Source organism: Scyliorhinus torazame, chromosome 9 (assembly GCF_047496885.1).
Source record: "Scyliorhinus torazame isolate Kashiwa2021f chromosome 9, sScyTor2.1, whole genome shotgun sequence".
Lineage (NCBI taxonomy): Eukaryota > Metazoa > Chordata > Chondrichthyes > Carcharhiniformes > Scyliorhinidae > Scyliorhinus > Scyliorhinus torazame.
In genome coordinates, this window is record NC_092715.1 from 258,621,361 (window position 1) to 258,765,539 (window position 144,179).

Here is a 144,179-nt window from a genome sequence, read left to right on the forward strand (position 1 = left end):
GCAGGTGCAGTGCCGACTTTTCTGTCGTGAACGTCACAGATTTTCCGTTGGTGTCAACATTTTAGTCAGAGAAACGGAGAACCACAACCAACATTTTTGTTTTGCAGCTAGTCACTTGTGGAATGTCATTTTCTTTCCTTTTTAAAATCGGTATATCTTCTGATCTCTATGTGCTGCTACGAGCCACGCCAGGCTCCTTTGTGAGAGCACAGGAAAGTCTGCACAGGACAGTGAAGTTCAACTGAACAGCTCACAGAATGCTATCTGTTACAGTTTCAGAGTTGTCACTCTTACTCTCAGTATAAACTAAGGATAACCAGGTTGCCACACGCTGTAGGTTACTTACCCAGTTGTCAGTTTGTTTACAGAGGTGTTGTTTGCTCACAGTCTACAGTGGAAGGAGAGGAAATTTCCCCTCTGATGTCACCACAAAATCCTGTGGCAAACTATACACTTGAGGCATTGGTTACAATTCATAAAACTATCATTCTGGTTTCACCGGCCACCGCAGTTGTGCCGTTAAAAAAACCCCACCCTTCTCTGCTCCTTTAAGACAATCTCTTCTCTTGACTCCTGTAAGACGCTCTAATGTTTGTACCTCTTGTTAATGTCAATCTCGATGCAGAGTGCTGGAGCAAGACTCTCCAAATCAAATCTCTTCGGGGGAGAGCACGGCCGGTTATCCGAAAGCGAATGTTTCAATAATCATCCCATTTCTCCAGCTATTCACGGCCCCTGGTATTCTACCGTTCAATACAAGACTGAAGACTTAATTCGCATTGTTAATGAACTTACCTACTCGCATTGCCATCTTTAAGTGACCTGTAAACCTGCAAACCACAGCCCACTCTCATTTATATTGTGTCATTTCTCTAGTCTTCCTTCCAAAACGTTTTGGGTCACATTTTATTTATTGTATCTGCACATCTATGTGGAAAGCACTGTACAAATGCAAGATGCTGTGTCATCCCTGTAACGTTGTTGAGGTGAAAGTATTCTCTTAACAAAGATGCTGCGTTACTTTTCACTCCTATTAATACGGGCAAAATAAAAACTTCACCGGAGGTGGTGAGTAGACATCTTTGCTCAAAGGCAAAGAGCCCAAGGGTTTGGGATTGCCTGCCCAGTGCTTGGTGGGGGACACTCCACAGGGGTGGGCCAAGGGTCAGGGGGTTAGCCCACATTGCAGAAGGAAGTGACAGAGGCATCATAATGGCTTTGCAAAAAGGTTTAATATGATGTACAAACTCCACTCCCGATGGTGCCGCCCCACCCCCTCACCCTCCACTGCCCTGTGATCCTCGACCTGCTTGGCCTTTCCAGCTCTACCACTATGTGTCTTGGTGTTTCCCTAGGATGTACATCAGAGGTCAAGGCAGCCAGCTGCTTAACTCACCAGTGGCTTCCGATACCCCTGGTGGGTGTCCTCTGGGGTTCTGGGGCCCCGGCTCTCTTGTCGGCGGCACATGCATAGCCGTGCCACCCTGACCTGTGTGCTGACCCTGCGATCAGAGGGGTGGCACTCCGGGAGCTGTGGGCCACCATCCCCACTCCATGGGTCGGGTCTGGCTCAGCATCTGGCACCCCCTCCTCCCGACCGGTGCCCAAAGGGCCCCGGGATTCCTCTTGGGACAGAGGGGCAGCTGCCCCTGCACCATCTGACTCTGCCTGCCCTGGCGGCTCCCCATTGTCCGTCCCATCAAGTCGATGCCCTCAGCAATGCTCCTCAGCAACTGATCCATGCTCTGCAGCGCCTCGGCTATGCCCACCGGCGACTGGGACAAGCTCCGCAGCACATCGGCCACTCCCAGTTCAGAGCAGTACATGTCCTACAGAACCTCACCAATGTCGGCCTGGCACTGGGTAACATTTCCCCCAGTGAGTCGGACATTCTGCCGATACCCCCAGCCATGGCCGTCACCAACAGAGCGACACCTTGGACCCCAGCCATGGCCGTCACCAACAGAGCGACACCTTGGACACAGTCACTCATGCTGCCGACGTAGTGTACCAGGCTCTCCACCGCGGTCGTCACCCTAGCAGTGTTGGCCTTGGTGCCGGTGACATCTCCTGCACCCCAAACCTCGGACTCCTCCAAGGGATTATGCATCTGCTGGAGTGACGCTGACTTCTCCCTCTGAACGCCCAGGTCAGTCCCCGTCGTCTCCATCAGTTCAGAGTACCTCTGTACCACAGGCTCAGCATCGGACTGGGACCCAGCTGGACCCTGGGATCCAGTAGCCCTCTGACTGCTGGCTCACCTGGGGGTTCATCATCATCAGCAGTGTGGTGCTCACCAGATTGTGCCCCCAAAGCCTGTCCACTAGCTCGTCCCACCGAGCTGTGCGCGCTGGTGAGGGGTGCTGGCAGCACAGCTGCTGGCCCCTCGGGGGAACAGGACATCCCTCCCAGCCTCCACCTAGTCTAGGAGCCTCCCCAGGTCAGCATCCCCAAATCTTGGGGCCGGTCTCCTGAGTGCCATTGTTGCGAGCTAGTAACCGGCAGAAGAGGCCTCTGCCTGGAAGCTGGAGAGCAGTCTAAGCAGAGGCAGTGAAAAGAATTACTGTTTTAACACTCACCTGGGCAATACACCTACAGGCTCAGACACAGGAAACAGCACCTGTCAATTTCTGGAAATAGAAAACCGGTCAGCCGGGTTTAAACACCCTCAGATCTTTGAGCTGCAAGCAATTCATTCATTTTTCGGTGATATTGATTTTACTAGGCTGTGATTGACAGTTTCCCCACACACCCCACTGTCAGCATTGCTCCAGTCGTCTTCTATCACAGTTGAGTAACTCCAACCAGAATGTTTATAAACATTAAGCTTTCATTGACAGCATCTGAACCACTTCAGAGTTAAGTGCTGTCAATTTCCAGCTGACCACTTCAAAATCACCCAAGCATGAAGTATGTAGTTATTTGCCTTAGAGTATGACGGAAGTGGGCAGCACGTTGCCTCACGGCACCGGGATCCCAGGTTCAATCCCGGCTCTGGGTCACTGTCCGTGTGGAGCTTGCACATTCTCCCAGTGTTTGGGTGGGTTTCACCTCCACAACCCAAGAGATGTGCAAGGTAGGTGGATTGGCCACACTAAATTTCCCCTTAATTTGGAAAAACTGAATCGGATACACTAAATGTTAAAAAAATAAATTTAAAAAAAAAAAAGTGTATGACAAACGTGATACAGATAAATAAAGGGATAAAGAAGTGAGGTGCATACTTCTGTACCACAGGCTCAGCATTGGGTTGGGACCCAGCAGCCCTCTGACTGGAGGTCAACAACATTCACATTGGATATATTAAAGTCGCTCCAAGACGACCAATTGATTAAAGAGAACTTTTCTGTCGGTTGTGGGGGTTTGGAGCGTATCCCTGTAGTATGCTTCTGCAACACTTGGCTGACTTGTGTTTTTTTCTTCTATGGAATGTGGGTGTTGTTGAAGGCCAGCGTTTGCCCATCCCCAATTGCCCTTTCACTTAGTGGCTTGTTCGGCCATTTAAGAGGGGCAGTTAAGAATCAACCACATTTAGGGGCAGCACAGTGGTTAGCAATGGGACTAAGGCGCAGAGGACCCGGGTTTGAATCCCAGCCCTGGGTCACTGTCTGTGTGGAGTTTGCACATTCTCCCAGTGTCTGCGTGGGTTTCGCCCCCACAATCCAAAGATGTGCAGGTTAGGTGGATTGGCTACGCTAAATTGCCCCATAATTGGACGGAAAAAAAATTGGGTACTTTAAGTTTAATAAAAACATCAACCACATTTTTGTGGATCAGGAGTTGCACGTGTACCAGGCCAGGTAAAGATGGTGGACATTCTTTCCTGAGCCCGATGTTTTTTTTTTGATGAGTTGATACTTTCATAAATTCTGGACTAGTTTTCATCAACTGGATTTCAATTCCACTGGCTGCCATTTTGTGATTTGATCCTGTGCCCCCAGAGGGTAAGTAGTACCAGTCCAATGGCATGACCACTCCTCCACCTTCGCCCGACACAGGTGAGCTACTCCAAGATTTGCACCATTGTAAACCACAACCAAGGCCCCCAAAACGACACTTGCAAATAAATGACATTTAAATAAAACTGACATGTAAAAGATTCCCATTATAATCCTACAAATAACTCATATCAAATGACTGACTACTTTCTCTGGTGTCAACCGACAGTTTACATACATGAGGTGCATCAGTTTTCTTCTGTGTTAACATCCACCAGTGCTGATGTCAAGTTACCCTCCCCTTTCAATAGCACATCTCATTCCAAGGGGAAGACTAGTGCATGGACATAAAGAAATATTACTCATTCCTGAACTTACACTCTTAAGAATAATGGTAACAATACACAATTTGAATGCAAATAATTTACCCAAGTGTTTATTCAATAGTGTTCAAAAACAAAATCCACAGGTACAAGTTGGATTGCAAGAATCGTTGGCATTCACATAGCACCAAACTTGTGTTAGGGAAAGGGTACAACATTAAATAATCCACACTGATTTTACTAGCTACTAACTCCTTCATGATTTATTTCAAAGCTTCATGCTTTTAAGGTTCACAGTAAACAAATCCACCTTTCCTCAAACAGAAATGAGGATTACAATCACTTCAATTAACCCAAGATCCATCAGAAGCTTGAACACCGATGCGGTTAAACAAAATATTGGTACCTCGCATCGAGCAACTCTGTTGTAAAACTGTAATGACCCACACTACTAGAAGAGATTTCCGAATGCACAGGTACATTTTAATACAATGAAACTGGTCGACTAGATCGTTGCCACCTATCAGTGTCAAAATGTTAATGGTGAAAAAGATGACCAATACTTTGTCATCTCCATGGTAAGCTAGTTCCATTAATCGTTTTACACATATCCTAGCTGGTGAAAACAGCCACATCACCATAAGGACACTAATCAACAGTATGCAACCCTGCCAATTATTGAATACCGCACTGGAATTTGCTCTTTGATGAACAAGTGTATCTTTGTATCCCCATTTAAAGCGCTCGCCAATAGTGTGTAGGCCATTACAGTTTTAGTTACAACTTTTAACAAAGATTAACACATCCCAGAAGTTAGCACCAGGAAAAACCAATGAGAAGGAATGATTCAGGGCACCGCATACATTGCTATTCGCCGATAGCACTTATGCCATGCACATCATTTTCAAATGGCTTCCAGTGTTTCATTCGCTCCACACTAACTTACTGAAAGGTTGCCCATTTGACCAAATCTGGGTTTCTTAGTGTAGAACATTTACCAATATCTTTGAGAAAATGCATTAAAGTTTTGGCACTTTAAGCAAGTCATCACCTATGAACTGTGATAAATTATGTCACAGCACAATGATTAATCTTCAGATTTATTTATTTTTTTTAAATATAAAGTTTGCCAGTTTACCATGTACCAAAGTGATTCACAATGTGTCACAAAAGCAGTCACTTCGAAGACACGCAGGTAGTACTAGTTTGCCCAAAAAGGTTTTTTTCCTTACCTGAAACCACAAGTATTAATTCAGATTATTTTGAAATCTGAGTTTTTCCGCAGCCGACTCAGATTCCCGAAGTTTGCTCACGTGTGGACTTGGAAAATCTCACTCGAGTTTTGAATGAGAAACACCAATTTTGAATAGGAAACATTCCAATTTAAATTGAACTAGTAAACTGCAGACAAACCCAGACATCACAGACACCTCAAATGAGGAAGGGATGGGATGTTTCCCCCAAGCACTACTTTTCTTTTTCTTTTCAGCAGTTCAATGCAAGCATTGAACAGACAGCCAAATGTCTTCACTCTTGGAAACTTTCTCTGCGTCAAAACCTGCCCGAGCACAAATTTAAAAAAAGAACACTTAAATTAGTCTCTTGGCTTTCTTAAATTAGGAGCCCGACCTTCTCACGTTTTAATTTCAGGAGGTCTGGTCAAATGCAATTCTTCAAAGTGCTGGTAAATCAAGCCAGGATTATCAGATGCCCAACTTGGTCCTCTGAATGAAATACCATGGAGAAAAATTACACTGCACCCAAAGCTGCAAATAGTGGCAGTCTGTCAAATTTAACAGTAGTGTTCATTCAGCAGGATGCTTCCAAGAGCAAAATCCAAGGCTTTGTTTATAAAATATTTACGCAACGATCATTCATCTCCAAACAGACAGAGGCTCAAAAGAAAAAAGACCTTAGTTGGGAAAAATTAAAAATGACCCATGTGATGATGTTACAGGAGGCAAGAAAGCAGCAATGTAACCATGCACCTTAGCAACTTCTTTTCAGTGTACTGTGGCCATGGAAAGATAGCAGCTTGGGTTGCTCACCATTTAGTCCAAGATCAACACTTAAATTAGTTTATACAAAATATTTCATGCAACAAAGGCACTTTGTATACTCACAATTCAGTTACTGTTTGTTCCCTGGGTGATCTGGTAGCTAACAATATCGCACTGTCTTTAATTAAATATCTAGAGTACTCACTTAATTCACATACATACAAACAAATCTCAACAGCAAGGACAGAGGCAAGTGAGCGATATGATCTCTGCCTGCCTTGCAAGTTTTTAATCAGAGGGCATGATTTTATAAACCAACTTCATTTTTTGTTGTTGTTTTAAACAGACTAAACACATTACATAGATAAAAGATAGCACATGAAAATGTCAACTTTTACAAAAAAAAGTGAAAATTAAAAACTTGGCAAAAATAGATTAGGAAAAATATACATAAATTAGACAATGGTCTGATAATGGGTGGAGGATACCAGTACTTTACAAATGATCAGAAGTAATAAGTGTACATAATAAACTTAAAGGAATGCTGCCCATGGTCAATTAATGAGAGTCTCAAAAAAGTTTCACCAATACTGTGCTAGAAAGTACTCTCTGGATTATTTAGCACTTTGCTACTATGGTCGCTGTAGCATGTACAAGGAACCAAGATTTTAAAAAGAAACATATTTTGACTATAATTAAGATGATAATTTACATCTTAACTATTTTCCTTTTCTTCCCTTTTGCCTGGGACCTCAGCATCACTGCCAATCAATGCTTGGAGCTCTTCTGCAGACAAGCTCAATCTCAACAAAGAGCTCACAAGAATACCAGTCCACACCCGATTGCACTCGATGGGTTAAATAGGATGCATCAAAGCATCTATCAAAATGTCTCAAAAACATCCAGGACTACTTGCGTGTAACAAAAGTGTTAAAAAATTTACAGTACATGGGAGTACAATCAATGATGTCAATCAGGCAAAGGGCCTCGTTATATCCCTCCCCATTGAGTACTCAGCAGACCGCTGAATGGGAATTGTTAGATAACATCACACGAACAAAAGAAATACACCTTCACTGAACAGAGGGCACACCTTCCGCGGACGGTCCAAGTGTCCAACATTCTACTGATGTACAGTTATATACAAAACTGTCTCTTTGATGTTCCTCTTTCCCCCCCACCCCCTCCAAAGTGCAATATTCCAGCAATATAAACTGGGCAAGAAGGAAAAACAGCCAGTGAGTAACACAAGCAGCAGCTACGAGTGGCTCTCACTTTTCACTTCCAGCTTCTCTTGAAGGAGGGGAATAACCGATTCCCATGCTGCCAGGCACTGCAAAACGAAATTTACAAAATGTAAACATCAACCAACCAGAACAGATTCATCACAGCATTACCACATTTAAAAACGAGGGGGAAAATATTGAATTCAATGCCACATTTTTCAGATAAAGGGAATAGAGACTGTGCATAAAAGATTCATGGAATTGGTTCTAGGGATGAGGAATTGAAGAAATTGCGACATGTTTCTTGACAGAAAGAAAAAGGTTGAGGGTCGATTTGATAGGGGTATTCGAAATCGGACGACCAAGTGGGTACTCATGAAACGCTGGTGTAAGAGGAACTCGTTTGAAGCCAGTGATATTAAGGAAGCTCAGATTTTGGACAGATGATGGGAGCAGGAGGAGCGTCTGGAAAAAGAGCTAATGCAAAGCATAGCACCTGAAAACATACACCAGACACAACTAGAGATGGCATGCATGGACAACCTGGACTGGCCTCTTTGAGATGGCATAGAGGGCAGTGGAGATTTTTTAATTATTCTTTCATGAGACTTGGGTATCACTGGTTAGGCCAGCATTTTAATTTCCCGTCCCTAACTGCCCTCAGGATGGTGGTGCTGAGCTACCTTCTGGAACCACTGCAGTCCATGTAGTGTAGATAGACCTACAGTGCTGTTAGGAAGGAGTACCAGGATGGTGACCCAGCAGCAGTGAAGGAATGTCGATATAGTCCCAATTCAGGATAGGGTGTAACTTGGAGAAGAACTTACAAAAAGTGTTCCCATGTACCTGCTGCCCTCGCCCTTCTTGATGGTAGAGGTCGCAGGTTTAGAATAAAAATCAGGGGAGAAAGAGGATTCATAGTGCAGCAAATCATGTATAGAACAATCTGCCTGGACTGTACACAGAACAATACTTTTCACTGTACCTCGGGACACTTGACAATAAATTGAAATCAAAAAAGAAAATGGCAAAATGAGGGAAAAAATGCATACAGTGAGTAATTGCAACCTCTACCATCAAGAAGGAGCAGCATGGTAGCATTGTGGATAGCACAATTGCTTCACAGCTCCAGAGTCCCAGGTTCGATTCCGGCTTGGGTCACTGTCTGTGCGGAGTCTGCACATCCTCCCCGTGTGTGCGTGGGTTTCCTCCGGGTGCTCCGGTTTCCTCCCACAGTCCAAAGATGTGCAGGTTAGGTGGATTGGCCGTGATAAATTGCCCTTAGTGTCCAAAATTGCCCTTAGTATTGGATGGGGTTACTGGGTTATGGGGATCGGGTGGAGGTGTTGACCTTGGGTAGGGTGCTCTTTCCAAGAGCCGGTGCAGACTCGATGGGCCGAATGGCATCCTTCTGCACTGCGTATTCTATGAAAAATTCTATGATAATTAGGATCTGGAAAGCATGCAAGAGGGGCGGGTTCAATTAGGAGGCTATCAGATTGTGATCTGAAAAAGAACGTGGAGGGACACAGGAAGAAAGCTATGGGGGAGTGGCAGTAGGTTAATTGCTTCTACAGAGAGCCAGCACAGGGACAGGGGCCGAATGGCCTCCTTCTGAGTTGCATAATTTTGAAATATCTCATTCCTTTTTGAAAATTACTATTCAATCTGCTTCTCTTCAGGCAATGCATTCCACATCACAACAATGTTGGGCAAGAAAACCTTTCCTCGTGCTACTCTTGGATTTTATTTAGCCAATTACCATAGATTTGGCCCTGGGGGCAAAATCAAGTTTGGGCCAGTTACCCCTTTCAACATGTATGCTTTGATACATGTTTGTAATAAAATACATTTTTTTAAAAAAACAGAGCAAAGCACTTCACAGGAGTTACTAGAAAAGACTATTAGGACAGATGATTAAAAGCTTGGTCCAAGAGGTAGATTTTAAGTAACAAAGTTATAGATATCTCCATCGCATCTGCACTGGTCAAAAGTCACCTAATTATTCTCACCCCAATTTCAAGCACTTGGCGTATAATCTCGTCAGTCTCGGCATCACAAGGGCACATCTAAATACCATGCCTCCACCACCTTTCAAACCAGGGAGTTCCAGGCTCCCACAAACCTCTAGGTGAAAACGTTTTTCCTCATATACCCTCTCCTGCCCCTTACCTTAAATCTATGCCTCCTGGTCATTAACAGCAGAGCGGTAATAAGGTTGCCTGACGGGCAGCTGAAAGAGCCAGTGGATACCAGAGTGGCATTATATGTGCGCCCTTACGTGCATGGGCAACCACAAGTGGATTATACCCTGAAGCACAATGCAGTAGCATTGTTAATAATCAGCTCGTGCCAAGCCAAACTCTACAGCTTGGCTGACCAATCCCCCAAAATCCAGCAAAACAAAGTGAAATGATAATAAAGTTCCAGTGTGATAGGGTAACAGAGCTCGTATACATAGATATCGCTTAACTAATAGTCCAGTTAAAAAACAAACTATACCTTCTCATAATACTGGATGTTCTTGTCTGCCATTCCCATCAACAACTGCCGAAAGTCCTGTCTCTTGTTGCTTTGCCATCGATCCCAGTCTGCCTTCAGATCAGCATTGAAGCACTCCACGCGGTCCTGGCACTTTTCAACGTTTGTGGGCGTCTTTGAATATTTAAAAAAAAAAGATTATACATGGTTTCCTACATTTTTCAAATTATTCTTACATTTTTCAAATTATACGCAACTGGCATCCCAGTATCAGTAGCCAACACTGACCACTATTTCGAAGGATAGGCACATCAAACTACATTTGGAATAAAAGGGGCTGGCGGAACACGAGTGAAAGGAAACCGGGAAGTGGTTAATGGATGTTTCACACACTGGAGGAAGGTTGGTCGTGGAGTTTCTTGGGGCCGGTTTTGGGACCCTTGCTGTTCTGTTGGATATCAATGACGAAGACGTTGGTGTATAGGGCACAATTTCAAGATTTGCAGATGATACATAAGAACTAGGAGCAGGAGTAGGCCATCTGGCCCCTCGAGCCTGCTCCACCATTCAATGAGATCATGGCTGATCTTTAGTGGACTCAGCTCCACTTTCCGGCCCGAACACCATAACCATTAATTCTTCAAAAAACTATCTATCTTTATCTTAAAAACATTTAATGAAGGAGCCTCTACTGCTTCACTGGGCAAGGAATTCCATAGATCCACAACCCTTTGGGTGAAGAAGCTCCTCCTAAACTCAGTCCTAAATCTACTTCCCCTTATTTTGAGGCTATGTCCCCTAGTTCTGCTTTCACCCGCCAGTGGAAACAACCTGCCCGCATCTATCCTATCTATTCCCTTCATAATCTTATATGTTTATATAAGATTCCCCCCTCATCCTTCTAAATTCCAACGAGTACAGTCCCAGTCTACTCAACCTCTCCTCGTAATCCAACCCCTTCAGCTCTGGGATTAACCTAGTGAATCTTCTCTGCACACCCTCCAGTGCCAGTACGTCATTTCTCAAGAAGACCAAAACTGAACACAGTGCTCCAGGTGTGGCCTCACTAACACCTTATACAATTGCAGAGAACCTCCCTAGTCTTAAACTCCATCCCTCTAGCAATGAAGGACAAATTTCCATTTGCCTTCTTAATCACCTGTTGCACCTGAAAACCAACTTTTTGCGACTCATGCACTAGCACACCCAGGTCTCTCTGCACAGCAGCATGTTTTAATATTTTATCATTTAAATAATAATCCCTTTTGCTGTTATTCCTACCAAAATGGATAACCTCACATTTGTCAACATTGTATTCCATCTGCCAGACACTAGCCCATTCACTTAGCCTATCCAAATCCCTCTGCAGACTTCCAGTATCCTCTGCACTTTTTGCTTTACCACTTATCTTAGTGTCGTCTGCAAACTTGGACACATTGCCCTTGGTTCCCAACTCCATATGTAAATTGTGAACAGTTGTGGGCCCAACACTGATCCCTGAGGGACACCACTAGCTACTGATTGCCAACCAGAGAAACACCCATTAATCCCCACTCTTTGCTTTCTATTAATTAACCAATCCTCTATCCATGCTACTGCTTTCCCCTTAATGCCATGCATCTTTATCTTGTGCAACAACCTTGTCAAAGGCTTTCTGGAAATCCAGATATACCACATCCATTGGCTCCCAGTTATCTACCGCACTGTTAATGTCCTCAAAAAATTCCACTAAATTAGTTAGGCACGACCTGCCCTTTATGAACCCATGCTGCGTCTGTCCAATGGGACAATTTCCATCCAGATGCCTCGCTATTTCTTCCTTGATGATAGATCCCAGCATCTTCCCTACTACCGAAGTTAAGCTAACTGGCTTATAATTACCCGCTTTCTGCCTATCTCCTTTTTTTTTTTTTTTAAACCGTGGTGTCACGTTTGCTAATTTCCAATCCACCGGGACCACCCCAGAGTCGAGTGAATTTTGGTAAATTATCACTAGTGCATTTGCAATTTCCCATGCCATCTCTTTTAGCACTCTGGGATGCATTCCATCAGGTCCAAGAGACTCGTCTACCTTTAGCCCCATTAGCTTGCCCATCACTACCTCCTTGGTGATATCAATCCTCTCAAGGTCCTCACCTGTCATAGCCTCATTTCCATCAGTCACTGGCATGTTATTTGTGTCTTCCAATGTGAAGACAGACCCAAAAAACCTGTTCAGTTCCTCAGCCATTTCCTCATCTCCCATTATTAAATCTCCCTTCTCATCCTCTAAAGGACCAATATTTACCTTAGCCACTGTTTTTTGTTTTATATATTTGTAGAAACTTTTACTATCTGTTTTTATATTCTGAGCAAGTTTACTCTCATAATCTATCTTACTCTTCTTTATAGCTTTTTTAGTAGCTTTCTGTTGCCCCCTAAAGATTTCCAGGTCCTCTAGTCTCCCACTGATCTTTGCTACTTTGTATGTTTTTTCCTTCAATTTGATACTCTCCCTTATTTCCTTAGATATCCACGGTCGATTTTCCCTCTTTTTACCGTCCTTCTTTTTTGTTGGTATAAACCTTTGCTGAGCACTGTGAAAAATCACTTGGAAGGTTCTCCACTGTTCCTCAACTGTTTCACTATAAAGTCTTTGCTCCCAGTCTACCTTAGCTAGTTCTTCTCTCATCCCATTGTAATCTCCTTTGTTTAAGCACAAAACACTAGTGCTTGATTTTACCTTCTCACCCTCCATCTGTATTTTAAATTCCACCATATTGTGATCGCTCCTTCCGAGAGGATCCCCAACTATGAGATCCTGAATCAATCCGGTCTCATTACACAGGACCAGATCTAGGACCACTTGTTCCTTCGTAGGTTCCATTACATACTGTTCTAGGAAACTATCGCGGATACATTCTATAAACTCCTCAAGGCTGCCTTGACCGACCTGGTTAAACCAATCAACATGTAGATTAAAATCCCCCATGATAACTGCTGTACCATTTCTACATGCATCTGTTATTTCTTTGTTTATTGCCTGCCCCACCATAATGTTACTATTTGGTGGCCTATAGATTACTCCTATCAGTGACTTTTTCGCCTTACTATTCCTGATTTCCACCCAAATGAATTCAACCTTATCCTCCATAGCACCGATGTCATCCCTTACTGTTGCCTGGATGTCATCCTTAAATAACAGAGCTACACCACCTCCCTTACCATCCACTCTGTCCTTCCGAAAAGTTTGATACCATCGGATATTTAACTCCCAGTCGTGACCATCCTTTAACCATGTTTCAGTAATGGCCACTAACTCAGTCATTCACGATGATTTGCGCCATCAACTCATTTACCTTATTCCGAATACTACGAGCATTCAGGTAAAGTACACTTATGTTGGCTTTCTTACCTCTGTTCTGAATCTTAACACCTCGATCAGTAACCTCTCCCAAGTTATATTTCCTCTTAACCTTTCTCCTAATTTTCCTTGTCGTCGAACCCATATCTTCTTGTAACAACCTGCCGCGTCGCTTACCATTAATGTTTTCACTTCCCGTTTTATTTCTTTTAGTATTCCTGGTCCTATTCACTGAGCTCCCCTCAGTCACTGTACCTTGTACTGTCACCCCTTTTGATTTTTGACTATGGCTTCTCTGCCTTACACTTTCCCCCTTACTGCCTTTTATTTCTGTCCCTGTTTTACTACCTTCCAACTTCCTGCATCGGTTCCCATCCCCCTGCCACATTAGTTTAAACTCTCCCCAACAGCTCTAGCAAACACCCCCCCCTAGGACATCGGTTCCAGTCCTGCCCAGGTGCAGACCGTCCGGTTTGTACTGGTCCCACCTCCCCCAGAACCGGTTCCAATGTTCCAGGAATTTGAATCCCTCCCTCTTGCACCATCTCTCAAGTCACGTATTCATCCTCTCTATCCTGACATTCCTACTCTGACTAGCTTGTGGCACTGGTAGCAATCCTGAGATTACTACCTTTGAGGTCCTACTTTTTAGTTTAACTCCTAGCTCCCTAAATTCAGCTTGTAGGACCTCGTCCCGTTTTATACCTATATCGTTGGTGCCTATGTGCACCAAGACAGCTGGCTGTTCACCCCCCCCCCCCCCAAGAATGTCCTGCAGCCGCTCCGAGACATCCTTGACCCTTGCACCAGGGAGGCAACATACCATCCTGGAGTCTCGATTGCGTCCGCAGAACCGCCTGTTTATTCCCCTTACAATTGAGTCCCCTATCACTATAGCCCTGCCATTCTTCTTCCTGCCCAGCTGCGCAGCAGAGCCAGCCACAGGGCCATGAACCTGGCTGCTGCTGCCTTCCCCTGGTGAGCCATCTCCCTCAACAGTATCCAAAGCGGTATATCTGTTTTGCAGGGAGATGACCGCAGAGGACACCTGCACTGCCTTCCTACTCTTGCTCGGTCTTTTGGTCACCCATTTACTATCTCCCTCAGTACCTTTCACCTGCGGTGTGACCAACTCGCTAAACGTGCTATCCACGACGTCCTCAGCATCACGGATGCTCCAAAGTGAGTCCATCCAGAGCTGTCAAGCGGTCTAACAGGAGCTGCAACTGGACACACTTCTTGCACATGAAGGAGCCAGGGACAGTGGACCTGTCCCTGAGCTCCCACCTCGCACACGAGGAGCATGACACGGGTCTGAGATCGCCTGCCATGTCTGAAACCTTCGGTTAACTTCAACAATTACAATTCCCCCCCAAAAAATTTAAATAAATAAATAAACAACGAAGAAAAAAAATAATAAATATACCAATGAAAAGAAACAAAAAAACAGAAACACTACTTACCAGTCATAAAAAGCACTTCCTCCCCACCCAGCTTCGAATTCCCACCTAGATTCAAATTCCCAAACTCACTCTTTGCTGTCTCACTCTGGCTCACTGGGAGTGAGTTTACAAGTGGCTCTTTTTAAACTGTCCTGAATTGACTCCCCATCCCCCACCTGCTTTTAGATCAAAGTAGATTTAAGTGACTGACACTTAACTGCCAACCAGTTATGTGAGTGGGTGGGGCAGCCCTTGTTAACCTACACTGCACAATACTAGCTTAATTTAAACTCCTGAAATTTAAAAGGAGCTGCCTTACTGATTCAATTCAATTCAATTCCCACCTAGATTCAAATTCCCAAACTCACTCTTTGCTGTCTACAAAACATATTAGCGTTGCATACTGGTTGCAGAGGGTAATGGAGAACTTCAAGAGGACAGAGACAGGCGGCAAGGTGGTGTAGTGGTTAGCACTGCTGCCTTACGACGCAGAGGACCGATCCCGGCCCTGGGTCACATCCGCGTGGAATTTGCTCATTCTCCCAGTGTCTGCGTGGGTTTCGCCACCCCCCCCCCCCCCCCCCCCAACCCAAAGATGTGCAGGGTAGGTGGATTGGCCGCGCTAAATTGCTCCTTTAGGACAGACAAATTGGTGGAATTAGTGGACAGGTTGCAGGTGGAGTTCATTGTGGTGAAATGTGGGAAGAAAATAAGGATACAATGTAAAAGGGCACAATTCCAAACACTAGTTTGACCTCAGCTAGAGTATGATGTCCAGTTCTGGGCACCACACCTTAGGAAGGCTTTGGAGAGAATTTCCACAATTTAAATTACTCATAGTTAAGCCATTTGGCAAACATTAAAAATCTATCAATGTTTTCTTAGAAAAATACAACAACAAAAAAAATCACCCTTCCATTATGAACAGCAAGCCTGACTGGACTTTACCCCACTAAATGGGCAACATTTCACTAGATCCAAGAAAAGAGAAAAAAAATAAACAGCATAAGATCTAACCACAGAATGCCTATATTTAAACAGGCCAGGAGACTGCCCAGCAGACAATCCAGAGCACACTGTAGACTGTAATTCAGGGCAGAATACCAGTTGGAACAATGCAATGGACTCAAGGTTGCTCTCTTGATGCGACAAGACGCGCGCACTGCATAACGCAATAGTAACCAAAATAATACTTCAGAACATTCAGCCTTACAGGAATTACCAGCAATGGCATCGGTGGTCTACACTGGAGTTATTCTCAAATTGGCACAAGCCTCATTCATCCCAACTATTCTATCTCATTCATTACATCAAACAAGTGAATCCCTTAAAGAGATTGGCACTTTTTAAAGCTATCAACTTGTGTAACTCCCATTTTTTAAAACGTTAATTTTGCAGTCTAGAATTGTGCTGCCCATTTTATTACCAGTATTCCCTGGTTTACACTTCAAACATTTTTGCCGACCCCAGCTACACAGAAAAATTACAGGAGGTTGTAATTCAACATCAAGAGATGTAGCATTGGAGAAAAAGGTTAGTTTGTATGTAGAAACAGTTGGTTAATGCAATGGTCAAAAACTGATAGTGTGGAAAGAGTCGGGTCTAGCAACACCCATGAGGAGAGGGGAATGCAGTTAACAGAGTTAGAACTGAAATGTTAACTCTGTTTCTCTCTCTGCCCACTTGTACTGCCGGACCCGCTCAGTATTTCCTGCATTTTCTGCTTCCATTTCACTTAAGAACATTAGGAGATTATGCTATCCGGAAAGTGCTGTATAAATACAACTTCCTATTAAATCAAAAGATGCACAAGTTACATGCAGAGGACTGGAGCATTAGCACCTGGTAGATTGATTTGCACACCCAAAGAGGTTTTCATATGGACAGCCAAAAGTACTCAAGTCTTCGCACCTAGCAAGGTGAACAAGGCATTGAAACATCACCGAATCGGCTACCACGGCAATTTTCATTCCAAATGTAAAACAGCTTGTAGGAAAAATTAACAAACTGTTTTGCAAAGAGGGTTCACCTTGAACAAGATGAACATTTCAACAAATGAATCCAGACTTCTGCAATACATTCGTATGATTCATTTAAGCAATATTTAATGGGGGATATTGGTGGATGGACAAAATAGCGAAAGAAATTTGTGCAGGGAACTGCTATTCTCAAACGTTTTACAATTGTTTGTGCAGGGAACTGCTATTCTCAAACGTTTTACAATTGTTTGTGCAGGGAACTGCTATTCTCAAACGTTTTACAATTGTGCAGGGAAATGCTATTCTCATGTCTTACAATTGATCAGTTATTCCTTTAAACAAGCTTGACTGTACCAGCTCCATTCATGGTGTCAGCTCCACAGCACCACTTGGATCGGGCACGTAAAGGTTACACTTGCACATTTGTCCTCTAGAGGTCAGTATTATCCTATAGGTTTGCGGAAAATCTACGAAGGGCAGGCATCCGTGTAGTTATTAATGAATATTGAAATCATATCCTGTCTGTATTGAAGCATTTGGCCCTGCACTATTTAATCAAATCCAGATAATATTTGCAATTAAATCGATCCAGTCAGTCTTCAATTTTGGAAGTTCATGATGGGAGTTCTTTTGTTGTAAATCACATGTTTCCCACTCAACAGAAACATTTCCCCCAGGCTAGACTCCTTACAACCTGTGCATCCAATCGCACTGCCTTATATGATGTGACTTTTAGATGTGTTGCGTATTGATTGGTCTCCATTTAAGGCAAGATCGCCTCAAATCCCCATGTCAAACAAAAGGATACTACGGCAGGTTAATACCAAAGCAGATCTATAGCTGCACCAGCCTAATGGTCTGTGCCAAGTTGCACTACACTCATAACAGAAGGAACTTGCGCTGTAACGCCAGGTAGTACACAATCAAAATAACCCTCGGAGAACAGCAGGGTCTCATGGAGACAATTCCTGCCACAGGCATCCAGCTAATGGGTTTTAAATAAGGCTATGAAGTTGGAAAAGCGATGGGGAAGCCTCACTAAAATTCATTCTTCTCAGCTTTGGGTTAAATGGCTTTGGTAACTTTCCCCAAACCTAGGGAAGATTGTTCGGTAATATTTACCTCTATTGTGGGCACCGCCCTCAGGGGAAATCAACTGTCCATCGCAGACCAACTTGCATCAGGTCTGGGGAAGGAATGAGGTTCCTGGACCAAATATCCCTTTCATGTTTAATTGCATCGATTGAAAAGTGAGTTGGAATGCCCTATAATAGCTCAGCTCTCAGAGAAATGATTGAACTGCTCAAATTCTTCCATGGATACAGGCATCACTGGCAAAGCCAGATTTGTTGCCAATCTTTAATTGCCCGAGAAGCTGTTGGCGAGTTGCATCTCCATGGAAGGTGCCAATTCCCAAACAAAATACATGGTGTAAAATGACTGGGAATGTGAACCTGCTGGAATCATGTACCAGATCCATATATTAATGGCTGCTGTCACCCTATCCTTGCCTACCTCCGGCCAGGCCATTTAGATAGAATGCCTCAAACGCACTTGCGTACACTGAGCAGCATCTTCCATATTGTTATAAATGTGGGGCTTTACAAGACGTTTAAAAATGCCTCCTTCAACCTGAAAGGTAAAACAATGCTCTGGGATAGTGGTGGTCATGATAAATCTCTTCCTGGAGACAGGGCCACGTGGCATGGGAAAAATAAACCCCAAACCAAAATCTATTGAAAAATCAACTGACTGTTTTCACACCTTGACACCAGAAAACGGACAGCTTGTTTTGGGGCGCGGGGGGGGGGAAACAGGCAGAGAGAAACAGTATAACAATTGCTTGCCACAAGTAGGCTTCAATGAAGTTACTGTGAAAAGCCCCTAATCGCCACATTCCGGTGCCTGTTCGGGGAGGCTGGTATGGGAATTGAGCCCGCGCTGCTGGCCTGGTTCTGCATTACAAGTCAGCTATTTAGCCCACTGTGCTAAACCAGCCCCAATTAAGTATATCCCTTATTGGGAAGAAGATCGGCGAACGGCTGTTGTATTAGCAATCAAGCAGGATGCTGAAGAGAGCTGGTTCTCTATCGAAAAGACGACAACGGAACAGACAGGACTCTGAGATTTAACAAGAACTTGTCGAGGTAGGCCTTGCTAATGGGGTCTTCAGGCCAAGTGGAACTATTTCCCAAAGACACAAAGTTGCAACGTGGCGGAGAGGTGAGCCTGCAGGAAAGCTGGGAGTAACTTGTACCCAAGTCTTTGTTTGAAAGAGGTCAGAATGATCTCCAGCCTAGTCGAGTGCACATCAAGCGAAGATTCACAAAGACTTGGCATACACTTATCAGAGTTGGACCCTGCTGCAGAGGCTTTGGGGGTGGAAATGTGAATTTGAACATCTGAAACAGTCAGAAATGGATGAACAAGACAGACTTGAACTGTTTTGGAAACAAGAAAAACTTGGAGCATGTTTCAGGACTCTTGCCAAGAGCAACCAGAGTATTAAAATAAAAGATTTTGATTGCTCTAGAGCAGCATAAATAATGCAAGGCTTCTTTTGAAAAATGCTATCAATAGCTGGTATTGATTTAGCACCTTTAATGTAATAAAACATTAAGGTGCATTATGGAACAGAATTAGTCAACAAAACGCAGAAATCAGGACAGGTGGTTGAATGGTAGGCCAAAGAGGTATCAAAAACAACCATCCTAAAAAAGCAGAAAGGGTAGAGAATCGGAGGGGTTTGGGAAAGAATTTTAGAACTTAGAACCCAAGCAGCTAAAGGCAGTCACCACAGGTGGAAACAATATAGGGAATGGAGAAGATGTCAGAATTGGAGCAGAGCATATATCTACCCGAGAGTTTAGGGCGTAGAGATGGGCGGGGTAAAGGGCACAAGAAGGATTTGACAATAAAAAGGTGCTGCTTTAACTGGTAATCAATGTGGGTCAACAATCAGTGGCGATGGATAAATGAAACTTGGTGCGAGTGAGAGCAAGAGTTTTGGATGCCCACAAATTAGAAGATGGGAACGTGCTCGGTCCAGAGGTAACATAAGCACAGATCAGGGTTGCAGCACCAAATGAGCTCAAGTAGAAGTTTACATAGGCGGGCTTTATAGTGATGACACAAATTTTAAAAATTAGTCCTTGGGATGGGGGTGTCGCTGGCAGGGCCAGCATTTATTGTTCATCCCCAATTGTTCTTGAGCCAGGCGGCACTGTGGCACAGTGGTTAGCGCTGCTGCCTCACAGCTCCAGTGTCCCGGGTTCAATTCCGGCCTTGGGTGAAAGTGCAAACTCCGCGCACGTTCTCCCAGTGTCTGCGTGGGTTTCCTCCGGGTGCTCCGGCTTCCTCCCACAGTCCAAAGATGTGCAGGTTAGGTGGATTGGTTATGCTAAATTGCCCCTTAAGTGTCCAAAAAGGTTGGGTCCAGTTATTGGGTTACAGGGATAGGGTGGAGGTGTGGGCTTAAGTGGGGTGCTCTTTCCAAGGGCCGGTGCAGACTCAGAGGCCCTTGGAAATGGATGGCCTCCTTCTGCATTGTAAATTCTGATTCTATGAGTGACAAGGACATTTCAGTGGTCAGTTAAGAGTCACTCAGTGCAGTGGGTCTGCAATCCTAAACTTGAACTGGTTCAAGGATCATCCAAATACTCTGCGGAAATATTAATAATAGTCTTTATTATTGTCACCAAGTAGGCGTACATTAACATTGCAGTGACGTTACTGTGAAAATCCCCAAGTCAACACATTCCAGCGCCTGTTCGGGTACACGGAGGGACAATTCAGAATGTCTAATTCACCTAACAAGCACGTCTTTCGGGACTGGTGGGAGGAAACCGGAGCACCCGGAGGAAACCCACGCAGGCACGGGGAGAATGTGCAGACTCTGCAAGAGACCCTAGCCGGGAATTGAACTGGTGTCCCTGGTGCAGTCAAGCAACAGGTGCTAACCACTGTGCTACTGTGCTGTCCTGGAGTCTGGATATTATGGAGAACATTTTTAAAATTTCTACCATAGTTAAAATTAATATACCTTGCTGTCCTGCTTAAATTCCCTCAAGTAGCAAGGGGGGGGGAATAAAAACATTAAATATGAATGCAATCTTTTAAATTATTCTGACAATATTTGAGAATTTCTCTGCTCAAGACAATAATGTTTGCACCTTTGTCAAAGTCAAGCTATTGTTAAAGGACAAGTAGGCTTGCACAGCTTGACTGCAAAGCAAAAGTTTACTTTAATCTGTCCAAATCACTAAACCTTTTATGGGTCAGCACTTGAAAATATGAAAATAGAGACGAGTAAATGAAATGGAGATCACCTTGATCTAATCGAATGTCCTCCTCCTTTTCAATGTTCCTTGTATTAGAACACCCAGTACTTACTAACAATATTATTGCCCCCCCCAAATAAACACAAGCCAAGCCAGTGTCAATCCGTGCTCATTTCAGACACTGGTGCTGTGAACCCAGGCCCATTAAGAACTGGTTCTTGGAATTAAACAGAAAGGAGACCCATCTCAGTCGTTGATACTGGATCTCAGCCCAGACTAGGGCATGACAGGATAGTTTGCAAAGCATTGTGCCACATAAGATCTTTATAACTCAGTAGCTAAATAAATACTGGCATAGATGTTTGTGCTGTTAAATAGCGAAGGGTACTCACGCCTTGCTTTTCTTCTTTCTTATAAGCAGCAGTTTCGAGTTTGGCCTCATACTCAGCTTGCACTTGATCTCTTTTCCGAAGCACATTCTAAATGAAAATGAAAAAACAGGCTTTCAATCTTGGCCCCGTGTCAGCAATCATTCTGCCAAGGCCCAGTATCAACAGTGCACACGATGTAATCCAGAACACAAATGACACGAGTCATGCCAAGCTTCATAAATTTGATTACGGAGCAGTAATTACCAAATTAGTGCAAATCTTTTTTCATTCAAGAGGGGCACATACAAATAAATCACACTCTCCAGATAGATGTTGCTAACAAGTCAGGAATTATGCACCCAAGACCAGCTGGCACTCCCGAGGAATGTAAACGGCGAACTGAAATTTTTATGCAACGCATTAAACTTTGCAGAGGTGAACCAGTAACATGGAAAACACGTTAGCTAACATCTTATTCAACATCTAATTCACTGCTCAAAAATCAATCATTTGCAGTGCTTTTGCACGAGACAACTCTTTAAAATGTGTAATAGAATATGTATTACGTGGAGTTTCTGAATGAATGAGTTACAGGATCAGCTTGTAATCCAGAAGTAATATTTTTTAAAATAAATTTAGTGTACCAATTCATTTTTTTTTCCAATTAAGGGGCAATTTAGCGTGGCCAATCCACTCACCCTGCACATCTTTGGATTGTGCGGGCGAAATCCACGCAAACACGGGGAGAATGTGCAAACTCCACACAGACAGTGACCCAGAGTCGGGATCAAACAAGGGACCTCGGCGCTGTGAGGCAGCAGGGCTAACCCACTGCACCACCATGCTGCCCTATCCAGAAGTAATATTGATGTTCGGGACTTCATTGAGCACCAGCACACCAAGTTATTATATAGACATAGAATTTACAGTGCAGAAGGAGGCCATTCGGCCCATCGAGTCTGCACCGACCCTTGGAAAGAACACCCCACATCTCCACCCTATCCCAGTAACTCCACATAACCTTTTTGGACACTAAGGGCAATTTAGCATGGCCAATCTACGTAACTGGCACATCTTTGGACTGTGGGAGGAAACCGGAGCACCCGGAGGAAACCCACGCAGACATGGGGAGACCGTGCAGACTCCGCACAGACAGTGACCCAAGCCAGGGATCGAACCTGGGTCCCTGGAGCTGTGAAGCAACCGTGCTAACCACTGTGCTGCTCTTATCATAATCGATGTTACATTATTTGCAATGTAATTTGCTTCACAAGCATCCTTGTTAATATATTCCACAATGTATGACTGTACATCATAAACTATTAAAAATAGCAGCATTGTTAATACCCACTGATATACAACTCTTCTCCGCCATAGGGAATGCAAAAAATCTTTAAACCGGCTTGCATGAAAGGAAAAGGTTGAGAACCACTGCTCTAGACACATTTGGAAAGAAAGAAGACGAAGCAAAGAGAGAACTTTCAAAATGGAGAAATGTCAGGCTTGGGCTGGAAATGTACCAACAGAATTTTCCCAGATTTTACTGCCCCTCTCTAGAGGCAGTTTTGTTGAGTTAGACATTGGTTGGTTGATATTCCTGAATTGACCGGTTGGAGCGATTAGGTTATTGGGCCAGTAATTATAAAGTAATCGAGAGACACAAGTTCAAATCCCACCACGGCAGCTGGGGGATTTAAATCCAATTAAAATCTGCAATTAAAAAGCTAGCGCCAATAATGGAACTACCAGATTGTCATCAAAACTCATCTGGTTCATTAAAGTCCTTGAGGGAAGAAAGTCTGCCACCCTTACCCAGTCTGGCCTATATGCGACTCCAGACCCACAGTAACGTGGTTGACTCTTAACTACCCGGTGAAATGTCCTCGCAAGCCGCTCAGTTCTATTTAAAAGGTATCTCACCACCACTTTGACAAGGGCAAATCAGTCAGTGATGGGCAATAAATGCTGGCAACACACACATCCCACAAAATGAATAGAGTATAGGATTACAGTCGGCCATTCAGCCCTTAGAGCGCTCTGTGAAATAGGAACAAAGCACAAATCGTATTTCATTGATGGAGCAAAGCAAACAGATGTTCCAAAGTTCATTAAAAATATGAATCACAGATTATCTCAACCAGCGGCTCCAAACAAAAGGGCTGAAATTAAATTTCTCTTACCTTCATCGATTCTATATAGAGTACATATTCTCGAAGGACAGGAAGAAAGTCTTCAGACATGTCCTCGGATAGGTCGTCTAGGGTTATGCAGCATCTGCCTACACAATTCGACACCCCATCGAGGGGCTTGTTTAGTTCTTCTTCAACAGCAGACCAGGAGGAATAAATGGGTCCATACTCTCGAAGTTCCACTAAGTATTCTAAATAATTAGCACAAGAATATTTTAAATAAGTCGTAAGCGAGATCAGATCCTGTAACGCAACACAACCAGTGTGCAGACCACAAACTTTGTGTACACGATACTTCCCTTTCTACCCACCTTCCCTTATTGCTACCTTCCAGTTCCGATTAAAACTTGCGGCAAGGTGGCACAGTGGTTAGCACTGCTGCCTCAATGCCTCGCACCAGGCCTCAATTACGACCTTGGCTGACTGTGTGGAGTTTTGCACTTTCTCCCAGTGCCTGTGTTACTTCTCCGGGTGCTTTGGTTTCCTCCGACAGTCCAAAGATGTGGGGTTTAGGTGGATTAGCCATGCTAAATCGCCCCCAAGTGTCCAACGGTTGGGTGGGATTACAGGGATGGGGCCTAGGTAAGGTGCTCTTTCAGAGGCTCGGTGCAGAGTCGATGGGCCGAACGGCCTTCTTCTGGACTGTAGGGATTCTATGATGTGTCCTTTCCCATATAAATGTTGCACACTTTCAACATACTCTGGTTTTGTCTCAGATTACCAGCAACTGCAATACTGTGCGTCACCTTAGCTTGAGTGGAGGTCATTGGTTAAGGCCCAAGCCCATTCTTTCCCACCTATCCCAAGCTGACTGCTTGGTGCAGCACTGAGGGTATGCTGCATTTTATGAACAGATTAATGTTATTTATCGGTTTGTGGGACCGAGTGTGCAAGTTGGCTACCAGATTGGATTGCAATCATAAAAATATTAACTGGCTACGAGACACTTTAGAACGTTGAAGGACAAGGAAAATGCTTAGGCAAATTAAATTTCTTAATTTAAATTCAAAACTAATCTCCACACTGTGGAGATAGTGGGGCTGGGGGCAGATGACTTCCTTCACATAAGCTCATGTCTGTAAGCTCATTTCTTAGTGTAACTTGCCCAGTTGAGCAATGTCATCCCATCAATCACACTTGTGGAGTGCAGGAATAACAGATTTTACTGTGTGTAATAGTGGTGCTCATTTAAATGGGCTTGGTGAACACCATTTGTTTAGCTGTGAAATTCAGTTTGGCCGAGATCGGACGGCCTCCCAACTCATTCATTTGACGCCAGTGTGTTGGTCAGATACTCTGGTGAAGAATTCCTCATTCCATACTATGTTTGCTGAAGGCAGTAATGGAAACTGAATTACCGACATCAGTGCAGTGTAAAAATGCACCTTATAATGGTATCGAAGTCAAAAGAAATGAACAACTTAGTTGATGCTACAGTGAAGATGGGATGTATTTTGGGTGACAGCACTACTCTCAAATAGGGCTTCGAGTGACAAGGCAGCTAGCTTCCAAAAGAGCTAGGATACTGATCAGAGGCCAACAGGTCATCATCACTATGACCACCACTGAATAGCAAATGCTCGCTGATTGAGCAAGTGAGATAATGAGCAAGTTGGGATAAAACACTCATCTGTAAGAGCAACGGACAGGAAGGTGTTTATTTTGGGAACTCCAACCAAAGTACCCTCCCATAAAATTAAACCAGCGCGAAATTGGTGCTGAAAGACCTTGCATCCAACTAAGTTCCAAGGCAGGGGTGGGTTTCAGCATCTTACCAGCTTGCTCTTTGACTATTCTCTGTGCAATCCGGTCAATCGTTCCCAGCTTCTGAGAGAACGTGTCCAAGTAGTCCCCCATAGCAGCAAACTCCACAGGCCGACTTCTCAACTTGTAACCTCCGGTAACGTATTTCACAGACTCCCCCATCTTGGTGATAAAAGCCAGACCTTGCTTTTTATAAGGATTCAGGTCCTATACAAGCAAAACCAAAAAAAAAAAACACCAAGTTATTATTTTTTTCAAATTGATTCATAGGATGTTGGCAATGTCGCAAACAAGAACTTTCTTTCCTCTGGTCAACGACCAGGAGCGGAGACGAGAACAAACAAACGAGTGGGAGACGAGACACACCCAACTCATTTCCAACCTTATTGCTCAACTGAAGCCTCCTGCCACCCCTCACCTCCCAAATTTTCACCCCGAGGAAGACAAGAAAAATCTCTTGCAAACATGTAATCAACTACTGGTCATAGATGCTTACAGCATGGAAACAGGCCCTTCGGCCCAGCTTGTCCATGCCGCCCAGTTTCTATCACTAAGCTAGTCCCACTTGCCCGCATACGCACCCTACAGTGTTTGGATTCTTGCAATAAGTCAGGTTAATTCACGCCAGCAACTGAATCCTTGCCATTTAGCACAATATTACAAACAGCTCAACAATTATCACAAGTTTTAAGCACATTTTTCCAGTTTCTCCAACCAAAATGTTCCACTCATAAATCTCAGGGGCAGATGTTAGTAATTTTGTAGTAGGGTTTCTTGATTACAGCATCAAGAATTAAGCATCAACTACATACCAAAATTCAATCATTTTACATGAACAAAGGTAGGAATCAAGGGCCTTGGCTCCTTCGAGACAGAAAAGATTCGTTGGCAGCCGTTGATGATATGGGAGTGGTGTCATCCGCACCACTGATCAAGATTTTTCCAAGTTATCCTGAAAAATACAGTTTACAGTATAGCCAGCCCTCAAGTACTTGCTTTTTGAAAAGCAAATACTTAGATAGCAAGGGAAGTTAGTGCATTGGGATACATGATTCTGACTCAACCTTTGCCAAGAAACAGCAATGACATTTTGTACAGTCCAAGACATGGATCATAATTCTTTAGCATGAAGATGATTGCTTTAATGGCTTTGTAGCCATGCCAAGTACAGACACTTGATTTTATTGGGATTATTTGAGCTGCCCTCTATTTTTCTTTCTTTTATATATGAATGCAGGAAACTATTTGGTTCTCTGACTAGTTGCCTACATGTTAGTCTGGAAGAAATTCAACGAGACTGGATTAATGTACAAAATGTTGGATATTTTTAAAATCAGATTTGCTTAAGGCTTTGCTTCTTACAACAAGTTTCTTGTTGCCAGAAGTCACACTTATCTGCAACATTTCCTTTTAATTGGTCTGAAAAGAATGTGTTCAAATCTATTAAGCTATAATTGCACTCCTACAGTATTTGGTAGATTCATATTGCAGTGACCCCACCCATTAAGGCACAAATGTTTACAAGATTCATGCACGAGTTTATACAAGTGTATTACTTTAGAATACTTCTACTTAAGCATCAACATTAAACATTCCTTCCTGCCATAAGTCATTTGATTTGATTTAGTCACGTGTATTGAGGTACAGTGAAAAGTATTGTTCAGCGTACAGACCAGACAGAAAACATAGGACATACTATAATACATAATGTAAATACATAGACGCAAGCATCAGGTGAAGCATTTGGAGTGTAGTGCTACTCAGTAGGGAAGGTGTGTGAAGAGATCAGTTCAGTCCATAAGAGGGTCATTCAAGAGTCTGGTAACAGAGGGGAAGAAGCTGTTAGTGCGTATTCTCAGACTTTTGTATCTCCTGCCCGGTGGAAGAGGTTGGGAGAGAGAATAGCCCAGGTGGGAAGGGGTCTTTGATTATGCTGCTCGCTTTCCAAAGGTGTAGACAGAGTCAATGGATGGGAGGCAGTTTCGTATAATGGACTGGGCTGTGTTCACGACTGTAGTTTCTTACGGTGTTTGGACGAGCAGTTGCCATACCAGGCTGTGATACAGCCAAATAGGATGCTTGGATATATAAAAAAAAAAAAAAAATTAATATGACTGCATGGCTAAACAAATAATCAACCGCATCTGTCTAGCCCTCGACAGATATCTTAAAAATGTAGTCATGCTTCCAGAGGTAGGTTTAAATTGGGGCTGTGTTTGCTACCCAACGTGGTGCATACACATTTGTACCACTTCACCCTGATGTCATTGTGAACAGATCAGAACTCTACTCATTCCCCTAATTTCAGTGTGATACTTAACCGCTCCATTTAGTTTCTCGTTTATTTAGGATTTGACCCAGAAAGGGTCATTTTATTCGGCACAAAATACAATACTCATTTTCGCCTAGGTCATTTCCTTCAGCTTTATCTTTCTATGGGGCATTTCAAACAGGCGAGGGAGGACAAAGGAGGCTGGAGACTTGAAACTCCCTTTAAAATGCAATGGAACTAGATTTTTACATTCCTGCTTCTGAAGCTAGTGGAACACCTGGACACAGCCACAATGACTAAAAACGGGTTGGGAAATTGGCTGGCTCCATGAGGGGCATGTTATCATCCTCACCTGTGTTTTCTTGGCTCTTTACCTGGATGATTCTAATGCCCAAGTTAAGAACACAAAAAGATTCAATGAGAACACCAAATATATTGATCACGATTTCACTAAGCTCACATTCTGAGTGGCAATTACATTTGTGCATCCGTTTTCCATAGTTTGCATGGTTCAGCTTTAGGTTTTTCCAAGGACAAGTATACACGCGCAGACAGGTGATGGCAGCCATCTTGCACAGGCAGGAGACGGTGTTAAATTAGTGCTCCCTTAGTGTTAGTGCAGTATCAAACTTTAAAACGGATAATGCTGCCCCCCACCCCCCCTCCCCCCACCCCACCGTTTGCTGAGATTATTACATTTTAATGCCAGCTTACCATTGCAAGAAGCTCCATTTTGCAAAATGGTTACGCTAGTAAAGTCAATTTCCACTTATTCTTCAATAACATTGAATACTCCTGCACCAACCTTTCTGATCACATACCAGTTAGCTCCAACATTTCACACCCAATACCACATTTCAATGGTGGTCTTAAATATTGTTACGCAAAGAACTTTCAACTTTAAGACTCAAATCCCCATACCTTTACTGTAAGAAAAACATTGAAGTGGTCATTGAAGGAGAGAACAGGGTGATCAGCGATTCTTTTCAGAAACTTGTCTAGTGCTTTCCTTCGCGTCTCCACAAAGTCTTCTGAAAAACGATCCACCACTCCCTTCACTACAAACTTTTCTGGGAGCGGCTGCACAAGAGAGGAAAAAATGTCTCCAATTGTTAAATGAAATTGGTGGTTTTGGATAATTTCTTTCTACCACAAATCAGCCAGTCAGATATTAAAATACACAAGTCACACATGAAATAGACAACTCCCATCAGCTGCCAGATACTCACTCCTGTAGGGAACTATAAGAGATCGAGTAGGTTGCGCTAGAGAAAATAAAAGACCGGGACCCGATAGAAGCCTTGAAAATTATGAAGGGGTTTGATAAGGTTGACATGACAATTTGTTGGGGAGTCTAAAACCAAAGACCATAAATAAAAGATAGTTGCAAATAAATTAATTTACTCCAGAGGGTATGGGCCTCACCAACATGTGAAGTAGCTATGGCTAATAAAATGGATACAATTAAGGGGAATGAGATAGGATATGTTGATAAAGTACGGTGGAGTATATACATGCCAGCTTAGACCAAAGATGAATGGCCCACTTGTGTTACAAAATTCTATACAATTCTATGTAAATAAAGCAACTTAGCATTCCACACCCTAGCCCCAAGTGACCACCTTTGAAAAGGTTCTATTAGTTTGGAGAGACACTATAACCAGTTCACTGTTGAAAAGGAAGATAACAGGGATGATTCATACAGGATCTGGATTATATGGTTGCATGAAAGTTGATACTGGGCATGTAAATAGATTAGCACAATGGACTGATGAAATGGAATATATAATTTGGGCCAGGGTTTAGAGAACCCCAAAGTGTATCATGGAGTTCACCTGACCCACAACTTTTAATAGATTGTGGTATGGGGAGCACACGGCCCACTCTACAGGTGTGGTACAGCAGAAATGCAAAAGTTTTTTTTTTTTTAAAACAAAACAATGTTTATTCTATGAACTCAAGTTAACCTTTTTAAAACATAGTGAACATCTTAGCAACCATTAATTCAAATACAACCCCCAAAGAATGCAACACTAAGTAATGCTTAATAACTTCCCAATCAACATCCAGAAGATAAAAGAAACACCTTTTAACAGAAGCACATTAGGTTTTCATTCACTACTGAGAACATTTATAATTCTGACTTCACCAAATGATCAAGAGATAGTCTTTTGATGGCAGAGAGAACAGCAGTACACCTGTTTGGTCTGGCTTCAGCTCCAACACTGATATCACTGCAGTAATAAACACCCATTTCTTAAAGGTACTCTCACTACAGATACTTATATACACACACCCATTTCTTAAAGGTACTCTCACATGACAAAGCAAGAGGCAATACATTTTAGAAGATACAGAAAGGAATTTGGACAAGAGTGCATGCCATTGAGCCAAGACAGACGCCTAATGATATTTACTACAAGAAACAACATAATGAAGCATCCCAAGGCACTTCATTTAAAATAGAATTGAGACAATCATGCAAGATATTAGGTCAGATGGCCAAAAGCTTGTTCAAAGAGGTAGAGTTTAAGGGGGGGGGGGGGGGGGGGGGAAAGAAAAATAGAGACACAATTGTAGAGGGGGAAATCTAGGACTTAGGGCCCTTAAAAAGGTGACTGAAGGTGTGGCCACCGATTGGGGGGGGGGGGGGGGGAAACGATTAAAACTCAGAGGATGCCCAAGAAGATAGGACAGAGACCGAGAGGAGCAAAGACCACGGAGCGATTTGATAAAAAGGATGAGAATTTTTAAATCAAGACGTTGCTTTAGTGGGAGCCAAATGTAGGTCAGCAGGAACAGGGATGTTCCTCAAAGAATTACAGGATACTTGAACAAGGATAGCAAATTAAAATTAGAAAACATTTCTGCAAGTATTTGACATGGTTGTGCAGTGTCACAAGCAGGATAGGTATTCAGTTCATCAGGAGCAGGGCACAAGTCAAATGGTGAAAAATGTTACAGCACTTTGCACTGGCCATTACAATTTGCACAAAGGAACAAGATGGGAAGATATCAGCCACCCATCTTCATATTATGTACCCCATGAGAACAACATTTTAAAAAAAAAAAAATTACTGCAAATTCTTTTAAACTTGTCCAGTGAACTACTTCTAGGAGAGGTGGAAATCATGCTGACAGAATTTTACTTCAAACCAGATTTGCCAGTGAACAGGCTTTACTCCAGCATCAGCCAGCTAAGCTGCCTCTCGTCTTGCACTCAATGTGTAAATATCCCATCTGTGACTTACCAAGCGACTACAATGGAAGGACTACCGTCAAGACACTGGACTGGATTGCCAGAAAGATTTCCTTTCAAACTAAAATCTGAGCTAACACAAAAGCTATATTGAGACAAAAGTTATGTGCCCAGCAATTCTAGCATTGGATGACAACCTTTTCAATAAACATTACACAGAAACACTAAAATATGATTTGCTGATGCCCATAGAGTGGGGACTGTGTCAAAGTCATGTATAATTTAATATAAAATGCCCCCACCTTTCAATTTGTAACACCTAGTAAATTAACGTCCATTATGATTAAATCAGTATTCAATAATGTAGTGGAGAGAACTCCCTCAGAATTTTTTTAAAACCACATTCAGCTTCACAGCATTGAGGGAATGAAGCAGATACAATTCTGGAATATTTTAAAGTGACATATTTGGAGTAGAGACTCACATTATGTAGCAGATTAGCACAATTGTTATGGGCCAGGGTTTATTACAGAACCCCAAAGTGCATCCATGGAGTTCACCTGACCCACAACTTTTAATAGATTGTGGTATGGGGAGCACACGGCCCACTCTACAGGTGTGGTACAGCAGAAGTGGAAAAGTATTTTTTTTAAAGCAAAACAATGTTTATTCTATGAACTCAAGTTAATCTTTTTAAAACATACAGTGAACATCTTAGCAACCATTAATTCAAATACAACCCCCAAAGACTACAACACTAAGTAATCCTTTAAGCTTTCCTTTTAACATCCATACGACTTAAAAACAAAACCTTTAACAGAAGCACATCAGGTTAAAGCCACAACTGAAAACATTTATCATTCTGAATTCACCAAATGATCAAGAGATAGTCTTTTGATGGCAGAGAGAACAGCAGTACACCTGCTTTGTCTGGCTTCAGCTCCAACACTGAAAACGAAACTAAAACACACCCTGCAGCAAACAGCCTAAAACGAAAGTAAAAAGCTGACAGACAGCCCAGCTCCTCCCACTCTGACATCACTGCAGTAATAAACACCCATTTCTTAAAGATACTCTCACATGACACAATTCCTTTGATTAATAGGGCCCATGTTCAAATCCAGTTCAAACTCCAAAAGGATGACTGTTTCTTGGTATTTGTACAGCCTCGGGGCAAAGGGGCTTTAAGCCATGCTCAAGCCAGTTATGGTAGACACAAATCTGCCCACAGTTTAACACTAAACATGGAGCAAAATAAAAAGTGTATTAGAAGAGGCTTCAATTCTTGGCTATGCAATGTGAGAACGTATTTCTTCAAGCACTGGCAAGTCTCAAGGTAAGCTTTCCGCTCCCCACCCCATTCAAAAGTTCTTTCCTCCCGCAGAACAAACCATTAAGTAAATCCTACATCACTTTTAGACCAGATCATCTTGGAAAAAACTATGAATGCCACCATTTCACTGGAACCACAGCTGGTTTTATTAATCAAATCTATTTTAAACTGCATTTAAACAAAGAAAAATAAGGATTGGAATACTTTTGACTTAAAAATAGAGAAGGAAACATCCACCACAAAGCACATACTTTGGATTTCTGTACACATGGAGCACATTAGATCTTTTCAGTTTTAAAAAAAGGGCAGCAAGGCCAAGGGCTACATTGACTTATTGTGTGCCAAGTGCAATATTCAACCATATTCTTTAAAAGGCATTGTGTGCCAAGTGCAATATTCAACCATATTCTATTACAAGCATGATTGCCTTGGGCTGCCATTAACCATACTGCTGAAAACTGTCTTTGGAAGGGTTCTCGGAGCTGCTCGATTATCAACGTTAGGACTAACACAGAAAAACATTCTTACAGGTAACTCCTAGCCTGCCTGTGAACACTAGTCACACCCCTCTTCCAACTCCCTACTGGGTAAAGCGCTGTGTCATTCTAAGCCAAGTAGACCAAAGAAGCCCATGTTGACTTACCATCCTCAGTGAGCACATAAGGTACTAGAACTCACCTCCATTCCGGAGCCTGAAGGGGAAGGCAAATAAAACTGGGTACAATAGAAAGGCTAGGGCTTCCTGTTTGCTGCCCTGCATAAAAATGGATGCAAGTGGAAGGAAGGGGTTTGGTCTTGATGCCTTCTGAACCTTCACACTTCAATAACCACTTGGGCAGAAAAGGGAGATCTATTGGTTTGTCACTGGCTACCTTGCGTCAGGCAAATGACTTACAGAGGATGCAAGACCAACTTTAGATTGCCCTGCCATCCGCCCTATATATAGGTACTGATTAGAGATGTTAACATTTGAGGATAGGTGAACGGGAAGAAATAGCAATGGAACAAGCACATGGCATGGTGATTCCTGCCCATGTGCTGGAAACACACCACATACACCAGAAGCATGCACACCTATAAACCACAATTATCAGGTACCTACCGGAATAAGATGAGTGGGCTGTGATTCTTCCAGTTTAGTCCTCAACCAATCAAAATCCTGGTACCTACGTCGAACTGTGTACTCTGGTAAATCAAACTCATTTCTGGTGGTCTGAAAGTTATTGAAATCATGAGTAACCAGGGATGTTAGCATTTCAACTTGCATTTCAAGAGTGTTCAGGACACTTGAAATAGATTTGGCACCTCTAAACCAGGAACAGAATGTACAATTCTAACATTGAAGAATTCAAAATTGCCCTCACTTGAGAAATAAGCTACTAAAAAAATTTGTGCTGCATTATTTTGGGGTCATACCCAAGAGGCCACATTGACAAAGAACTACACAGACTGCGTCAAGGGGAGAGGAGGAAAGAGGAATTTGAAAACACCTGCAGATAATCAAAGGTAAGTCACCAGCAAGGATCAAAATGGGTCAATTTTTGGAGCACAGTGCCTCAGTCTTGCTGTCAGAATCAGGACAATTTTCAGATCAATTTCCTGCCTATCCACCCTCCTTACTATTTCACTACTTTCATAAACAAATTAAGGTTCCCCCCAAAAAAAAAAATCCCAAGAATTTTAGATTACTTTAGCACAATACAAATGTTTCATTTCTTTCCACACTAAGTCCAACAATATTTTACTGGTTTCTATGGTAAGATGTAATGATGTTTACATTCAGTTTATACTATTCCCCGTCACATCAACAATGCTGCAGTTTCTTTTTAAAGGCGGCAGCACTTCAGGTCAACTCGGGACATTACCGTCTGTCCTTGCATGCATGGGGCAAGCAGCTCACGGGTATGTTCGGTCCAACACAAGAGTCTGAGCCACTGCCACCACCTCCCAAACATTAACGGTCCATTGGTAGTAAAGAGGCAGCAAATAGTGCTTTAGATGTATTGTCAAACTAAAAGGGACTGAGGAGGACTTTGCAGCATACTGCTGGAAGGACAATTAACCTTTTTATTTTCAAAAAAAGGTAAAAGGCACATTTCTGGGTCTGCCTCAATTTTGTGAAATTGGCCCTCTTTCTCCACCCCATCTTTTGAACCTCCCCAAGACATTAGAATGGCAGAGGTTTAGGGGATGCAAGTGGATTGAATAGTCCCTCCCCTTTCATGCGGTTTCCATAACCCTTCAACTATCCCCATATTACATGCGATGGAGTTATTCTAGTTTCGGCTCCAGGGCAGCAGTTCACAGTGCTCCACACCAATACCCAAAAGGTACTAATACAGTGCCCTTTTGTCACTTAAAAATAAAACCCCAGTACTCGTTCAAGGTTCGAAATTGCTCTGGGATTCCAAAATTTTCTCGGCTGAGAAAGCCAGTTAAAAGGTGCGCGCCAAGCAATACATGAAGATTAAATGTCGCTTCTTCCCTGGATTAGTGCTGGAAAGGCTGTTTCCTCAAACTTTATTCCCAATCCGGTCCAGAACCCCCAAACCTGACTCTACCCACTGGCAGATCTACTTCTTTGATTTATTATTGTCACATGTATTAGTATACAGTGAAAAGTATTATTTCTTGCATGCTGTACAAAGAATGCATACCATACATGGGGAAGGAGAGACTGCAGAATATAATGTTACGGTTATAGCAAGGTTATAGTAGAGAAAAGATCAACTTAATACGAGGTAGGTCCATTCAAAAGTCTGATGGACCTACCTCGTATTAAATTGATCTTACTGCATTCCCGATATCCTCCTACCAGTGTCCCATGTGCTATACAGATGTTAAAGACCTCCATCTCACTGAGCAATACCTTGAAGAGTTCAGAAATCCACTTAAAAATACCTTTTTAAAGCTGAAGCATTGCACAAAATTTTTGCTCATACCTTAATGCTAACTCTGTACGTAATGAACGTCTCCATCGCAGACACATGCTTCTTTGGATCATCAACTGTAACAAAGAGATCCCTCGTTTCACTATTTGGCTCATCGTCCAGCTGTAACCTATTAAGTAGAGACGAGGATGAAGAAGGACTTGACGTCTCCACTGGTGTCCCATTGGGCAACATTTGATCCTAAAAAAGCCAGATAGTTTACTTGATCAACAGCTGGAATTGGTCTTGCCCTTCGCCATATCAGATCACCATGCAATACATGGCATCAAGTTGAACAACAAAACATAAGCTGGTAACTCAATCTTAAGGCAGATCCCACTTGCTTGAATCAAAAACTATGATCATGTTACCGGAGGATATAGCAACACCGAATATGGAGTCAAGCTGATCGTCAGTAGCATTGTTCACAAATAAAAGCAGAAGGCACATTTACAGGGAGGCAGTGGTATTGTCACTGGATTAATAAACCAGAGACCCAGAGTAATTCTCGGGGGGGCTCAGATTGAAATCCTGCCATTGCAGATGGTGAAACTGGAATTCGTTAAAAATCTGGAATTAAAAGTCCAATGATGGCCATGAAACCATTGCCGATTGTTGTGAAACCCAATCTGGTTCACATCGGATTTAGCACACCAGGCTAAATAGCTGGCTTGTAATGCAGAACAAGGCAGCAGCACGGGTTCAATTCCCGTACCAGCCTCCCCGAACAGGCGCCGGAATGTGGCGATTAGGGGCTTTTCACAGTAACTTCATTGAAGCCTACTCGTGACAATAAGCGATTATTATTATTATTATTATTATTATTATTATTATTATTAATGTCCTCTAGGGAAGGAAATCTGCCATCCTTACCTGATCTGGCCTACATGTGACTCCAGACCCACAGCAATGTGGTTGACTCCACTGCCCCCTCGAGGGCAAATATGGATCAGCAATAAATGCTGGCACAGCCTGCAACTCCCAGGTCTCATGAATTAATTTTTTTTAAATTTGTGTTCACAACCTCAGAACATCCCAAGTCACTTTTGAAGCACAGTCATGGCTATATGAACTTTCCACACAAGAGATTAGCAGAGCCACAGAATTGAAAGGCATGGGTTAAGAGAGACAAAGTAATCCCTGGTCAGCTTACTGACAGCAAAATATTTATCCTCAATTAAAAACTCCCAAGGGGAGGCAGAAAATGTATTGTAGAAGATGAATGCATTTATATGGCTTTTCAACTGTTCTTCAAAAATTAATAAAATTCTCAACACAAAGCATGCAGATTTATGTGGAATAGACAATATTTTAGATAGAGACTCAGTATATACACGTACATAAAAAGCAAGAGGGTAGCTAGGGAAAGGGTTGGCCCACTGAAGGATAGGCAAGGGAATCTATGTGTGGAGCCAGAGGAAATGGGCGAGGTACTAAATGAATGCTTTGCGTCAGTATTCACCAAAGAGAAGGAATTGGTAGATGTGGAGTCTGGAGAAGGGTGTGTAGATAGCCTGGGTCACATTGAGATCCAAAAGACGAGGTGTTGGGTGTCTTAAAAAATATTAAGGTAGATAAGTCCCCAGGGCCTAATGGGATCTACCCCAGAATACTGAAGGAGGCTGGAGAGGAAATTGCTGAGGCCTTGACAGAAATCTTTGGATCCTCACTGTCTTCAGGTGATGTCCCGGAGGACTGGAGAATAGCCAATGTTGTTCCTCTGTTTAAGGAGGGTAGCAAGGATAATCCCGGGAACTACAGGCCGGTGAGCCTTACTTCAGTGGTAGGGAAATTACTGGAGAGAATTCTTCGAGACAGGATCTACTCCCATTTGGATGCAAATGGACGTATTAGTGAGAGGCAGCACGGTTTTGTGAAGGGGAGGTCGTGTCTCACTAACTTGATAGAGTTTTTCGAGGAGGTCACTAAGATGATTGATGCAGGTAGGGCAGTGGATGTTGTCTATATGGACTTCAGTAAGGCCTTTGACAAGGTCCCTCATGGTAGACTAGTACAAAAGGTGAAGTTACACGGGATCAGGGGTGAGCTGGCAAGGTGGATACAGAACTGGCTAGGCCATAGAAGGCAGAGAGTAGCAATGGAAGGATGCTTTTCTCATTGGAGGGCTGTGACCAGTGGTGTTCCACAGGGATCAGTGCTGGGACCTTTGCTCTTTGTAGTATATATAAATGATTTGGAGGAAAATGTAACTGGTCTGATTAGTAAGTTTGCAGACGACACAAAAGGTTGGTGGAATTGCGGATAGCGATGAGGACTGTCGGAGGATACAGCAGGATTTAGATTGTTTGGAGACTTGGGCGGAGAGATGGCAGATGGAGTTTAATCCGGACAAATGTGAGGTAATGCATTTTGGAAGGTCTAATGCAGGTAGGGAATATACAGTGAATGGTAGAACCCTCAAGAGTATTGAAAGTCAAAGAGATCTAGGAGTACAGGTCCACAGGTCATTGAAAGGGGCAACACAGGTGGAGAAGGTAGTCAAGAAGGCATACGGCATGCTTGCCTTCATTGGCCGGGGCATTGAGTATAAGAATTGGCAAGTCATGTTGCAGCTGTATAGAACCTTAGTTAGGCCACACTTGGAGTATAGTGTTCAATTCTGGTCGCCACACTACCAGAAGGATGTGGAGGCTTTAGAGAGGGTGCAGAAGAGATTTACCAGAATGTTGCCTGGTATGGAGGGCATTAGCTATGAGGAGCGGTTAAATAAACTTGGTTTGTTCTCACTGGAACGAAGGAGGTTGAGGGGAGACCTGATAGAGGTATACAAAATTATGAGGGGCATAGACAGAGTGGATAGTCAGAGGCTTTTCCCCAGGGTAGAGGGGTCAATTACTAGGGGGCATAGGTTTAAGGTGAGAGGGGCAAGGTTTAGAGGAGATGTACGAGGCAAGTTTTTTTACGCAGAGGGTAGTGGGTGCCTGGAACTCGTTACCGGAGGAGGTGGTGGAAGCAGGGACGATAGTGACATTTAAGGGGCATCTTGACAAATACATGAATAGGATGGGAATAGAGGGATACGGACCCAGGAAGTGTAGAAGATTGTAGTTTAGTCGGGCAGCATGGTCGGCACGGGCTTGGAGGGCCGAAGGGCCTGTTCCTGTGCTGTATATTTCTTTGTTCTTTGTATACAGTTCATCATTCAGATGGAATCAAACGACAATTCTCCCCCCCCCCCCCTCTCCCCCAAACTCCCCAGGGCAGCTTCCAATTACAGAGTGCAGAAGGAGCCCATTCGGCCAGTCAAATCTGCACCGACCCTCTGATGAAAGAGCACCCTGCCTAGTCACCATCCCCCACCCTAACCCTACCTAACCTCTGGACACTTCAGGGACAATTTAGCATGGCCAATCCACCCAAGCTGCGCATCTTTGGGCTGTAGGGGCGAGACCCACACAGACACGGGGAGAATGCAAACTCCACACGGACAGTGACCCGAGCTGGGATCAAACCTGGGTCCTTGGCACCATGAGGCAGTAGTGCTAACCACTGCCACCATGCCACCCCTACCTTTCTATCACTTATATTGTGCTTCACTGTATGAAGTTTGCATTCAACATTTTAACCCTTTCTGACTAATGGCCTCTAGCATGCCAGAATATAAGTATGCTGGTCTGAAGGGGTTGCAGTTATAATGAATAATACTGCCTTGCAAATCAGCCAATAGTGCATTCATTTTCTACATCAAAAATATTTGTACTCTTATGGTCCAGTCTGGCTTTGGTTAAGGACAATGTAGCGGGCTTACCCAAAATGCATCCATTCTGCCGGGGAGCCAATGAACAGCAGCCCACAGCCTTGATTCACTATTAGAACTCAAGCCTTTGAGGGAGAGGTGTGAAAAGGCAGGAAATTGCAGTCTGCTCATATTGCCTAACCAGTTAGCAAGTCTGCTCAGATTGCCTAACCGGTTAGCAAGTCTGCTCATATTGCCCAACCGGTTAGCAAGTCTGCTCAGATTGCCCAGCCAGTTAGCAGGTTGGTTTCCTAAACATCTCGATGCATTTCACAGCAATTATTTGCTGAGCACTACCGTGTTCAGAGAAATCGAATAAAGTGCAACATAACAGCAGGCGTTGCAACCAGCTACCTTCCACACAACATATTGTACTATTGACACAATGCCCATAAGTGTCATAACTGGTTGACTCCATACAACCCCTCAAAAAAAAAAAAAAAAAAAAAAAAACACGTTCTTTTATCAATGCCAGTAATAGCCAAATTGGAAAAGCTAACCTCCGCCATGCAAGGTACATTTAGGTCTGACTGTCAAGGTTGAAAATGGGAATGGTTCCTGCAGGAGTCTAAAATAAGCCAACAACGATCCATTAGACATTAATCCCAAAGTTCTTTTTTTCTGCTATTACCTCAAAACAATTCTTACAAGATTGAAATCTGCAGAGTTCATGAATCAAGTAGAAAATTTGCTGGGAATTTCCACTTGTGCATTCCCTGTCCCTAAAGTGGTCACCCATTTGAATGAACAAACGGAAAATTGTGGGCTAGTAAAATAGATAAGCGAAACAAACACACTGGCCTATTTAGCTTTGGTGGTGATGGGAGTGTACAAAAGAAAGAAGTATATTAAGTGGCTGTGTTTGATTGCAATGAGAGATTGGGAATACCCCAGGTGATATTCAATGTCTCGTGCAGATTGAAAGGCCTGTGTGAAAAAGAGTGGGTTTTTAAATAAAGATGCACTGTCAGTCCCAATTTACACATTTACCCAACTAGAACTCCAAGTTGCAAAGAACACATTTGCGATTAATTCAAAACGTTGAGTCTGCACGTAGGATACCAGATTGGGAAACAGTAGAACCAACAAATACTATTGAGATCTCTGGTAGAAATGCAAAGAGCTATAGATAGCCTTAAATGACTGAACTGTACAGATGCAGTGACAGCATATCATATCTCAAAAAAATGTCACACAGAAACTCAGAATGTGGCACTTGTGGAAGATATCTGCATCTCTGCACATTTTGAAACCACTTTCACATCAATTCTCAAATACAACACAAAGATGGTATTCCTGCAGGAGTTAATAGGGCTATTCATCATCGGGAATCCACGACATAAAACTTCAAAACCACTGAATTTACTCTGCTACAGTATCCTACTAGACAGTCAATTAGAGACATAATTGAATTGAACTTAAACCCATGTTTGTTTTCTTTCTCAGAACCAGACACACTGCCTTCAGCTCAAATGCAGCTTGGTCACAGCAGGACAAGCCAATTAATAACAGCCAATTTCACAACAGTCACAGGTTACAAAGTTCATTCCACATGGGAGAAAATAAACTTGCTAGGAGGAAAGAGTCCAGAAAATGGGTACTAATGTTATTATGTTGCCATGTTTTCCAACACAATTAAAGCATTGCAAAACAGATTACAAAACAGTGAAGCACTAGCATGTTCAAAAAGATCAAATAGAGTGCAACAAAACAGCAAGCTTTTTTTCTACTTGGAGCAACAGCAACCAGCTTCCTACCACCTAGTGTGTGCAGTTATCACAGCAAATAGACGCTCACAATGTACTATTGACACAAACTCAATGCCCACACGTGTCATAAAATTTACAACCCCTCGCTCACACTATCTTTTATCAATGCCTGTAATAGCCAAATTGGAAAGTTACCACCCAGCGTGCAAGATGCATCTAGGTCTTTCTGTCAAGGTTGAAAACGGGAATGGTTCCCACAGGAGTCCAAACCATTCCGTCTTACATTAACCCAAAGTCTTTTTCTTCTGCTGTTACGTCAAAAATTCATACGTGTTGAAATCGGAGTTCATGAACCAAGTAGAAAGTGCACTGCTGGGAATTTTCACTACTGCATTCCCTGCCCCTAAAGTGGTCACCCATTCGAATGAACAAACGGAAAATTGTGGGTTTGTAAAGATAGAAGTAGTGAAACAAACACACTGGCCTATTTAGCTTTGGTGGTTGTGTGTGTGTGTGTGTGTGTGTGTGTGTGTGTGTGTGACAGAGTGTGTGAGTGAGAGACAAAGGCAGAGAGAGGAAGAGATCACAAATGAAGAAAACCTTTTTCACAATTTTGGACAATTGACAATTTTCATGGGAACTTGTACAAAAAAGGAGCTAAACAGACCAAAGTGCCTCCATCTTGACTCCCTCCCCGTTTTTTGTTTCCTTGGCTTGTCCCAATGCAAATACCACCTCCCCCACAGACATCCGTCATCTGGTTTTTCAATTTTGCTATCACGGAGTACTGCCCCTTGTTCTCCTATTAACACATCCGTTCTCCTATTAACACATCCTTCTATCTTTATGCCACAGTTAGCACTTTAGTCTCGTGTCCACGACATCTTTTGTCAATCTCTCCTTGGCTCACACCTACCCCGGACCTATTCTGCCCCAACTCCTCCACCCACCCAAACTATACATTTCATTTCTATCCCTCTTCAGTTATGTAGTCAACGAGGACTTGAAACACTGATGACTGTTTTTCTCTCTCCACAGATGCTGCCAGGACTGCTGAGTTTATCCAGCATTTTTGTATTTTATTTCAGAAATCCAACATTCACTCATTGCTACAGAGGAGATTTGAGCTGGTCTGAAAATGTGTTGGGAAGAAAACAATCTTGCATTACCTAATGTCAGTGAAATCAGAACGTAAAGATATTTGAAAAATTGACAGCAACCTTCAAAGTTAATGGGCAACACAAACTGAGCTGTTGCCAGTTATTGCCTGATGCTAGTCCAGTGTCAATCTTCTCTAACTCTGCACAAGAGGGAATAGAACGACTACTAAAACTCCTGCTGCTCAGGTCAAATAAATTTGCTCCATTGTGGTCAGGTCTGAACTAGCCTGCCTTTCTGTGGAGATGCTGGACTGGGGTAGGCACAGTAAGAAGTCTCTCAACAGCAGGTTAAAGCCCAACAGGTTTATTTGAAATATAAGCTTTCGGAGCACTGCTCCTTAATGAGGTGAAGTGGAGGCAGGTTCACAATCGCAGCATATATAGGAGAGACACAATTGCAAGATAATTACAGATTGGAATGTGAAGAATAGTTGGAATGGAAGTCTTTACAGAAACAGTGTGAGTGGAGTGAGTGATAATCACAGGTAATCGAGGTGCGAATTGTCTCAAAATCAGGACAGTTTGCAGGATTCTGCAAACCCGGACAGTATGGTCGAGGTTACATGTAATGTGATATGAACCCTAGATTTTGGTTGAGGCCGTCCTCATGCGTACAGACCTTGGCAACCAGTTTCTGCCTGGAGACATTCAGGTCATTATGGATCCCTAACACCATCTATTTTCGTACCCTATGAAATTTAAGGTTGAAGGAGGAAACAGGAGAATGACAGAAGGAAATTGGGTGATAGTCAAATTAAACTAAAATGTCCCATAACACATGGATTAAGTCCATCGCTAGATTGACCAAAGTCACCTTTCAGCAGTAGGCCCATATTTCCTATAAAGCTAAACTGTATCATAGTATTTACAGTGCAGAAGGAGGCCATTTAGCCCATCGAGTCTGCACCGGCTCTTGGAAAGAGCACCTTACCCAAGGTCAACACCTCCACCCCATCCCCATAACCCAGTAACCCCACCCAACACTATGGGCAATTTTGGACACTAAGGGCAATTTAGCATGGCCAACCCACCTAACCTGCACATCTTTGGACTGTGGGAGGAAACCGGAGCACCCGGAGGAAACCCACGCACACACGGGGAGGATGTGCAGACTCCGCACAGACAGTGACCCAAGCCGGAATCGAACCTGGGACCCTGGAGCTGTGAAGCAATTGTGCTATCCACAATGCTACCGTGCTGCCCCAAATAAATACCAAAATTAAGTGATGTAATTTGGTAAACATTCAGAAGCTGTTGTCAATGTTTCCTTTTAAAATCATTGCATTCCCCAGCAGGAATTTTCCTACCACATAGGCAGCAATACTTCTTGCACACCACCCACGCGCTAAGACTGATGTCTGACAATGTCTGATCAAAAAGCATTTTTATTCAGACAGGTTAAATGCAGAGGAGCACACAGCAGAGCATGATTCTGGGCAGAATATCAGAATGAATGCAATTTCGAAAAACTGTACACATTAACAATTATTTCTGCACCATTTAATAAACCTTTCTTTTTCCCTAACCCCTACCAAAATCCACAAACACCAGTCAACTGCACAGCCATAATCAACTTGCAGAACCCACACCCCATCAAAACTGTTTTGTCACAGAACCAAAACAACATTCTTGGCAAAACAAATTACTAAAATTCAATTATATCAAACCGATTACCTTAAAAATAAGCAGCCCATGGCTGGAAGCCAATATTTAAGACCTAGAAAACGCACAAATGGAAGCTTAGGAGAGTGAAGTCATAAAATCAAAACCGTTGACACTACACTACTAATACTTAAGTGGGCTTTTTATTCTCAGTTAACTTCTTCAAGCCCTGAAGAGACAAAAATGTTCCTCACTTCTCATCTTGAGATTTTCTTTGATTTTAAATCTTTATTTTTAAACTACACCCCTCGTCCTGGCCTCTCCCACATCTGTGGAATCATCTGCCCGTTTTCAAACAAAGCAAAACATAATTCACACCACAGAAGGGAACAGTTCGGTGCATTGTGAACCGTCCAGCCGAGTCCCATTTTCTGTAGCTATATTCACATACCCAAGAGTGCAAGTGTTTCAATGGGCACGCAGGAAGGTTAACAAAAACATGACACCGAGTCACATGGGCACAGTAGGACAGGAGACCAAATAGCTTGGTCAGAGAGGTGGGGCATCTTAAAAAGGATATAATGGGGTGGAGATATTTCGGCACGGAATCCCAGGGCCAATGCAATCGGGGCATTTATGAATTGGGCATAGGGTTTCAGGGACTGAAATTCAGTCCCCAAAGTTAAACCAGAATGTTCATTCAGACGACCCATGACATCCTCTATAGAATAAAGTCTTCCCTTTTTAATAAATGCAGAATAGGCCAGTGTAGCTTACACATCATCACATTGCGATTAAAATATACTCTCCCATAAAGTACCACAAGATGCATCTCTCAGCATTTTCAGAACGTTTTTTTTCATAAATAGAGCCAACTTTAAAAATCAGGCAAATACTGCAAATAAAAGAACAGATCTGCTGCCATGGCAAGGAGGAGGGGGAGGAGAGGAGAGGGTACGGCATGGCACAGCACGTTAGAACACTGTCCATTCATCAATGGGATGTGGATACAAGTGCGCTCCTTACTGTTAAAAATTAAGGCCCTCTAGTTTGGCAGCTGACAATTGTTTTCTGCAGTTTTTAAAACTTGGATGTAGAATTCGGACACTGGGATAGGGGAGCAGGGTTAAGCAATATAAACACAATATAAGTGGCGCACAGACTTGTACCTCTCAACCGAGGGTATAGAAATGCTAAAAACAGCCTAGTGGGACAGTCAACCATCAATTCCTGCCATATCTGCAAATCAGTACATTTCCCGTTCTATACATTAATGCAGAATTACAGGCCTTCAAAACAGCACAGCAACTAAAATGCTGTGAAGGCTTCTGGAGGCTCCAAAGCACACCTGGAGGTGGTTTCACTGACACCGCACTTTTCCAGTTATTGATTTGCATGAACCATAAACAGAAATCTCACTCCAATGTGCGTACAATTTCAGTATTATGCTAGAAGAGGGTTTAAAAGAGACTTCCAAAGAGCTGTGACCCACAAACAACATTGCAGAAATCACTCACGCATGAGACTATAATGTGAGTGAATATCACGTTGAATCACTTGCAGGTTTTGCAAGGCAAATATGAAAGAGACAGTGCCTTAAATGAATGGGGAAGAATCAATTGGAATAACCTCATGCAGAGAATCGCTCCTACTCCCATCAGAAATTGAGTTTACAGCATCACATGGTCACCCATCTGCTTCATGATCCAGCTCGCCGTCAATGGGACAGTGGCAAAGAGAACCAATTGGGTTAGGGTGTACTGGAACAAATGAAAAAGGTTTCCAACAATATACCGGTAATTTCACCAAAAAGGTTGGATATTAAACTCCAAAGTATCCAAAACAAAGCTTAGAAACCGTCCAACTGTAATAGCACAAACAGAGCAATACCTTCACATGGTTAAGTGATCTCTATCTTGGGGAACCAAGAAATTCTAATCAGCAAGTCTTCTGTGTTGCATACATGTTAGCAATAAAATAAAGAGCCAGAAAACTTTACCAACACAAAGTGGTTCCTGGTGCTAAGTATATACAGCACAATTATAATCATCATTATTAGTGTCACAAGTAGGCTTACATGAACACTGTGAAAAGCCCCTAGTCGCCACACTCCAGCGCTTGTTCAGGTACACTGACAGAGAATTTAGAATGTCCAATTCACCCAACAAGCACATCTTTCGGGACTGTGGGAGGAAACCCACCCAGACACGGGGAGAAGGCAAGTTGCAATTTATGGCCTTGATAACGGTCTTATTGGACCATCAATTTCTAGTGCAACTCCACCCAGTCACATTTTCCATAAATAAGCCTCGACAACCTGGCAGTGTAATATTTAACCATGGGAGCGAATCATGACCAAACCAGTTCTGCCCTCATTCAACATCCAACAAATCATTAATTGATGAGCAGTGCTCAATTTTGCTAAGCGGAGACAAGTCAACTCCATACAAACCGGAAGGGTGGGGGGGGTGGAGACGAGAGGTGCAGGCGACCAAGCCAGCACAGAAACACCGAAAATAGCAGAGGGCGTAGGCCATTCAGGCCGGCTCCATCATTCATTATCATCCAACTCAGCAATGTGTGCTCCCCCCCTCCTCCCAATAAATATCCTTTGATCCCTTTAGCCACAAACAGCTCTATCCAACTCCTTCTTGAAAATACTTCACTTTCTTCATGATTTAGCTAGTCACTGTATGCTGAGCCGCTTGGGATAGTGTTTGTGCGCACAGAATGTTTTAAAACAAATGCAACATCCACTTTGTGGTTCACATGACTTGCCGGCCTGGATAACCAGTATTTTGTCTTGTGCATTTAAAACAAAAAAAAGAGAATGAAGAAAGAAATGGTTGCTACCAGCTTTGCTGTCGTAATGCATGCTGGATCAGTTAAAACGTCCAAAACAGTTACCAAAAGGTTGCAACATCATGCATTACACCCAACTAGCCCAAATGCTCATTAGGCAAATATTTAACCACATTGCTATTTAGCCTAGTAACAAATACCATAGTCTTAATTGCAAGTACTTTACTTTTGCAATATTTAATTGCTTCATGTCTACAGATTACTTGTGCAATACATAATGTCTACAAATACTTTTTAACAAATAAATTTAGAGTACCCAATTCATTTTTTCCCAATTAAGGGGCAATTTAGCGTGGCCAATCCACCCAGCTTACACATCTTTAGGTTGTGGGGGTGAAACCCACGCAAACACAGGGAGAATGTGCAAACTCCATCCGGACAGTGACCCAGAGCCGGGATCGAACCTGGGACCTCGGCGCCATGAGGCAGCAGTGCTAACCACTGCGCCAATGTCTACAGATACTAAGTGAAGAAGGATGTCTGCAGACAGGAGTTTACTCATACCCGAACACAAGAATACATCCATCGCCAGATACAACCCACTTCTCATCGCATTGTAAATTCTATGATTCTCAAAGTAAAATCTATATGTGTATGCAATAAGAAATTCTTCAGACCCCTCATGGGTTAAACAATGGAGCCTGGAAGAAATATCCGGTAGGAACTATTTTTAAATACTCATATGCACCAGATGCAAACCATTTGAGCATTAAACAGAAGTGAAAACAGATGGTAGCTCACCAGACTTCCAAAATTTTGCATTCTCCATAAATGCTCAGTTTATATTTCAGAACGGCATGCCTTTGCACTCCATTAACTCAAGACTACAACTGATGCTACTAAACTAAATTCAGCAAGTGAATCTTGCAGTATTACTGTCCATGACCTGACCGAAGTTATAACCTCTTAGAAACGACAATGACACAATTTTAGAGTCCAATTATTGCAGCTTTAAGATTAAGCAACTTTGACTTATTATTGGACTCGAACAGCTTGCTTTATGCCATCTCCGAGGGCAGCTATAATGTAGTAAAGGATCCAAACGTGCTTCACAGGGGACATAGTCACCAAGTTACATTAGCTCAGATGACAAGCTTGCTCAAGGAGATGGGCTTCAAGAGCTTCTTAACTGGAGACCACGTTCCGGAGCTTAGAACCCACGCAGCTGAAGATATGATCACCAACAGTGGGGCAAAGGAAATTAATAATACACAAGAGGCTAGAATTGGAGGAATAAAAAAAAGTTTGCAAGGTTGGAGGAGCAAAACCATGAAATAAACAGATCAGTAATTAATACAATTACAAACAAGGAGAAAAAGCCTGACCCAAATATAACCACAAGAGTTATTTTCAGAAAGCAACAGCATACTATACCATTAATGCAGAGTACGAGAAGCAAAAACAAGGAACATAATATACAGGAAGTTACAATGAGAAAGGAAGAAAGCATTCGAGAACAAGAAACATACAAAACTGTGCTTTAACGGTTTGCTAAATCATTGCAACAAACAAGCAAAAGAAAAGCTAGTTAATCTTTATTAATAAAAAAGGATTGTTAATCAACATTTCATCAATGGCCAATGCATTTACGTAGTATCAATGAGAGGATTCAGTATTTAATTCAACATGTACATAACAGACCATATCCATCGCAGCACCATGGTCTAAAATAAACTTATTTCCAGACCCAAATGTACACAAACAGCCCTCTACACAAACAGGCAAGAGTTAAAAGCAGCAACATTTTAACAGAGATGGAAGTAGTAAAACTCCCAACAAAATCACCTCCAGCATTACCTACTGCAAACTGACCATAAGCCACTGATTGAAAAATCTTTCATACAATTGGTTTTAACAGCGAATCATTTCATGTTACTGACCTCGTCATGGGCAGCAGGAAGAACAGCGAGGAAGGAAGTATTGAGAATTTATCATTCAAGAGTCAGAAAGTTGCACGTTCAAGTCGCGCAGTACGAATTTGATTGGAGCACAAAAATCCAGGCTGACACTCCCAGTCTGGCCATGTGGGAGGTCCCACCTTCCCACCCACGCAGGCAGATAAAGTAAAAAGCATGCCCCAGGGTGCTGCAGCCTCTCATCACCCACCTCCCTCCCCCTATACCCTCACTCCTCAACCCCTTTTCCTCACCTCACTCCCCCATCACACACTCCGCCTCTCACTTCTCCCTCAATATTGCTACACCCTGGGCAGCACAGCGCCGAGGTCCCAGGTTCTATCCCGGCTCTGGGACATTGTCCCTGTTAAGTTTGCACATTCTCCCAGTGTTTACGTGGGTTTTGCCCCCACAACCCAAAAGATGTGCAGGCTAGGTGGATTGACGACACTAAATTGCCCCTCAATTGGAAAGAATGAATTGGGTGCTCTTTATTTATTTATTTTTTATTTTTAAATTGCTACACCCCACAAACCCCTCACTTGTTCCACTAAGTCCCCACATCCCCTTCCACAGACGAACACCTCTCTCTCCAGCACCACCCCACATCAGCACCCCCCAACCTTGGGCCTCCCCATACACCTATTCCTCTTCACCTCAAAGACCTCGCTGCCCACCCGTCTCCTCCCAGCACCCACGCCCAACTCCCATCATTCCAGAAGCCCATGCTCCACACAGCCCTCGGGCAACAGATTCAATCACATTCCCCGCCACCATTTGAGTTATTTCCTCCCCATCCGCTCTGCAACTTCCATCCATCTCTACCCACCCCACACCTGCCCTCTGCCACTCAGGATCCCTTAACCCATGCCCACACATCCCCCAGCACCAAGCTCAACACTAGCCCAACCCTGACCCCACTCACCCACTATTCATGCTCAAATCATCCCAACTCTAAAACACACCAAAGCACCATTCTCGCCATCTTCCAGCCTCACCATGCCACCAACCCAAAATCCCCAACCCCTGACCAGACGTCTCCAGCCTATTCCCTTACCCACACACTACCCCCTCCTTGCTCACCCAACACAGCCCTCCGCTCGCCCCCCATGTCCCACTCACGCCCCCTCCCACCAAAGAACAACAAAGAAATGTACAGCACAGGAACAGGCCCTTCGGCCCTCCAAGCCCGTGCCGACCATGCTTCCCGACTAAACTACAATCTTCTACACTTCCTGGGTCCGTATCCCTCTATTCATGTATTTGTCAAGATGCCCCTTAAATGTCACTATCGTCCCTGCTTCCACCACCTCCTCCGGTAGCAAGTCCCAGGCACCCACTACCCTATGTAAAAAAACTTGCCTCGTACATCTACTCTAAACCTTGCCCCTCTCACCTTAAACCTATGCCCCCTAGTAATTGACCCCTCTACCCTGGGGAAAAGCCTCCGACTATCCACTCTGTCTATGCCCCTCATAATTTTGTATACCTCTATCAGGTCTCCCCTCAACCTCCTTCGTTCCAGTGAGAACAAACAGAGTTTATTCAACCGCTCCTCATAGCTAATGCCCTCCATACCAGGCAACATTCTGGTAAATCTCTTCTGCACCCTCTCTAAAGCCTCCACATCCTTCTGGTAGTGTGGTGACCAGAATTGAACACTATACTCCAAGTGTGGCCTAACTAAGGTTCTATACAGCTGCAACATGACTTGCCAATTCTTATACTCAATGCCCCGGCCAATGAAGGCAAGCATGCCGTATGCCTTCTTGACTGCCTTCTCCACCTGTGTTGCCCCTTTCAGTGACCTCTGGACCTGTACACTTAGATCGCTCTGACTTTCAATGCTCTTGAGGGTTCTACCATTCACTGTATATTCCCTACCTGCATTAGACCTTCCAAAATGTCTCACATTTGTCCGGATTAAACTCCATCTGCCATCTCTCCGCCCAAGTCTCCAAACAATCTAAATCCTGCTGTATCCTCGGACAGTCCTCATCGCTATCCGCAATTCCACTAACCTTTGTGTCGTCTACAAACTTACTAATCAGACCAGTTACATTTTCCTCCAAATCATTTATATATACTACAAACAGCAACGGTCCCAGCACTGATCCCTGCAGAACACCACTGGTCACAGCCCTCCAATTAGAAAAGCATCCTTCCATTGCTACTCTCTGCCTTCTATGACCTAGCCAGTTCTGTATCTACCTTGCCAGCTCACCCCTGATCCCGTGTGACTTCACCTTTTGTACTAGTCTACCATGCGGGACCTTGTCAAAGGCCTTACTGAAGTCCATATAGACAACATCCACTGCCCTACCTGCATCAATCATTTTGTGACCTCCTCGTAAAACTCTAGCAAGTTAGTGAGACATGACCTCCCCTTCACAAAACCAAGCTGCCTCTCACTAATACGTCCATTTGCTTCCAAATGGGAGTAGATCCTGTCTCGAAGAATTCTCTCCAGTAATTTCCCTACCACTGAAGTAAGACTCACCGGCCTGTAGTTCCCTGGATTATCCTCGCTACCCTTCTTAAACAGAGGAACAACATTGGCTATTCTCCAGTCCTCCGGGACATCACCTGAAGACAGTGAGGATCCAAAGATTTCTGTCAAGGCCTCAGCAATTTCCTCTCCAGCCTCCTTCAGTATTCTGGGGTAGATCCCATCAGGCCCTGGGGACTTATCTACCTTAATATTTTTTAAGACGCCCAACACCTCGTCTTTTTGGATCTCAATGTGACCCAGGCTATCTACACACCCTTCTCCAGACTCAACATCGACCAATTCCTTCTCTTTGGTGAATACTGACGCAAAGCATTCATTTAGTACCTCGCCCATTTCCTCTGGCTCCACACATAGATTCCCTTGCCTATCCTTCAGTGGGCCAACCCTTTCCCTGGCTACCCTCTTGCTTTTTATGTACGTGTAAAAAGCTTTGGGATTTTCCTTAACCGTATTTGCCAATGACTTTTCGTGACCCCTTCTAGCCCTCCTGACTCCTTGCTTAAGTTCCTTCCTACTTTCCTAATATTCCACGCAGGCTTCGTCTGTTCCCAGCCTTTTAGCCCTGACAAATGCCTCCTTTTTCTTTTTGACGAGGCCTACAATATCTCTTGTTATCCAAGGTTCCCGAAAACTGCCGTATTTATCCAGATATTGCCAGACTTCCATGTTTCAAATGACACATCTTTTCATATTTTTCAATTAAAGTATGTAAAGAGCAAGAGGGTAGCCAGAGAAAGGGTTGTCCATTCAAGGATAATGGAAGGAACCTATGTATGGAACCAGAGGAAATGGGAGTGATACTAAATGAATACTTTGCCTCAGTGTTCAGAAGAACTTGGTGAATGAGGAGTGGAGGGTAGAGAGTGTAAATTTTCTGAGTCATGTTGATATCATTAATGAGGTGTTGGGCATCTTAAAAAGCATTAAAGTCAGATGTTGATTTGCCCTCAAACATCCACCCCCAATCTATGTTCTTCAGTTCCCGCCTAATATTGTTATAATTAGCCTTCCCCCAATTTAGCACATTCATCCTAGGACCACTCTTATCCTTGTCCACCAGTACTTTAAAACTTACTGAATTGTGGTCACTGTTACCGAAATGCTCCCCTACTGAAACATCTACCACCTGGCCGGGCTCATTCCCCAATACCAGGTCCAGTACCGCCCCTTCCCTAGTTGGACTGTCTACATATTGTTTTAAGAAGCCCTCCTGGATGCTCCTTACAAACTCCGCCCCGTCTAAGCCCCTGGCACTAAGTGAGTCAATATTGGGGAAGTTGAAGTCTCCCATCACCACAACCCTGTTGTTTTTACTGTTTTCCAAAATCTGTCTACCTATCTGCTCCTCTATCTCCCGCTGGCTGTTGGGAGGCCTGTAGTAAACCCCCAACATTGTGATTGCACCCTTCTTATTCCTGATCTCTACCCATATAGCCTCATTGTCCTCTGAGGTGTCCTCCCGTAGTACAGCTGTGATATCCTCCCTAACCAGTAGCGCAACTCCACCACCCCTTTTACATCCCCCTCTATCCCGCCTGAAACATCTAAATCCTGGAACGTTTAGCTGGCAATCCTGCCCTTCCCTCAACCAGGTCTCCGTAATGGCAACAACATCATAGTTCCAAGTACTAATCCAAGCTCTAAGTTCATCTGCCTTACCCGTAATACTTCTTGCATTAAAACATATGCACTTCAGGCCACCAGACCCGCTGTGTTCAGCAACTTCTCCCTGTCTGCTCTGCCTCAGAGCCACACTGTCCCTATTCCCTAGTTCTCCCTCAATGCTCTCACCTTCTGACCTATTGCTCCCGTGCCCACCCCCCTGCCATACTAGTTTAAACCCTCCCGTGTGACACTAGCAAACCTCGCAGCCAGGATATTTATGCCTCTCCAGTTTAGATGCAACCCGTCCTTCTTATATAGGTCACACCTGCCCCGGAAGAGCTCCCAGTGGTCCAGATAACGGAAACCCTCCCTCCTACACCAGCTGTTTAGCCACATGTTTAGCTGCTCTATCTTCCCATTTCTAGCCTCACTGGCACGTGGCACAGGGAGTAATCCCGAGATTACAACCCTAGAAGTCCTGTCTTTTAACTTTCTGCTTCGCTCCCTGAACACCTGCTGCAGGACCTCATGCCCTTTCCTGCCTATGTCGTTAGTACCAATATGTACAACGACCTCTGCCGGTTTGCCCTCCCCCTTCAGGATGCCCTCTACCCATTCAGAGACATCCTGGACCCTGGCACCAGAGGGGCAACATACCATCCTGGAGTCTCTTTCACGTCCACAGAAGCGCCCATCTGTGCCCCTGACTATAGAGTCCCCTATTACTATTGCTCTTCTGCGCTTTGACCCTCCCTTCTGAACATCAGAGCCAGCCGTGGTGCCACTGCTCTGGCTGCTGCTGTTTTCCCCTGATTGGATACTGTCGGGGGGATAGCCTAAGGGGTATACCTGGTCGGGAGGGGGACAACCACAGGGGATTCCTGCACTGACTGCCTGCCCTTTCTGGCGGTCACCCATTTCTCTGCCTGCACCTTGGGTGTGACCACATTTATATAACTGCTATCTATGACGCTTTCCGCCACCTGCATGCTCCTAAGTGCATCCAATTGATCCCTCCCCCCAGGAACTCCGCTACACACCACCTACCCACCCCCAAGTGACCATGATCCCCGCTCCGCAAAAAAAACACTTACACCCCTCCCCCCAGTAACCCCACTACCCCTCCCCAAAGCAACCCACATCCCCCCTCCCACCCTAACCAGCAACCCCGCCAGCCCATCCGCAACCCCATTCTCTCCACCCTCCCACCCACTAAGCAACCCCAGCAGCCCCCACCCATCCGCCCGCCACCAGTCCCAAGCAGCTCCGCTAACCCCCCCCCCCAAGCAACCCCACCCCCTCTCCTCTCCCCCCCAACCCCCCTCTCTCCTCTTCCCCCAACCCCTCTCTCCCCTCTTCCCCCCAACCCCTCTCTCCTCTTCTCCCCCCCCACCTCCTCTCTCCTCTTCTCCCCCCCCACCTCCTCTCTCCTCTTCTCCCCCCCCACCTCCTCTCTCCTCTTCTCCCCCCCCACCTCCTCTCTCCTCTTCTCCCCCCCCCACCCCCTCTCTCCTCTCCCCTCCACCCCCTCTCCCCCCAAACCCCTCCTCTCTCCTCTCCTCTCCCCCCCAACCCCTCCTCTCTCCTCACCCCCCCAACCCCCCGCTCGCCTCGCCCCCCCCCCAACCCCCCCCTCTTCCCCCCCAACAACCCCCCCTCTCCCCCCCAACCCCCCCTCTCTCCCCCCCAACCCCCCCTCTCTTCCCCCCCCAACCCCCCCCCTCTCCCACCCCAACCCCCCCCTCTCCCCCCCAACCCCCCCTCTCTCCTCTTCCCCCCCCCCCACCCCCTCTCTCCTCTTCCCCCCCCACCCCCTCTCTCCTCTTCCCCCCCCACCCCCTCTCTCCTCTTCCCCCCCCACCCCCTCTCTCCTCTCCCCCCCCACCCCCTCTCTCTTCTCCCCCCCCCACCCCCTCTCTCTTCTCCCAACCCCTCCCCTCTCCCCTCTCCTCTCCCCACCCCGAATCCCCGCTCGCCTCTTCCCCCCCCCCAACCCCCCTCTCCCCCCCCCCTCCCCCCCCAATCCCCCTCTTCTCCCCCCCCAACCCCCCTCTTCCCCCCATCCCCCTCTTCCCCCCCCCCAACCCCCCTCTTCCCCCCCCCAACCCCCCTAATCCCCCTCTTCTCCCCCCCCAACCCCCCTCTTCCCCCCATCCCCCTCTTCCCCCCCCCCAACCCCCCTCTTCCCCCCCCCAACCCCCCTCTTCTCCCCCCCAACCCCCCTCTTCTCCCCCCCCAACCCCCCTCTTCTCCCCCCCCCAACCCCCCCTCCTCCCCCCCCAACCCCCCCTCCTCCCCCCCCCAACCCCCCCTCCTCCCCCCCCCAACCCCCCCTCCTCCCCCCCCCAACCCCCCTCTTCTCCCCCCCAACCCCCCCTCTTCCCCCCCCCAACCCCCCTCTTCTCCCCCCCAACCCCCCTCTTCCCCCCCCCCAACCCCTCTCTCTTCCCCCCCAACCCCCCTCTCTCTTCCCCCCCCCCAACCCTCCCCCCCCCCAACACCCCTCTCCCCCCCCACAACACCCCTCTCCCCCCCCACAACACCCCTCTCCCCCCCCACAACACCCCTCTCCCCCCCCACAACCTCTCCTCTTCCCCCCCCCACCCAACCTCTCCTCTTCCCCCCCCCACCCAACCTCTCCTCTTCCCCCCCCCCCAACCTCTCCTCTTCCCCCCCCCCACCCAACCTCTCCTCTTCCCCCCCCCACCCAACCTCTCCTCTTCCCCCCCCACCCAACCTCTCCTCTTCCCCCCCCACCCAACCTCTCCTCTTCCCCCCCCGCAACTCCCTCCCCCCCCGCAACTCCCTCCCTCCCCCCCCCGCAACTCCCTCCCTCCCCCCCCCGCAACTCCCTCCCTCCCCCCCCCGCAACTCCCTCCCTCCCCCCCCCGCAACTCCCTCCCTCCCCCCCCCGCAACTCCCTCCCTCCCCCCCCCGCAACTCCCTCCCTCCCCCCCGCAACTCCCTCCCTCCCCCCCCCGCAACTCCCTCCCTCCCCCCCCCCGCAACTCCCTCCCTCCCCCCCCCCGCAACTCCCTCCCTCCCCCCCCGCAACTCCCTCCCTCCCCCCCCCGCAACTCCCTCCCTCCCCCCCCGCAACTCCCTCCCTCCCCCCCCGCAACTCCCTCCCTCCCCCCCCCGCAACTCCCTCCCTCCCCCCCCGCAACTCCCTCCCTCCCCCCCCCGCAACTCCCTCCCTCCCCCCCCGCAACTCCCTCCCCCCCCGCAACTCCCTCCCCCCCCCGCAACCCCTTACCCCCCCCGCAACCCCTTACCCCCCCGCAACCCCACTTACCCCCACCCCCCCGCAACCCCACTTAGCCCCACCCCCCAGACTCCCGCAACCCCACATAGCCGCACCCCACCAACTTAGCCCCCACCCCCCAGCAACACCACTTACCCCCACCCCCCCCCAGCCCCACCCCCCCAGCAACCCCTTACCCACACACCCCCAGCAATCACACTTACCCCCACCCCCCCAGCAACCATACTTACCCCCAGCCCCCCAGCAACCACACTTACCCCCACACTCCCCCCCCAGCAACCACACTTACCCCCACCCCCCAGCACAGGGCAGCACAGTAGCATTGTGGATAGCACAATTGCTTCACAGCTCCAGGGTCCCAGGTTCGATTCCGGCTTGGGTCACTGTCTGTGCAGAGTCTGCACATCCTCCCCGTGTGTGCGTGGGTTTCCTCCGGGTGCTCCGGTTTCCTCCCACAGTCCAAAGATGTGCGGGTTAGGTGAATTGGCCGTGATAAATTACACTTAAGTGTCCAAAATTGCCCTTAGTGTTGGGTGGGGTTGCTGGGTTGTGGGGATAGGGTGGAGGTGTTGACCTTGGGTAGGGTGCTCTTTCCAAGAGCCGGTGCAGACTCGATGGGCTGAATGGCCTCCTTCTGCACTGTAAATTCTATGATTTACAGCAGCCCCACCTACCCCCACCTCCCCCACTTACCCCCACCTCCCCAGCAACCCCACTTACCCACCCCCCCCCAGCAACCCCACTTACCCCCACCCACCCCCCAGCAACCCCACTTACCCCCCCCCCCCAGCAACCCCACTTACCCTCCCCCCCCCCAGCAACCCCACTTACCCTCCCCCCCCCCAGCAACCCCACTTACCCCCCCCCACCCCCCAGCAACCCCACTTACCACCCCCCCCCCCCCCCCCAGCAACCCCACTTACCCCTACCCCCCCAGCAACCCAGGCAGCACGGTAGCATTGTGGATAGCACAACTGCTTCACAGCTCCAGGGTCCCAGGTTCGATTCCGGCTTGGGTCACTATCTGTGCGGAGTCTGCACATCTCCCAGTGTGTGCGTGGGTTTCCTCCGGGTGCTCCGGTTTCCTACCACAGTCCAAAGATGTGCAGGTTAGGTGGATTGGCCATGATAAATTGCCCTTAGTGTCCAAAATTGCCCATAGCGTTGGGTGGGGTATGGGGATAGGGTGGATGTGTGGACCTTGGGTAGGGTGCTCTTTCCAAGAGCCGGTGCAGACTCGATTGGCCGAATGGCCTCCTTCTACACTGCAAATTCTATGAAATTCTAACCCCACTTACCCCCCCCCCCCAGCAACCCCACTTACCCCCCCCCCCCAGCAACCCCACTTACCCCCGCCCCCGGCAACCCCACTTACCCCCCCCCCCGGCAACCCCACTTACCCCCCCCCCCGGCAACCCCACTTACCCCCCCCCCCAGCAACCCCACTTACCCCCCCCCCCAGCAACCCCACTTACCCCCCCCCCAGCAACCCCACTTACCCCCCCCCGGCAACCCCACTTACCCCCCCCCCGGCAACCCCACTTACCCCCCCCCGGCAACCCCACTTACCCCCCCCAGCAACCCCACTTACCCCCCCCCAGCAACCCCACTTACCCCCCCCCAGCAACCCCACTTACCCCCCCCCCAGCAACCCCACTTACCCCCCCCCCAGCAACCCCACTTACCCCCCCCCAGCAACCCCACTTACCACCCCCCAGCAACCCCACTTACCCCCCCCCCAGCAACCCCACTTACCCCCCCCCCCCAGCAACCCCACTTACCCCCCCCCCAGCAACCCCTTACCCCCCCCAGCAACCCCACTTACCCCCCCCAGCAACCCCACTTACCCCCACCCCTCCAGCCAGCAACCCCACTCCCCATAGCAACCCCACCCACACACCCTCCGTAACCCCCTCTACCCTCCCAGCCACCCCCTCCCCTCACCCAGCCACCCCCCTCCCCTCACCCAGCCACCCCCCTCCCCTCACCCAGCCACCCCCCTCCCCTCACCCAGCCACCCCCCCTCCCCTCACCCAGCCACCCCCCCTCCCCTCACCCAGCCACCCCCCCTCCCCTCACCCAGCCACCCCCCCTCCCCTCACCCAGCCACCCCCCCTCCCCTCACCCAGCCACCCCCCCTCCCCTCACCCAGCCACACCCCCTCCCCTCACCCAGCCACCCCCCTCCCCTCACCCAGCCACCCCCCTCCCCTCACCCAGCCACCCCCCTCCCCTCACCCAGCCACCCCCCTCCCCTCACCCAGCCACCCCCCTCCCCTCACCCAGCCTCCCCCTCCCCTCCCCTCACCCAGCCACCCCCCTCCCCTCACCTCACCCAGCCACCCCCCCTCCCCTCACCCAGCCACCCCCCCTCCCCTCACCCAGCCACCCCCCCTCCCCTCACCCAGCCACCCCCCCTCCCCTCACCCAGCCACCCCCTCCCCTCACCTTGCTGTCCTGGCCGCTGGCAGCCTCGGGCGACAGCAGCTCCTCGGCCGACAGCGGATGCGACACATCGTGAATGGACCTGGGCCCGGAGGACGGCAGCGGCTTGCACAGCCCCGAGCTCATAGTGACCGAGTCCCCGCCTCCTCCGAGTCCTGCTGCTGCTGGTGCCGCCGCCCCAGCTTCTCCCCGCGTCTCTACCGCCTCCATTTAAAACAAACAGCCGGCCAGTTCCTCCCCCCCCCCGCTCCCACAAGCCAGCGGACCCCCACTGCGCATGACACGGCAGGCTGCCCTCACTCCTCCCCGCCGACGGGCGGCGCTGCGGCGGGCGGCGCTTGTCTCCCTCTCCCCGCCCGCAAGCACTGGCTCTCGGACTGTTCGGTCCTCCTGCCGCTGGGTGGCGCTCCTGGCTGCATGTTCCGCTCTCTGCCGCCAGGTGCCGCTGTAATGGGAACAGTGCTGTTGCCAATCAAGGGCATTGAGTCCAGCCAGCTGGGCAATAATGCCCAGTGTGTCAGGAAGATTAGACAGACTGGCATTTATAAAATATTTAAAACTTTCACAACCTCAGGATATCCCAAAGGGCTCATTCGAGTCAATGAAGTACTTTTTTGGAAGGCAGTCACTGTTATAATGTAAGGGTAACTTGCATTTATGTAGCTCTGTTAATGTGGCAGGATGTCCCAGGGTGGTTCGCAGAGAGTGAACTATCAACACAGAGCCAAATATGCTCACCCTCGGGCTGATGGCCAAGTGCTTCATCCAAGGTAGTGTCCGTTTCCCTTTTAATAACTTGGAGAAAGTGATCAATGAGGCTTTTGGGAGTCACCCGTGGCTCTCAGTTGGTAGTACTCCCAACAAGTTTCAGGTTAAACTCCAATGTTAGGGCTCGAACTCACAAATCAAGGCTGGCACTCCAGTGCAATACTGAAGGAGTGCTGCGGTGTTGGGGGGGGGTTGGGTTGGGGGGGGGTTGAGGGGGGTGGGGTTGGGGGTGTGTGTTTGGGGGGGGTTGGTGGTGGGGGGGGTTGGTGGTGGGGGGGGGGGTTGGTGGTGGGGGAGGTTGGTGGTGGGGGGGTTGGTTGGTGGGGGGTTTGGTGGGGTGGGGGGGTGTTTGGGGGGGGTTGGTTGGGGGGGGTTGGGGGGTGGTTGGGTGGGGGGGGCGGGGGGTTGGGGGGTGGGGGTTGGGTTGGGGGGGAGGGGTTAACATTTGAATGACATGACTAAACCAAGGCCTATTCTTGTGATTTAAAAAATATAATAATTTGGCACTCTTCCAAAGAGGAGCAGGGGAGTTACGATAAATATTAACCCCTTAAACAAGTCTTTTCAAACTCTTTTGCCCAGGACCCATTTTTGCCTTCCGATCATCCTTCGGGACCCACACCGGCCGACCTTCGTAATAATAATAATAATGGCCCCCCCATTTTCATTTACTTTAATGTGAGCCTGCTTCGTACTCATAATGTCACTTGCTTTGTTTTCAATGTTACATTTCTGATAATGGCTGATTGATTCCGCTGATGAGCCAAATATCTTTGAAGTTTTGAGGGTTTTAATCTTTCATTTGCCAGTGCTTCCCTGCGTATAACACGAATGAACTTTGAATCCTGATTCGCAGCGGACCAATTAATAGCCCACACCTCAAGTGGTCATCTTTATGCTGCTTTGTTCCTGTTTTCAGCTTCTTCTTTATGGGTTGTTCACCAGAGGCCCCGGAGTTCACTCCTCTTTGGAAGAGGGCCAAATGAAACGAAGCACTGCTGGCAGCTACAAAATGGAGGAATCTCTCTCGTGGGCAGAACACGTGACGTCAGCGCGTGGCCTGCTCTCTGCCGGCGCTCTCGGTGATAGGACTCGGTCATATTACAAAGAAAACTAGCCCTGGACAGCGCACTGATGTCAGGAGGAGGTGGTCCACCGCATTGGGCCCCGGACCTGCGTACTGCTTGATCCTGCAACCATGCGCAGTATGGCCCGCAATCTCAAAGGTCCGTTGCTGCTGGTGTTGTGAAAGGCATGTTGTGGCAGTTAGGCGTTCCTCCTGCGATCGGGTAACGCTGCGACCAAGCGCTGCGACTCTCTAGAAACCTGCCCGCGACCCACCCAGGGATGGCGGCCCTGAGTTTGAAAAACCCTGCCTTAATCAACATCACAAAAAACAGATCACCTGATCACCACTGCGCTGCTGGTTGTGGGATCTTGCTGTGTGCAGATTGGCCGCAGTATTCCCTACATTACAACACTGACTACAGCGCCACCGAGTGGGAGGAGGACCCTAACCGTAGCCCTTCAAAAAGTACATCATTGGCTGAGGAGCAATTCAAGAACGTCCAGTGGTTCTGAAAAGTATGTAAATGCAAGTCTTCCATTTCATACTCATTCTCAGCATCGAGCCTGTTTACATCTTCTGTTGCTCACATAAAGGCCGTGTGGGAAGGGGCTGGTGACGCAGGTGGGGCAGATAGTTTATCGGGTGACGGTGAGCGGCCATTTTGGGTGGGCTAGGACAAGTAAAGAAAATGGGGCAGTTTTGGTTTCATGATGGATTGGGATGGCTGGTTTAAATAGGGCGGGGGGGGGAGAAAACCGGTGAGGATAGTGACTTGGAATTTGTAGGGGTTGAGTGGGCCAGTGAAGCGTTCTAGGGTATTGGTGCATTTGAAAAGTTTGAAGGCGGAGGTGGTGTTTCTTCAGGAGACATACTTGCAGATCAGAGACCAGGTGAGGTTGCGTAAGGTCAGATATTCCATTCAGCATTTGACTCCAAGCCGATAGGGGTTGCTGTTCTATTTAGTCAGAGAGTGACATTTGTGCCAGCTAAGGAGTTGTGGGACCCGGGGGGGGTCTGTTTGTGATGGTCAAGTTGGAGAGGGTCCCGGTAGTGCTAGTAAGCGTTTATGCACGTAACTGGGACGATGGGTAGTAGTCATGGGTGACTTTAACTTCCCAAACATTGAGTGGAAACTCTTTAGATCAAATAGTTTGGATGGGGTGGTGTTTGTGCAGTGTGTCCAGGAAGCTTTTCTAACACAGTATGTAGATTGTCCGACCAGAGGAGGGGCAATATTGGATTTAGTACTTGGTAATGAACCAGGGCAAGTGATAGATTTGTTAGTGGGGAAGCATTTTGGAGATAGTGACCACAATTCTGTGACTTTCATTTTAGTAATGGAGAGGGATAGGTGCGTGCAACAGGGCAAGGTTTACAATTGGGGGAAGGGTAAATACGATGTTGTCAGACAAGAATTGAAGTGCATAAGTTGGGAACATAGGCTGTCAGGGAAGGACACAAGTGAAATGTGGAACTTGTTCAAGGCCTTTTACACATATGTGAGAAATATGAGAATGACTAGAGCGAGGGTAGGTCCGATCAAGGACAGTAGCGGGAGATTGTGTATTGAGTCTGAAGAGATAGGAGAGGTCTTGAACGAGTACTTTTCTTCTGTATTTACAAATGAGAGGGGCCATATTGTTGGAGAGGACAGTGCGAAACAGACTGGTAAGCTCGAGGAAATACTTGTTCGGAAGGAAGATGTGTTGGGCATTTTGAAAAACTTGAGGATAGACAAGTCCCCCGGGCCTGACGGGATATATCCAAGGATGCTATGGGAAGCAAGAGATGAAATTGCAGAGCCGTTGGCAATGATCTTTTCGTCCTCACTGTCAACAGGGGTGGTACCAGGGGATTGGAGAGTGGCGAATGTCGTGCCCCTGTTCAAAAAAGTGAATAGGGATAACCCTGGGAATTACAGGCCAGTTAGTCTTACTTCGGTGGTAGGGAAAGTCATGGAATAGGTACTGAAGGATAGGATGTCTGAGCATCTGGAAAGACACTGCTTGATTAGGGATAGTCAGCACGGATTTGTGAGGGGTAGGTCTTGCCTTACAAGTCTTATTGAATTCTTTGAGGAGGTGACCAAGCATGTGGATGAAGGTAAAGCAGTGGATGTAGTGTACATGGATTTTAGTAAGGCATTTGATAAGGTTCCCCATGGTAGGCTTCTGCAGAAAGTAAGGAGGCATGGGATAGTGGGAAATTTGGCCAGTTGGATAACGAACTGGCTAACCGATAGAAGTCAGAGAGTGGTGGTGGATGGCAAATATTCAGCCTGGATCCCAGTTACCAGTGGAGTACCGCAGGGATCAGTTCTGGGTCCTCTGCTGTTTGTGATTTTCATTAATGACTTGGATGAGGGAGTTGAAGGGTGGGTCAGTAAATTTGCAGACGATACGAAGATTGGTGGAATTGTGGATAGTGAGGAGGGCTGTTGTCGGCTGCAAAGAGACATAGATAGGATGCAGTGCTGGGCTGAGAAGTGGCAGATGGAGTTTAACCCTGAAAAGTGTGAGGTTGTCCATTTTGGAAGGACAAATATGAATGCGGAATACAGGGTTAACGGTAGAGTTCTTGGCAATGTGGAGGAGCAGAGAGATCTTGGGGTCTATGTTCATACATCTTTGAAAGTTGCCACCCAAGTGGATAGAGCTGTGAAGAAGGCCTATGGTGTGCTAGCGTTCATTAACAGAGGGATTGAATTTAAGAGCCGTGAGATGATGATGCAGCTGTACAAAACTTTGGTAAGGCCACATTTGGAGTGCTGTGTACAGTTCTGGTCGCCCCATTTTAGGAAGGATGTGGAAGCTTTGGAAAAGGTGCAAAGGAGATTTACCAGGATGTTGCCTGGAATGGAGAGTAGGTCTTACGAGGAAAGGTTGAGGGTGCTAGTCCTTTTCTCATTAGAACGGAGAAGGATGAGGGGCGACTTGATAGAGGTTTATAAGATGATCAGGAGAATAGATAGAATAGACAGTCAGAGACTTTTTCCCCGGGTGGAACAAGCCATTACAAGGGGACATAAATTTAAGGTGAATGGTGGAAGATATAGGGGGGATGTCAGAGGTAGGTTCTTTACCCAGAGAGTATTGAGGGCATGGAATGCACTGCCTGTGGAAGTAGTTGAGTCGGAAACATTAGGGACCTTCAAGCAGCTATTGGATAGGTACATGGATTACGGTAAAATGATATAGTGTAGATTTATTTGTTCTTAAGGGCAGCACGGTAGCATTGGGGATAGCACAATTGCTTCACAGCTCCAGGGTCCCAGGTTCGATTCCGGCTTGGGTCACTGTCTGTGCGGAGTCTGCACACCCTCCCCGTGTCTGCGTGGGTTTCCTCCGGGTGCTCCGGTTTCCTCCCACAGTCCAAAGATGTGCAAGTTAGGTGGATTGGCCATGCTAAATTGCCCTTAGTGTCCAAAATTGCTCTTAGTGTTGATGGGGTTACTGGGTTATGGGGACAGGGTGGAGGTGTTGACCTTGGGTAGGGTGCTCTTTCCAAGAGCCGGTGCAGACTCGATGGGCCGAATGGCCTCCTTCTGCACTGTAAATTCTATGATAATCTATTAGTTTTAAATCACCAAAGGATCGATTTACAGTCTTTAGGTTACAGAGGGTGACTCTAATACACCTTCTGGCTGTGGCTGCAGCTATCCAGCTCTGAAAACGAAACTAAAACACACCTTGCAGCAAACAGCCTAAAACGAAAGTAAAAAGCTGACAGACAGCCCAGCTCCACCCACACTCTGACATCACTGCAGTAATAAACACCCATTTCTTAAAGGTCAATTTCTTAAACACCCATTTCTTAAAGGTACTCTCACATGACAATAAGGTGAGTCCGGTGGTGGCTTCATCCTTAAAGGTTTGGAACCAGCTGAGACGGCATTTTGGTGAGGGGGGGGTATGTCGGTGGTGGCCCCTATCTGTGTGAATCACCGGCTTGCCCCGGCAGAGATGGATGCGACATATAGGCGGTGGCATGGGGTAGGGGTAGAATGGTGAAGGACTTGTTCGTGGAAGGACGATTTGCAAGTTTGGGGGAATTGCAGAAGAAACATGAGTTGCCGGGTTGGGGGGGGGGGGGGGGTTTCAGATAAATATAGCTTGGGATTTTGTACGGAAGGAGGTTTCCTCGGTTGCCGGAGCACACTCTGTTGGACAGGTTGTTATCGCCAGGTGAGATAGGGGAACAGGAGGATCACGGACATCTCCAAATGGCTGGTGGGCACAGGGAAAGCGCCAATCGAGGACGTAAAGCAGAAGAGGAGGAGGAGATGGGCATGGAGTTGGGATGGGGGGGTGTGGAGCGCAATTATGCATCGGGTCAATGCAATGTCATCCTGTGCCAGGATGAGCTTGGTGCAGTTCAAATCATGTCCACATGTTCTCGTCATGTCCACAATTGATGGGGTTCTGGGGCCCGATATTTGAAACTCTTGTCGGAAATTGTGGGGCGGAGATGTCGCCCGGTCCTCTGGTGGCGATCTCTGGGGTGTCAGAATTGCCGGAGCTGTTGGAGGGGAAGGGGGCTGACTTCATGGCTTTTGCCAAGCTGATCACCCGGTGGCGAATTCTCCTGCAGTGGAGGTCACTGGAGCCACCGAGGGTGTTGGTGTGGTTGGGAGATGTTGCAGAATTCCTTCAGCTGGAGAAGGTTAAATTCACCCTTTGGGGCTCAGAGTGGGGGGGGGGGGGCGGTTCTGGGTGAGATGGAGGCTGTATGTGTCCCTGTTTTGTGTTGATATACATCACTGTGTACACAAAGGGTTCATGTACATACACTACACCTAGCTAGACACTAGAGGGACACACAGGCAGTCAACCAATAGGTCAGTAAGATAGGACACGACCAATGGGCATTCACGATACACATAGAGGTGACACTACCACAGGAGGGCATTACACCAACCCATATAAAAGGACACATCACACATGCTCAGTCTCTTTCCAGTGGAGACTCTCAGTGAGTACAGACACAGGGTTGATTGAACATCACACCCACCACGTGGATTGTAGCAGACTGGTTAGTTAGTCTGAGTAGCTATAGCAGGATTAACAGCAGTGGCGAACCCAAGTAGGAGAATTGTTAATAGTTTAATAAACGTGTTAAAGCTATCTCCAAGTCTGAACCTTTCTTTGTCAGAGTGCACATCAAGGAAGCAGCTTATGCTACGTCAAGAGCAGAGCAAAACATGTTTGAGGACCGGCGAGTAGGGGGGTGGGAGTGGGGGTGAAAGGGAGAAAAGGGGAGAAAATGTTAAATTAAGGGGATATTTATGTTTTTGATTGACTTTGTGTTTATGTTTTTTTATGCCCTAGTTTGAATAAAAATATTTTTTTTAAAAGAAGGGAGGGAGACAGTAAACAGGAAATTATAGGCCGGTTAGCCTGACTTCAGTCATTGGTAAGATTTTCAAGGCCATTATTAAGGATGAGATTGCGAAGTGCATGGTAAAATAGGGCTGAGTCAACATGGCTTCATCAAATGCCTGACAAATCTGTTAGAATTCTTTGAGGAGGTAAGAGGAAATTAGACAAAGGAGAGTCAGTGGGCATGATCTATTTGGATTTCTAAAAGGTCTTTGACAAGATGCCGTACAGGAGGCTGCTCAAGAAGAGCCAGTGATATTAAGGGCAAGGTATTGGCATGGATAGAGGATTGGCAGACTGGCAGAAGGCAGAGAGTGGGGATAACGGGGTCCTTTTCAGGATGGCAGCCGGTGACCAGTGGTGTTCCGCAGGGGTCAGTGTTGGGACCACAACTATTCACGACATACATTAACGATTTGGAAGAAGGAACTGAGGGTATTGTTGCTAAGTTTGCAGATGATACAAAGATATGTAGAGGGACAGGTTGTGTTGAGGAAGCGGGGGGGGCTGCAGAAGGACTTGGACAGGCTAGGAGAGTGGGTAAAGAAGTGGCAGATGGAATACAATGTGGAAAAGTGCAAGGTTATGCACTTCACTAAGAAGAATAGAGAGAGACATAGACTATTTTCTAAATGGGGAAAGGCTTCGGAAAACTGAAGCACAAATGGACTTAGGAGTCCTAGTTCAGGATTCTCTTAAGGTTAACATGCATGTTCAGTTGGCAGTTAAGAAGGCAAATGCAATGTTAGCATTCATTTTGAGAGGGCTAGAATACAAGAGCAGGGATGATCGGTGAGCTGACAGAAAGCAAAGTGGGGGGAAAATGGGTGTTTTTCTGGTTGGCGATCAGTGGCTAGTGGTGTGCCTCAGGAATCACTTTTGGGACCGCAATTATTTACAATTTACATAAACGATTTGGAGTTGGGGACCAAGTATAATGTGCCGAAGTTCGCAGATGACACTAAGATGAGTAGTAGAGCCAAGTGTGCAGAGGACGCTGAAAGTCTGCAGAGGGATATAGATAGTTTAAGTGAGTGGGCAAGGGTCTGGCAGATGGAGGACAATGTTGGTCAATGTGAGGTCATCTATTTTGGTAAGAATAACAGCAAAATGGACTATTATTTAAACAGTGAACAATTGCAGCATGCTGCTGTGCAGAGGGACCTCGGTGTCCTTGTGCATGAATCGCAAAAAGTTGGTTTGCAGGTGCAGCAGGTCATTCAGAAGACAATTGGAATTTTGTCCTTCATTGCTAGAGGGATGGATTTTAAAAAGCAGGGAGGTTATGTTGCAGCTGTGTAGGGCGCTGGTGAGGCCACACATGGAGTACTGTGTACAGTTTTGGTCTCCTTTCTTGAGAAAGGATGTACTGGCGCTGGAGGGGCTGCAGAGGAGATTCACTCGGTTGATTCTGGAGTTGAGAGGATTGGTTTGTGAGGAGAGACTGAGTAGACTGGGATTATACTCATTGGAATTTAGAAAAATGAGGGGGGAATCTGATAGAAACATATAAAATTATAAAGGGAATAGATAGGATAGAAGCAGAGAGGTTGTTTCCACTGGCGGGCGAAACTAGAACTAGGGGGCATAGCCTCAAAATAAGGGGGAGCAGATTTAGGATGAGTTGAGGAGGAACTTCTTCACCCAAAGGGTTGTGACTATATGGAATTCCCTGCCCAGTGAAGCAGTTGAGGCTACCCTGTTAAATGTTTTTAAGGCAAAGGTAGATATATTTTTGAACAGTAAAGGAATTGAGGGTTACAGTGAGCGGTAAGTGGAGCTGAGTCCACAAAAAGATCAGCCATGATCTCATTGAATGGCAGAGCAGGCTCGAGGGTCCAAATGGCCTACTCCTGCTCCTAGTTCTTATGTTCTCCTGAGGCTGTATAAGGCTCTAGTCAGACTCCATTTTGGGTATGTGTGTGAATTTAACAGGTGGTTGGAAGAGTGCACCTGTGACCAAAGGAGTCATTTAACCTCTAATGTTCAAATATTCCTGAATTTCATAAATTGTTTCTTTCATTATTTTAGATTAGTGATGTTCCATCAGTGCGGTGGACCTGACTTCAGCTATGCCTCAGGTGGGGGCACCCTTGCCCCAAGTCAGAAGATTTTGGGTTCAAATCCCATTCCAGGGCTTGAGCACAAATACGAAAAGGCTGACGGTCTTCTCCAGCACTTAGGGAGTGCCCCACTGTCAGAGGTGCTGTGTTCCGTATGAAACCGTAAACCGAGGCCCCCATCACCCTATTCGGATGGCTACCGAAGATCCCGTGGTGCTTTTTTTGAACGAGGGCAGGAGAGCTCTCCCGGCTGTCCTGCCAATTCTCTCAAATCAATGTCCCCAAAATGATTATCTGGCAATTAATGCTCTGCTGTGTGTGGGAGCTTGCTGCGCACAAATTGGTTGTCGTGTATCCTGCATTACAACAGTGAATACACTTTGAAGAGTACTTCATTGAGTTTAAAACACTTTGAGACATCTAGTGGTTGTGAAAGATGCTACGTAATTCAACTATTTCTCTTCCTTCTTTCAGAGCGGTGCCATTATTTGTCAACTATTTGAGATTAATTAATCTCACATTAATGATGGATTCCATTCCATTTTATTAATTTTAACTGGATTTAAAAAAAATATTTTGTTCATATTGAGTAAACATTAGTGGGCAAATTAAAAAAAGGTTAATGTAATGTTGGCCTTTAACTAATGAGCACTTGAGTACAAATGTTGGAACTGCATGGGTTGGAGGCCATCTTCAACTCTGTATTCAGTTCTGGACATCACAGAAAGTATATGTTGGGCTGGGGGGCGGGTGAGAGCAAGTGAGAGAGAGTGAGAGAGAGAGCGAGAGAGAATAGATTATCCAAAATGTTACTGTGTCTAGACTAAGTATGTACTCCCTTGAGCGTAGAAAATCAAGGGGTGATCTAATTAAGGTTTTTAAGACAATTAAATTAATTGGCAGAGAAGATAGAGAGAAAAGATTTCCTCTGGTACGGAGCTCAGAGCTGAGGTCTTGTGATGCAATGTGTTGCATCTCTACCTGCGGGCTTGGAGCTCTGCGTTCAAGTCCCTCTACAGGACTTGATGGTGCATACATTGGGGCAGCACGGTAGCATAGTGGTTAGCACTGTGGCTTCACAGCGCCAGGGTCCCAGGTTCAAATCCCCACTGGGTCTGTGCGGAGTCTGCACGTTCTCCCCGCGTCTGTGTGGGTTTCCTCCGGGTGCTCCGGTTTCCTCCCACAGTCCAAAGACGTGCAGGTCAGGTGGATTCGCCATGCTAAATTGCCCTTTGTGTCCAAAAAGGTGAGGAGGGGTGTGGTAGTCTGTGTAGAGGTATTACGGTACCTGGTAATGCTGGAACACCATTGATAGATATTGTATGCTTCCTATTGGCCAAGCTGTAAGGTAGCTCCGCCCAGCTAAGCGGGTTATAAGAGCCCGTGCCGCCCCAGCAGCCTTCATTCTGAACCTGAGCTGCTGGGGAAACATCTAGCTTATTAAAGCCTTCAGTTGGTCTACAACCTCGCTTTAGTGGTCATTGATCGTGCATCAATTTAATAAGCTAGATTTAAAAGGATGGAGCTCCGAATCAAGCGGAGTGTCTGCAACTCAGCCCCCACGCGGCGAACTCTGCGGCAATCTTCAAGCACTGGCTGGCATGTTTTAAAGGATATCTTGGAACGGCCGAAAACACACCCACAGGAGAACAGGAAATGCAAGTCCTGCACTCGAGGGTGAGCCTGGAAATTTACACCCTCATCAAGGACGCGGAAGACTTCGATGCAGCAATAGAGCTGCTAAAAGGACATTATAATCGCCCAGTAAACCAGGTCTACGGGCGACATCTGCTAGCAACGAGGCGACAAATCCCTGGGGAATCGCTGGAAGAATTCGACTATGAACTCCTGGTGTTGGGGAGAAACTGCAGCTGCCCACAAGTTTCGGCGAGCGACCACACAGAACTCTTGATCCGGGACGCTTTCGTGGCAGGTATGCTGTCCTAGATCTGCCAGTGATTCCTGGAAAAAGACACCCTAGGCCTCAAGGAGGCACGGGCCCTTGCCGGCTCCATGGACGTAGCCTCCAGAAACGCCCACGCTTACGTTCCCGACTGCACGGCAGCCCCTGGGCAGCATGGAACCCCTCCGCAGCCGACCCCGAGACAACCCACATCCCCCCACAAGCTTGTGCTGCAAGGTGGCCCGGCAACCCCGGGGGGCCCCGCTGCTACTTTTGCGGGCAGGCCAAGCACCCCCACGTTGCCCGGCCCGTGCATCCAACTGCAAGGGATGCGGCAAAAAGGGCCATTTTGTGGGGGTATGCCAGGCCCGTGCGGTCACCGCGATCTCCGGCGGCGCATGCGGACCGCCACTACAAACCTCTCCACGGTCCCCATGCGGCCAGCGGGCGCCGCCATCTTTCTACTCCAGGGCCACGTGCGGCCCCCTGGCGCCGCCATCTTGTCCCGCTGACGCCACGTTTGATGGATGGGCACCGCCATTTTGTGCCCCCCAGCCAAGTGCGACCAATGGGAGCCGCCATCTTGGATGGACTCCCAGGACCCCAGCTCAGCTGACCACACACCGCCCGAAGAGAACACTCAACTGCTGAGATTAGCCTCGGTGACCCTGGATCAGCCCCGGCCTCGAACACTCTCAACTGCTACAACGACAGTACTAATCAACGGGCACGAGACGTCCTGCTCAATCGACTCTGGGAGCACGGAGAGCTTCATACACCCCGATACGGTAAGGCGCTGTTCTCTCCTCGTCCACCCCGTTAATCAAAATATCTCCCTGGCCTCTGGTTCCCACTCAGTGGAGATAAAGGGGTTTTGTGTAGCAAACCTCACAGTCCAGGGAAGGGAGTTAAAAAATTTCCGTCTCTGCGTCCTTCCCCACCTCTGCGCGGCCACACTCCTAGGTTTAGACCTCCAGTGTAATCTCCAAAATCTCATTTTCAAATTCGGCGACCCTATACCCCCCTCACTGTCTGCGGCCTCACGACCCTTAAGGTCGATCCGCCTTCCCTGTTTGTGAACCTCACCCCGGATTGCAAACCCGTCGCCACCAGGAGCAGACGGTACAGTGCCCAGGACCGGATCTTTATTAGGTCAGGTGTCCAAAGGCTACTGAGGGAAGGAGTCATTGAAGCTAGCAACAGTCCCTGGAGAGCTCAAGTAGTAGTGGTAAAGACCAGGGAGAAGCATAGGATGGTCATCGACTACAGTCAGACCATCAACAGGTTTACGCAGCTGGATGCGTACCCTCTCCCCCGCATATCCGACCTGGTAAACAGGATCGCACATTACAAGGTCTTGTCCACGGTGGATCTTAAGTCCGCCTACCACCAGCTCCGTTTCCGCACTAGTGACCGCAAATACACTGCCTTCGAGGCAGATGGGCAGCTCTATCACTTCTTAAGCGAGAGATGGACCGAATGGTTGACCGGTACGGTTTACGGGCAACATTCCCGTATCTCGATAATGTCACCATCTGCGGCCACGACCAGCAGGACCACGACACCAACCTCCGAAAATTCCTCCAGACCGCAAAGATCCTTAACCTTACATACAACAAGGACAAATGCGTGTTTTGCACCGACCGCCTTGCCATCCTCGGCTACGTAGTGCGAAATGGAGTTTTAGGCCCCGACCCTGAGCGCATGCGCTCCCTTATGGAGTTCCCCCTCCCTGAAGCGCTGCCTAGGGTTTTTCAGCTACTACGCCCAGTGTGTCCCCAACTATGCGGACAAGGCCCGTCCACTGATCCAATCCACAGCTTTTCCCCTGTCGATAGAGGCCCGCCAGGCCTTCAGCCGCATCAAAACGGACATTGCAAAGGCCACGATACTTGCCATCGACGAGTCCCTCCCCTTCCAGGTCGAGAGCGACGGATCTGACGTAGCTCTGACGGCCACCCTCAACCAAGCGGGCAGACCCGTGGCCTTCTTCTCACGTACCCTCCATGCTTCTGAAAAGCACCACTCCTTAGTCGAAAAGGAGGCCCAGGCCATAGTAGAAGCTGTGCGACATTGGAGGCATTATCTGGCCGGCAAGAGATTCACTCTCCTCACTGGCCAACAGTCGGTTGCGTTCATGTTCGATAATGCACAGCGGGGCAAGATAAAAAACGATAAGATCTTGCGGTGGAGGATCGAACTCTCCACCTACAACTAGAACAAAGAACAAAGAACAAAGAAATGTACAGCACAGGAACAGGCCCTTCGGCCCTCCAAGCCCGTGCCGACCATGCTGCCCGACTAAACTACAATCTTCTACAGTTCCTGGGTCCGTGTCCCTCTATTCCCATCCTATTCATGTATTTGTCAAGATGCCCCTTAAATGTCACTATCGTCCCTGCTTCCACCACCTCCTCCGGTAGCGAGTTCTAGGCACCCACTACCCTCTGTGTAAAAAACTTGCCTCGTACATCTACTCTAAACCTTGCCCCTCTCACCTTAAACCTATGCCCCCTAGTAATTGACCCCTCTACCCTGGGGAAAAGCCTCTGACTATCCACTCTGTCTATGCCCCTCATAATTTTGTATACCTCTATCAGGTCGCCCCATCAACCTCCGTCGTTCCAGTGAGAACAAACCGAGTTTATTCAACCGCTCCTCATAGCTAATGCCCTCCATACCAGGCAACATTCTGGTAAATCTCTTCTGCACCCTCTCTAAAGCCTCCACATCTTTCTGGTAGTGTGGCGACCAGAATTAAACATTATACTCCAAGTGTGGCCTAACTAAGGTTCTATACAGCTGCAACATGACTTGCCAATTCTTATACTCAATGCCCCGGCCAATGAAGGCAAGCATGCCGTATGCCTTCTTGACTACCTTCTCCACCTGTGTTGCCCCTTTCAGTGACCTGTGGACCTGTACTCCTAGATCTCTCTGACTTTCAATAGTCTTGAGGGTTCTAACATTCACTGTATAACTACGAGATCTTGTATCGTCCCGGGAAGCTAAACAAGCCTCCTGATGCCCTGTCCCGCGGCACATGTGCCACCGCACAAGTGGACCGCCTCCGAGCCCTCGACGATGACCTCTGCCACACGGGGGTCACCCGCTTTTTCCACTTTATCAAGACCCGCAACCTGCCCTACTCCATCGAGGTCAGGACAGCCACCAGGGACTGCCAAATCTGCGTGGAGTGCAAACTGCACTTCTACCGGCCAGAGAAAGCGCACCTGATAAAGGCTTCCCGTCCCTTTGAACGCCTCAGCATGGTCTTCAAAGGCCCCCTCCCCTCCACCAACCGCAACACGTACTTCCTGAACGTGATTGACGAGTACTCCCGGTTCCCATTCGCCATCCCCTGCCCCGACATGACCGCAACCACCGTCATCAAGGCCCTCCATAGCATCTTTGCACTGTTCGGGTTCCCCGCTAACATACATAGTGAAAGGGGGTCCTCCTTTATGAGCGACGAACTGCGTCAATTCCTGCTCAGCAAGGGCATCGCCTCGAGCAGGATGACCAGTTACAATGCCTGGGGTAACGGACAGGTAGAGAGGGAGAAGGGAACGGTCTGGAAGACCGTCCTCCTGGCCCTACGGTCCAAAACTCTCCCAGTCTCACGCTGACAGGAAGTCCTCCCAGATGCCCTCCACTCCGTCCGGTCATTGCTTTGTACCACAACCAACCAGCCACTTCACGAACGTTTCCTTGTCTTCCCCAGGAAGTCCTCCTCTGGGACCTCGCTCCCGACCTGGCTGGCAGCTCCTGGACCCATCCTGCTCCGAAAACACGTGCGGGCGCACAAGTCGGACCCGTTGGTTGAGAGGGTCCATCTTCTGCACACTAACCTCCAGTATGCCTACATGGCGTACCCCGACAGCCAACAAGATACGGTCTCCCTACGAGACCTGGCGCCCGCTGGAGCCTCCGCACACCCCAGCCACCAGTCCCACCCTCCCTTCCACCAGTGCATTTTACAGGAGGATCGGTCCTCCCGCCGGCCCCTTCTAGGCCCCCCCACCCACCGACGCACCCCGCAGACGAAGTGTATACCTAATTATGAATCATAAATAGTTAATAGTTAATAGAATTGTAAATAATTACAAAACGCTGTACGGAGGTATTACGGTACCTCCATAATTATAATTCTACCACGTTACCATGTTGTAGTATCAGGCCACCACCCCCGCTGGACTCTTTTTTAACAGGGGGTGAATGTGGTAATCTGTGTAGAGGTATTACGGTACCTGGTAATGCTGGAACACCATTGGTAGATATTGTATGCTTCCTATTGGTCAAGCTGTATGGTAGCTCCGCCCTGCTAGGCAGGGTATAAGAGCCCGTGCCGCCCCGGCAGCCTTCATTCTGTACCTGAGCTGCTGGGGGAAACATCTAGCTTATTAAAGCCTTCAGTTGGACTACAACCTCGCTTTAGTGGTCATTGATCGTGCATCAAAGGGTTATTGGATTAGGGGGACAGGGTGGAAGTGAGGGCTTAAGTGAGTTGGTGCAGACTTGATGGGCCGAATGGCCGCCTTCTGCACTGTATGTTCTATGTTCATGCAGCCTAACAGGTTATCAGCCTGTACCCCTTCCAATTGTTGCTAACTTTTGGTTGGCTCTTAATTTCGCTCTGCTTAATCACGTTTGTTCAAGAGTCGCCAGGTATCTTTCGACACCGCCACAAGGTTCAGAACCGAATACTGATCAATGACTCGATACACCAGTTAGTAAGTTCAAAAGCAATGCTCATTTATTTACACACAGTCAAATCTACTCATGCATAAACTCTACAAACTAAACTACCACTATTACTAAAGCCTATACTTAGCTTCGGGCGCCCACTCAGTCAGAGGAATAATGCCATTGCTCGGTTCTGAGGCTGCTGGGTTGAGCTGTTTACAGGGTAGCAACTAGGAGCGTCTATCTCGTAGCGTGCGTTGACTTGGAACTTACTTGGTCTGGTGCAGCTGCTAGGCAGGTCTCTCTCTTCGGTGAGAGCCCAAACCAAAGGAAGGCATTCCCCCTTGGGGGATACTTTTTATACTAAAAAGGGCTTCGCGCGCTTTTGGGCGGGCCTTGAACTTGGCCTCAACTAATTGGGTCTTTCCCAATCATCTGTATCGATTTTCCTCCAATAGAGGGGTGGTTCTCTGATCACTGGGCGTGTCCTGGTGACTGTCAGTCTGCTTTGTCTTAGCTTCTTCTGGCGCCGGGGAGTCTGCCTTAACATTGTGTATCTAAATGTTTCCCTTTTGTCCCCGGAGATGGCTCATTAGTACGTAGATTGTTGGGTAGTTTCTGTCCTGTCTGAGAGTTTAAGGTTCTAATCAACAGACAGAGCTTGCACCTGCTTGTTTCTTAGCATTGTCCAATTTTTCCTGCATTCTTTGCGTGTCCATTTTGTAGTCGGGACGTGGCCATCCCAGATGGCTACATTCCCTCCTTGTGATCCTCAACGCGAAGCGTGAAGGATCACATTACTATGGCGTCTTCATCCTCTGATCACCGGGGCACTCATACTTAGGCTCTACACTGTCCTGTCCTATGCAACACAATTTTACCTAAACCATTTTAAATACATACATTATAATAAAACTCTACGGGGCGCTATGACATTAATACATGCATTACAGAAAAATAAAAAAACTGGAACTATTCTCAATAAACTATCCTCATTTAATCAATCCAAAAATACAAACAATCCAAAAATAATCTCTACATCTTAAACTGTACAAAATAGGAGCACACAAATTTCTCTGGCCTGGCAGTCAGACACAGAGGTTTACATCTCTTTAGTCCATAGAATACATTAAACAAAATGGATGCTCCTTGATCCGTCCCAATGGGTTCGGGGGTCTGGTGAAATCCGAAAATGGGGGACCTAAACCTGTATACCGGGGTGCGAGAGCGATATGCTCTGTTTCGCCATTTCCTGACTCTAAACGTTTGCACGACACTGCAAAGTATCGCCAGCACTAAGAGTGCTTCGACTACATATGAGAGTGAGTACCAGGTGATAAACTTATCACACCAGGTCGGGGTATTGCTAGCTGTCGCGCGGCTAGTTATCTCGGGGTTCCGTGTATTACAGGGGTGAGTGTCATTTACGGTTTGTGTGGTAGGGGTCAGGGGGGTAGCGTCCGCATGCAACTGAAGGGATCCCGCTAAGATCCATGCGAACCCGAAGGCTGTCTTCATCTTTGTCGGACGTCTTCTTTGTCTTCCTCTGGGGTTCCTGGGTTTCTGGAGTTCTGTGAACACAAGCATAATTTCTGTTATTATCTTGCTTAAGATCTCGTATGTCTGTCTGTCTGTCCTTTACTGCCAATTTCCCTTTATAATTGGTCACCATCTGTGACTCCCTCATTTTTTTAAAAACCAAATATTTGGACTCGACATCTAAGAAAAATACTGCGGTACTGCGAGCCGTCCCGCAGCCTGTGTGATTTACCATCCCAGTGTTTCAGGATGTAAATAGGATAGGGAAGCAACCTAAGGATTGCCAAAACCAAACAAAAGAATTTCGAACGTAATGAGCCAAAATGGGGTGAGTATGGGCCGCGGCGGGTAAGAAATGGGTGGAATCCCTGGGTAAGACGGTGATCAATGCCATATGTGCTCTACCCGAGCGTAGCTGACCAGAGGGGCGTCCTCAGGCAGGGCGGGGACCAATGCCATTTCTCCACTGCCTGAGCAACCGGCAAGCACGGGTAAGAATGTGGTCATCGTGGGGGGCTGCCTCTCGAATTAGGAGAGCAACTATGAGTCGTGTTCTGTCGACAACCTAGTTCCTTTGAACTATTGTCTGGGACAAACTTGTACCTTTAACAAGGTTCTGGTGACAAACTAGTTCCTCTGAACTATTGTCTGGGACAAACTTGTTCTAGTAACAGCCGGGGGGCGTTAAAGGAGTGGTGAGGTGGGGCCGTGAAAAACTTTCCGAGTTTACACACAACTCTTTACGATAACACTAACGAACAAACATTCCACAAACATGGTGCAGGTTCCATCAGAAACGACACCGTATCTCTCCATCGGTTCCTTTTTCTGCATCATCTGGACACCTCACTGCTCAATAGCGAACAGGGTCGCAAAGGGGTTCATTTGGTGGGAGTCAGGCTCTAAGTCATCATCTTCTCCCGGCTGCCAAACTCTTGTCTGTAGTAACCGTGCTAAAGCTGCTTGGGGCGAATTGGGGCCCATCTCATCATTCCGGATGAGCCTGAACAAATTGTCTCGGTGCCAGAATCATGTGTCGAGGTTGGAGCTACTATGCTTCAATCTGTAATCGTCGGGCGGTTGGTGTGGGTCAGGGGCTTTGATATAAGTGATCTCAAATGGGTCGGTAGAATCATGCTCAGATTCGCTGGGGGTGGGGCCTGGTGCAGGGGTGTAGTCGTAACGTGGTGTGCTGTGGCTGTCGTCATCTTGATCGCGATCACTGTCGCTCCTGGTTGAGGGAGAGGCGGAGTCGTGCCTCTGGGGGCGGAGTTGAAGTCGTGTCTGAGGGCGGGCTGGAATGGTTGGTGGAGGGTAGGAATACGTTATCTGTGGGCGGGGCGTGATTGTCTGCTGCTGCGAGCAGGATGTGGTGTGTGTGGTTATTCTGCGAGCTGTAAGCCTTGAGCTGGTTTATATGAAACCACGCAGACTTACCATTGGGAGAGGTTATTTTGTATACTGAGGGGCTGACTTTGTCCGAAATGGAGTACGGTCCGGAAAATTTTGGGGAGAGGAATGAACTGGGGTTGTAAAGGGAAAGCATAACTTGTTGCCCTACTGTAACCTCAGTGGCGTGTACTGTTTTGTCGAAACAGGCCTTGCTCTGTTTCTTCCTGGTTCCAAGTCTCACTGCTGCGGCGAGTTGGGCTGCCTTTATGTTCTGTACTAGTTGTGTAACCGCATTTTCATGCGTGAGGACTGTAACTGCGGGGCTGGCCAAATCCAGTCCAAGTAAATACTCAGTGCCTTTCATGGGGCGTCCGGTCATGAGGGTGTGGGGGGTGTATCCTGTGGATGTAGATACTGTGTTTCTTAAAAACATCAGAGCAAATGGGAGCACTGAATCCCAGGTGCTGTTATTCTGCTGTACCATTTTCCTGAGGGTGGCTTTCAATGTCCTATTCATTCGTTCTACAATACCACTTGACTGGGTGTGGTATGCAATATGGAACTTTTGTCTAATGCCGAAAATCGTGAGGACGTTTTTCATTACACGTCCGGTGAAATGGGAGCCTTGATCAGACTCTTTACTGCGTGGGAGGCCCCATCTTGTAAAGATGTGGTGTGTTAATATTTTAGCCGTTGTCTTGGCCGTATTAGTTCTTGATGGAAATACTTCCACCCATTTTGTGAAGGTGTCTATGACCACCAACACATACTTGTAACCATTTCTGCATGGGGGTAGTGGTCCAATATAATCTATCTGGAGATTTGTCCAGGGTCCATTAACGTGGCGGGTATGGCTAAGTTGAGCTTTTTCGCATATCTGTCCGGATTGTTCTGGGCACAGATTAAACAATTCTCTACGTAGTGTGTGACGTCAATTTTTGAATCAGGCCACCAGCAAAGCAGTCTGAGGTGGGCTAGGGTGGGTTCCATTTCTTGGTGTCCATGATTGTCATGGAACTGACAAATGATCTGGTTCCTGTCCTGGCTGGGAACTATATAAATGCGATCCTTTAAAATCACACCATCGTGTGTGGTGATTGCATTTTTAAACTTGTCGTACGGGGCTGGGAAGGTTCCCTTTAAAACTTCCCTGAGTTTCTCGTCCTCTTTCTGGGCCTTCGCTAAATCCTGAATGTTGGTCTGTGAGACCTGAACTGCGTGTACTGGGGTTCTTTCGGGGGGGTTCCAAAAATAACCATGCCTGGAGCCTGCCTTCGCTAGGGGGTCTGCTTTAATGTTACCAGGGGGGGAAGAACGGTGATGACTGCGAACCTTAATTATTCCGTATTTCCTATCCTTCGCTGTCTCTAAGATATGGCGGAGTAATGGGGCTGAGGGTAGGGGTTTACCGTCTGCGGAAACAAATCCTCTTGTTTCCCAGAGTGGTAGGAACTCTGTCAAACTATTGCAGACATACAAGCTGTCTGAATAAATGTCTGCTGGGGTTGGGAACGAGTCTGGGTGGTCTACAATACATGCAATCGCTGCCAGCTCTGCTGCCTGCGAGCCTAAGTGTCCTGGCAACTTCAAGGAAATTTCATCTAGGGCGCGTCCCTGCGCGTCCTTTACATATATACCGCAACCGGTAATTCTCTTTCCGTTTAACACTGTGGAGGAGCCATCCACATAAATCTTCAGGGGTGCGCACGTGTCTGTGGGCTGGGGTCTCTGGGATGTACTATCTTTTTTCCTGGGGGGTGTTTTGGGAATAAATGGGTGTTTTGTGGTGATGATCTCACATTTGTGAGCGGTGCCTGCATACTGCAAATTATCGGCAAGGAATGTGTGGGTTTTGGTTCTTTACCGTGATGTCCCGTCCCTGTAAAAGAAGGGTCCAATGGGCTGCGCAGATTTGGCTGACTGTGCCACCTTTGAGTCGGCCGTCTAACAATAGCTGTGTCGGGGTGTGTTCTGTGAGGATGGTGATAGGGTTGACGCGGGACAATCTCTTCAAAACCCATTTTTCATTGTGGGTCTCATCTGAGGGGTCATAATTTGCGCAAGCTTTTCGTCCTGCTTCTGTGGCGTGGGAGACTAGAATTCGGGTCCATTTGGCCATATTATCTGGGGTCAAATGGGCACGGGCTAACTCTCCATAAACTGCGGTAAAGTGAATCCACAAACGTCCAGCAAACGCTGTGGGGTGCTCTGTCTTCTTTTGCCTACACTTATTTAGGCCTTCTACGGGGTCTCCTCTGTTAAAGTCGATCGCATCAAGGATCGCTGTGTGCATCTCTTGGAGTGTGCCTCTTCCTACATTCTGTGGGTCGGGAAGGGCTGCTACGACTGAAGGGTCGAGGCTTAAAACTGTGAGCTTCACTTGCTCCTTTTTGTCCAGGCCGTACATGCTAGCCTGTTGTCTGACTTTCTCGAAAAATTGGTGGGGGTCTGAAGTGGGAAGGAACGGTGTAATTTTTCCACACGCGTCCCGTAATTGGGTCACGGTTAACGGGGTTGTATAAAGGAAATCTGCTTCTCCTTCTCCTGCGGCCCTGCGGTGTGTGGTTACAGGATTCATGGGGGTGTGTTCTGCCTGTTCGGTTGGGGGTTGGGGCGCTTTCCTTTTCTGGGGTTTTTGCTGCGTACATATCCCATGTACGTATCTATGGGCAGTCTTGTTCAATTCCTGCCAATCAGGGCCCGTTTTCTTGATCTAATTGGGGTCAGAACGTACTCTGAAATCCATTTTGCACGGACAGCAGAGATTGCAATTCTGTAATTTGCTTCCGGCACTTTGCATGGTCTACTGAGCTCTGCGTTTGTTCCGTTGTGGAAGTATGGAGGGCTGCTTTTAAATCATTGCACTGTTTCTGCAATTTCTCAATGTGCTGTTCTGTTTCTTGTCTTACCAAGGCCGCACGTTGCGTGTCCTGGTAGGCCTTATCATATTGCGTCTGAAAACTGTTCAAATGCGCGAGACAAGACTGATGTGCCCACTTGGCATCATCCACCTCTATGTCCCTTGCTGCTAACTGTTCTTTCAGATCTCGATTCTTTTTCTCTACCTCACTCACATCAACCTCACTACTTCTGTCTCTCTCCTCTATCTCTCTACGGAGCGTCCTAACACCCTCCTCTGTGCCTCGCAATTGTGCCAAACAGGACGCGATTGCCAACGGCTTGCGAGCTTCTCCTAAGCTCTTCCTATGGATCTCTGACAGGTTCTCCCACCAAGTATGTCCTATACTCCCAGGTTCTGTTTCCTCATTATCACAGAATTCACTCCAAAGGGGCCATCCTTTCCCTTTGAGATTTTTCCTGATCTCGTCTTCCCAAACGGGACACTGTCCTACTCTACTGGTCGCTGCGACCTCGAATTCCTGGGGGTTCATAAGGCGTTCCATTGCCTTCATTACCATTCTCTCTACTAGGATCTCTACCGAATTTGGAACAGGGGGTGATAAAGCGGTGATGTAAACACGGGTACGGCTTACGCTAATTTCCGGCCTACAAAACTCCCGACAGTTTTACGCAACAAAATCGCTCAGGTTTACCATATATCCCTGTTAGTACGCATGCATTAACACACTCAGAGGTTTGATCAGTACTGTTTTGACATTTGTGGTTTTTCTTTCTGTTCCCAATTGGATTCTCAATTCAAATTTTGGGTTCTCTCGGAGTGGTTAGGCCACTTCTAAATCGAGTCCCACCAGAGTCGCCAGTAAATGTTGCTAACTTTTGGTTGGCTCTTAATTTGGTTCTGTTTAATCACGGTTGCTCAAGAGTCGCCAGGTATCTTTCGGCACCGCCACAAGTTTCAGACCCGAATACTGATCAATGACTCGATACACCAGTTAGTAAGTTCAAAAGCAATGCTCATTTATTTACACACAGTCAAATCTACTCATGCATAAACTCTACAAACTAAACTACCACTATTACTAAAGCCTATACTTAGCTTCGGGCGCCCACTCAGTCAGAGGAACAATGGCCATTGCTCGGTTCTGAGGCTGCTGGGTTGAGCTGTTTACAGGGTAGCAACTAGGAGCGTCTATCTCGTAGCGTGTGTTGACTTGGAACTTACTTAGTCTGATGCAGCTGCTAGGCAGGTCTCTCTCGTCGGTGAGAGCCAAAGCCAAAGGAGGGCGTTCTCCCTTGGGGGACACCTTTTATACTAAAAAGAGCTTTGTGCGCTTTTGGGCGGGCCTTGAACTTGGCCTCAAATAATTGGGTCTTTCCCAATCATCTGTATCGATTTTCCTCCAATAGAGGGGTGGTTCCCTGATCGCTGGTCGTGTCCTGGTGACTGTCAGTCTGCTTTGTCTTAGCTTCTTCTGGCGCCGGGGAGTCTGCCTTAACATTGTGTATCTAAATGTTTCCCTTTTGTCTCCGGAGATGGCTCATTAGTATGTAGATTGTTGGGTAGTTTCAGTCCTGGATGAGAGTTTAAGGTTCTAATCAACAGACAGAGCTTGCACCTGCTTGTTTCTTAGCATTGTCCAATTATCCCTGCATTCTTTGCGGGTGTCCATTTTGTAATCGGGACATGGTCATCCCAGATGGCTACACAATACTCAGGGGTAAGAGCAGGAATGCTTCCTCATAAGCCATACTGCAGAAGGAAACAGCAAACTACTAGTAACAAGCCAAGTATAATAATCATGGACCAACATAATGGAAGTCATGGTCACCAACCTCTTAGGCATTGGTAACTGAAGGAAGAGGGAGCTGAGAACAAAGAGGAAATAGAGTGAGGCTGTTTTGGTGTGATGTCAGGAAGCACCTCCCTCTTCACACAAAGGGTGGTTGCTGAGCTGCTGGGGACAAGCATCGCTTAATAAATTGTAGCGCACAATGACTTACGAGAGACGAGAAGTGATGAAGTCGATCCAGGCTTTATTAAGCGATGCTTGTCCCCAGCAGCTCAGCAATAGAATGAAGCTGCGGGGAGAAGCTCTGGTTCTTATACTCCGCCTTCAGGGCGGAGCCAGGAGTCGGCATCCAACCAGGACCCGGGATCTGTCAGCCAATAGCATCTCGGCTTCACAGTCCCACATGACCCCTAATACATACCACCACAGACAGTGCATCCAAACTTACCATAGCTAAAATATTCAATTAGTATACACATGTAACAATCGTAGTTAAGCAACTGAAGACCTCAGCTAGAATGAGGTATTTGATTTGAGGATCATCGGTAATGCCCCGTAAACAGTAATCAACATAGCTTTATCCGGGAAGTTCGTGCAAAGTGGAGACTACTTTGGAAAGAGGAAAGTAATCTCGTTCATAGTAACTCGGCAGCAGTGAGCACAGTAGCAGTGTTTAGCACTGTTGCTTCGCAGCATCAGGGACCAGAGTTCAATTCCGGCTTGGATCGCTGCCTGTGCGGAGTCTGCACGTTCTCCCCGTGTCTGCGTGGATTTCCTCCGGTTGCTCCGGTTTCCTCCCACAAGTCCCGAAAGTCGTGCTTGTTGGGTGAATTGGACATTCTGAATTCTCCCTCATTCTAACCGAACAGACGCCGGAGTGTGGCGATTAGGGGACGTTCATAGTAAGTTTGTTGCCCTATTAATGTAACATGAATAAAGATTATTATTAAAGCAAATCAGGTAATGGGATGTGTTAAAAGGTGAATATTGAACAAATATAGTGGGGTCGAAAGGATTGAGTTATGTAAAATTGGACATGCTCACAGTTAAAAGGTTGAGAGGTGATATGATAGCAATTTTTAGGATTCTAAAGGGATGAGATAACGTAGACAAGCAATTTGATCTTGTCCAAAACTGAACCAGAAGATGTAGCTTGGCTTTGAAAAGGGTCAATTCAAAACTAATCTGTGGAAATAATACATGTGAGCAAATAGTCACACAATGAAATAGGGAGAATTTGGAAGGACATTCAATTGCAAATTAGACTTTTATAAAATAACATTTTGGGATCAGTACGAGTCATTTGAGATGACTTGCGCTGGGTGTAGCTTTGTATGCTCTGGCTTCATCTAAATGCTTCTTAAATGTTGTGAGGATTTCCGTATCTACCACCCTTTCAGGCAGCGAGTTCCAGATTCCACCATCTTCTGGGTGAAAAGGTTTTTCCTCACATCTCTGTAAACCTCCTGCCTCAAACCTTTGCCCCTGGTTTTGACTCAGATAACACAGAGACACAATGTACTTATACCAAACACCTTAGAAAGCGATATTAGACATTTGGTTCCCAAAACTCCCCGCCAACGGGATTTCCTCATGTCATGTCTAGATCTGTTGCTGTGGGGTTCACCAACAATTCCATTGTTGTGACTTACATGATCGATAGAACTTAATGTTTTGTGATCGAGAATTCCTACGTCAATAACTGTCAGTCAGGAGCAGAATCAGAGGCATTTGGTCTGAGTGTATTAAATGTCTTTGTGTTATCTGGGTAAATAACAGGGGCGCATAGGGTTTAAGGTCAGGAGATTTAGAGGGAATTTGAGGAAAAACCTTTTCACCCAGAGGATGGTGGGAATCTGGAATTCACTACCTGAAAGGGAAAGGAAGAGGCAGGAACCCTCACAGTATTTAAGAAGCATTTAGATGAAGCCAATAGCATGCAAGGCTACGGGTCAAGTACTGGAAAATGGGATTAGAATGTTTGATGGCAGGTGCAGACACGATGGGCTGAAGGGCCTCTTTCTGTGGTCTAGAAGCTCTATGACTCACAGCAATGTTTCTGACTCCTTTTTAGATCTGCCAACTCCAGTTGGACATACTCCTGAACGTCCGGAGGTGGCAGCCGTTCGACGACTTCTTTAGAGAAAATTGTCAGCAGAGAGGGTGGGGGGGTGTTAGTTTAGATTATGTGTCAGAAAGATGGGACCCGTGAGGGAGGAAGACAGCCTTTGCACTATGTTTATATTTGTATGGACACTGTTTCTTCCGTTATTGTTACAAAACCACAAATACCTCAATAAAATGTTTTATAAAAAACAAGACATACTCCTGAAAGTTTCCTGCATGGTTTGCTGCACACCCACTCAGCCTTCTCTCCCACCTCCAATATTTGTCTGGCCAACAAACCATGCACAACAAAGAGCATCGTTCATGCTGCATTGCTAGATCAATGTGCACCAGAGTCCACAGGGCAAGCCTGGAGGGTTGGCAACCCAGAGACAATGAGCAGCGCTCATTCACTGACACCTGGCCCCAGGTAACCTCCCCTCCAGCTGCTGCCACCGCGCCTGCGCGGACCAAAAGCGGCTGAGCGCCCTTGACGCCTCTGCGCCTGCGCGGATGGCGCACACGCAATTGCGTCGGGTAAGGGCGGGCGGGGCGCGCGCGTGCGCAAAAGTGGGCTGCCCGACTGGCAGGCGGCCTTGTCATATATTTTTTTAAAACTTATCTAATAAGAATAAGAGATAAATAATAAGAGAGGAGAAAAGGAGGCGGAGAGAGTAGGAGTCGCTTGGTAGGTCGGTGAAAGGCAATTGGGAGGCCCGGTTGTACGCAGCGGGTAATTGAGTTGCTATTTACACCTCCCGAGTCGGGCGAAGGACTGGTCTCGAGAGAGGAGTAAACCCCGCCCCCTCGCTCTGCGCGGGGCAGCCACGCCTATCACCCCGCCCCCTCGGCGTGGGCAGCCCCGCCTACCACCCCGCCCCCTCGGCGCGCCAACTGCCACGCCCATTCCGCGCGCCCACAGCCCCGCCCATCGGTCTACCCCTCCACGCAACAACTGCCAACCCCCATCGCCCTGCCCCCTCCGCGCCCACGCGGCCCCGTCCCCTCGGCGCGCCAACTGCCACGCCCCTCGCTCTGCGCAACTGCCGGGACCCCGTCCACGCGCCCATCTCCCCTCCCCCTCCACGCGCCAACTGCCACGCCCATCGCTCTGCCCCCTCTGCGCGCTCACTCCCTATCCGCGCGCCCCCACTCCAGCCCCGCCCCCACCCTCAATCGCCCCGCCCTTTCATGCGCCGGCTGTGACGTCGAGGTTCCCGGTCTCTCGCGCGCCGAGCGTGACATCAGTCGCCCCGCCCCCCCCCCGACCATTGTGACGCCCGCCGTCCCGGAAGCAGAGGGGTGTCCTGGTGCCGAGCTGAGTGACAGGCGGGCCCGGCAGCATCTTCCCCACTCCACCATGGGTCAGTCAGTCTCTGCTCTTCCTTATTTGCTGCACGTATGCACATATTGTGTTAAAAGCCCTTTGTTGGCTGCTCGGTTTCTCCAGCTGCAATGTTGCGGATTTAAGTAGCAATTTGATTTCCTTCAGGGCCACACTTCCTCTTGCAGTGGGGGATACTGGAGCGTTAGTTCCCCCCCCCCTTGTTAGAGCTGCACTCTCCGTTAGTCAATGAGGGAGGCTCGGGATGTGCTGCTTTATGTGTCCTGTTTGTTGCCTAACCTGCATAAACAGAGACTGGTGCAGCAACATGCTGAGAATAGACTCGGTTAGAGTGTCTTTTGCCACTTGATACATCTGCTTTCATTAGAACATAAGGACATGAGTAAGTGTAGACCATTCAGCTCAGTGAATCTGCTCTGCCATTCAATTAGATCATGGCCAATTTGACTGTGGCCTTAATGCCACTTATCTCCTGCTCACCCCCCCCCCAGTAACCCTTCACTCCATTGTAGATCAAGGATATATCTAAGTATGACCAAGGCTTTTTTTTTTGACAGCATCTTCCAAATCCCTGACCTCTACCCCTAGAAACACACAGGCTGCTGACCTGCCTTGAAAGTCCCTATCCAACTTCGCTCTGCCACTTATTTAAGCAGATTGCAGTGGCACCAGACGACAGCCCAGTGACCACCATCTCGGGCGACTCGGCCCACAAGTCCCGAAATGCATGCCTGTTAGGTCATTTGGACATTCCGTGTACCCGAGCAGGCGCCGGAATGTGGCGACTGGGGGGTTTTCACAGTAACGTCATTGCAGTGTTAATGTCAGCCTCCTTGTGACAATAATAAAGATTATTATTATAGGAATTGTAATCGGATGGTGGCCTTGCAAACTTGCTTGTGATGCTTGTATCCCAAGAATGAATTTTTAAAAACATTGCTTAAAGCTGTAGCTTACCTTTCTGTACAAGGACAAGTAATACGACAAATTTAAATGTACTTTACGTTAAATATGTCCCAGTCAAAAATCATCTTTTAGTAAGTCCAAAATCATCTTTCAGTAACTCTGGAGTAAGATACTGGTCCAACTGGCTTATCTACAAGTTCAGTTTGCAAACAGGGGACTTGTAAGAACGTAGGACCCAGATCTCCGCCTCTTGACTCTGATTCATCATTCAGTGAGATCGTGGCTGATCTGTGACCTTACTCCGTATAGCCCCTTTATCCCATGTCTCTTAATACCTTTGGTAAGCAGAAATCTATCGATCTTGGGTGTAAAATTAACAATTGATCTTGCATCTTATTATTTGTAGAAGAGAATTCTGAACTTCTACTATTCTGGCTCTAATTTTTAAACTATGCCCCCTCCCCAGCCCGAGATTCCTCAGCCAGTGAAAACTCTATCTACCATATCTGTTCCTTCTCATATCTTAAAACATTTGGAATTCAGGAACCAGCTTTCAATATTCTGACCCCTGGTTTGTATCGAGATTCTGCAAATCATAAGATTATCAGAGAATTTACAGTGCAGAAGGAGGCCATTCGGCCCATCGAGTCTGCACTGGCTCTTGGAAAGAGCACCCTACCCAAGGTCAACACCTCCACCCGACACTAAGGGCAATTTATCATGGCCAATCCACCTAACCTGCACATCTTTGGACTGTGGGAGGAAACCGGAGCACCCGGAGGAAACCCACGCGCACACGGGGAGGATGTGCAGACTCCGCACAGACAGTGACCCAAGCCGGAATCGAACCTGGGATCCTGGAGCTGTGAAGCAATTGTGCTATCCACAATGCTACCGTGCTGCCCCTCCAAAGATCCAATTTTAAATTGCTGCAAAGATCCAAGTTTAATTTTCTGCAATTCAGATATGCCTTTACCCAATCTCCAAATCTGGAAGTTCACAAGCTCGACTTTTGGTTTTCACTCTTATGAATCCTAGCTTTCCGAAAGAAATATTTTTCTGCTCAACAAACTGAGCGTTATCTGCCTGAATTAAATTATTTTGCATCCTTGCGGGTCTGTGGAGAGAAAGCGATGGACCTCTCGGGTCTGTGTCCTTTCATCAAATAACTTTTCATTGTTTTCTCTTGGAGTCGGAGAGTTTTTGCAGCATAGAAACAGGCCTTTCAGCCCATCGTGGCTGCACCGGCCATCGAGCACCTAACTATTCTAATTCCATTTTCCTGTACTTGGCCCGTATCCTTGTCTGCTGTGGCATTTCAAGTGCCCATCTAAATACTTCTTAAATGTGGTGAGGGTTCCTGCCTCTACCGCCCTTTAAGGCAGTGAGTTCCAGATTCTAACCACCCCCTGGGTAAAAATGTTTTCCCCACATCCCTTCCAAATCTCCTGCCTCTTAGCTTAAATTGATGCCCCCCTCGTTGTTGACCCCCGCTAAGGGGAAAAGTTCCTTCCCATCTATGTCCCTCCTAATTTTAAACACCTCAATCGGGCTCTCCCCTTAGCCTTTTCGCCTCTAAGGAAATCAACCCCAGCCGATCTAATCTCTCTTGATAGTTGAAACGCTCCAGTCCAGGCAACGTCCTGGTCAATCTCCTCTGCACCCTCTGCAGTGTAAACACGTCCTACAGTCAGGCGAGTCGAACTCCACACACTGTTCCACCTGTGGCCTAACCAGCAATTTATACAGCTCCATCATAACCTCCCTGCTCTTATATTCTATGCCTCGGCTAATAAAGGCAAGTATCCCATCTGTCTTCTTAACCACCTTATCTACCTGCCCTAGTGTCTTCCGGAATCTATGGACGTGAACCCAAAGGCCCCTCTGATCCTCTGTCCTTCCCCTGGTCATACCGTTCATTGTGTATTCCCTTGTCTTGTTAGTCCTCCCAAAATGCATCACCTCACCCCTTTTCAGGGTTAAATTCCATCTTATAGAACATACAGTGCAGAAGGAGGCCATTCGGCCCATCGAGTCTTCACCGACCCACTTAAGCCCCCACTTCCACCCCATCCCCGTAACCCCTCCTAACCTTCTTGGACACTAAGGACAATTTTAGCATGGCCAATCCACCTAACCTGCACGTCTTTGGACTGTGGCAGGAAACCGGAGCACCTGGAGGAAACCCACGCAGACACGGGGAGAATGTGCAGACTCCACACAGACAAGTGACCCAGCGGGGAATCGAACCTGGGACCCTGGCGCTGTGAAACCACAGTGCTATCCACTTGTGCTACCCTGCAGCAGCTTCACAGATGCTGCCTGACCTGTTGCGTATTTCCAGTATTTTCTGTTTTTTTTTTCATTTCAGATTTCCACCATTTGCAGTGTCTTGCTTTTTCACCTTGGCATTGGCAACCGTTCTCCAATGTCCTAATGTTACCTTCACCCTTTGGTACTTCACATTGGCAGCTCTATTTTTAAAAAATATATATATTTTATTAAAGTTTTCAAACACAATTTTTCCCCTTACAAATCAACAAAAACGGTAACATGATAACTGATATATAACATTGTTTAAATAATATAGTAAACTAACCAAATAACACAAAGTAATGCTCCCCCCACCCCCTCTCCCCATCTAGAACACAAACAATTTACCCCCCCCCCACACCCCCAGGCTGCTGCTGCTGGCTATGTATCGTCCCCCTAACGTTCCGCTAGATAGTCGAGGAACGGTTGCCACCGCCTGGTGAACCCTTGAGCCGATCCTCTCAGTGCAAACTTCATCCGCTCTAGTTTTATGAACCCCGCCATATCGTTTATCCAGGCCTCCACGCCGGGGGGGTTTCGCTTCCTTCCACATGAGTAAAATCCTTCGCCGGGCTACTAGGGACGCAAAGGCCACAATATCGGCCTCTTTCGCCTCCTGCACTCCCGGCTCATCCGCTACCCCAAATATAGCTAACCCCCAGCTTGGCTTGACCCGGACCTTCACCACCTTCGAGATCACTCCCGTCACTCCCCTTCAATACCCCTCCAGTGCCGGACACAACCAAAACATATGTGTGTGGTTCGCCGGGCATCCCCCGCACCTCCCGCATTTGTCCTCCACTCCGAAGAACCTGCTCAACCTTGCTCCCGTTATGTGTGCTCTATGTAGCACCTTAAATTGGACCAGGCTAAGCCTGGCACACGAGGAGGAGGAATTTACCCTACTTAGGGCATCAGCCCACAAACCCTCCTCAATCTCCTCCCCGAGCTCCTCTTCCCATTTTCCTTTCAGTTTTCACAGTATTTACAGTGCAGAAGGAGGCCATTCGGCCCATCGAGTCTGCACTGGCTCTTGGAAAGAGCACCCTACCCAAGGTCCACACCTCCACCCTATCCCCGTAACCCAGTAACCCCACCCAACACTAAGGGCAATTTTTGGACACTAAGGGCAATTTAGTATGGCCAATCCACCTAACCTGCACATCTTTGGACTGTGGGAGGAAACCGGAGCACCCGGAGGAAACCCACGCACACACGGGGAGAATGTGCAGACTCCGCACAGACAGTGACCCAAGCCGGGAATTGAACCTGGGACCCTGGAGCTGTGAAGCAATTGTGCTATCCACAATGCTACCGTTCTTCTACCAGCTCCTCCCCCTCTTCTCTCATCTCCCGGTATATCTCTGACACTTTGCCCTCCCCGACCCACACCCCCGAAAGCACCCTGTCCTGGATCCCCTGTGTCGGGAGCAGGAAATTCCCTCACCAGTTGTCTTGTGAATGCTCTCACCTGCATATACCTAAAGATATTTCCCCGGGGCACCTCTAGCGCTCCCAAACTCGCAAAAGTCCCATCTTTAAATAAGTCTCCCACTCTCCTGATTCCAGCCCGGTGCCAGCTCTGGAACCCTCCGTCCAGCCTCCCTGGGGCAAACCTATGGTTGTTCCTGATCGGGGACCACACCGAGGCTCCCAGCACACCCCTCTGTCGCCTCCATTGCCCCCAGATACTTAATGTTGCCGCCACCACTGGGTTTGTGGTAAACTTTTTCGGGGAGAGCTGTAGTGGCACCGTCACCAGCGCTTTTAAGCTCGTTCCTTTGCAGGACACCATCTCCAGCCTTTTCCACGCCGCCCCCTCTCCCGCTATCATCCATTTACGGATCATCGCCACATTGGTGGCCCAGTAGTAGTCGCCCAAATTCGGAAACGCCAGTCCCCCTCTGTCTCTGCTACGTTGTAGGAACCCCCTCCTTACCCTCGGGCCTTCCCTGCCCACACGAAGCTCATGATGCTCCTATCTATTTTTTTTAAAAAGGTCTTAGTGATCAATATAGGGAGACATTGGAACACAAATAGGAACCTCGGGAGGACCATCATCTTAATCGCCTGCACTCTGCCCGCCAGTGACAGCGGCTGCATGTCCCACCTTTTGAAATCCTCTTCCATTTGTTCCACCAGTCGTGTCAGATTGAGTCTGTGTAGGGTTCCCCAGCTCCTGGCTATCTGAATCCCCAGGTATCGGAAGTTTCTTTCCACTCTCCTTAGCGGTAGGCCATCTATCCCTCTACTCTGGTCCCCAGGGTGTATCACGTAAAGATCACTCTTCCCCATGTTAAGCCTATATCCCGAGAAATCTCCAAACTCCCTCAATATCTGCATGACCTCTGTCATCCCCCCCACTGGATCCGCCACATACAGCAGTAGGTCATCCGCGTAGAGTGACACTCGGTGTTCCTCTCCCCCTCTAACCACCCCTCTCCATTTCCTGGAGTCTCTCAGCGCTATGGCCAGTGGTTCAATTGCCAGCGCGAACAGTAATGGGGACAGCGGGCATCCCTGTCTGGTCTTCGTGCACCCCCCCCGGGACACAATCCTCTATCCTCATTGCCAGCACCTTTGCCAGCAACTTGGCGTCCACATTTAGCAGTGAGATACGCCTATAGGACCTGCATTGCAACGGGTCTTTATCTCACTTCAAGATTAGTGATATCGTCGCCTCCGACATTGTCGGGGGTAGGGTCCCCCCTTCTCTGGCCTCGTTAAAGGTTCTTACCAGCAGCGGGGCCAACAAGTCCACATATTTTCTATAAAATTCCACCGGGAACCCATCTGGTCCCGGGGCCTTCCCTGCCTGCATGTTCCCCAGCCCTTAGGTCACCTCGTCCACCCCAATTGGCGCCCCCAGGCCCTCCACCTCCTGCTCCTCCACCTTCGGGAACCTTAGTTGGTCCAGAAACTGCTGCATCCCCTCTTTTCCCTCCGGGGGTTGGGACCTATATAACCTCTCATAAAAGGTCTTAAACACCTCATTTACCTTCCCTGCTCTCCGCACCGTGGCTCCCGTTCAATCCCTAACTCCCCCTATCTCCCTCGCTGCTGTCCTCTTTCGAAGCTGGTGGGCCAACAGGCGACTCGCCTTTTCCCCATATTCATATCTCATCCCCTGTGCCTTCCTCCACTGTGCCTCTGCCCTCCCTGTGGTCAGCAGGTCAAACTCCGTCTGGAGTCGTCGCCTCTCCCTGTATAGTCCTTCGTCCGGGGCCTCCGCATATTTTTTATCTACCCTCAGAATCTCCCCCAGTAATCTTTCCCTTTCTTTGGCCTCTGTTTTCCCCTTGTGAGCCCTGATGGAGATCAACTCTCCCCTGACCACCACCTTCAGTGTTTCCCATACTACCCCCACTCGGACCTCCCCATCATCGTTGGCCTCCAGGTACCTTTCAATACATCCCCGCACCCTTCCGCAGACTCCCTCATCCGCCAAGAATCCCACATCCAGTCGCCAGAGTGGACGCTGCTCCCTCTCCTCTCCTAGTTCCAGATCCACCCAGTGTGGGGCATGGTCTGAAACAGCTATGGCTGAGTACTCCATTCCTTCCACCCTTGAAATCAGTGACCTTCCCAAAACGACCCCCCCCCCCCCCCCCCCCCCCCATTACCAGGTTTCCTACCTCCAGGTCCGGGATACGTCCCAGCATCCGCTTCGTAAATCCCGCATCATCCCAATTCGGGGCATATACATTAACCAACACGACCTCCATTCCCTGCAGTCTGCCACTCACCATCACATATCTGCCACCGCTGTCCGCTACAATGTTCCTAGCCTCGAACGACACCCGTTTCCCCACCAATATGGCCACCCCTCTATTCTTTGCGTCCAGCCCTGAGTGGAACACCTGTCCCACCCATCCTTTCCTTAACCTAACCTGGTCCGCCACCTTCAGGTGCGTCTCTTGGAGCATGGCCACGTCTGCCTTCAGTCCTTTTAAGTGCACGAACACTCGGGCCCTCTTAATCGGCCCATTTAGGCCTCTCACGTTCCACGTGATCAGCCGGACTGGGGGGGCTGCCCGCCCCCCTCCCCTGTCGACTAGCCATCACCCTCTCTGGGCCAGTCCCACGTCCCGGTTCCGCGCACCCACCCGTCCCCCAGGCGGCGCATTCCCACCCCGACCACCTTTTCTTTTACCAGTTCCCTTTCGATCTCCGCAGCAGCAACCCAGTTATCCCCCCCCCCCTCCCCCCGCTAGACCCCCATCTAGCATGGTTACTCCCCCCATATTGCTTCCGAAAGTCAGCTGACTTCAACTGACCCCGGCTTCTCCCGCTCTCTCCTTGACCCCCTCGTGTGAGGAACTCCCATCCACCTTGCGCCTATCTTCCCGCCATCATCTTTCTGACGCGGGAAAGTGAAAAAGAAACCCCGCGCTCTCTAGAACCACCCGCCCCTCATGGCGCAGCTCCCCCTACCGCCCCACTCCCATTCCCCATCCCCCGCCTGAGTCTCTTCTTCCCCCCCCACCGGCGCCCACATTTCTCAATGTCCCCCCCTCCCCAATTTACATCTCTATATACATCAGCATTGTCGTTTCCCCTCCAACATCAGTCCCTCAGTTCTGGTCCAGTTCCTCATTTTGAATGAAGGTCCATGCTTCTTCCGCCGTTTCGAAATAGTAATGCCTCTCCTGGTGCGTGACCCACAGTCGCGCCGGCTGCAACATCCCGAACTTCACTTTCTTCTTGTGCAGCACCTCCTTGGCTCGATTGAAGCTCGCCCTCCTTCTCGCCACCTCCGCACTCCAATCCTGATACACTCGTATCACCGCATTCTCCCATCTGCTACTTCGTACCTTCTTGGCCCAGCTCAGAACCACCTCTCTGTCATTGAAGTGGTGAAATCATCGCCGTAGGTGGTTCTCCCGCCTTTGGTCTCCTCGCAGGGACCCGATGCACGTCCACTTCCAAGGGGCCCGAGGGGGCCTCAGCTCCCATTAGCGAGCGTAGCATCGTGCTCGCGTAAGCCCCGCCGTCAGCTCCTGCCACTCCCTCAGGGAGACCCAGGATCCGGAGGTTCTTTCTCCGTGATCTGTTTTCCAGGACTTCAATCCTTTCGGTGCACTTCTTATGGAGGGCCTCGTGCGTCTGCATTTTGACCGCTAGGCCCAGGATCTTGTCCTTGTTGTCCGTTACCTTCTGCTCCACGTCACGGAGCTCTATCTCCTGGGCCTTTTTCTCTTTGAGCCCCTCAATTGCTTGTAGCATCGGGGCCAGCGCCTCCTTTTTTAGCAGCTCCACACACCGTCTTAAGAATTCATCCTGGTCCGGTCCCCATGTTGCCTGGGCTCCCTCCGCCGCCATCTTGCTCCTTTCTTCCTTCTGCCGCTGCCCTCGAGGATTCTCCGAGATCTGGCCTTTGCCGCCGATATTTTTCTTTTCCGCTGGGGGGGACTCCCTGTTGCCTCACCCCACACCGGGCTTCGTCCCGAAAAAATTCCCCGTTGGGGCTCTTAAAAGAGACCGAAGGTCCGTTTGAGCTGGAGCCGCCGAAACGTGCGGCTCAGCTGGTCATCGCCGCAGCTGGAACTCCATTGGCAGCTCTATTAACATGCACTGTTGCCTTCCTTTACTGTGCTGAGACCCAAGGGGTGTAACCTTCTGCTATTTGTTAGCTTTTGTGTGTAGAATTCTCCGTCAACTTTGCAATTCAGATTTGCAATTACTACAAAGTGTGGGCAAAGTTGGAAAATGGGTTGAGAAATGGTGTATTGTCCTTTTGTACTTGGAGGCCTGTGTGGCTAAATTGGATAAGAAGGCTTAACTGCCTTTCCATTTGTTCCCTTTGCTCATCCTTTCTTCCCTGGATTGCGGAGCAATGAACTCGATACATTGTCGGAATGGGGGGCTGTAGAGAAGATGAACATGTGTAGCTACGATACCTGGCCAGGGATTAATATCCCATTTCAATGAGAAAGTGTTACTGAGCATTAAATCGGGCCATTCGAAGCAAGCAAAAGGCTAAAAGCAGCACCAACTAAATCTGCCTTTTATCTTTGCCCATGAATGATGCCAGGACACAAATGCAGCGGGTTTGTGATGCTCCAGATGTAATAGCCACTTTTGGTTGTGCTGGAAGGCCTAAATCTGAGTCTGCAGCGCAGTTGAACATAAGCTCGGTAAATTCATGGTTGGTGCTGTTGATAGTGGCACAAACACATGTGAAAATGAAAAGGTATCGAGGTTCCTTTGCTTCCTGGCCTCTATCTAAAATTATGGAGACAAAGCAGCAGGGTGGTTAGCACTGCTGCCTCACGGCGCCGAGGTCCCGGGTTCGATCCCGGCTCTGGGTCACTGTCCGTGTGGAGTTTGAACATTCTCCTCGTGTTTGCGTGGGTTTCGCCCCCACAACCCAAAAGATGTGCAGGGTAGGTGGATTGAACACGCTAAATTGCTCCTTAATTGGAAAAAATTAATTGGGTACTCTAAATGTTTTTTTTTTAAATTATGGACAGAAGCGATTCCACAGCACTGTGACTGGAGACCAGGGCAGTTCTCCCCACTATCATGGGCAATAACTATTCCTCAACCAATATCACTAACATAAATGGCCTGGTTCTGATCTCATTGCTGTTTGTGAGAACTAGCGGTACTCAAATTAGTGCCTGCATTTCACATAGTTCTCACTATAGCGGTGATCTTCAAACCTTTTTTCCGGGGACCCATTTTTACCAACCGGCCGACCTTCGCGACCCACGCCGGGCAACCTTCGCGACCCACGCCAGCCAACCTGCACGACCCACCATTTTCTTTTATCTTCTGTGCTGCTGACAAAAATGGAGGAAATGGTTTTGAGTCCCTTTGCCCTCGTACACGCTCCTCCAATGGAACCTGTTGGATGAAGGTGAAGCCGTCCGGTGTCGGAAAGTATGGAGTCTCCATCTGTCCAAAGTTCTGCATTCTTTTCGTGTAAAATTTTATCAAATAAAATCCCCCCCGAACTTGTAAGAAAAAAAATATTAAAATAAATGTAAAAAATAAAAATTTAATGAATAAAACCCCCCAGAACTTGTAAAAAAAAAAAGCGGCCGCACTGCGCATGCATGCCCGATCATCGGTGCGCATGCGCATAGTTTTGGGCACGTGTGCTGATGATCTGGCACGCATGCACAGTGCAGCCGCTTATTATTTTACATGTTGGTGGCCATTTTGAAGGCCGCTTGCAGCTGGCATTATTAACAGCTGGCTGCTGCGGCTGTTTTGCGTGATCGGGGCGCCGCAACGGAAGGCTCCGCGACCCTCCCGACACCCTCCCGCGCGGGTCGCGCCCCCGAGTTTGACAATGCCTGCACTATAATCTATAAACTGCTTGGAGACGTTCCGTGCTTTTGAGATGTGCTATATTAATGCACATATTTCTTTACCACTTTGTCAATTATTAATTGCATTGAAGCTACAATTGGGTATAAACAATGAGTTGAAGAAACCCCATGTGTTACCTGTTGCAGTTCAGTGGTTTCCTTTGACAGCTTGTATCTACAGACATTCAAGCCAGGTTTGACAATCTGCAATATGAAAATGCTGCAGAGTCAATACAATGACTGGGCTGGATAAGTTTAACCTACTGAGGCATATCATTCATTGCCAGAGATCACCTGGACACCTGGCCAGCAGTAGCAAAAGAATTATTGTCAGTAAGCACACCAGCTGCATTTTAAATTCTCGTATCAGCCCCAAAAATGAATAGGAAATACCCATGCTGAAGCTTTGCCCACTGCTTCTACTGCTGGCAGCTTTGTTGCTCCCGTCTCAAATCTTTGAAAGCAAATATTTAAGTTAAACTTTCTGTCAGAGTATTGGGGTCATGCAGAAGTGATGATTTACTGCCGCAGCTTAAATTCTCTGCGTGACTTGCGCTTTCAGTAGCTCCTGCGGTTGGTCTTGCGAGGGACAGGGCTCCATTGCAGTTGTCCCCACGTTTTCCCCCTCCCAGTTGTCATCCGATCGAGAATCTCAATTCCTGATAATCAGTTGACACTTTGCTCTTTTCCACAGAGTTTGGATGTTCAACAGAAATGACAACAAACCCTCCAGCGCCAGGTAAGATATTGCGCTTCGATTGTGTTGCTACAGGTGTTTAGATTTTTACCAACGTTAGTACATATAAAATGGGAGCCGGAGGCCTGTCGAGCCCGATCTGCCATTCAATACGATCATAGTTGGTCTTGCGCTTCAGCTCCACTTTTCCACCCGCTCCCCGAATCCCTTGACTCCCTGAGAGAGATCTCCATCTTAAATATATTTAACGATGGAGCATCCGTAAGCCTCTTGGGGCAGAGAATTCCAAAGATTTCACAACTCTCTGAATGAAGAAATCTCTCCTCAGTCCTAAATGTCTAGCCCTTATCCTGAAACGTTGTTCCAGATTCCCGAGCGGGCCTAGCAATTTCTCCCCGTCAAGCCCCTTCATAATCTCGTACATTTTATTGAGATTACCTCTCATTGCAAAGAATGTAGGCCCAATTTACTCAGTCTCTCACAGGACTAACCCTTTCAGCCCAGGAGCCAATCAAGTGAATCTCGCTGTACGGCCTGCAGTGCAAGTATATATTCCTTGGATATGGAGACCAAAATTGCACACGGTATTCCATGTGTGGCCTAACTAAAACCTGTACAATTGGAGCATGACTTCTTTATTTTTGTATTTCATCACCAACTTGCATTACCACAGTAACCAAGCTTAAAAAGCAATTCATTTGCTGTTTTTTAAAAAAATCTTTGGGACATCCGGCATCATATGATGTAGAAACTTAAGTCTCTTCTTTCTCTTTCTCTTCATAAATGAGGAGGTTGAAATTTCACTGCATGGGATAAAAATAGATTAAGAGGGAGTACTGGAAAGGTTGAACAGTACATGAATTGGGTAAGTCACCTGGCCCAGATGGGATGCATCCTAGGTTGATGAGGGTGCTGGCCGCAATCTTGCAGTCCTCCTTGGAGCCAGGACTGGTGCCAGAGGACTGAAGAATCGAAAAATGTTATATCCTTGTTTAAAAATGGAGAAACGGGGTCTACCTGGAAATTACAGACCAGTGTAACATCGGTGGTGGGGACACGTCGAGAAACAATAATCCAGGTGAAAATTAACAGTCACTTGGATAAATGAGCTCTAATAAAGGAGAGCGAACATGGATTAGTTGAGAGCAAATCCTGTTTTACTAACTTGAGCGAGTTTTTGATGAAGTTACAGTGTGTGGACAAGGGTAATGCAGATTGTATTGTGTGTATGGACTTTCAAAAGGTGTTTGATAAAGTATTACATGTTAGGCCTGTTAGCAAAATTGAGGCCTGTGTGTTTAAAGGGGCAGTCACAGCTTTTATAAACGGAAACCAGAATTTTGGCGACTGACTTTTTTTTTTTTGAAACTAGAGGGGCGAGTACAGCAGCATTCCTCTGGGGTTCTCGGATCGCTGCTGTTTTTGATATGAAATGGCTTGCGGCATGGGTGGCGGGCACTGGTGTGATTTTTATTTTAAATTTCCAGATAACAAGTGTAGTAAACAGGTTGTAACAAGCTTCAAGAATATACAGAGGCAAGCAGAATTGGCAGAAATATGGCCAATGTTGCATCTTTTCAGAGTACGCAGGTGATTAATTGAAGTGCGCGACCCCTTAAAATTTTTTTTTGCGAGGCCAACTTGTGCGCAGTCTGCCTGGGCACTCGGTTGCAGTGTAACCATGCAGCTTATAGGGAACACTGCATACGGCAGTTGAAATGCAGTGCAGAAAAGTGTGAGGTGGTTAATTAGGGGAATGAAAAATGATGCGATACAGTGCAAACTAAATGGTCTAATTTTAAAGAGGGTGCAAGAACTGAGAGTCTTCACGACGTTCACGCACTAATCTTTGACCGTGATAGAACAGGTCAAGAAAGCAAATGTGATCCTGGACTTTATAAATAGAGGCATACTGGGTGGCACGGTGGTTAGCCCTGCTCCCTCACGGCGCCGAGGTCCCAGGTTCGATCCTGGCCCCGGGTCACTGTCCATGTGGAGTTTGCACATTCTCCCCGTGTTTGCGTGGGTTTCACCCCCACAACCCAAAGATGTGCAGGGGTAGGTGGATTGGCCGCGCTAAATTGCCCCTTAATTTGAAAAAATGAATTGGATACTCTAAATTTAATAAATAAAGAGGCATAGAATACAAAAGCCAGGAAATAATGCCAAACCTGTATGAAGCACAGTTTGGCTCAAGCTGGAGTACTATATCCAATTCTGGACGCCACACTTTCACTTCAGGAAAGACAATGATAGCTTTGGAGACGTAGAGATGAAATTTACTAGAATGGGTTCCAGGGATGAAGGATTAATTACAGTTGTGGGAATAGATTAGAGAAGATTCGGTTGTTCCCCTTAAAGTAAACAAAACTAAAAGGAGATTTGATAGAGGGGCATAAAATATTTAAATAAAATAAACAAAGAGAAACTGTCTCCAGGATTGATAATCACAGGGCATTGATTTAAGGTGATTGGCCGAGGAGGGAAAGAGCTAGAGAGGAAGACTAACTGGATTGTTTTTTAAAAGAGCTGGCACAGACTAAACGGGTCAGCTGATTTAGCACAGGGCTAAAGAGCTGGCTTTGAAAGCGGACCAAGGCAGGCCAGCAGCACGGTTCAGTTCCCGTGCTGCTGGCCTGCCTTGGGCAGCCTCCCCGAACAGGCGCTGGAATGTGGCGACTAGGGGCTTTTCACAGTAACGTCATTTGAAGCCTACTTGTGACAATAAGCGATTTTCATTTCATTTCATTATGCTGCATTGTGCTCAGATTCTTCTGTTCCATGTAGCACCTTTAAAAGTCGCTAATCATTCATTGAGGTGTATTGATTTTTTTTTATAAAGGCACCAAACCAAAGGTTTTGTTTTGCCTCTCTCTCTCTCGCCTGTTTTGTTTCTTCCCCCCTTGTTCCTGTGCACGCTTTGAATCCATGTGTGTGTACATGTGACAGACGTTTTAGTGGGATAGATGCTGAAGAACAATCACGGCAGCAGTGTTTGCCAATTCTGCTTTTTTTGCCAGCAAATGGCTGGGGAGGGCAGTTTTCAGTGGCGTATAATGAAAACATCAAATAGCCAATTAAGGAAATATTGCAGGGTCTCGACCAGTGCCAAAGAAGAAATTGAGTTGGATTGCTGTACGCAACAAGCACAAGACCATTTTAGAGCAAAGGAGATCGTGCATCACAAGTCTGGGCAGCACGGTAGCACAGTGGTTAGCAAAATTGCTTATCAGCTCCAGTGTCCCAGGTTCGATTCCCGGCTTGGGTCACTGTCTATGTGGAGTCTGCACGTCCTCCCCGTGTGTGCGTGGGTTTCCTCCGGGTGCTCCGGTTTCCTCCCACCGTCCAAAGATGTGCAGGTTAGGTGGATTGGCCGCGCTAAATTGCCCTTAGTGTCCAAAACTGCCCTTAGTGTCGGGTGGGGTTACTGGGGATAGGGTGGAGGTGTGGCCTTGGGTAGGGTGCTCTTTCCAAGAGCCGGGTGCAGACTCGATGGGCCAAATGGCCTCCTTCTGCACTGTAAATTCTATGATTCTAAGTCAGTGAGACATCTTGGGAGTTCAGATGTTCTTTATAAATCTAAAGTTTATTAGGTCATCTTGTGTAACAAACCTGCAGTTTTGAAATCTAGTCCAGGCTGGTGGTATTTCAAAGTATATACAAATTATAGGATTTCTGGCAGCATTTCTGTTCATGTTTGTATTTGAAGCAGGCTGCCTGCTAGATTTCTATACCAATAGGATAAAATTCAAAATCTAACCATTATTGGTAATTATTAAGCTCTTTGGGATGCCTGAAAATACACAACGTGCTGTATAAATATACAGTCTCTTCCCCCCCCCCCTTTATTTGGCCAGAAACTAGATGAGCATCTATTTTGACGAGTACGGCAGAGGAATAATAGGCTTTGTGTGTAATCCTGTATATGATTTTAAATAGTGTACCTCACCGTATGTTGTTAGAGTTTCCAGTAGGTGGCGATGGTCTTGCCTCTCAATTAGTGGAAAATATCTGAAGATGGAGGTAGGCTTAATACCGTTCTGTTCCTGCAACGAACAGTTGAACAGATAGGGCTTTCAATGCAGTATTCGCAAATAAGGAGATGTGTCGGCAGATTTGGAAGGCTATCTGCCTTGACCGGCTACAGGAATCGGTGAACAATGGAGAGGCAATTGTGTTTAAAAAGCCCATTTTGTCGGTGTTTGAAAACAAAGTAAGCTTTATTAAAAGAGCTATGTACCACAGCACTGTATTTGTGGTAACATCAGTATTGTGACATTTTGGAGGCGTTATAATAAATAGCATTAAACTTCACATCGAACAAAATTGAAAGCCGTGACCGATGACTGAACTACTTGTAGATGGGACAACGTTGAAGCCCGTTCTCACCGTGGAGAGCTCTCAGTGTGAGCCAAGAATTTGCATTGAGCCTCATTTAGGGATGGCGCTGTTTGCCTAATTCTGTTCAATTAGATTAAACATGTAAAAGAATGCCCTCTGGAAGTGTGACGCTAAATTACTTCTTTAAAAAAACTCTCTAAACCTGTTTCACACCTATTAATGGGACCTTGCCCTTATTAATAATAATAGTAATAATCTTCTATTACACTATTGCTGAAGAAACCTTGGACTGAGTGTACGCCACTGTTTGTTTCTCCTTAGAACCACTTCTGAGCTCTTTATGTGCTGTGTAATTCTGTCTTCAGTGTTATCATCGCTAATGGTCACAGCTTGTTGTTCTAGACTGCCATTATCAACCTTTGCCACCTTATGATGTCAATGCCCCTTTAACAATTATTCCAAGCTGCTGTTTTCATTGCCTAATTGATGCACTTGAATTGAGGTGGCAATAATTTGGAGTTATCAATTAACAGATTGCAAAAACGTAATGAATTTCCAAAGCAAGAACTAATTGATTCCACCAGTATCATTAACCCTCAGCCCCTCTCCCACTCAAAAGAGAACGAAATGTAGCTGCACGTTTTTAAAACATGTTTTAGTTGAGTTCAAAATATTTTCCCCTTCCCTCACTGTACCACACACCATGCATGCAGGAAGAATATAATTATTTGGGTTCTGATTCCCGATGAAAGAGGTATGGTAATGGGCGGGTAGACTATCTCTTGCCTCTGTGGTTCTCCCCTGTGTGAAATACGTGGACTTTAGTCGGTGTTACAGCACAGAAGGAAGCCATTCAGTCCACCATGTCTGCACCAGCTCTCCGAATGAGCGATTCGCCTAATCCCATTCCCCCACTTTCTCCCTGTAACCCTGTACATTCTTCCCTTTCAGATAATTTCCTCTTGAAAGCATTGATTGAACCTACCTCCGCCACCCTCTTGGGCAGCGCATTCGAGATCTTAACCACTCACTGCGTGAAAAACCTTTCCCTCCTATTTCCATGACTTTCTTTTCCAATCATCTTAAATTTGTGCTCTCTTGTTCTTGACCCTCTCGCCAAAGGAAAGTGTCTCCCTGTCTACTTTGCCCAGACCCCTCGCGATTTTGAATAACTTTCTCAAACCCAGGCGGTGCCAGATTTTGGATTTTGCTAGATTTCGGGTCTGGGGAGTGGGCGGTTCAGGCCAATTTGACGATCTCAGCAGGTCTGACAGCATGTGTGGAGAGAGAGAGAAGGGAGCTAACATTTCGAGTCTGGATGATTCTTTGTCAGAGAGTCACCAGACCCGAAACATTATTTCCCTTCTCTCCCCACAGATGCGGACCGTCAGACTTGCCGAGGCTTTCCAGCGTTTTGTGTTTTTGTTTCAAATGCCAGCATCCGCAGTAATTTGCTGTTATCAGGCCAATTTGAGTCGGGTCGGGGTCTTGGGGGTGCAGTAAGTGGCAAGGAAGATGACAAGTCCAGCACTTTGTAGCATCGAAACTGAATTGTCCATGTAAGCTGACTTTAACTGAGGAAAACAAAAACAAAAGATGCGTGGCACATTCTAAAACTGTCCGGTTTTTCCGAAACTGTTTTTTAACAGCCGGGTTTGAGAGTGTGTCCCTCTATCAGATCTCCTCTCTACCTTCCCAGGTTTGATTCCTGGCTTGGGTCACTGTCTGTGCGGAGTCTGCACGTTCTCCCCGTGTCTGAGTGGGTTTCCTCCCACAGTCGGAATGTGGCGACCAGGGGCTTTTCACAGTAACTTCATTGAAGCCTACTCGTGACAATGAGCGATTTTCATTTCAGTCCATAGATGTGCAGGTTAGGTGGATTGGCCATGCTAAATTGCCGTTAGTGTCCAAAATTGCCCTTCGTGTTGCGTGGGGTTACTGGGTTATGGGGATAGGGTGGAGGTGTTGACCTTGGGTAGGGTGCTCTTTCCAAGAGCCGGTGCAGACTCGATGGGCCGAATGGCCTCCTTCTGCACTGTAAATTCTATGATTCTCTCATTCTACCTGTGTGTCTGAACTTGAAGGAAGGTAATCTGATCCATGAGCATGATTAGAAATTGGCCACCTAGCCAGGGATGATTATGAAGCAACTTTCCACCATTTCCTGACCGCGCTTAGCATTTTTTTTTTTTTTTGCCCCTTTGTGGATTCATCTCAGGGGTTTACAATGGATTCCTTAGCTTGATTTCTGAAATGTAATATCGTACAGGCTAATTGCGTGACACTATCGGGTGCACTGCGAATGAGGCATAACGAATCTCTTGTGTAAAGTGTTCCTCCAAATCCAGCTCGAAGGAGGACGGCATGGGAATGCTTTCCATTGGTGAGAGGGTCAAGAACGAGAGAACGCAAATTTAAGAAAATTGGAAAAGGAAGTCTGAGAAACATGGGACGCAAAGGTGGTTGGCAAAGTGGTCATTTAATCTACACTGGCAGAGGCAGGGTGGTGCAATGCTTAGCACTGCTGCCTCACAACGCCGAGGACCCAGGTTCGATCCTGGCCCCAAGTCACTGTCCGTGTGGAGTTTGCACATTCTCCCCGTGTCTGTGTGAGTCTAACCCCCACAACCCAAAGATGTGTAGGGTAGATGGATTAGCCACATTAAATTGTCCCTTAATTGGGAAAAAATGAATTGGGTACTTTAAATTTTTTTTAAAAAAAATATATGTATATATAATCTACATTTGGCTTCCACAGTAGAAGAGGATATACTATGAGCTATGCATATTATATTTGATTGGAGAAATGATGTGAATGTTTGACACCCTGACGTGTGAGGAGGTAAATAAACAGCTGTTTTTTTGCACAAGAAGGTGAGCTGTAATTTGAGGTGGCACAAGATCCATGAGAAATTTCCCAGTCTGGAATGGGCAGCACGGTAGCATTGTGGATAGCACAATTGCTTCACAGCTCCAGGATCCCAGGTTCGATTCCGGCTTGGGTCACTGTCTGTGCGGAGTCTGCACATCCTCCCCGTGTGTGTGCGTGGGTTTCCTCCGGGTGCTCCGGTTTCCTCCCACAGCCCAAAGATGTGCGGGTTAGGTGGATTGGCCATGCTAAATTGCCCTTAGTGTCCAAAGTCGCCCTTAGTGTTGGGTGGGGTTACTGGGTTATGGGGACAGGTTGGAGGTGGTGACCTTGGGTAGGGTGCTCTTTCCAAGAGCCGGTGCAGACTCGATGGGCCGAATGGCCTCCTTCTGCACTGTAAATTCTATGAATGGGGATAGGGCCTGGGACGTTTGCGTGAACAAAAAGCCAATGGGAAGGAAGTTGAGGATAAGTGAGACAGTATAGTTGTGAGATGAGGGAGTGAGAGCAGAGACATGGGGAATTGAATGGGCATCAAGAGTTCTGTTGGCAACAGACGAGCAGAATCTGGATGAGAGAATAAGGGGCATGTCAAATGTGGTATGAGAAGGCAATGATCCGAATAAATACTATAGCAAAGGCTTTGGAATGTTTACTGCAAATTAGTGGGGGAAAGCATAATATAGATGGTTCTGGAAGTAATTTGGCTTCCAATGGATGTTTGTGACCTCATTTGGAAAGACAGAGAGGGGTCTTGAGAAGGGAAGGCTCGGTGAAATGTAACTTATTGGATAGTATAAAGGTGAAGTATGTATCAAAATTGAAAGAATCGAGGGCAGCACGGTGACGCAGTGGGTTTTTGCAAAGCCAACTTGTGCGCAGTCTGCCTTATACCAGGTTATAACTCTAAATTTATTTTTTTTAAATAAAAATTGAAAGAATAGTTGTTTTTTTATATATATATATATAAATTTAGAGTACCCAATTCATTTTTTCCAATTAAGGGGCAATTTAGCGTGGCCAATCCACCTACCCTGCACATCTTTGGGTTGTGGGGGCGAAACCCACGCAAACACGGGGAGAATGTGCAAACTCCACACAGACAGTAACCCAGAGCTGGGATCGAACCTGGGACCTCGGCGCCGCAAGGCAGCAGTGCTAACCACTGCGCCACCGTGCTGCCATTGAAAGAATAGTTAATGATGTTCTTATCGATAGTAGAGGAGGCTGTAATGCTGAGCGTGGCTGAGAAAAAGAGGATTTTCCTTTGACGAGGAGTGGAGCCGAGAGAAATCGGTCAAGGTGACAACTGGTTTTGCCGGGTAATGAAGGCTGGGGTTGGATTGGAAATGATTGAGCTACTGTTGAAGAAAGAGCCAGGGGAGAGCCTTTCTGTTGAAGGACAAAGCGATACAGGGGCTGTATGCTCACAGTGAAAGTTGAGGAGCAAAGAATCTGAAAGTGGAAAAGTGACAGAGAGCATCAGAAGAATCGTGGATGCAAGTGAGCGAAGGCTTAATAACTTTTTTTTTAAATTTAGAATACCCAATTAATTTTTTCTAATTAAGGGGCAATTTAGCGTGTTCAATCCACCTACCTTGAACATCTTTGGGTTGTGGGGGCGAAACCCACGCAAACACGGGGAGAATGTGCAAACTCCACACGGACAGTGACCCAGAGCCGGGATCGAACCTGGGACCTCGGTGCCGTGAGACTGCAGTGCTGCCATTGTATGGTTAGTTATTCTGTCAAACATTCCTAGACGTTACAGGCACAGGTGTACCCTAGAAGCTCTTTCTTAATACCTTGTTGAGAGATGCACCTGAAAGCCTATGTGAATTTGAGACTCTGAGACTTCGAGCGGATACAGACCAGCAATGATAAAGCATGGTCATTGATATTTTAATGATTAGAGATGTCTAGGTGTGGTCAATCGTTTCTTCATAACCTTTTGTCATTTTTAAAAACGTTTTATTTTGTCAAGCTGTGATATGTTAAAATTATTTCCAGTCGATTAGATTAAAAGAAAACAACTTGCGTTAAAATTATGCTTTTCGTGGGCATCTCAAAGCATTAGTGAGAAACCGACTCGATGGGTGCTATGTTTAAAATATATATTTATTTCCCCGTTTTCCTTTTAATTGGTAATTAATTTTGCTGCTTCTTTGTGCTGGATGTGTTTTTATGTTTCTGCTAGTTCCTCTGTGGTTTTTTATCTATCCACGCTCCACACACACATTGGTCCTTATTCCCCAAGTGTTAGGCAAAATTCATTGTTTTTTTTTAAATGAAGAGTTACATTGGAATCAGCTGCATGAAATTTACAAATATGAATGTGTGGCGCCTGACATGTGATCTGACAGTCAACTTGCAGATAGATGCAAAATGTTCCTGTTTAGATCTATGTACACACACCTTTGTGGCACAGGGATATTAGGCAGTAAGATATTGGACGGATATTCTGCCAGTGTGTATAGCACCGTCAGTTATTGTGACCATTGGTTCAAACGTATTTGCATTTTTACCTAATTAGTATTCTGAAACCATTCAGCACATCTAGCAAATAAAAGTGTTCTTTCCCCTTTGGTTTTGTTTCCCGTTTTCCATTGGGAACAAAGGAACTTTATGCATAAAACTAGTCGTTGCGGCTAATGCTCCATTTTTTTTCACGCGATATGCGTGCTAAAATATTAAGCCCAGCCCTTTTGAGAAATCTCCTTCCATATTTGTTTTAAACTGTGACACTAAATGGTGTTTGGAAAGTGCTGGTAATTTATTTTCTGACTACATTTGAGGCAGACAGTTTTCATGCTCATCTATGAATGACAGTTTAGTTGTCCAGAGCAATCAGCATCTTGTGTAAATTCAAATAAGACTGTCTAATGACAGCCAAGGGCAAATGGACAACACCAGCAGAATGGAAGAGCTGAAATGTAGAATTAATTATGCAGCGAGAGGAATAAATCTGTAACGTGAAGCACAATCCTTGCAGGATGCAGTTTTCTATTTCTATAATTTCAGTACAAATTTCTTTGCCCGATTTCTGGAAGCACCTTTGATTTTACTAGCCACTATGTCTTGCAAGCAACTCGCAACGCAACTGGATTAAGTGGGATGTGCTTTTTTTTCAAAAGAATTAGTCATTAATTGCATTTCAAAATCTTGTGCACGGAGCTTATTGATACACTAAATTAGGGTCTGTTGGCACAGTATGAAAACTTGAAGATGATGAACATAGGGAGCTAGTTAACAAAAGAAAATTGCAAGTGACATCAATCCGAATGTGGAAGGGGAGGGAAGAATTGGGGATATATATAAGTGGCTGGGGGAAGCAGGGAGGCGAGCGGGTGGTGAAGATCAAGGAGAAATGGGAAGCGGAGTTGGGAATGGAGATCAATTGGGGAGTATGGAGTGAGGCACTGCGAAGGGTAAACGGGACCTTCTCTTGTGCAAGGATGAGCCTGATACAGTTTGAGGTGGTGCACAGGGTGCATATGACTCGGGCGAGAATGAGTGGGTTCTTTCAGGGGGTAGCAGATGAGTGTGAGAGGTGTGGGCGGGGGCCAGCGAATCAGGCGCACAGGTTTTGGGGTTGTGAAAAATTGAGAAGATTCTGGGCGGGGTTGTTCGCGGTCTTAGCCAGGGTAGTGGAGGAGGGAGTGGACCCGGACCCTTTGGTGGTGAAATTTGGGGTTTCAGAGAAGCCGGAGCTCATGGAGAGGAGGAAGGCCGATGTCGTGGCCTTCGCCTCTCTGATTGCACGGCGACAAATTTTGCTGAAGTGGCGGTCGGCATCGCCACCGGGGGTAGCGGCCTGGTTGGGTGACCTGTCCGACTTCCTGCGGTTAGAGAAGATAAAGTATGAGTTAAGGGGCTCTGCAGGGGGGTTTGAGACAAGGTGGGGGATGTTTGTGACCGTGTTTGAGGAGCTATTCGTCGCAAAGGGCGGGGGGGGGGGGGGGGTGGAAAGGAGGAAAATCTGTACAAGCTGTATAGTTGATTGTTGGGAAGAATGTTTCCCGGGGTGTTTATTTGCTGTAACTACTTTGATACAAGTTTGAATAAAATGCGTTTTTTTTTTAAAACGGAGTGATTGTGCAGATAGATTTCAAATAAAGTTTAACACATGTGAGTGTTAGTTTTTTGAGGCCTATGAATTAGTCATGACGGACACCAAATAATCATACTTAGTTAAAGGGCTGGAGTACTTTCACAGCTGGCACAGATGAAATTGTAAAACGGTAAATTGTGCCTCTCTGTGTTGTAACAGTATATGATTTATATCACAAATTGATTGCTTGTCTTTGTACTGTTAGCAATGTTTGAAGGTCATTTTTTGGTTACAGTAGAAATGTTTGCCTGTTGGCGTCACAGTTGTGCATTTTGAGTTGTCGAATGTAATCTGTCTTTAATCCCTAGTACCTGCCTCAGGAGAGGCCGAATGTTGGGGAAAGCCTGTTAATTCACTAAATTCACGTACACTTCTTGCACGACTGGAGTCTTTTCAGTATGACTGATAGTCCTTTAACTGCTAGTTAAACAACAACTGTTGTATTTATATAGCACCTTTTTCATGTAATAAATCTTCCCAAGGCGGTTCACAGAAGAGCTGTAAAGTGAAACTTGACACAGAAGCACGATATTCAGGCAGATAGTCAAAAGCTTGGTCAAATAGGTGAGTTTTAAAGAGTGTCTTAAAGGAGGAAAGAAGTGGAGAGGTTTAGGGAGCCAATTCCAGAGCTTAGGACCTGGCAGCTGAAGGCACAGCCATCAATTGTGGAGCGATTAAAATTGGGGCGCTCAAGAGATTAGACTTGGATAAAATATCTCCGAGGGGGTGCGTGACTGGGTTGATTACAGAGACAGGCAGGGTGAAGCGACAGAGGGATTTGAAAATAAGGATGAATACCCCCCCCCCCGTCCGCAAAACCTGTGACCACCCCTCGTGACCTCCTCGCCCACTGCTTCGGGCAGCAACTCCTGCCCAAAGCCCCCCCTTGCACCCCCCCAGTCCCTCCTTGGCCTGCGCAACTGGCCCCTTAGCCCCCTGAATACCAACAAAACCTTCGACCCCACTCGAGCGGCCTGTTATACACACCCCTTAAACAAAAAAAAATCATCTCCATTCACAAATAGCCTCCCCCCAAAAACAAGACAAAAGGCGTGAGGGAGCGTGATCGCCCCTCGTTAAACTTACAACTCCCAAATATTTCCCCCCTTCGGCAACACAGAACACCAATAGCACCCAACTTTTGTGGACTTAACCCCTTTCTCCCACACCACCCCTCAGTTCTCCCCCAGTTCCGCCCCAATGTCCTGGTATATCCAGACTCGATTATCCCCCCCCCCCAATTCACAGACTCGATTACCCTCCCATTCACAGGCACGCTTTGCCCCGACCCACCTCAGGATCATCTTGTCCACAACCTTGTGCAGTAGTACAATCACTGCCCGCGGCGGCCCCCTGCTCTTGGCTTCTGCCTCAAGGATCTGTGGGCTCGGTCCACCTCTGGGACCTTGTCCAGCACCTTATCCCCACCAACAACCTGGCCAGCATCCTCGGAACAGACTTAGTGGTGCTCGTTCCCTCCACACCCTCTGCCAGACGCACAATCCGCAAGTTCTGCTGCCTGGACCTATTCTCCTGCCCCTATCCTTTACCCACAGCGACTTGCATAGGTCCCCTAGGATCCCCACCTCTGCTTCCAAAGCCACAAACCGATCGCTCTGGTCGGACACCACCTTCTCCACCTCGTGTATCCTCGCTCCTTGTACCTCGAGGTGCTTTTCCACCCGATCCAACACGCCACTGCCCTCGCAATCGCCTTTGACTAGTTGCTGTGCATCTCCTTCCTTTGTAGGCGAAATTCTTCCTTGATGAAGCTCATCAATTTCTCTGAGGCTTTCCCGCCGACGGCGATCCTTCCCCCTCCGCCATTCTCAATTGGTGCTGCGCCACAGGTCTCCTCCAACTCCTTAGCCAGGTCCTTAACTGCCTTCTGCCGGATCTGAGAGCCAGTAGTCATGCCAATCTTGGGGAGAACTTCTTCATAGAATCATAGGATCCCTACAGTGCAGAAGGAGGCCATTTGGCCCATCGGGTCTGCACCGACCCTTCGCGAATGAGCACTCTGCCCATGCCCACACCCCGTCCACCCTGCCCTATCCCTGTAACCCCATAACCTAATCTCATCCCTGGACACTAAAGGGCAATTTAGCATTGCCAATCCACCTAACTTGCACATTTTGGAGGAAACCGGAGCACCTGGGGAGAATGTACAGACTCCACACAGACAGTGACCCAAGGCCGAAATTGAACCTGGGTCCCTGGTGCTGTGAGGCCACAGTGCTAGCCACTGTGCCACCTTGCCGCCCTACACCCTTCCGCTCCAGGTTTCTGCCAAAACTACCACACTAACGGGTAAAAAGTTCTAAAACCAATGTCTTCGAGCCGGAACTGCCCTGTATGCGACCACTCACTCCATGGCCCTCACCTGGAAGTCCAAATATTTTCAAGATCGATTGCAGTTCTGTACTGCGCCAACTCCTTTTAAGCAAGATGGCAATGTTGGTGCTATAGTTGGAAACGTGGGGAAAGTAATGTACTGTCTAATTTGTCAAAACTGCCTTTTACCTTCGACATAAATGCTATAGTCATGCTTGCAATTTTCTTCCAATTTTAAAAGAGGCCTCAGCATCGGGAACATTTTTATTGACCATTGCTCCTTCCATTAGTCTATGAACCCATTATTATTTCTTGTATTCCTCGCAAAAAGATGCTCATTGTATAATTGCTTCTCGATCACAGTGCTGAAGGTTATGCTGCAAATCTGTTTTTGTTCAGTCATTAGGTTTACGTTCTGTTGGAATTCTGAATTGGCAAAAAGAAATCTCTGATGGATGTGAAAAACAATAACTCTTTTCTAACTAGATAGAATTATGTTTTTTAAGTTGATCATCATCCACTATTACTTTCCTGTGTTCTCTTTGTTGAAACCCACGCAGACACGGGGAGAATGTGCAAACTCCACACGGACAGTGACCCAGGGCGGGGATTCGATCCCGGTTCCTTAGCGCCGCAGTCCCAGTGCTAACCACTGCGCCACATAGCGCCCCGCACATGTTGTTAAGCAGATACAGCATATGACAAGGTTAACTCCAAGAAATGAAAGCTCCAAATTAAAACAAATCTATATTAAAGTGGACAGGTTTTTGACATAGCCAGCTGTCTGGGACCCACACTCTGCTGTTCGCTCCTTTTTCGCATTCCCCTTTCCTAAAACCCACCCTGCTTTTATCTCCTTTAGCTTTATACCCACTTTTTGAAATGCCTTGGGATAATTTATTTTTTACATTGAAGGCACCATGTCAGTGTTTCCTTTACAGAATGTTCTGGCAAGCACCTTGGGTAGCTATGGCTTATTCAACAGGGTTTCAAGTCTGGGACATTAGCAGGGAATCACTTGAATATTATAAATCCAAACTGGAAGGTCCATCGATGTAATCAAATAATGTTGTTAAATTACTTTAGGGCAGTACGGTAGCACAAGTGGGTAGCACTGTGGCTTAGAGGGTCCCAGGTTCGATTCCCCGCTGGGTCACTGTCTGTGCAGAGTCTGCACGTTCCTCCCGTGTCTACGTGGGTTTCCTCCGGGTACTCCTGTTTCCTCCCACAGCCCAAAGACGTGCAGGTTAGATGTATTGGCCACGATAAATTGCCCTTGGTGACCAAAAAGGTTAGGAGGGGTTATTGGGTTACGGGGATAGGGTGGAAGTGAGGGCATAAGTGGGTCGGTGCAGACTCGATGGGCCGAATGGCCTCCTTCTGCACTGTATGTTCTATGTACTTGTATGGCTTTGGATGTCACAAGCGCATTCAGTTGAGGCAACAAGTTGTTTCTGATCCAATCCCTTCTTTGCTAAGGTTCTTTGAGTCCAATTATGCACTTTGGGTTTTAAACAAACTCCTCTAAGTTGCAGAATCCTAGTACGGCTTTAGATTCAGACGAGCAAAATAGCCTTGAAACAAACACCGGTCTACATGCACGTCTGCAGTTTATCCTTCACCATTGAAACTTCATCATCCACATGATAAACATGGCTGGGGGGGTAGAACTTCTTCCACAATTGCTACACAAAGAACCTATTCCTTTCTTGTTCATTGTCGTTATCCCATTTAGCGCCTTTGTTAGACAGTAGCACTCCAGTGCATTATTCTGATTACAGTGCAATGTAGCATTTGTCAGCATGTAGGACACAATAGCCATGGTCATAAACGGTCCACCACTTTTCTAAGCTCTTAGTGTGATTGCTTAATATTCATAAGTAGATGGATTTAGAAATATTTTTAGTGCACATTATTAATGTTCCTCTTCAGTATGGATAAAACAGCTGAAGTTTAAGGCATCTTTTAACTTCAATACACACTTAATACGTTTTGGTCTTGATGGTTTGCCACATACTTTGTTAGAAACTAAAAGCGTAACTTTCCGTTTTTGCTAAATAAATGCGGAAAGATAACTCTAAATCTGCGGACTTGGGGTTTTGACACGGTTTATGTTTTTAGAATCGCTGTTTTGCACTAGGTATCAATTACTCTTCCAGAACCTGCTCATAACTTAAGATTTACAAACAATGCTTCAGTATTTCATCAGCTATAAAGTGCTTTTAGACGTCCTGATGTCATGAAAGGCTTTACAAATGTGCACATCTTATTTTCTATTTATGCACATGCTGGGTGTCAATGCTAAACATTGGCACTGTGTTCCTTAATTAGCATTGGCCGTAGAATCATTCATTTGATTGTTCTAAAGAAATCAAAGATTTCAAGCTAGGTAGATGTCCAGCTAGACCGATTGTATTCCTGTTACCTTTCTAGTGACCTAGTGACTGACCATCTATCTGCTCATGGAACTGCAGCATTTGTTGCTCAGCTGATGTAGCGTCAGACAGATACAACTGGAATCCAACTGTATAATAAATAAATAAGCTGGATTGAAAAGAGATAGTTACCTGAATAAAAAAAAGTGCATTTATTAACAAGGTTGGAGTTTTTAATTCCCAAGACCAGTTTAAGAATAAACCTCCAGAAACAGAAACCCAGTAATTAAATGTAAAGTAATAAGGATCACTATTTAAGTCTAAGACACAAAACATTGGTGATATTGTTTTTAGGGTATTGTGTGCGTAGTTCAGACAAACACAACAGGTTTGCACCGTGGCTATGGCATTAGTTTAAATGACTGTCTCAACACATATTGGGCAGCACGGTAGAATAGTGGTTAGCACAGTCGCTTCACAGCTCCGGGGTCCTCGGTTCGATGTCCGGCTTGGGTCACTGTCTGCGCGGGTTTCCTCCGGGTGCTCCGGTTTCCTCCCACAGTCCAAAGATGTGCGGGTTAGGTGGATTGGCCATGCTAAATTGCCCTTAGTGTCCAAAAAAATGTTAAGTGGGGGTTACTGGGTTACGGGGATAGGGTAGATACGTGGGCTTCTGTAGGGTGCAGACTCAATTGGCCGAATGGCCTCCTGCGCTGTAAATTCTATGATATTTGCTCGTGACCATATTTTATGTGCCAATTTCTCATCAAGCTGCCCTGATGATCTGTGGAGGAAGTGAAGTGAGGAATATTGCCTGCAAAGGGACAACCTTTCAACATTGTTCATGTGGGACTCTTAGTAGATTAGCATATATTCATTGGCTTCCTCTTGGACAATCCCAGTTAAGGGTTACATGAATGGAGTTGGGAAAAGAGGAAAATGTTTTAAATATGCTACCCCTATCTCCAGTTGTTGAGTTGGTTAAGATGGTGAGTTACTGTGCTATATAAGGCGGGTGCCAGCAAATCACGCGCACATGCTTCGGGGTTGCGAAAAGTTGGGAAGATTCTGGGCGGGAGTGTTCGCGTTCTTAGCCACGATAGTGGAGGAGGGGGTGGATCCGGACCCTTTGGTGGTGATATTTGGGGTTTCGGAGAAGCCGGAGCTCATGGAGAGGAGGAAGGCCGATGTCGTGGCCTTCGCCTCTCTGATTGCACGGCGGCGAATTTTACTGGCGTGGCGGTCGGCATCGCCACTGGGGGAAGGCTTGGTTGGGTGATCAGTACGACTTCCTGCGGTTAGAGAAGACAAAGTATGAGTTAAGGGGCTCTGCAGGGTGGGTTTGAGAAAAGGTGGGGGATGTTTGTGACCGTGTTTGAGGAGCTGTGCATGGCGGGGGGGGCGGGGGTGGATTGTACAGACTGTATAGTTGATTGTTGGGAAGTATGTTTCCGGGATGTTTATTTGCTGTAACCTGTTTTGATACATGTTTGTAATAGAATACCTTTAAAAATATATATATCTAAGCAAGACGGGTCATATGTTCAATCCAGGAACTATGGTGGGGTAGATGATTTCAAAGCAGGATGGTTATTAGAGTGCTGCAAACAATCTCTCTACCCCAGTTAGACAAGCGAAATTCCACTTGGGGTTTCATTGCCTGATTGCCATCCATCAACCTCAATTGGAAGTGTGCACCTGTAGATTTCGGATGATGATGGAACCTGCCTCAGTTGTGATAGCCTATTGATGTTCACCATATCGCCTTGTACATCAGAAATGGCCATTTGATCCTGATACTGGAGGATAACTGGCATCTGTGGAATCAACCATTCGAGAATGGGGAGAAAATACCTGGGGGGAGGGCATAATTCCTGTCCATCCGATGTGATGTCGACCTCTTCCATTTTTTTTTTTAAACAAACAATTTTATTGAGGTATTTTTTGGCATTGTAAACAGTTACAAATAACAGAAATGTGCAAACATCAATATAAAACCACTACTTCAATCAAACCATACTGCACATTCCCGCTCCTCTCCCATAGACACTACCCGCCTATTTATCCCTCCTACTCTACTCTAATCGCCCCCCTGTCTCCCTCCCCTCTTCCTCTCCCCCCCCCCCCTTCCTCTCCCCCCCCCTCGCTGAGGTTCACTCTCCCGCGAAGAAGTCGATGAATGGTTGTCACCTTCGGGCGAACCCCAATACAGATCCCCTCGAGGCGAACTTAATTTTTTTCCATACCCAGAAAACCTGACATGTCCGAAAGCCATAGTTCGGTCTTCGGGGGTTTTGAGTCCCTCAATGCCAGCAGTATTCGCCGCCGGGCTATCAGGGAAGCAAAGACCAGAACATTAGCCCCTTTCTCCCCCTGGGCTCCCGGGTCTTCCGAAACCCTGAAAATTGCCACCCCTGGACTCATCACCACCCTTGGTTTCAGCACCCGGGACATGACCCCCGCAAATCCCTCCCAGTACCCCCTAAGCTTAGGGCATGCCCAAAACATGTGAACGTGGTTCGCTGGTCCTCCCGCCCATCTAGCGCACTTGTCCTCTACCCCAAAGAATTTGCTCATCCGAGCTACCGTCATGTGGGCCCGGTGAACGACCTTAAATTGAATCAGGCCGAGCCTGGCACATGTTGCGGTTGAGTTTACCCTACTCAGAGCTTCCGCCCACAGCCCGTCCTCCATCTCCCCGCCAAGCTCCTCCTCCCATTTGAGTTTCAGTTCCTCTGTCTGGGACTCTTTACCCTTCATGAGCACCTTGTAGATATCCGAGACTCTACCCTCTCCTACTTCTCCTCTAGAGACCATTCTGTCCTGGATCCCTATTCCTCCCCCCCCCCCCCCCCCCCCCCCGCCGGTCAGCCATAGCCTTTCTTGGGCCCGCCCCCGGCCCATGCGCCGTGCCATTCTTGGTTCGCCTCTTGGCCGCCTCCACCCCCGACCTTTCCATTACCTACTTCAGATCCCGCCCACGTCAGCAAAATAACTCTTTCTCTTCCCCCACCCCCCCCCCCCCCAGCAACATCCCCCGATAACCCCACCCCTGCCATCCACTGGCTGTACTCTTTCCCCCCCCCCCACCTCACTCCCTTGACGAGCCAATCTGCTAGCCCGGTGACTCATCGCTCCGGCGCCCCCTTGTCTCACTCCCATTGTTTCCCCGACCTCATCTCCCCAACACACCATCCCCCACTCCGACCCACTGGAACAGTCTCACTAAGATGGGAAAGAGCAGTCTCACTAAGATGCACCGCGAGGCTGCTCCAGGTACAATACAATCCCAGCTGTGTACACAGAAAAGTGTTAACCCACGTCCCTTTCTGAGCACTAAAAAAAATAACACCGCAATAACCCAGTACCCGTACATCCCCCATCCGAAACAAACATAAAAACCATAGACATAAATGAAACAAAAGCCCCCAACCAACATCTTTAATCCCCATTGCTGACCGGCCACCCTTTTGTTACAATACAGGCTCCAGCGCACTCAGAGAGCCCAACAAAAGGTACCCCCCACAACAGAAAAAAGAAAAGAAAACAAAGCAACAGAAAAAAGAAAAAAGACCATATGAGAGGGGGAGGGGGGGATACCCTCCCCCCATATCCCCCTCAGGCAAAAACTGCCCACAAAAAATACACCACAAGGCACCTTTAAAGCAGTAAACAGTCGACCTGCAGTCCAGGCACAGTAGGCGTCCCTTCAAACAGTAATTCCCGGACCCTAGCTTGCGTCCGTGGGTCCTTTTCTCGAGACCAGCCCCTGATCCCTCACAAAGTCCATCGCTTCTTCGGGCTCGGAGAAGTAGTGGTGTTGGCCCTGATGCATAACCCAAAGACGGGCCGGGAAGAGCAGACCAAACTTCACGTGCTTTTTGAACAACACCTCCTTAACTTGTTTAAAGGCTGCTCGCCGCCTGGCCACCTCCTGGCTTAGGTCCTGGTAAATGCGAAGGACACTGTTATTCCACGTGCTGCTCTTAGCGCTCTTTGCCCACTGCAGCACCCGCTCCTTCTCCACAAACCTGTGGAACCTAATCACCATCGGACGGAGGGGGACCCCCCGGACGCAGCTGTCTCGCCTGTACTCTGTGTGCCCCCTCCAGCTCCGGCGATCGCGGACAGGCTTCAGCCCCCATCAGCTGCTTCAACAGGTCCGCCACGAACGCTGTGGCATCAGCTCCCTCCACCCCCTCCGGGAGGCCGATGATCCTCAGATTTTGTCTACGGGCTCTATTTACCAGCTCCTCTACTCTGTCCAGCAGTCTTCTCTGTCTCTCCTTCAACCCGTTGACTTCTAGCGCAGCAATCGTCTGCGCGTCCGCCTGCTCCTCCACCGCCTCCCCCAGCTCCTTAACTTTTTCGTCCTGGGCATCCAGTCTCTGGTTCAGCTGATCCACTGCCTTCTGAAGTGGGTCCAAGTTATCCCACTTCAACGACTCAAAACTGCTCTTTATCACCTGCAGCATGTTTTCCAGCGCCTGCTGGATCGCCGGGTCCGAGGTCCGCAGGTCCGCCATCTTTGCTCCCGGGTCAGCTTCCCCTGCACCTTGCCTTTGTCCCTTCCTCTGCCGTTTGCGCTGCTTTCTGCTCTCCTGCAGTTCCATGCAGCTCTGCTCGCTCCTTAGCCACCCCCCGTGGCCGCCCTTTCAGCGCTCCACAGTCCCGCAAAACCGGGGAACCAGGTCCTCAAATCCCGCCGGAGTGAGAGCCCCCGAATGTGCGGCTCACTCACTCATTGCCGCCACCGGAAGTCGCGACCTCTTCCATTTTGAGCTAACCTATTAAGCACATGAGTATTGTAATTCCGAACCTGATGAGTTTCTAAACTTCAGAAAATCCATAAACGACAGCCAGATGTTTCCGGGAGCTCGAGGTAAAAGGGAAACAGTGGCTAAATTGCCTGAAGCCTTCGCTAAATAATTGGTTTTAGCATTCGCAAGTCCTTTGAGCAGACGTTTGCCCGAGGATCGTGGTGCAGCCAAAGCATCTAAAAAGGAAACGTCCTATTGTTGGGAAATTCTCAGGCTGAGACAGTCTTTTGGATGGCTACCTTGAAAGTATCCTGCCTGGGGATAAGCTCGGATTGCTACTCCATTTCCATGGGAGATGCAGAAACATTTATATTCCTTCTATTTTTTTTTTCCTTTTTCATCTCCCCTGTTTTGTCTTCCCTGGTCTCCAACAGACAATTTGTCAATGGAAGGACATTGCGAAGTAGCTTTTTTTAAATACATTTAGAGTACCCAATTATTATTATTTTTCCAAGTAAGGGGCAATTTAGCGTGGCCAATCCATCTACCCTGCACACCTTTGGATTATGAGGATGAGATCCACGCAGACATGGGGAGAATGCGCAGATGCCATGCGGACAGTGACTTGAGGCCGGGAGCGAACCCAGGTCATCCGTTGTCCTCACGTGCAGGGATTATTGGATACTGGCCACGAATGGGAATCTTTGCTGATACCCCTCCCTCAGACTCAGGCACTGAGGCAAATTGTAGCACCCTTATTTCCAACCCTGGCTGAGATCAACTAACTTGTGCTGGGCGTGGAGTCAAATTTGGACCTTTCCTGATCTGTTGGTTCAGCAATTCCCTCTCGTCATAACCTGGAGTGATCCGGACAGTGCAACAATTGTAAAGTTATTATTGATTTTTGTTCTTATTTCTTGCCTCTTCCTTGTAGCAACTGCTCAGGCATTAGCGTTAGTTTTGCATTCAGAATAGCCCTCGTACGAATAAGGGAATACTTTTGAAATCATTTATTAATCCAGAATAAAGCAGTGATTATTTTTAACCTCCTTAAAGCTTCCTTTAACTCTTGGTGAATAAATGCAAGATACGCCACTGATACGGAGCATTGAGCCTGAAAGCTTTAATGACTTTGAAAGGTCTTTCTTAAAAGGTACGGAGCCTCCGAACTCTGTCTTACTACAGCTAGAATTACTCCATTGAATTCCGTTTATTTTAAAGAATGAAATGTTTTCAACCTTTTTTAAAAATGACTTCCACATGCACTCCAGCTTCCACAGCATTGCATATTACTTTTTGTAATGTACAGTAATGTCATTTTATTTTAAGAATAAAGAACATCGGGAACAGAGAAACCCTTTCAAAAGGTTTGTGCATTTCATTGTCATCCATAAGCAATCAAGACCTGTCCTGTTAGCAAACTAATTCTTTTTTTCCCCCAAGTGAATAATAATTTAACTGCAAATGCAATGAAACTTTTTTTGGCGAATGTGGACTCTGCTTTTGTATACTATTCTTCAAAAATCAAGGATGGATGGGTAACTGTGATCAATGAATTTGTTGCATCTTGTAAATTTGAAGCCTACTCATATTTGTTCTTTCTGCACCCCCCCCCCGTCCTTTCTTCCTGTCTCCCATTTCTGACTGGTTGTGACAGGACTGCGGAGCTGTGATCTGATCAATTGGTTGGGGCTCTCTTTGTTTTTGTCTGTAGCACGCTCCTTCAGCATGCAGGTACTCCTGGTGTCATCAAGTTGGCTCCTCCGTTTTAGTTGTGTCTTTCGCTGCTTCCGGCCTGCTCTTTCTACACCCACTGAAGCAGGGTTTGTCCGCTGTTCCCGAACGTTAATGGTAGTGAGGGCTGTGCCAGGCCACAAAATTACAGATTTGGGGAATGCAATTCTGCTGCTGTTGCTGGCCCACAGACAGTGCCTCATGAACCCCCAGTTTTCAGCTACTAATTCTGTTCGGAATCTATCCCGAAGAACACAGTTGTACTGCCCCTCACATGACGATGGGTGGAGAGGTGGCTTCTCATCTCCAATGTAATGTGTTTCTTTTAAGTTTTGCACTCTCAAATTTCGTACTTTTTCTAAAGACGTTCAGAACAAAAACCGTGCTGCTATCCTGGCAGAGCTCAAACAAGAGAAGAAAAAGTTGATCATGCAGAATCAGTCGTCAATGAACAACCCTGGAGCCAGGTATCGTATATCAGATTTTTCTTGCATGTCTGCAAGGGAGTGGAAACTGTGTAGTACATTTCAAAGTGAGCTGAAGGCTGGATTTGATATAGCTGAGGAATGATGGCTAGCTCATTTTGCAACTCTTTCTCAGAATAATCTCCAGAATGTTCACATTATTTCAGAAATGTTCAACTTTTCAGTCTCCAGTCATATTAATCAAAGCTATTTTGGGGGAGATTTAACAGAGGCAAAGCTAGTGTCTCTAGGGATCTGCCTGCCTTTCGATATTAAAACTATTTCTTCTTGCGTAGTGGGTGGCTTTTCAGACCCGATGTTTATTGGTGCAGTCTTTAGCTCCCATATCACTCATCTGTCAAGTGCATGTTAATAATGTAGTCTAAGGGCAGCACGGTAGCACAGTGGTTAGCACTGCTGCCTCGCGGCGCCGAGGTCCCAGGTTCGATCCCGGCTCTGGGTCACTGTCCGTGTGGACTTTGCACATTCTCCCCATGTTTGCGTGGGTTTCACCCCCACAACGCAAAGATGTGCAGGGTAGGTGGATTGGCCACGCTAAATTGCCCCTTAATTGGAAAAAATGAATTCGGTACTCTAAATTTTTTTTAAAATATAATCGTTGTTTAATCCCTGGTGAAAAGGTTGCTTTGCAAACTCCTTGACTGTGTAACTGCAGCAATTTTTGTTGTATTTTTGACTGATATTTCAGCTCTGTGTTTCGTGGTCTAGTCCACTCCAGTCAAAATATTATTGATGTTTTTTTAAAATTGCTAATTCCAGTCTTAACCTTTTCCTGAACATTTAATTAAGGCGATGCACCACATAACCGCTATCACAGCCAGGATTACAGTGACTGTTTATTTGGAATCCACTTAAAGTCTTGATGTCAGGAATATTGTACTCATTGCGATGCTACTTCAAACTTATCTTCACAGTCGGTGTACAGCATGAAATGAATATATGTTAGCAAATGCATACACCCATGGGAAGAATTCAGATTATGGTTGATCATACCGTCCCACATTTAGTCTCCAGTGTTGGTACAAATGTAGTGCATCCGTTAAGTGAAGTTTATAGTATCTCCATGATGAAGGAGCTACGCTCCAAAAGCTCATGATTCCAAATAAACCTGTTGGACTTTAACCTGGTGTTGTATGACTTCTTACTGTGCCCACCCCAGTCCAACGCCGGCATCTCTACATTATGGCTTCCATGAATATGACAATAGCAGATTCAGGTTCTTAGCCATAAATGGAAGTAGACCAGATCAGGGCGGCACAGTAGAACAGTGGTTAGCACTGTCGCTTCACAGCTCCAGGGTCCCAGGTTCGATTCCTGGTTTGGGTCGCTGTCTGTGCGGAGTCTGCACGTTCTCCCCGTGTCTGCGTGGGTTTCCTCCGGGTGCTCCGTTTTCCTCCCACATTCCAAAGATATTCAGGTTAGGTGGACTGGCCATGCTAAATTACTCTTAGTAAAAGGGTAGGTTGGGTTACGGGGTTAGGGTGGAGGTGTGAGCTTAAGTAAGATTCTCTTTCCAAGGGTCGATGGGCCGATTCTGCACTGTAAATTCTATTTTTTTAAAAATATATATATTTTATAGGCCAATATTTTCTGGAGTTTAGTCAAAGGAGAGACATTCTCGTTGAGACATAAAATTCTTAAGGAGTTTGAGAAGGTTAATGCAGGAAAGATGTTTTCCTGGCTGGGGAGTCTAGAACAAGGATTCTCAGCCTTTGACTAAAGGGTCAGCCATTTAGATGTGAGGTACAGAGTAACGGAAGATTTCTTCACTCCGAAGGTTATGGATCTTTGGAAATTTCCATCGCAGAGCTGTGGGTGCTCAATTCTTAAATTAATTCCAATCAGAGATCAATGGTTTTTTTGTATGCTCGGGGAATGTAAGAGATATGGGAATCTGGAAGTGCAGTTAAGTGGATGATCAGCCCTGATTTTAGCAGGTGGAGGTGGAAGAACGAGGTTGGTGGGCCATATGGCCTACTCCTCCTATTACTTCTATCCAAGCCTACGATTGGTATTTTGGTTCACTGTTTGACAGAGAGAGATTATGTATAGACTGTATAAAGGTACACTTGGACAACTGAAAGGTTTGAATCATTTTTGTTTTGTGTTGCTTCCTCACAGTATTCCTTTATCAAGACCAGCTTTTGCTAAAGATTTCCGGGACCATGCAGAACAACAGCACATAGCAGCACAACAGAAAGCGGCCTTGCAGGTATTCTTAACACCTGTGCTCGCGATTTGGGGATTATATTCTTTCTCTTTTTGTTCATTGGTCAACAGGCTGTGAATTGACATTTTGTTCCATTGTGGATTTGCCTTGTAGGTTCGTTCCTTTGCATTTACCTGGTACATTCAGGCCATTGCATCATCTCCCTTTATCAAGTGCACATGTGGTTAACTTGCCTGTGTACAGCGAAGAGGGGAAGAGTGAGAGGCGGGGGGGGCGAGCAGACAGAAATACACAACTGTAAGAGGTACAAAAATAGGGGGGGGGGAAATGAGGAGGAAACTCAGGGGAACCACAGGAAGAAGCATGGAGGAGGGGGAGGGAGAGGAGGCAGGAAGCCCCCCCCCCACCTCCTGAACCCACAAGGCCTGCAACAAAAACCACAGAAGGAAGGAGGGGGGAGAACAGGAGTTCAGGGACCGAACACCCAGAGCGGAAAAGGGGGATGCCAACCTGAGGGGTCAATGAGAGGGGGTGGGGAGGGCAGGGAGAGGGGAAGTGGGGGGGGTGGGGGGGAATAAAGGATATATCAAGAAAGATTGTATGGTGCGCAGCCTTGTGATGCAGTGGTTAGCATTGCTGCCTCACAGCGCCGAGGTCCCAGGTTCGATCCCGGCTCTGGGTCACTGTCCGTGTGGAGTTTGCACATTCTCCCTGTGTCTGCGTGGGTTTCGCCCCCACAACCCAAATATGTACAGGGTAGGTGGATTGGCCACGCTAAATTGCGTGGAAAAAATGAATTGGGCACTCTAAATTTTTTATTTTAAAAAAAAAGATTTTAGGAAGAACTGTAATCCTAAGAACTATAAACTGTAAACTGTGAATATCGGATGCAAAGTTTCACTATGTAAAATTTAAAACGCCAATAAAAATACTTTAAAAAAGAAAAGAAAAGTTGCCTGTGAGTCACAAAGTTTGCATTTTAAATTGTGCGGAACTTTGAGATTGTAAAACAAAAATTGCCCAAAAGAAAACATAGATTTTTTGTGAAGTTATTTAATAACTATATAATTAAACATGACACATTTACAGTAGCAAAACATTTTTGGTATGTAATGGCTAGTTTTGCCTGGGGATGGTGGAGAAATCCTAGGACTAGTGATATGAACAGAAGAGATATTCAGAGATTGGCCACACCCAGGATTGTATTGGTAGCTTTTAGCTTTTGCGTGTGCAGAGACAACAACATTCTTTGTCTGGTTTAACTTGTAAGGAAGGCAGATCTTGCAACATTTAGAATTATGGAAATACCACCACTAATTAAAGAATGCAAAATATATTGATCAAAGTTTTAAGATGTTACCATGACTGTCCTACGTCAGAAACCTGCCTGCAATGCTATTGTCATGTGAGAGTACCTTTAAGAAATGGGTGTTTATAAATGGGTATGTATACAGATATCTGTAGTGAGAGTTACCTTTAAGAAATGGGTGTTTATTACTGCAGTGATGTCAGAGTGTGGGTGGAGCTGGGCTGTCTGTCAGCTTTTTACTTCGTTTTAGGCTGTTTGCTGCAGGGTGTGTTTTAGTTTAGTTTTCAGTGTTGGAGCTGAAGCCAGACACAGCAGGTGTACTGTTGATCTCTCTGCCATGAAAAGACTATCTCTTGATCATTTGGTGAAGTCAGAATTATAAATGTTTTCAGTAGTAACTTTAACCTGATGTGCTTCTGTTAAAGGTTTTGTTTTTAAGTCGTATGAATGTTAAAAGGAAAGCTTAAAGGATTACTTAGTGTTGTACTCTTTGGGGGTTGTATTTGAATTGATGGTTGCTAAGATGTTCACTATGTTTTAAAAAGGTTAACTTGAGTTCATAGAATAAACATTGTTTTGCTTTAAAAAAAATACTTATCCATTTCTGCTGTACCACACCTGTAGAGTGGGCCGTGTGCTCCCCGTACCACAATCTGTTAAAAATTGTGGGTCAAGTGAATTCCATGATACACTTTGGGGTTCTCTAAACCCTGGCCCATAACACTATGAAGGCAATTTGCAGTACCGCAATGCGATTACTCCTGACCAATACAATGACACGCATAAGAATACACAAGGTCAATGATCTGTCTGGGCAGCACGGTAGCATACTGGCTAGCACAGTTGCTTCACAGCTCCAGGGTCCCAGGTTCAATTCCCAGCTTGGGTTACTGTCTGTGCGGAGTCTGCACGTTTTCCCCGTGTCTGCGTGAGTTTCCTCCGGGTGCTCCGGTTTCCTCCCACAGTCCAAAGATATGCGGATTAGGTGGATTGGCCATGCTAAATTGCCCTTAGTGTCCAAAAAAAGTTAAGTGGGGGGTTACGGGGATAGGGTAGAGACGTGGGCTTGAGTAGGATGCTCTTTGTAAGGACCGGTGCAGACTCGATGGGCCGAATGGCCTCTTTCTGCACTGTAAATTCTATGATGCCTGCAATTGCACCCATGTCGAGAGGCATGGCTTCCTGACAGGGATGTGGTGTGTAACATATTCATGCATCAATGTACTTGGGTCAATACGTGGGGCTGCACATTTTCCTCTGTGCCCTCTCTGTTGCTAGTGGGTTGCATTCCATAAGGAGGGAGGATAGTCTCCCTCAGGCTAGCTTACTGTGATTTCAGAGTAGATTAGTCTCAACTGGTAGGCAATACGCGGAGCTGTGGGAAAGCGGCACTTTGCTGTGTTCACAAAGACTCCAGAAGGAGCTATACCAAAACGGCAGTCATGAGCCTGGATACACCTCTTTCAAAAGTAACATTTCAAACCTGTTCTTATTTGAATGAAATGAAAATCGCTTATTGTCACGAATAGACTTCAAATGAAGTTACTGTGAAAAGCCCCCAGTCGCCACATTCCGGCGCCTGTCGGGGAGGCCGGTACGGGAATTGAACCGTGCTGCTGGCCTACCTTGGTCTGCTTTAAAAGCCAGCGATTTAGCCCAGTGAGCTAAACCAGCCCCAACATTGAGTAGTTTTAAATGTGTAATGCCGTGGGCTCCTAGCAATCTCTAACTTGTAATCAGCTAACTTTTCTAAACCTATGGAAGATGACCGGGTGGTCTGCTGTTTATTCTTTATTCATGGGATGCAGCACCACTGGCAAAACCAACATTTATTGCCCATCCTCTGTTGCTTTTAATACTTGCTTGTTTTTGACTTATTCTCGGCTCAAGTGCCAAAGACATTTTAAAAACAACGGAATGAGCCTGAAACGTCGGGCTGGATTCTCCGGCCCCCCCAACCGTGTGACTCTTGGCGGCGTGACATTTGCTGGCGGCGGGATTGGCGGGGGTGCGCCGCAAGCGGGAACATATAATCTCAACTGCCAGAGAATTCCGACCTTAAGCGTTTTAAGTTGCAGTCAGTTGACCATGCATTGCTCCGATTACTGATGTTCATTCGAACCCCAATTTGTTAGTTTTCAAGGGAAAATGAAAGGTGGATAAAGAGCATAGACTTCTTCATTGTCGAGCCAGCACCTCTTCCATACCACTTTGGAGCAAATTGATCATTCATCACCTTGCTGTCTGTCTCCACGATGTTGCTAGCACAGAACAGCTTCTGAGTTTGCCTACAGTGCAACAGTCACTATACACTTGTAATATTTAATTGTGTAAAGCATTTGGTGACATTTAAGAAAGGTGCAAGTATATATATTTTTTAACTGATAGAAGTATAAGCTCATTAGCTTATTCATAATTACCTGAATTCGGATCTATGTATTTCAGATTGCATTGGTTATATTTTCTCTATTGGAAAAATTCTAAATCTTGGCTATGCGTTGCTGTTTCAATATTTCGGCTGATAATGTTCTCCTTAGCTTCTTATTTGTAAATAATGGTTTTCTTTCGCACAAAGCGCTAGTTAGTTTTCCTAGGAACAAATTGAGCCCTGTGCTAGATTCATTTTATATTTCATTTGGACAATACCTGTTTAAAAAAAAAAAAAAAAATCTAACATATTTTTTCACTTGTTCCTCAGCATGCTCACGCTCATTCTTCAGGATATTTCATTACTCAGGACTCTGCATTTGGAAACCTCATTCTTCCTGTGTTGCCACGTTTGGATCCGGAATAACCATCCAAATTAATGACTGTGAAACTGATGGCGACCATTTTTTTATATATATATATAAACAGGACTTCATTTTCACATGCGAAAGAGCATCATTCAAACATTCAGCGATCTGTTCATTAACCAAAATCATCAGTGGACTGTGACATTTCACCGTGCTGATTTTTCTGTACAGATACTTTGTACGAGAGGGAAAGAAAACGTCCAATTTGTTTTAAAATCCGACTATGAATGACATAATTTGTGTATCTGTAGAACTTCGATAAACGGCAAGGCTTTGGTTATACGACCCATGCTGTGAGGAAGGCAATTCTTTTTGCTGCTTGTGATTAAATTGTTACATAAATGGCCTCAACGTTACGTGCTGCTAATTGGACTTGACAAGCTCCTGCCAGCTCAATGGAGCAAATTCAGAAATATACAATTATGAGGCCAAATTTCCAATCACTGTCTACTTAAAATCTTGGTTGTGTATTTTCTCTTTGGTAATTCAGTTGAGGGTGAACTAATAATACCTTTAGTGCAGCTATATCACCTTTTACTCAACTGAGCACCATGTGGAAATGCCGGCAATGTTTGGGGTGGGCACAGTAAGAAGTCTTACAATGCCAGGTTAAAGTCCAACAGGTTTATTTGGAATCACTAGCTTTCGGAGCGTAGCTCCTTCATCACCTGAACAATCCACCTTAAGGAGCAATAGTATGAGTCTGTGAAAATGGACTTTCATCTGCGGAGCTTTACAACATTAGAAATTATGAATGTTTGTTGAACATAATTGAACAAAGGTTTTGAAAAAGAAGCAGCAGTAAAACCGATGGCAAAGCCCTCGGGAATGTCAGTTTCTTAACACCAGATCGGAATAAATGCATCTGCGTTCTCGGCCTGAAACGTTAACTCTGTCCCTCTCTCTGCAGATGCTGTCGGAGTTCCTGAGTATTTCCAGCATTTTCTGTTTTTGTATCGGATTTACGACATTGGTAGTATTTTGCTTTCGTAAACATACCTGTCGTGGGTACAGCACAAATGAACCATTTTTTCCATTTACGTTTCAGTGTCTGTACCCATTTTATTTAGCCTATTTTTATTCGGGTGGGTTCAGATTTAAATAGCCGAGGTCACAGTGGGAAGGTGAGTTTGTGATCCTTTTTGTCAGTTATGTGTTGGGCATCAGGTGTTTGTGGTTCACTATAGATTTACAAGGTATTATGAACCTTGAAGCAGAATGTGGCATATTAATTATCCTTTGGAACCCAGCATGTATCCTTGTGTTCTGGTACAAAAGGGTGATTATTTCAGTAGCGAGTTGAATTATTATTTCCAGGTATTGTGTCCAACCAGTTTACTGGTGCGTTTCATTAAAATGTTGATGCAATTGCTTACCATTTATGATGGCTCAAATAGAACAATAAAACTACTTTGTTACTACATTGGATTTTTAAAAATTGTTTTGTACACCCGACCTCTGATCACAATGGATTGTATCTTGTTGCCTTTCTCTGTTAAAACAGCGTTTCAGCTAACTATCACATTCTTGTAAGAAACAGGACTCCCGAGAGACCAAGCTCAAAGTAGTGACGGCATGTGGCGCAGTGGTTAGCACTGGGACTGCTGCGCTGAGGACCCGGGTTCGAATCCCGACCCTGGTTCACTGTACATGTGGAGTTTGCACATTCTCCCCAAGTCTGCACGGGTCTCACCCCCCAGAACCCAAAGATGTGCAGGGTAGGGGGATTGGCCACGCTAAATTGCCCCTTCATTGGGAAAAAAAGAATTGGGTACTCTAAAAAAAATTTTTATTTTAAATACTTTCTTCCCAACTGGCATTCAAGACCCTTGCTACATGAATCTGTTTTTTGTTTGAGGGTTAATCTCCTCTTGGGCCCTAACTTATTCAGCAGAACTGAAAAATGTCTTAAAGATTTGTATTGACGTCAGGGAAATATTTTAAAAGCCTTATTAGTTTTGTGTGGATCCTTTAGCTTAACGGTTAATGTCCATCAAGCATCATCAGATGGTTCCAAGTCACCCCCAATTGTGGACTATACTATTGCCATGGCAATCAGCTTACCTTTGTCATGGCCGACCTTTGAAAGACAGACATGCATCTACATCACGCCTTTGGGGCACGTGAAAGCTCTTTACAGGCAATAAGGTACTTTTATAGAATTTACAGTGCAGAAGGAGGCCATTCGGGCCATCGGGTCTGCACCAGCCCTTGGAAAGAGCACCCTACTTAAGCCCATGCCTCCACCCTATCCCCATAACCCGGTAACACCACCTAACCTTTTTGGACACTAAGGGCAATTTAGCATGGCCAATCCATTTACCCTGCATGTCTTTGGATTGTGGGAGGAAACCGGAGCACCCGGAGGAAACCCACGCACACACGGGGAGAACGTGCAGACTCCGCCCAGACAGTGACCCAAGCCAGGAATCGAACCTGGGCCCCTGGATCTGTGAAGCAGCTGTGCTAACCACTGTATTACCGTGCTGCCCACACCACTGTGCTGCCCACGTAAAAGTGTAGTCACTTTTGTAATGTAGGTAGCATAGCAACCAACGTACACAAGACCAGCTCCCACAAGCAGCAATGTGAGATTGACCAGATCACCTGTCTTTTAATGCTGTCGCTTGCTCCACTGCGTGATGTGAACTAGTTTTCTAATTACCCAATAGATATTAAAATGGTGCAGTATCTGCAATCCCCCTTGTTTCACACAGGAACAGGACTATTGCTTGGTGGAAAGTTCGGATGTTACCTGATCTCTTTTGAAATATGGAATTTTTTTAAAAATTCAACAATATCTTCAGTTTACATCTGTGTCCAGTGGGGCAAGAACAACGGTAACTGTGGAGGTCCAGTCTCTTGTCTACAGTGCTTATGATGAGTGATAGACATCAATACAGGCTGCACACAGCACAACACCTGAAACTGATCTACTTAATATTCTCAATTGTCTTCTATCTTTACCGCATTATGTCAACCCCAACAACCTTTAACAGTGAAACATCCCATGGCATCACGGGAGCAGTATAAAACAAAAGTATGACATTGCACCGCATGAGATTAGGTCAGATGACTAGGGCATGGTCAAAGAGGTAGGTTTTAAGAGCATTTGGAAGAAATGAAATTAAAATCGCTTATTGTCACAAGTAGGCTTCAATGAAGTTACTGTGAAAAGCCCCTAGTCGCCACATTCCGGCACCTGTTCGGGGAGGCTGGTATGGGAATTGAACAATGCTGCTGGCCTGCCTTGGTCTGCTTTCAAAGTCAGCGATTTAGCCCTGTGCTAAACCAGCCCTTTTGATGGAAAGCAAGGTAGAGAGGTGGAGGAATTGATGGACAGAGTTTCTAAGCAACTGAAGGCACGGCCACCTATGGTGGTGCGGCTAAAATTGGAGCTGTGCAAGTGACCAAAACTAGAGTAGCACAGATATCTTGATGGCTTTGGGGCTGGAGGAGTTGACAGGCACAGGCAGAAGACTTTTGAATGACCTCCAGTTTAAGGAGGATAGAGTGTGGGAGACCAGACTTGAATACATTTTTGTTTCTCTAAGTTTCGCACGTGTTCGATGACCCAATGCCAGCCTGCAGTTAATCAAAATTGAAAAGTGTGCTGGGTATGAAACCACTGTGTTTTCTTTCTACCTTTTCCTTCCCCACCCCCACCAAACACCCGTACCTGACCGCTCCATACGCATACCTGAGATAAATGGAACTCCACCTACATCCCATCAGTCCACCACATCGAATGTAATGTACAGTAATGATGCTACAAGGGTGATATCAACCTAATACTCCCTTCGGAGCACTGATGGGATCAGGAGCGATTGATTATACACCTCTGGCCAATGCTGGTCCCTCAATCATCACCATACAAAGAAAAACACCCAGTCATTATCATGTTGCTGTTTCATTCATAAATGTTGGTGAAATACGGATATTAATCTGTGATGCCGACAACCCAAATTGCTATTCATTGAAGTGGGGTGGCACAGTGGTTAGCACAGCTGCCTCACAGCGCCAGGGGCCCGGGTTCAATTCCGCCTTGGGTGACTGTGTGGAGTTTGCACTTTCTCCTCTGTGTCAGTGTGGGTTTCTTCCGGGTGCTCCGCTTTCCTCCCACAGGTTAGGTGGATTGGCCACGCTAAAGTGCCCCATAGGTGGGATTATGGGGATAGGGCAGGGGAGTGGGCCCGGGTAGGGTTGCCTCTTCCACTATAGGAAGTCTATGGTTCTAAGTCAACAGTGATTAATATCAGGGATGGATGGGATCCTCCAGGATTTCCCCCGGCATGGTTAGTTATAATTAACATCTCTGATGTATCCATTTTATTTGGCTTTTTTAAAATATGTAATTTCAATGGGTTTAAGAAATCTGAAAATTGTTAGCAATATGGGAAACATTGGATAGGGCTATTGAAAGCACAGTATTGTTCTGATAGCTTTGGATATAATCTTCCTGCACAATACTTTCCAGTCGCCTGTTCCTGTAAGACCTAATTGGTGATCTGTGAGCCTGATCCTAAACTCGAGACAACCAACTGCTCCTTCTATCAGCCCACAAAGTGTGTGTTTTTTGGAAGAACGTCCATCCATGTTAGCAATAAAATTTGATGTTGATTGCTGAATTTTTTTTTAAAATACATTTTCAAAATAGAAGGATGTCTTTTTTCCCCCCCATAAATTTAGAGTACCCAATTTCTTTTTTTCTAATTAAGGGGCAATTTAGCATGACCAATCCACCTAACCTGCGCATCTTTGGGTTGTTGGGGTGAAACCCACGCGGACATGGGGAGAATGTGCAAACTCTAATTGGACCGTGACCCAGGGCCGGGATTCGAACCCGGGTCCTCAGCACTGCAGTTCCAAGGATGCGCCTTTAACTTAATTTCCTTTAGGAAGGAAAACAAAATGATTTATGTTCGCACCTTTGATGTTCCCGGTTAAGTTAAAGTTCTTTACAGCTACTGAAGTGCTTTTGACGTGTTGTCATTGTTGTGGGAAAGATAGCAGCCAATTTACACACAGCAAGCCCCTATTAACAACAGTGTGATAAATAACTAGACAAAATCAGGTTTAGTGATGCTGGTTATTGGACCGGGGGAGGGGGAAAGAACATCTGCTCTTCGAATAGTGCAGTGAAATCTATCTGTTCAGCTGAGAGCCTTGGTTGTTTAACTCCAAAGATGGCACCTTCACCAGTGCAGCACACTCCCATCAGTATTTAGAAGTGTCAGCCGAAAGTATGTGCTGCAATCTGCGAAATGGGATTGAAACCCACAAGCGATTTACTCAGTTACATACTGAACCACAGCTTGTAAGAAGAAATAAACACTTGAATACAAGCAAGGTCAGTCTGGTTTCATTTATTCCGAGAAAGGGCAATAGAAAATTTACACATATATGATTCACTGTGGCAGTTCACTTTCTGGCTGTGTCTGCTGAATTGTTATCTAAACTTATTATTTAAACCACTACAAAGTGGGTCGTGTATTTTTAGAAGCTGCTGGTGCAATTTCTATTCTTTATACAACATGCTAGGTAGGGAAAAAACATTTCAGCAGATTGATACAGGGATGAATATTCCTTCAGGTACCAAACCCTGAGAAGGTATTAATGACCCTGGACTTCTAAGGGGCTGTTTAGCACAGGGCTAAATCGCTGGCTTTGAAAGCAGGCCAGCAGCACGGTTCAATTCCCGTAACAGCCTCCCCGGACAGGCGCCGGAATGTGGCGACTAGGGGCTTTTCACAGTAACTTCATTTGAAGCCTACTTACGACAAGCGATTTTCATTTCATTTTTCATTTCATTGATTAAGTACTGCTTTAGTTTGCCAGTGACTTTGCAGTATGGCTGACCAGGAGATTCACCCACCCTTGCCGCCTGCCATCAGGCACATTGGAAGGATTTGCAGGCTGATAATCGACCTGTTTTGGCCACATTACGGAACGCAGTTTCCATGGCCCTCCAGTCCTGCAGTGGGATCTGAACCTGGAGTTTCTGTCCTGGAGGTGGATACATTACCCACTGAACCACACAATCTCCACACAACAGGGGCTTAAAAGGTTAAATTAGGAGAGCATGATGCAGAGACTGGGCTTTGTATCCCTTTGTTAAAGATTGAGAGGTGATCTAATTTAAGAAGCTCCAAGGAATTGATGCAGTAGATGGAAAGCATTTCCTCTGGTGGGGCAGCCCAGAACAAGGGGATGTAACCCTACAAATAGAGCGAGACTGTTCAGTAGGCACATCTTCATGGAAAAGGGTCGTGGAAATCTGGAACTCACTCCCCAGAAGGTTGTTAAGGCTGAGGGGGACAATGCACATTTCAGAACTGAGATTAATCATTCATTTCCTTAGGCAGCTGATTATGGAACCAAGCTGGATAGTTGGAGTTAAGAATGCAACTCGCTCACGACATAACTGACTGATAGCACAGGCTAGAGAGGCTAAATTGTCTACTACCTCGTCTCATTACAAAAGTTTGCAAAGTAACTTAACTGCGCACAATACTTTAGTGTGCCCTCTTGTAACTTTTTAAACATCCAATTGTGAACCTTGACATTAGTGGTGGGACTAAAGTTAGAATATGTATAAGCCAAATATATTATACTGTGCAAAATTAAAGCACTTGCTCCATGATCACCTGCTGCCACTCCCACGCACGGTCCTGGTGAACTATTCATTCTGACCATTTTTTTTGACAAGCCACATTGGTGTTCCTCCCTTTTTGAAATGACTGAAACCCTGTTGAACAGTAATAATTATTTTTCTACCCTCTTGACTTCATTCGGTGTAACAAAAGCACCCATGCTGTTGGTACATCCTGCTGCCCAAAGTGACATGGTGTTGAAGAAGGAGACCCAAAGGCTTGCTGCCCTGGGGCATAACCAGATGATATGGGTGTGATTAGCAGGTCCCAAAGAACACCGATCACACTTGTCCTCCATTCCCGAAAAGAAACCACTCATCCTAGCTTCAGTTAGATGAACCCTGTGGACTACCTTGAATTGAATTAGACTGTCATGCACATGAGAACTTGGAGTTCATCCTGCAAAAGGCCTCACACCACACGTCCCCACCTAAAAGAGGCCTCGGTTGCCCCTCCCATTTTGTGCGCACCTCATCTAGTGGGGCTACCTTAGTTGACAAGATTAGCCCATATAAGCTTGGAATGTCCCCCCGTCCCCCCCAAACAGACCTTGCAAGTGATGGGATCCAACTCAATAAGGAGGGTTGCGGAGCCAAGGGGAACAAAATCACATTCTTGGAGGTAATGGAACAAGTTCGCCCCCTAGAATTGAAACCACGTTGATAATACCTCCAAACTAGCAAACCGTCCCTCCACAAATCGATCCCTAAAATTCCCAAGGCCCTTTCCCTCCCAATGTAATGAAATCTCCACCTAATCCAACTTTTGAAATGTAGCCATATGGGAAGTAACTCTAGGCGCATGAATTCTCGTAAGACCATAATAACCTCCTTTATATAAAACACTATACTAACATCAAGCTCTCAAAATAACCAGTCTTTTTGTTCTACATGTATGTCCATGTTAACTTATTAAACAATAAATAATCAAAGATCCCATTTGGAGAAATGCATATCAATCAGGATGCCGAGGAGAAAGGCCTTCCTCTTTCATGTTGAAAAACAACTCCACTGTGGCAAAATTCATCTCAAATATATAAATGGCAAGAACAGAAAAAGACATGCTTCTTAAAATATACATGTCACTGACGTACTGTGTCATTTGTCTAGAAGATTTGCTGAGGAGGCAGGCAGCCTTGTCAAAAAGACGTCATCATTGGCTCTAAAGCCAACTCATATATATCTTGGAAGGAAATCATATCCTTACCCTGCTGGAATTCATATTCATTACTGGATCAGCCAAAACTATGGCACACTTTACTTCTCTTGACGAGCTGCGTCTCTGTTTTATGTGTCCGTTGTTAGCACACTGATTTGACCGGGACGGAAGGAGTGTGCAGTTTGATTAGCCCCACGACTCCACGGGTCACGCCAATAGGTTAAAAGTTTGATTCACTCACTAAAATGGCCCACTGTTTACCTTCGCTCCTGTTAATCAGAATGAAAGAGACTTTAATCGGGCTTCTTTCACGAAACCACATACTAGTCTTGTCGAATTAAAAGGCAAAGCTTATTAATATACAGTGTGGAATATGTACGCATACTAATTACTCTTTTGCAATACCCTAAGTCACATACACACACCAAATTAAACAAAAACAGAGGCATTCTGCCGGAGGTTAAAAGTCAATGGTTCAAAGGGAAAGGAAAGATGGAGTCCTTGTAATGGCATCCGGTTTATATGGTTGTTCTCTCAACTCTGACCTGCAAAATAATCAGTGACTCTTGTACTGCTTTTCAGGAGGGATCGGACCATAAGACGTAGCAACAGAAGTAGGCCATTCACCCTATGCAGTCTGCGCAGCCATTCTATGAGATCATGACTGATCCGCTATGATAATCCTCAGCTCCACTTTCCCACCTTATCCCCATAACCCTTGATTCCCTAACTGATTAAAAATCTGTCTATCTCAGCCTTGACCAAACCTCTGCAGCTCTCTGCGGTGAAGAATTCCATACATTCCCTACCCTCGGAGAGAAGAAATTCATTCTCGTCTCTGGTCCAAATGGGCGACCCCTTATTCTGAGATTATTCCCACTGGTCCTAGGCTCTTCCACAAGGGAATCAGCCACTCAGCATCTTCACTGTCAAACCCTCTGAAAATCCATGTCTCATTGAGGTCACCTCTCATTCTTCTAAACTCCAATGAGCACACTCCCAACCTACTCGACCCCTCCTCATAAGAAAACCCTTCCATACCTGGGAACAATCTAGTGAACCTTCTCTGGACTGCGTCCAATGCCGGTATATTTTTCCTTAGATGGGGGAACCAAAACGTTTCGCAGTAGTCCAGCTGTGGTCTAATTAGTGCCTTGTATAGTTTTAGCAGGACTTGCCTATTTTATACTCCATTCCCTTTGAAATCCATTTGCCTTCCTTACTACCTGCTGGCATTCCATGCTAGCTTTTTGTGGTTTATGCACACAAGTATCTCCGATAATAATCCAGAGATTATAACCTTGGAGGTTATGTTGTTTAATTTAGTGCCTAGTTCCTCAACGTAGTACCTCTTTCCTTGTTCTACCTATGTCGTTGGTACCCACATGGACGATGACAATGGGATCCTCCCCCTCCTACTGCAAGTTCCTCTCCAGCCCACAGTAGATGTCCCAAACCCTAGCACTGCACAGGCAACACAGCCATCTGAACTCTCATTCCTTGCCGCACAGAACAGTGTTAATCCCCCCTCACTGTGCTGCCCCATACAACCACCATCTTCTTATGTGCTCCCCCCGCTTGAATGGCATCCTAAACCACGCTGCCTTGGCCAGTGCACCCTGCAGCCCGCACTCTCATCCAAACGAGCTGAGAGAACCTCAAACCTGTTGCACAATTGCAGAGACTGACACTGCTGCCCCCTGGCTCTCCTTACCTGCCTCAGCTGTGGTCACACCCTCCTTGTCCCTGACCACCTTCCAAACCGGAAGATTCTCTCCTAAGGGGTATAACCGCCTCCTGAAACAAAGCGTCCAGGCAATTCTCTCCCACCCTGATGTGTTGCACTGTCTGCAGCTCAGCCTCCAGCTCGATGACTCTGAGCCAAAGCTCGTCAAGCCGAAGACACTCACTGAGATATGCTTCCCCTGGATAACACCAGTGTCCGTGAGTTCCCACATGTTGCAGCTTTGACGCATCACCTGTCCGGCCATACTAATGATCTTTAACTAATTACTTAATTATTTAACTCAATTGTTGATTTGCTTTTCGCTAACTTATTAATCTTATCACAAACTGCAGGAACAAATTTAAACCTTCGGAAAATAGACCTTGATCACTTCCCGTATATTCACCGGATACTCACCAACACCTCCTCTCCTATAGAACAGCAGAAACCAATTCCTACAGAGGAGTACAGCCTCCCCTCCACAGCGAACCCTCTCTTCCCACCAAACCTCCACACTCTGTCTGAAGTCGCACTTGCAGGCACTTCATTCTAGAGCATAGAACAGCTAAGGAGCAGCTTATACTCACTTCTGGCTCTGGGCTGTAAAAAACCTGATGTCTTCTTTTCACGAGCAATTGGTCCTTCTTCTCAAAGCAAAACCAAAACCAACTTTTAAGCATAGTTTTCCAGGCATTGTTTTTTTTGTTTCCCAGCGGCGTGGGGTGGCTTCAATGGTTACGTGGAACGTGCGAGGGTTGAAGTCGGATGTTGTGTCCTTCCAGGAGACACACCTGAGGTTGGGGGATCAGATGAGGCCGAGGAAGAGATGGGTGGGTCAGGGGTTCCACTCGGGGTTAGACATGAAGACGAGAGGGGTGGTGATGTTGGTTAATGAGAAAGTGGCTTTTTGAAGTGGGGGGCATTGTGGCCGATCGGAGGGTAGGTCTGTGATAATCAGTGGGAAGTTGGAGGGGATGACGGTGGTCCTGATGAATGTTTATGTCCCAAATTGGGACGATGTGGACTTTATCAGGCAGGTGTTAGGGAGGACCCCGGATCTGGACACACATAGGCTGATAATGGGGGGGGGGCGGCCATTTCAATATGGTCCTAAATCCGAGGTTGGAGCGGTCGAGTCCTAAGTTGTTGAGAGTGTCGCCAGTGGCTAGAGAGTTGAAGGGGTTCATAGATTGTATGGGGGGGCTGGACCCGTGGAGGTTTGGGAGGCCGAGAGCGAAGGAGTTCTCTTCTCACATGTGCACCGGGTATACTTCAGGAGCGATGACTTTGTGATAGATAAGGTGCTGCTGGCAGGGGTGGGCGGCTCGGAGTAATTGACGATCGTGGTTTCCGACCGCGTGCCGCACTGGGTGGATGTGCGAGTGGTTCAGAGGGAGACCCAATGGCCACAGAGGAGCTTGGGGGTGGGGGTGGGGGGGGGGGGGGGGATGCAAGAGGGTGAGGGCCGCCTTTCAGGGCTACGCGAAGCTGAATGACACGGGGAGGTCACAGCCGCCACGCTGTGGGAGACACCTAAGGCAGTAGTTAGGGGTGAATTTACTTTGTTCCGGGTGCAGAGGGAGAGGGAGGAACGAGAGGAGGGAGCTGGGGCGTTCCCCTCAATGCTCCTAGCAGTTGGCGAGAGCCCGGATGTTGAGCAGAGAATGGAGGCGGTTTTAGAAACTCAACTGAGGGAAACGATGAAGGACCCTGCCATTATTGGCGTGCTCTGTGCTGAAAACAGGGCCTGAACCTTGGCTGTCGTGGGTCACTGATTGATGAGCACGCTGGCGTGGTGTCTGCTCTCGCACAGCAAGCAGCAAAGCTGACCTCTGACCCGACAGATGTGCCAGTAATTTGCCTGGAGTCAGACAGCGGGAATATCATGATCCAGAAGCATGGAGGCATCACCATTGCTGTGCACAAGATGACAGTCTAACGGATGTTGAGGAGCCGAGCTGTGATTTGCGACACACTGTGTTATTAACGTTGGCCACTGCTGGGGGTGTTTCAGGCCTTCAAAAGACAGCTTCTGGCCATGTTCAATGTCTGAGGCATTGACATTTTGGGGCTGGGCGAGAAAGTAAAACTATTTTATTTGTATATGTGTGAAATTAAGCACAAACTGAATTAGCAAAAGTGAGGACTTCTCAGTATCTCCCCATTCCTCACTCACTCCCAACTGTGATTTTCCCTGCCTGCCTTGAAGTAACATTAACAAGGCTGGAGTGAATTTAGATTCCAGATGCACCAACCTCTGTCTAAAGTGGATTTAGACTGGATTAATTAGGACTGGCGTGGAAATGGGGGCAGGGATGTGTAGCGAGAGAACGACATTCCATATAGTATCAGAAAAATCCCAAGGAGCAATGTGGTGTTTGAGTTGCTGGGTTCATCTCATCTCCTATTACCCTTGAGGGCGAGCGATATGGAATCTCCACTCTTGCAGTTATTGTCTCACTCATTTGAAGGTATCACGTCTGTTCCACTGCCTGATTCCACTAAATCTTCTCCTACCTGTGAATCATGGTAGTTTTCTTCAGGCATTTATTTGTGCGGAGGCCAAGTTCTCGAGAATTTTAGGGTGGGGGGGGGGGGGGGGGCGCTGTCGATGGTTAATCTCCAGACTGATGGAGCTTCAGAGATCCTTGGTAATGAGTGAAGTGTAAAAATGAATGTTTCTCCTTGCTCTTCTTATGTTGTTAACTTTATTAAAAGGTTGGAGAATTTCTCCTGTGCTGTAAAAAAAAAAATGCAGTTGATCCCTTAACAACATCATCATGAAATGAAATGTTTTCTGATCGTTATCGCATTGCTGTTTGTGGGATCTTGCTATGTAAAAACTGAGTGCCAAGTGCCCTGCATTATAATAGTGACTACACTTCCAAATGTGCGTCGTTGGTTGCTAAGTACTTTAGGACGAGGTAATGTTTTAGACAAGCAAACTGAGCTATCCTTTCTGAGTATGTAGAAACGAAACGTTAGCAGGTAAGCTTCCTGAGATGAAACTTTTTAAAAATTCATTCATGGGACATGGCGTCGCAGGCATTTCTTGCCCAAACCTACTTGCTCTTGCGGGGGGCAGTTAAGAGTCAACCACATTGCTGTGGGTCTGTAGGCCAGACAAGGATGGCAGATTTCCTTCCCTGAAGGACATTAATGAACCAGATGGGTTTTTACGACAATCGACAATGGTTCATTGGTCACTTTTAATTCCTGATTTCTATTGAATTCAAATTTCACTATCTGCGGTGGCGGGACTTGAACCTGGGACCCCAGAGCGTGACTCTGGATCTCTGGTTTACCCGTCCAGTGACAATACCACTATGCCACTGCCTCAAATCTAATCATAGATCATACAGTGCAGAAGGAGGCCATTCGGCCCATCGAGTCTGCACCTGCTCTTGGAAAGAGCACTCTATCCAAGGTCAACACCTCCACCCTACCCCCATAACCCAGCAACCCCACCCAACACTAAGGGCAATTTTGGACACTAAGGGCAATTTATCACGGCCAATCCACCTAACCTGCACATCTTTGGACTGTGGGAGGAAACCGGAGCACCCGGAGGAAACCCACGCAGACACGGGGAGGATGTGCAGACTCCGCACAGACAGTGACCCAAGCTGGAATCGAACCTGGGACCCTGGAGCTGTGAAGCAATTGCGCTATCCACAATGCTACCATGCTGCCCTAAATATATTGCTTCATTCAGTAAAATACTCCTGTTGTGCAAGGATACTGCGGTTTATCGAACCAAAGCGGGTAGATGGAATTAAGATTCCGAATACCCATGATCTAATAAAATGGTCTAGTTCCAGAACAATTCCCCTTTGATCTGAACTTTTCGTCTGGCCACATCTGCGTAAGCGGGGCCTGACCAGCTTTCAGCCTTTTAAGCATGAGGTATGAGGCAGCAGTGTGAAAAATGACTGCCTTTGAACAGTGTGTGAGGATCACAGAACCAGTTGATAACTCTTATTATCACATGCTGAGCAGCTGCACAGTAAACACTAAAATCCAGCAGAATCCGAAACACTTGCTACAGAAAACACATGCAACTATTGCTCTTTTTAGCTCGGTTAGATAACCCAAACTACTGACCATCCTTAAATTAGGAGGTTTACTGTTACAGGACATATCGTTTGTAAATATTAAAGCAAGTTCTGTCTGTTCAGGTGATTACGACGGACAAGAAAATAACTCCCATTTATCCAGCTCCATTCATGATGTTAGGGCGGCCCGATGTGCTTGGCAACGATTGAAGTGCTTTTGAGAGCGTTACCAATGTGATACTCACAGAATCAGAGAATTACAGGATTGCTACAGTGCAGAAGAAGGCCATTCAGCCCATCGAGTCTGCACCGGCTCTCCGAATGAGCAACTCACCTCGTACCATTCCCCCCCCCCCAGACTTCTGCCTGTGACCCTGAACATTCTTCCTTTTCAGATAACAGTCTTGTTCCCTATTGAATGCTCCGCTTGAACCTGCCTCCACCACGCTCTCAGACAGTGCATTAACCTCTCGCTCCGTAAAAACATTTCTGCTCATGTTACGTTTGGTCCTTATACTAATTATTTAAAATCTGCGCCCTCGTGTCCGCAATCCTTGCACAAGCGGGAACAGTTTCTCCCTGTCTATACTCTGTTCCTGACCCCGCATGATTTTGAACACCTCCATCAAATTTCCTCTCCAGCTTCTTTTCCCCAAGGAAAGTAGTCCTAATTTCTCCAATGCAGGGCAATTGACAGCCAATTTGCACACAGCAAGATCCCAACAAGGATAATGACCAGGAAATGTATTTTTTTTTGCTCATAATGATGTCGTTGAGGGATCCGTGTTGTCAGGAGTCCTGAGGAGATTTCCCCTGTTTTATTCAAAGCAGGACAAGTCCCATCTCCAGGTGTCCTGATCAACATCCCTCCATCAGAAGGGATTAATTGGTCATTTATCATTTGTTGGCCAAGAGGTGCTTTGGAATGTTCTGAGGACAGGAAAGGGCGTTATACAAATGCAAGTCCCTTCTCATGGTAGGCTGGCTAGAGACTGCATAGATTTCTCCTGCTGTTTTCCTGACAACCTCCACATCTTGCTCAGAAACGGGGGAAATTAGAGGCTAACAAGTTGTCACAGTGCTGGAGTGTCAGCCATGGTTTTTTTCTTTTTGATTCTTTCTTGGGATGTGGGTGTCGCTGGCAAGTCCAGTCTTTGGTGCCCATCCCTAACTACCCTTGAACAGAGCGGCTTGCGAGGCCATTTCAGGGGGTAGTTAAGAGTCGACCACGTTGCTGTGGATCTAGAGTCACATGTAGGCCAGACTGGGGTAGGACGGGGGATTTCATGGAAGAAACCCCTTGAGTACCTACAGTGCAGATGGTGGCCTTTCGGCCCATCGAGTCTGCACTGACCCTCCAAAAAAGCACTCTACCTAGTTGCATTCCCCCCATCCAACCCGCCCTCTCCCCACAACTATGTGACCTAACCTGCACATCCATGGACACAAAGGGGCAATTTAGCATGGCTAATCCACGTAACCTGGACTTCGCTAAAGGACATTAGGGGAGCGCCACGGTGGCACAGTGGTTAGCACTGCTGCCTCACAGCGCCAGAGACCTGGGTTCGATTCTGACCTCGGCTAACTGTATACGTGGAATTTGCACATTCTTTCCTGTCCGCATGGGTTTCCTCCGGGTGCTCCAGCTTCCTCCCGTGGTCCAAAGATATGCAGCTTAGGTGGATTGGCCATGGTAAATTGCCTCTAGGTGGGGTTACAGAGATAGGGTGGGAGATCGGGCCTATCTAGTGTGCTCTTTCAGAAGGTAGGTGCAGACGTGATGGGCTGAATGGCCTCCTTCTGCACAGTAGGAGGTCTATGATTCGGGTGTTTACAACAATCGATGGTAGTAGCATGGTCACTACTGCTGAGACCAGCTTTCAATTCCAGATTTTATTAATTCATTGAATTTAAATTGGATTTGAACCCCTGAATGACCTGGCCCAGCTTTTAAGGTTCTGCCCCCTTATTCTACATTCTGCTACTGAGGAACTAGATTTGCTCTATCTATTAATCACCTTAAGTACCTCAGTTAGACCACCCCTTAATGTTCGGGTGGCACGGGAGCACAATGATCTCTACTCAGGCAAATTAAAGCTTACAACATGCAACCTGTCCTCATAACATTACCATTTTTACTCTGTTATCTTTCTGACGAGGAGGATCTGCGACGCAGTGAGTTAGCGTCCCTGCTTCTGAATCGGGAGCTCCAGGTTCAAGTCCCACCCCAGGACCTGATGGCCAAGGACGGTATGTTCATAACGCGACCAAACAGGTTGAATGTGTCAACCTGCAAATCCCTCCAAACACGCCAATGGGAGATGGTAAGAGCGGGAGAGAGTCCTGGTCACCCACGCGATGGAGAGAAAGTTGGAGCCTCAACCATCACTATCCATAGCTCCAGATGACAACATGCATGTCGCCACAGCAACCCGGACTCCATCAGTGAACCATAACACACTTCCATCTTCATTTGTGAATCTGTACAGCACCCGCCCTAATATCCTTCCTGAGGTGCAGTGGTCACAACTGAACGGTAAGTGGGGTCCAGCGAGAGCTTGCAATAGCTGGAATGCACATTGATACCTTATTGATGTTTCTGTGGCTAAAAACTGACAGTCTCTTTGGCAAATGACAGGTAGCCTTACAGCTGGTTGGAAGTCAGGGGGGCTGAATTCTCCGATCCTGCGGGTATGACCGCAGGATCCGTCCGGTCTTACGACCAGAAAGTCGGCGCCGACCCCGCACCGATCCGTCGCCCGGTTTGGGGCTAGCAGCCGCGCAGCGCCCAGCTTCACCTGCGGCCGGAGAATGGCCGGGCCCGTGGCCGTGCTTGCGCACAGCGGCGGCCTCGCCATGCAACATGGCGCAGGCCGCACGTGGACAAGGCCTGCCAAAAACTTCTCCCATGTGACCACCCTCGCCACCCCCGGACCACCACCCCCACCAGTCCCAGTCCCGCACCAGTCCCCCTAGTCCCTGACAAAGGCTTCCTTGCCCGCGGAACGTTCCCCCCACCCCCTCCCTGTGGCGACGCTGGACACAGTCCGCAGCCGCCACGTGAGGTCCCCGAGCACATGTGTCCCACGCTGTCGGGGACTCGGCCCATCGGGGGCGGAGCTTCAGGGGAGGGCCTCAGGTGACATCCTGAGGCCGTCCATATGGCGTGCGGCGTACACCCCGAGTACGCCGTTTTTGAGAGGGCGGAGTATCGCAAAAATGGCGCCGCCCCCGATTCCGGCGTAAACGTGGATTCTCCGGCGATTGCCGAACGCGATTTCGGCGCCAGCGATCGAAGAATCCAGACCGGGTTATCCTTTTTTTTTTTGGTCGGTGAAAAATGCATTGGAGTATTTTGTGATCCTCTTGGTAACTTGACATGTAGTAGCATTGACCCATGTAATTTCAATTGATTCGCATTACCCAGTAGTCACACGGTCACTGGAGAAGAGAATAAATATATCTGAGGACATAATCTGGCAACGTTTATCTACATATTCGAGAAGGTGAGGGAGGAAACCTTTTTGAGGCGCTGGGGCCTTTTTGATCTGAAAGGTGAACAAATGGCACCGGCCATTCTTATCTTTACTCTTACCCACAGACGGTCCATGGACTCTTGCTTCGTAAATTCCTGTCAACCGGGGCAGCACGGTGGTGCAGTGGTTAGCACTGCTGCCTCACGGCGCCGAGGTACCAGGTTCGATCCCGGCTCTGGGTCACTGTCCGTGTGTTGCACGGGGAGAGTTTGCACATTCTCCCCGAGTTTGCATGGGTTTCACCCCCAAAACCCAAAGATGTGCAGTGTAGGTGGATTGGCCGCGCTAAATTGCCCCTTAATTAGAAAAATCTATTGGGTACTCTAAATTTATATATTTAAAAAAATAAATTTAGAGTACCCAATTCATTTTTTCCAATTAAGGGGCAATTTAGCGTGGCCAATCCACCTACACTGCACATCTTTGGGTTCAGTAGAACCAGATGATCACGAGAGGGCCGGACCAACAGGGGTATAAAAGCAATTATGCCTCTCTCTCTCTTTCGGGTGAACTGTGACCAAGACAGGAGTAGAAGATTAGCTCAGATGGTTAGTGTAGTTACGCAGAGTTAATGTAGTTAGATCTTGTTAACTTTATCACTAGTATCAATGTTAAAGTAAAGAACTCACACAATTATTGTTATAGTTACTCAATAAACCTTTTGTTACTGCTGGACGAGTTCGAGTCTTCTTCATCAAGATTCAGAAGACCTCATCACTAACCAAGGTTTGAGTAACACAAATACACTCCGTAGTATATCAAAACACACAGAGAAGTGTGATAAAAGAATGATACAGGAGTGTAATAAAAGAAGATGCACAAAATTATGGGTGGAAGAGATAGAGTGGACAGGATAAAATTGTTTCTCCTGGTGGAGAATTCTAGAACCAGGGGTCATAAGATTCAAGATAAGAGGCAGAAAGTGTAATGGGAACATGAGGAAGAACATTTTTACGCAGAAGGTAGTGGCTGGAATTCGCTGCCCGAGTTGGTGGTGGAGGCAGAGACCCGAAACTCTTTCAAAAAGTACCTGGATCTGCACCTGAAGTGCTGTAAGGTACAGGAATATGGGCCGGGTGCAGGAGGTGGGATTAGCAAGGGCATCAGAGTGTCCTCGGGCTGGCATGGACAAGATGGGCCGAATGGCCTCCTTCTGTGCTGTAACTTTTCTTATGATTCTGTAATTCTGTGTTCTAAGACCAGCTGCCTCCTCCTTTAGGTCCCAGGTGTTAAAACCTGTACCTTACTTTGAACAAGTTTTCCCTGGCCTCAGTCCTCATAGGTAGCTGGACTTGTCTCCAGGCAGATTTCACAAGAGGTTGCATCTCCAGCACCAAACTATTCCATTTTACCTTGAACTAAAGGAAACAGTTTCAAACATAACTATCTTATAAAGTTCAGCATGCAGAGCATTCAACTCTGAAATCTGGCACATTTTTCGTCCTTCATCCCCATTTATAGTTTCCCCCAAATCAGACATTGCAGCACCAATCAAGTGATTGGACAGGCAACAGGTTGCTAATTTTCTTTTTTTTTTATCTAAACATTTTATTGAGGTATTTTTGGTTTTACAACAACAACAAAATAAACAATGTATATGAGTATAGACTCAGTGAGCAAAAAGCCGTCTTCCTCCCTTACAGGTCCAACCTTTATTAACCCCCTACTCTAAACTAAACTAACCCCCACACCCCCTCTGCTGACGATTAATTTTCCGCAAAGAAGTCGACGAATGGTTGCCACCTCTGGGC

At 46.7% G+C, this 144,179-nt stretch overlaps 3 protein-coding genes and 1 pseudogene across 4 annotated transcripts in view; 2 read left to right on the forward strand and 2 right to left on the reverse strand.

Annotated features, from left to right (window-relative positions):
- Positions 1–4,346: 4,346 nt before the first annotated feature.
- snx30 (sorting nexin family member 30) lies at positions 4,347–58,111 on the reverse strand. Its single transcript, XM_072517296.1, has 9 exons — positions 57,885–58,111; positions 35,083–35,271; positions 33,243–33,353; positions 28,530–28,688; positions 25,348–25,543; positions 23,564–23,763; positions 21,405–21,491; positions 9,990–10,142; positions 4,347–7,594 (listed from the first exon to the last, which is right to left on the reverse strand). Exons 1-9 carry the CDS (start codon positions 58,089–58,091, stop codon positions 7,520–7,522), a joined length of 1,377 nt encoding a protein of 458 aa, XP_072373397.1. The 5' UTR covers positions 58,092–58,111; the 3' UTR covers positions 4,347–7,519.
- Positions 58,112–73,805: 15,694 nt separating this feature from the next.
- Positions 73,806–144,179, reverse strand: part of LOC140429828 (uncharacterized protein KIAA1958) — a 239,297-nt gene continuing 168,923 nt past the window's right edge. Inside the window, exon 3 of the mRNA XM_072517303.1 lies at positions 73,806–75,319. Within this exon, the coding sequence (XP_072373404.1) occupies positions 74,784–75,319 (536 nt within the window). The 3' untranslated portion in view covers positions 73,806–74,783. The remainder of the gene's footprint in view (positions 75,320–144,179) is intronic.
- On the forward strand, positions 84,673–126,721 carry inip (ints3 and nabp interacting protein). Of its 2 annotated transcripts, XM_072517304.1 has the most exons (6): positions 84,673–84,801; positions 96,015–96,059; positions 118,137–118,174; positions 118,906–119,008; positions 121,148–121,238; positions 125,204–126,721. In XM_072517304.1, the coding sequence occupies exons 2-6, from the start codon at positions 96,022–96,024 to the stop codon at positions 125,297–125,299; spliced, it is 366 nt and encodes a 121-aa protein (XP_072373405.1). In that variant the 5' UTR covers positions 84,673–84,801; positions 96,015–96,021; the 3' UTR covers positions 125,300–126,721. The 2 variants fall into 2 exon arrangements, with proteins under 2 accessions (XP_072373405.1, XP_072373406.1); XM_072517305.1 differs by lacking the exon at positions 118,137–118,174.
- LOC140430098 (ragulator complex protein LAMTOR5 pseudogene) lies at positions 136,467–137,424 on the forward strand (annotated as a pseudogene).

Coding starts and splice junctions, on each gene's coding strand:
- snx30 (XM_072517296.1), bottom strand. CDS start 58,091: ATGGAGGCGGTAGAGACGCGGGGAGAAGCTGGGGCGGCGGCACCAGCA. Junction 35,272..57,884: donor CCAGCGGCCAGGACAGCAAG/GTGAGGGGAGGG, acceptor TGGCTTTTTTAG/GATCAAATGTTGCCCAATGG. Junction 10,143..21,404: donor AGAAAGAAGAAAAGCAAGGC/GTGAGTACCCTT, acceptor AAATATTCAAAG/ACGCCCACAAACGTTGAAAA.
- inip (XM_072517304.1), top strand. CDS start 96,022: ATGTTCAACAGAAATGACAACAAACCCTCCAGCGCCAG. Junction 96,060..118,136: donor AACAAACCCTCCAGCGCCAG/GTAAGATATTGC, acceptor TTTTATTTTAAG/AATAAAGAACATCGGGAACA. Junction 118,175..118,905: donor CAGAGAAACCCTTTCAAAAG/GTTTGTGCATTT, acceptor CTTTTTCTAAAG/ACGTTCAGAACAAAAACCGT.